The sequence below is a fragment of the Tachysurus fulvidraco genome, chromosome 25, assembly GCF_022655615.1.
Source record: "Tachysurus fulvidraco isolate hzauxx_2018 chromosome 25, HZAU_PFXX_2.0, whole genome shotgun sequence".
Lineage (NCBI taxonomy): Eukaryota > Metazoa > Chordata > Actinopteri > Siluriformes > Bagridae > Tachysurus > Tachysurus fulvidraco.
This window is the reverse complement of record NC_062542.1, coordinates 9,008,064-9,151,523: the sequence shown is the minus strand read 5'-3', so window position 1 is coordinate 9,151,523 and position 143,460 is coordinate 9,008,064. Positions and strand designations below refer to the sequence as shown.

Below are 143,460 nucleotides of genomic sequence, written 5' to 3'. Positions count from 1 at the left end.
AGGTGAGCCGATGGAGGGGGGCGGCAACCGCACTGAAGCCCCGTATAAATCGCCGATAAAAGTTGCCAAATCCTAAGAATCTTTGAAGCTCCTTGCATGACCTAGGGCGTTGGCAATCCTTGACTGCCGTAATATGAACTGGATCCATCTGGATGCTGCCTACTGAGAGAACAAACCCCAGGAAGGTGGTCTGTTTGACATGAAATTCGCATTTCTCAGCCTTTACAAACAAATGATTCTCCAGCAAGCGTTGCAACATGGTCCGGACATGCACTTGATGTTCCTCCAGGGAACGGGAAAAGATGAGTATATCGTCGAGATAGACAAAGACGTTCTGGTTAAGCATCTCCCATAGCACGTCGTTTACCAGCGCCTGAAACACCGCCGGCGCATTAGTGAGGCCGAATGGCATGACAAGATATTCATAGTGACCAGTGGGAGTGTTAAAAGCAGTCTTCCACTCATCACCCTCCTTGATGCGCACCAGATGATAGGCGTTCCGGAGATCGAGTTTGGAAAAGATAGTGGCCCCCTGGAGCAGTTCAAAAGCAGAAGACTTAAGAGGCAGTGGGTATTGGTTCTTAATTGTTATGGCATTAAGCGCCCGATAGTCAATGCAGGGTCGCAGTGAACCATCCTTCTTACCGACAAAGAAGAACCCGGCTCCAGCCGGGGAGGAGGACGGACGAATAAGACCAGCAGCAGGTGATTCCTGAATGTATGTAGTCATGGCCTCCCTTTCTGGCCCTGTGAGGCTGAATAGACGACCACGATGAGGAGATCAATGGCGCAATCGAATGGTCGGGGGGTGGGGGTGGGGGGAGGCCTGTGCTTTACTGAAAACCCTCTTGAAGTCATGGTAAACAGGTGGCACTGAACTGAGGCTTAGAGGGGACTGAATGCTGTTGGCTCACCACTGCCCCCTTGCTCAATGGCGAGCCCGACCTTTTGCTGGGCAAGAGAAGACCATATGCCCAGCCTGTCCACAGTATAGGCATAGTCCGTTGACCATGCGCCTCTCCTTCTCACTGGCTGGAATGTGCCACCGACCAATTTCCATGGGTATGGCAGAGGATGAGGGTTGTGGGGAATTTGGCAGAGGAGAAAAGCTGGGGCGAGGGGTAGTTCTCCAGACATGCTGAGGAGTTCTCTCACCCCTTCGCTCCTGGATCCTTCGGTCGACTCGAGTGACTAGAGAAATGAGATCATCCAATCCATGGGGTAGCTCCTGGCCAGCGAGTTCGTCCTTAAGCTCAGGAGAGAGTCCCCGATAGAAGGAGTCATAGAGGGCCGTGGGATTCCATCCACTATCAGCCGCGGCTGTGCGGAACCCGACTGCATACTCTGCCACCGAACAGCTTCCCTGTGCAGTCTCGAACAGTGTCCGGGCCGCATCTTGCTGCAGGAGCGTGGTGTCAAAAACCCTTCGTAATTCAGAGGAGAGAGCTTCAACTGAGGAGCAGATGGGTGACTGCCGTTCCCATTCTGCAGTGGCCCAAACTTTGCCTTGCCAGACAGGAGGGAGATAATGTAGGCCACTCTGGAGCGCTCTGAGGGAAAAGAGGAGGGTTGGAGCTCAAAGACGACCGCACATTGCATGAGGAAGGCTCGGCACAATCCTGGTTCACCATTGAAGCGTTCAGGAGGTAGCAGATGTGGCTCTCGGACCGGGGGCATGACTGGAGGAGTTTCGGGCGGTGTGGGGGCTGAGGCAGCAGGACTGGAGAGAGAGCCAACACGTCATATGAGTTCATGAGTGGCTTTGGTGAGATCCTGTAACTGCTTCTCATGGGCTGCAGAAGATTGTGATAGGTTTGAGAGAATAGTGGGAAAGTCTGGTGCTTCTGCTGAGTCCATGGTTGGCCAGATTGTACTGTCAGGGTGCAGGGGGGGTATGGACCCAAAAATGCAGAACACATACGACTTCCACAAAAAATAGATTTAATAAGGGAATGTATATAATGTCAGGGAATAATCCAACACAGAAATAAATAGTCGCAGAAAAAACAGGCCAAGCAAAATGTTCCAACAAGAGACTAAGAGAAGAATCCACAAACAAAATCAAGAAGAGTGAGTCCAGGAAAAATTCTTGAAGAAAACAAATGAATAATCCAACAAGGCCCTTAAGTCCACAGAAGGAAAAACAAAAATGGTTTGACACACACCCGGCTGAAATCCAACACGAGAAATGAAAGTGAAACTTACAGGCCGGAAAGGCATACACCATCGGTAACGCGATGAGACAATCTGGCAAGGAGTGTTTGCAGACCGCGTGCTTATATAGTGAGGTGGTTTATAAAATAGTGTAACCCGGAAGTGCCACAGCCAAGATGGCTGCCGCCCGGAAGTGGGCGTATAACATCCGACAGGGTAGGAAAAATATGACATCAGGAGCACTTCGAATTGTTTTTATCTCTCTTATATTTCTTAGAAAATTAATATAAATTTTAATCTTACAGAAAGACAATCATAGAGTGGTTGCTTCACTAATGAATTTTGTTTTACCTTAGTCACACTCAGGTACAGTATAGCTTGTAACACTACAAAATGAGGGAAAAGCCACATGATTGAATCTCATGTACTGCATATTTTATTGCTTTCTACCATGCAGTGCACCTTTTCCTTTGTTTGTTAGTACATAAGAAACCTGAAAATGTTCTTTAGATAGTGAGCTGCAGTCTTCACGTTATCAAACTAGATCCAGACAACAATTACAAATCAGTCAGCTTAACTGTATAAAAACATGTACAGTATGAGATGTACATAATAGAATTTTTATTTATTTATTTAAGTGATACATTCCAGTTTACTTCTTCTCTTGGCCAGGCTTCCCAGCATTCACCCTTGCTGGTTTACTGACCACCTTTCAATTGTTTGAGTTTTTAAAGTTTGAGTGCTCTGCACACATTAGAGGTTGCATCTGTGAAAAATTCAAAGATTAATTAAACACAAAAGCATCTGACCGAACACTTTGGGGTTCACATAAGCACCATTAAGTAAATCAAACCGAAAGCTAGAACAATCTAATATTAAAACAACCAACTATTTCTACTTTATTAGTAACTGTATTTCATTTAATGAATTTGTAGTTTTCCAAATTTTTTGATGTATTGTTTAAATTGTTTTATGTTTGTATAAGAAAAGGCTTAGCTTTAGTTTTTCTGATTGCAACCATGCACGTGTTCCACAGTCACCTGAAATCAATCCAATCTGAATTTAAACCTGTTTTCCTGGCTTTTCACCATGTCAGGTTGCATTCAAATTGGCTAAGACAGGAGTGGGCCATGCAATTTTCTACACCTAGTCCTCTGTACCTTTTAACTTAAAATTACACAAATCATGAAAAAAACCCTAGTTCTGAAATTTTTTAAATATCATGCTTGGTTACTATGCATGGGTAAGATCGAAGAATTTTTGTGTTTCACAGTTGTCAGTGTTGTCATTCAAAAATATAGAAGCAGTTGAGTGCTTGTGGAGAACATTTATTAAGATTAGATCTATTATGGATGATTTTGCATTTAGCCTACTGGGACTGTCAACATTGTTTGATTGTCAATATTGGATAACTTTGATAAAGCGTTAATTGTAGGAGATTTTAACATTCATGTTGACGACACAAACAATGTTTTAGGACTCACATTTATGGACTTACTAAACTCATTTGGGCTTAAACAAAACATCACTAGAGCAACTCATCGTCTAAATCATACACTTGATTTAATAATATCACACAGAATAGATGTCACTGATATAGATATCATACCTCAAAGTGATGACATCACAGACCATTACCTCATAATGTACACACTACCTGTAGAACAGACTAACTGTGTCTCGCCACGTTATTGACTCGGTAGAACTATTATTCTGACCACTAAAGACAGATTCACAAATAACCTGCCTTACCTGTCTGGAGTTCATACTGTACCCTTAAACACAAACAATCTAGATGCTATATTCACTCGCACATTAGACACTGTTGCCCCAATCCGATTACAGAAGGTTAGAGATAAAACGCCTGCACCGTGGTATAATAGTTATACTCACACCCTCAAGAGAGAGACCGGTAACCTCGAGCGAAAGTGGAGAAAAACTAAATTAGAGGTTTTTAGAATTGCGTATAAGGAAAGAATGTCCAGCTATAGACAGGCTCTAAAAGCTGCCAGGGCTGAGCACCTGAGCAAATTCATAGAAAATAATCAGAACAATCCTAGGTTTTTATTTAGCACAGTGTCAGGATTAACAAAAAAACAGAAATCTGAACACACTATTCCATCACAGTTCAGTAGTAAGGATTTTATGAGATTCTTCACTGATAAAATCGAAAGTATCAGGAATAAAATAGGTGATGCTCAACATATGAGAGTGACCCAGCCTCACCTAAGGCTCTAGACACACAACTATAGTGCTTTACTAGTACAGGACAGGAAGCATTCGATAAACTTATTACTACAGCTAAATCAACAACTTGTTCACTAGACCCCATTCCAACTAAATTACTGAAAGAAGTGTTACATAAAGCTGGTGAGCCTCTTCTTTATATTATTAACTCCTCGTTATCTTTAGGTTACATCCCTAAATCCTTCAAGTTGCCAGTTATTAGGCCACTCATCAAAAAACCTAATTTAGATCCAAATGAACTATCAAATTACAGACGTATTTCACACCTTCTGTTTACTGTATGTCTAAAATACTAGAAAAGGTTGTGTCTGTTCAACTGCTACTAGCAACTGCAACTAGCACAGAAACTGCACTTTTGAAAGTCACAAACGACTTGTTCTTAGCTTCGGACAAAGACTGTATGTCCCTATTAGTTCTACTTGACCTTAGTGCTGCATTCGACACTATAGATCACAACATTCTCCTAGATCGCTTACAAAATTACACAGGTATTCATGGACAGGCTTTAAGTTGGTTTAGATCCTACCTGTCTGATCGATACCATTTTGTAGAATTAAATGGTGAATCCTCCAGTTTATTGCCAGTAATTTAGGGGTCCCTCAAAGATCAGTTCTAGGACCTCTGCTTTTCTCGATATACATGATTTGTTTCCACTGTTATGCTGACGACACACAGTTATATATCTCATCAAAACCAGATGAAATAGCTAAAGTGTCCAAGTTAACTTAATGCCTTAGAGAGATAAAAGACTGGATGAGCTCAATTTTCTGCTTTTAAACTCTGATAAGACAGAAATACTGCTTATAGGTCCAAAAACCAGTACACAGAAACTCTCACAATTTAACTTCCATTTAGAGGGATGTACTGTTACTAGTAGCTTGATAGTGAAAGACCTGGGTGTTATATTAGACAGCAACTTGTCTTTTGAAAATCATATTACCAATACTACAAAAACAGCCTTCTTCCACCTTAGGAATATTGCCAAGCTGAGAAACATCCTGTCTGTATATGATGCTGAGAAGCTAGTTCATGCTTTCATGACCTCTAGACTGGACTATTGTAATGCGTTACTAGGTGGTTGTCCTTTATCTTTAATAAATAGGCTACAGTTAGTCCAAAATGCAACTGCTAGAGTTCTCACTAGGACAAGAAAGTATGACCATATAACCCCAATTTTATCATTCTACACTGGCTACCTGTTAAGTTTAGATTTGATTACAAACTGCTGCTACTTACATACAAGGCTCTTAATGGTTTAGCTCCCATGTATCTAACTAGTCTTCTAACATGTTACAGTCCTTCGTGCTCTCTGAGATCACAAAACTCATGACTTCTGGTAGTTCCCAGAATAGTCCACTAAAGGTGGTAGAGCATTTTCTTATTTAGCTCCCAAACTCTGGAATAGACTTCCTGATTGTGTTCAGAGCTCAGCCACACTTTCCCAGTTCAAATGTAGATTAAAAACTCACCTCTTTAGTCAGGCATACACATAATACATCCCATAATATTGTGCACTATTAAATCAGACTTGCACATTTTTTTTATGAACAGCAGATATGTTAATCCCTCCCCACTGCTTCTCTCTTTCTACCCATCCCGAGGCATCCAGACATTGTACCAGCTCCGATCGTCTTCCGTGCGATGAAAATTTTGGACTTCTGACTGTGAGAATCCTGAGACATCTAGAGATCTACCAGCTCCAGTTGGACCCTGTGATACTAAAGAGGAGATCTGAACTCCATGTGGTCCTTACACCAATACAACATTTGTTTGACTGTATATTTACAATCACACCCTCCAGTGTCACCCATATGAGGATTGGTTCCCCTTTGAGTCTGGTTCCTCTCAAGGTTTGTTCCTTTACCAATTCAAGGGAGTTTTTCCTTGCCACTGCTGCCTGAGTCACCTCAGACTTGCTCATTGGGAATAAATACATACACATCGTGAACTATATATATCTAATAATAGTCTTGAATTTTTTATTATATTAATTCTTTATATTATTCCTTATGTCTACCTTCTGTTCTATGTTTATATTCTGTAAAGCTGCATTGAGACAATGTCTATTGTAAAAAGCGCTATACAAATCAACTTGAATTGAACAATCTGGAAAAAAAATCAGTTTTACACAATAGGGTTTAAATTCAGCAGCTGCTGATTGCAATCCATTCTAATTTAAGTCAAATAAAATAAGTAATTTAAGAATTACATATAAGGATTTTTTTTCTTATGGTTCTTTTATACAGTAACTCCAACCTGGACTCCAAGCTTTGGAATAGACCAACCAACACTTTTTCCTACAAATTCTTGTGCAAATATCTAGCCAGAACTACTACTTTTTTGGCCACAGACACTTCCACTGGTGTCTGAAATTTTCTGAGTTGTTGCCTGGGCAGTCAGGGGTTCAACCCCAATCATAAGTCATTGTTCGGTTATTTTCTATATGTGACAAAGGTATCTTCCCAGCATTCGGCTAGTGCTCACCATGTTTCCTGCCAACAGAAATGCAACCCTTGTGGTAAGACTGTGGCTGCTTGTGTGTCAAGATCAACATGGAATGGTGCAAGCACTCAGTGCTTTCTAACTACTGTTCAATGAAGTAGAGTTTGTCACCCTTAGATACAGACCTTTTTATTTACCATGGAAATACACCACTGTGTGCATTCCTCCCAGGGCTAAAATGCTAAGAAGGCACTCTATAAATGTGCTGGATCTTGTTTACACAAACATCCCTAGTGTGTACCATGTGGAGCCCCACCCCCACCTTGGCTACACAATCACATCTCTGTTATGCTCATTCTAGCATACAAACTGCTCATCAAATGCTTGAAATGTGGTTCGGCAACAGGTGATAACCTGGCCAGCAGGAGACATCTCTGCTCTTCAGGATGTATGTTCAGGAAGGCTGTTTCATAACTGTGGGCATTTGTAAGAAAAAGCTCTGCCCCCACTGTAGCCTTTTTGTACTTGAGGTACTAAAAGGCTGATATTTAAAAATACAAACAAACAAACAAACAAACAAAAAAAAAACAGTCTAAGTACAGTCTAAGTACTGATCAAATTCAGAAATATTATCTATGGCATTATCTATCAAATTATTTGGTATTCAATTAATAGGCTGAATTTTCTGCCAATTTTCATTGGAATTCCAGTTGTATAATATGGGCTGTCCTTTCACAATGCCATGTAAACCCCAGTAAGCTCTTCCACTGTGCATTCTTCTCACAGAAGCTGACCAGCACAGAAACCAACTATGAACTATGAACCAGGAGTTACTGGCCATCAAGGCCATGCTAGAGGAATGGTGACATTGGCTTAAGGGGTCCAAGAGCCCCTTTCATGTAATCACGGACCACTGCAAACACAAACAAAGAATACCAGTATTGGCGTCCTGTCTATTTGCTAAACTTTAAAATATTTGGCACCGCATTTATATACTTACTCCAAAAAGTATTGGCACCCATCTAAAAGATTCAAAAAATATAAACTCCCACAAACACCAAGTAGATCATTATCACCGAGTGGAAAAGATGAGGCACCCCAGTAACAATGCCAAGAACAGAATGTTACTAAAATATTTATTAAAAGACAAGACCAAGAGACTGGTTGCTCTCTGCTTGTGGCAACTCTCATATTCTCCACATGTCTAGGTTTTTGGGTAGGACAGGACCATTCTCATAATAAAAATATCCAGGACAATCCGGCCTAAATCACCCCAAATCATGTGGCATAACTTCATATTTTTGGAGCAAAAACAAGGTGGTGTATCTCCAGAAGAACTTGATTCCCACAATGAAGCATAGTGATATCATGGTATGGGGTTGAATTTGATAGATTTAAAACATGTTTGGAAGGAATAAAATGTGCAAATCCCAACATGCTAGCTAATGTATACTCTATTTAATTGTATTTTCTTTACCTTAAATGTTGTTTGACATTTGAGTTTTGTTGGTTACAATATCACATTAATGGTGGAAAGGGCACTTTTTTATTTCTACACTACATATTGCTTTTTAAACATATAAAATGGAGAATGCAGTTATTGACCACTAGATGGAGACTATCGTACTGCGATATGTGGAGAAATGCAGTTAGATATGTCAAATAAGGACACTTAATGGTCATGCTGTTTTACCCAGGCAGTACAGCAGAATAGATCAATTCTGAGGGTATTACATTTTGTAACACAAAATACACTTTATCTGTAATGGCATACCCCCTTCACATACTGTCTTTTCTTGCTTGCTCTCAATGAGAAGTGTCTCAGGAGAATGTGGTGTACATATGCAAATATTTCAAAGCTCACTGTACAGTAGGTGTAAACTACAGTGCAGCTTTTTGATTTAAATGTCAGAAGTTAGGAATCAACTTAGATTTTATCTGTAGGTTTTCTTTTTTACTTTTCCATGAAACCCTGATGTTCTACTGTATGCAAGACTGTCCCTCCAAATCACAAGTTTGTTTCTGTTTTCCTAATCTTTTTATCTTCTCCATTTAGAGAATCTCATTCCACCACATCCCCCTCCAAATCTCCACACCCATTCTCATTTTATTTTATTATTTTAGTCATTTTGCTGCCAGGGTGTGTTACCTGCACCATGATAATGTATGTGTGACTGGCCACGGGTGTCATTTATCATTGTCACACATACATATGCCCACCCCACATGAACCACCACCCAAACAGACACAGAAGTGGGATGACACAAAGATCACATGCATATATATTTCCTACTATAGTCATTGATAGATCTTGTTATAATCAGTGAAAGATCCTACTTGTCGGTGATAGGGTTTTCTTGGATTTTAAGTCCCTGATGATTTTCAGCAAATCCTTTATCTTTTAGTCATTTTTATTTCAGTAATCAGTAAATTGACTTTGTAACGTCAGTTTCTTTAGGCTTTAGACACAGAGAGAGATAGAGTGAGAGTTAGAGAGAAAATGTGATGATCATGTGATTTTTCATAGCCCATTCTCTTGCACCATTACCAAAATTTCATGGCCCACACACTTGCACTGTTAACTACAATTACAAAACACCAAGGAAGTCTGGATAGCACACTCCACATTATAACTCTAATAGAATACTTATCAGAAGCTTTCAACAAGCCCTCTCCTTTCCTCAGACCTTCAGACTTATAAGCATCTATGAAATTTTGGAGCTTCTATTTCTGGCTGAAATGACACCTCACATGCTACCAAGGAGTTCATTGTGTTACACTCAGTCAAAGTCTCAAGGAGAGAATCTGTGTTTATTAAATCCATTCAAATCAATTTTTTAACCTATAGTTTTTAGATGACACATTGCAGGACAGAGCAGATTTATTTTGCACATTGATGTGGTTATTAGTGCTTGCATTCTGTCTTTGGGGGTCTTTTGGGAATGCATGCAATTCAAAATTAGACCAATATATATAATTAAAAAACAGAGATGCTGCTTGCACAAACTTGCTTGTCAAACTTGACTTACATCTAAGTACATGGATCATTCATCCCTCCACCAGAGGGAGCCCTCACCAATGTCGGTTTCACTTTATAGGTCACCATTTCACTTCCTATTTGTGGGACATTTAAACCACAAATTCAAAGTCAGTAGCTATTGTTGCGAATTACAGTAAGTAAATCTGTGTACTAATCCATTCTGTATTTTGACATCTTGCTTTATATACATATCCCTTTCTCTGTTTTCTCAATTTCATTTTTGGATCTCTTATTTTTGTATTTGTTTGCTGTTGGACTGCCTGTTTTGGTTCATGATTTGTATTCCTGGTCCTTGACTATGATTCCCTGTCATGTTTAAGCTGGTTAGACTGTAATTACTTATTTGCTTATGTAGTCTAAAACATCTCCATTTGTGCACCTATTACAGAATACTTTGCCTGACATGAACACACAATGAGGTTCTCAGGGCTACCAGGAACAGCTAATAAAGCTATGGCCCATTAAAAAACACATCACGCAATGTATTCTAGCTCTACCATCCACCACAATGAACCATTAAGGCTGGCTTTACCTGATATGTTTGATAGGTCTTCAGATAAATGTGTTTTTACATAAATAAACAAATAAATAAGTCCAGAAATGAACAAAGAAATAAGTAAAAACAATAATTCAATACCTAATGTCTGCATTTGCAAGAAATGCGTTATTTGTATTATACAAAGGATCTTCTTCTTCTTTCGGCTTTTCCCTTCAGGGGTCGCCACTGCGAATCATCTCTCTCCACCTATCCTATCTTCTGCATCCTCAAAACTTGCACTCACTAGCTTCATATCCTCATTAATTACATCCATATACCTTCTCTTTGGCCTTCTTTGCCTCCAGCCTGGCAGCTCCTTGTCCAACATTCTCCTACTAATATCCTCACTCTCCCTCCTCTGAACATGTCCAAACCATCTTAGTCTGGCCTCCCTAACTTTGTCCCCCAAACGTCCAACATGGGCTGTCCCTCTGATGTACTCATTCCTAATACAATCTTGTCACTCCCAAAGAGAACCTCAACATCTTCAGCTCGGGTTACCTCTAGCTCTGACTCCTGTCTCTTCTTCAGTGACACTGTCTCTAAACCATACAGCATAGTCGGTCTCACCACTGTCCTGTACACCTCCCTCTTGATTCTCGCTGATATTATCTAATTATATGGTAACTGTTTTAAAGTTCAGAGTAAAACAAACAGCACCAATTTTGTCTCTTTATATATATTGTATACTTTTACTTGGTTTGCCCTAAACACAACAGCTAGTAGGGGAGAAAAAGCACACATATAAAAATGGCATTCTGAAGTATCAGAACATATTAAATCTCAATAATTGATTTCAATTTTGCAGTTTTCAAATTTCAAATTCAACTAATCGATGCCATCTCCATAACAAGTTATTTGGGGTGGAACTACAATTGTAATCCAGTCTTTCAGCAGAATTGCACATACAGTCTTTGCAAAAAGAAAGCACAATTCAATTGTTTGTATATTTTTATGTGTTATACACTAAATAACAAAAAAATAGCAAAATGTTTAAAATGACATTTTCCTCAAAACTGAACCATTTAGAAACTAGGTAGGGAAAAATAAGTACACCCTTCCTATTTGAATAAATTAAGAAGTGTGACTACCTCTCTAAAAGCTATTGACACTTTGGTGTTCTGTAGCAATCAGGTGTGTGTCAAAAAGTAAGGAAATCAGCCATGAGGTCAGAGAGGTAATTTCTGCTGCTCATTAATTTAGGAAGGGGTATAAGTTCATCTCTAAACATTTTGAAATATGAAGGATATTGAAGCAACCTTTTCTGATCCATTTCTGCTACAGTACTGTATAAAGTCAATACACAGAAAAGGTGTTAACAATTGAAATTTCATCTGAAAGTATACCCAGATGCCCTATTTTTCAGCTTGTTACCATCTTTTAGTAAAAGGGTCTAGCTTGATTTTGTTTGGAACCATGGAAATGGTCACATTCTTGATTTCATTCTAATATTTAGATCAAATATATAAAATTACACCATTTTACACAGCCTGAAGCTACCTGTGTATTATCTCATCTCATTTAAAATTTGTCTTAGAGATAATATATTTACTTTGCAATGTCACCCTGTTAAATGTACATTTACATCTGCTACCTCAGAGATGTGTATCATTAACTCCCAAAGTTAACATCCATGATTAAATCATTGACTAATTACTTAGAGTTGATGTGAAGAAACTCTCACTAACCCACACTGGGACACTCAGTGAGTCCTGCCAAAACTGTGTGGTGAAGACAATGTTGAAGACTAAATAGAGACCATTGTAATGTAATGCTGAGTAATGCTGCTTGTGAGGACTGGGTCCACATCCTTATTCTCCAGCTCTCTGGAGAGGCCAAACTGGCCTACAGTACTATGCACTTCCTCCAGAGGTAGTGCTTGACTAAGAGATCCTCAAGCGTTACCCTGCTTTAACCAACAACCCAGAGCCGGTGTGGAAACTGACACTGGCAGTGTTGTGCATCCATGAAGACATTCACAAAGTCCCCACCGCACAAGTCATGTTCTTAAGCCCTGCAGGAGATCTTAAGCCCTGGTATTAAGCCTTGCACAAGCTACCAGGAAGTGCCCACATCCAAGTGCACCAGACCCAGGTGCCACCAAAGACCAGCAGAAGCTTGGACAAGGAGGGCGTACACGGATCAGATAGAAAGGGACTCAATAAACCTGTGTCTTTTGTATTCCAGCACATCATCAAAGAGGGAGACATAAGAAGGTCAACTGGCTGAAGCACTGCTGGAGCCAGATGTGGCAATTAGAGGGGTTAATGTGGTCATAGACTAAAGGATCTCCTTTTTCCCAGTCCACATGTTCTGCTCCTTTCTGGACATGCTAGAGATGCAAGATGATGAAATGGATGAAAGCACCTGCTGGAGCACCTGCCTCGCCTCCCGAGCACCAACACAGAGAAGCGTCTCCGGAGTACTAGTCACTTCCGGACTTCAGTTCCCACAAACAGCACCAGGACTAATTACACCGCCAGCTATAGCCCATTTCCCATGCTATTTAAGCGAACTTGAGCGAAGTCTCGATTTGCTTTAGCGATCAGTCTGAGCATTTCCCTGTTTGTTTCCTGTTCTGTTTTTGGTTTCTCGATTGTTTGCTGCCTGTCCTGACCTTCTGCCTGTTTTTCCCATTTACGATTCCTGCCTGCTCTACGTCCTTGCCTGTTTGTTTACTCTTAATAAAAGCTGCAAATGGATCATCAGCCTTACGACGCCTCATTACACCTCACAAGGTGGGAAAAGCATTTCAAGCTAGAAACAAAGCTTGTGTTTCTTGGCAGTTTAAGTGCTATGAGAGATAAGTGCTCCCCCATATACTGTACCAGAGTTGCATTCGAGCCCATTTGAAGTGTTTTGCAACAGTAGTGAGCCCCGTAAAAATGTAAATCACCCTGGATAAAGGCATCTTTAGGGTCAACATAAACATGGATTAAAATAATTAAACTAATTAAACAATTTAATTAAACATTAAATGAAGCTTGGCTGCCTGGTTGCAGTCATAAATATCAACTATTCCCAACAGGCAGAGGAAGAGGTTTCACAGTTATTTATGATGATAAGCTAAGCACCACACAAAAATCTAGATGTTAATTCAACTCATCTGAAGTTCTTTTTAATAACTTGACATATGTAGATGTTTAATAATATATTATTAAAAATATACTTACTGAGTTCCAATTTTACTAATTGTTATTTACAGACCTAAATTTGCAGATTTCATTTGAAACCTAGTTCTTTCTTTAGACTAAGCATTAATTGTGTGAGATTTTAATATTCATTTAGATAAGTTAGAAGATCCTCCGAGAACAGGAGTTTAGTCCACCTTAGTCCCAGTAATGGTTAATCAGAATGTAATAGAACCCACTCAAAATGGAAGTCACACTCTTGAACTCATTCTAACCTTTCCATTAAATATACAATATATATAGCCACACTTCGACAATTGGAAACTATCCCACGCCATTATCTAATTTTGTTAAAAATGCATCTTGGACACAATATATCAAATTGGACACATCACGTCAAACTAAATTATTAGTATTTCAATTAGCATGGAAGGAGAGCCTTCTGTTATTTTAGTGCTGATAGATTTTTAAAATTTTTATTTAACTTAAACTAACAAAATCAACTAGAAGTAAATTCACTGTAGAAAAGGGCACACCATCAATATGTAGCAGCAATGACTTCATGAAATATTTCAATTAAAAAATTGGGAATATCAGTCAGAACATTCAGACTGCTAATTTAAAACCCATTGATAAATAATGGTGTAGATAATATTAATAATCAGCACTCAGACTGTTTTAATCCCCTTTGAGAAACCTATTTAATTTTACTTAGTTTGTCTACAAGACTTTCAACCTGCATACCGGATCCCTTACCTAAATGTTTCTTTAAAAAGATAATACTAGTAGCTACTGAACCCGTTCTAAAAACAATGAAAGCTCTGTCTGTGAGCCTAAATAAATGTTTTACACTAGTTGTTTTCAAACCCCTGATTAAGAAAATGACCTTGACCCCTGCCATCTGTCCAACTATATGCCAATATCAAACCTACCCTTTATTTCCAAGATCCTAGAAATACTTGTAGCAAAACAGTAATAATTACACCTACATAACATTCATGATGTGTATCAGACAGGATTTAGGCCTTATCATATCCCAGAAACAGCACTGGTTAAAGTCATAAATGTCCCGTTACTGTCCTCTAATCAGGGTTGTGTCTCCGTGCTGGCGTTACTTGAGATTTGTGCATCTTTTGACACCATTGACCATGCTATTCTAGTTGATAGGCTAGAAAATGTTTTTGGTCTCTCCTGGCTTAAGTCTTATTTGACTAATCTTTGTCAGGTCATAGAGCTAAATGTTGACTTCTCTAAGTATGCAAAGGTCGCTGTGTTCCACAAGTTTCTGTTTAGGCCCACTGTTCCCTATTTGCCAATTCAATTTATTTTATATTGCTTTTAACATTTCACATTGTCTCAAAGCAGCTTCATAGAGTATGGAAACAAAATAAAAAAAAGAATTTTCAAATTAAGTTACTATATATCTCAAACATCTATCCCTAATGAGCAAGCTGAAGGCAAATACGATTTAATTATATTTAAAGTCCATTAGACAGTGGGTGCTTACTAACCTACACCTACTAACTCTGACAAAACAGATGTGCTCATACTAGGACTACATGGAGGCAAAAGTAAGCTTTGTGATTACAGAGTAACTCTGGATAGTCTTTCTGTTTCATCATGTGCAGCAGTAAAAGCCTTAGATGCGATATGAACATGCGACTAGAAACAATAGTTCATGCTTTCGTTACCTTTAGGTTGGATTACCGTAATGCTTTACTGTTTGGATGTTACAGTAATATAAACAAGCTCCAGTTAGATAGATATCATATTCTGCATATACAGGATAAAGAACATTCTTCTTATGAGACCTGCATATATGGAACAGCCTTCCAGTTAGTGTTCTGGCATTCAGACACAATCTCTCGTGTTCTGAGTTCCCATTGTGACTGCTTTTTATTTCCGGACCTACCTGATTGGGTCCTCAGGAGCTCTTGGTTGCACATCTCCACTTGACTACAAACTGTTGGAGAAAGGTCATTATTTAAATGTACATTTGGGTTCCCTTCCGAGCCTATTTCCTATCAAGGTTTCTTCCTCATATCAGCTCAGAAAGATGTGCTTGCCATTGTAACCCCAGACTTGCTCATTAGGGACAGATGTTAGAGATAATTAGTTACTTAATTTTAAACAAGAACTTTTATTCTGTTTCTATGCTTCTCTAAATCTGCTTTGGCACAATTATTCAAAGCATTATACAAATAAGTTAAATTCTTTACTAAACATTTATGAACCATATGTGGAGATTTCACACTAAATTCCTTTTCCTTTTACAATTCCAAAGAGAACAATGAAGGCTGAGCATCCTGAGCAGCTGCCTTGAAACAGGGATTAGATTTATTCAGTCTGTGCTTTTCCGTGCATGGTAAAAATATCTTGGTCTCCCAGCTTTCAGTTAATCAGGTACAAGTTCAGGCTCATTAGCAGGTGTATGTGCTGTCATGTATTCCAAACTCTATTGACTGGTATCACAATCTTTCTCTCTCTTGCTAGTTATGGGTATCAGTTAAACCACAAAGAGACACAAATAAGTAGAATGTTACTGGGACAAAACACCCATCCTACATCTGTGCCTTTACCTAAGAAATAAATGATTAACAAAAGCCTTGTCTAAACAAACATTTTGTGGACCAGAATTTAACACTTAAGGCAGGAGTATTGCTGTCATTTTTTTCTGGTTCTAAAAATCTGAATCTACCTGTGCGGCTGAATCTAGCACGCCTAATCCAGTGCCTAAAAGAGAGGATGCCCTGGCACCTGCCCTGTGTCAATTCCATCTGTCACTGAAATGTATCTTTGATTTTTGATCGCAGGCAGTACCATCAACAGGCAGACCGAGCCTCTTCTTCTGCATTTCTACACTTCAATTCAATTCAATTCAAGTTTATTTGTATAGCGCTTTTTACAATGGGCTTTGTCTCAAAGCAGCTTTACAGAACAAAACATAGAACAGAAGTTAAACATAAAAAGAAATACCAAGAATTAAAATAGTAAAAAATTAAGATATATAGTTCACAGTGTGTATGTATGTATGTATGTATTTATGTATTTATCCCCAATGAGCAAGTCTGAGGTGACTCAGGCAGCAGTGGCAAGGAAAAACTCACTTAAATTGGTAAGGAAGAAACCTTAAGAGGAACCAGACTCAAAGGGGAACCCAACCTCATATGGGTGGCACTGGTGGTGTGATTACAAATATACAGATCACATAGAGTTCAGATCTCCTCTTGGTATCATAGAGTCCAACTGGAGCTGGTAGTTATGTAGATGTCTCAGGATTCTCATAGAGTCAGCCTCATCTCAGTGGAGGTCCAAAATCTTCATCGCACGGAAGACGATCGGAGCTGGTACAATGTCTGGATGCCTCGGGATGGGTAGAAAGAGAAAAGCAGTGTAGAGGGATTAACATATCTGCTGTTCATAAAAAAAGTGAAAAAGTATTGGTGCATAATTTTATGGGATGTATTATGTGTGTGTGTACGCCTGACTAAAGAGGTGAGTTTTTAATCTGCTTTTGAACTGGGAAAGTGTGTCTGAGCCCCGAACACTATCAGGAAGACTATTCCAAAGTTTGGGAGCTGAATAAGAAAACGCTCTACCACCTTTAGTAGACTTACATATTCTGGGAACTACCAGAAGTCCTGAGTTTTGTGATCTCAGAGAGCGTGAAGGATTGTAACGTGTTAGAAGACTAGTTAGATACATGGGAACTAAACCATTAAGAGCCTTGTACATAAGTAGCAGCAGTTTGTAATCAATTCTAAACTTAAGAGGTAGCCAGTGTAGAGACGATAAAATTGGGGTCATATGGTCATACTTTCTTGTCCGGGTTAGAACTCTGGCAGCTGCATTTTGGACTAACTGTTGCCTATTTATTAAAGATGCAGGACAACCACCTAGTAATGCATTACAATAGTCCAGTCTAGAGGTCATGAATGCATGAACTAGCTTCTCAGCATCATATACAGACAGGATGTTTCTCAGCTTGGCAATATTCCAAGGTGGAAGAAGGCTGTTTTTAGTATTATGGGCGATATGATTTTCAAAAGACAAGTTGCTGTCTAATATAACACCCAGGTCTTTCACTATCGAGCTACTAGTACACTGTTTGGCACTGTTTCTGTTTATTGTCTTTTGTGTATTGTCTTGTCTTTTTTGTATTTTGTATTGTCTTATATTTTTTGTCTGCACTGTCTTTTGTCCTGCATTGTTTTGTCTGTCTTGTTTGTCTTGTATTTTACTGTTTGCACCAGGTTGCACAGTTGCACTTTATGTGGCTAAGACTTACTTACTAAGTCCTTAGCTCTGTCTTTGCTTTTACAGTATGTAGCACCATGGTCCTGGAGAAACATTGTCTCATTTCACTGTGTACTGCAACAGTTATATATGGTTGAAATGACAATAAAAGCTTCTTGACTTGACTTGACTTGAGAAGATGACTTTCAGTGCCACCATCAGGCCACTATGAGTTCTAGATAATGCCACATGGGCTTTCTATTTTCCCCTCTCTGCATGAGAAACGGCTATATTTCAAGCATAAATCAATTGTGAATTCCAGCAGAGCACCATCATATTTTGGGGGTCATCTTAACCAAAGTGGAAAAGTGATAGCTGTGAATTGTATAAATCAAAGCAAGCTTTCCTGGATACATGCTCCCAAATTGTCAGCCCAGACAGAAAAGCCCATTTTGTCTCCTGCATGCATAATAGGCACTATCCAGTGGCAATTAGATCAGGCCTTAACATGCACTCCTTAGTATTTAGTGCCTTCAAACTGGCACTTTGTTCCCTTATTCTCAAGGTTAAATTGATAACTTGAGCCCATACCTCAGTTGCTTCCTGCCACCCAGGTGTCCAAAGAACCCTTGGTCTGTTAAAGCTCAAATACTGGTGGCTTTGTGTGCACCAAGGCATTCAGAACATAGTCACCTGATGCTCCACCTGCACCTCAGCCAAGGTTCCCCAAGCCATACCAGACAGACAAATAGCATGACACCTCAGCATACATTGTACTACCAGCCCTACAAGACAGACAACCCACACCTCTGCATCTCTTGTCCCGGCCCCAGGCAACATTGTAATTTTAGTACTGATTGCTTTTCCAATTCCCTTAATTTGGTCCCTCTTCCTAGCTTCCCTTCAGCTTTCACCATAGCAGAATTATTATTTAACCAGGTATTCCATGGAATGCCTGCACCACTTGAATTAATGCTTTTCCATGCTCATAGCCACCATTGTTTAAATTGTAATTTCCACTTGCTTTCAATTATTATGGTGTGTTACCTGTTACTTTGCAAATAAATCGTTGTTTTTGGTATCCATGAGATTATCTTTTTTCCTAGATATTCCATTTTTGAATCATACCTTAGTGTTTAACTGAAATAAACTGTTTGCTGATGACCAACCTTTGTCTCTCTCTGTACTGTTCCATTAACTTGATGTGCATTTTCATCCGAGTCTATTTTACCCTGATACCTTTCTTCACTTTTAAAAGCAACTCTATATACTTGCTTTCCTTGGTGTCAGCAAGATGAACATCTTGAAAAATGAAAAACATCTTAGCAAAATATGAATTATGATATTTGCAAAATTCATTTGCAATAAGATTTTTTTTTTTTATCTGTGGACACAGAGTAATCAGTGTAGGGAGAAAAAAAAGAACCGCGATTAAATTTTTAAAATTGAATTTCATTCACCAGATAAACAATATGCAATTTATAATGCTTTTGCATAGTCCTATAAAATCAAGAGAGAAGTGAGTCTGGAAGGCTAAAGATAATGTAAAAATGGAAAATACTGAAAATAACTGAGTGAAAGAAAAAGAATGATAAGAACACAGATATTAATAGAAGAGAGAAGAGATTTTGGGCCAAGGGCAGACACAGTGACAGGCAAATAATCCTGCTTTAGAGGATTTAGCATGATTTTTGGATGCCAATTAGATAAATGTATGCATGCCACACCAGTTTCAGAACCCCTTTTCATCATTACCCCTTTGTAATCCCTGGCAATAGAAAAAGTACTGGATTTTCATTAAATAGCTGTTCCTCATGTAACATGGAAACCCCTGGAGATCTATACAGAAAATTGCTTAATTAGCTGAAGTTGGTGTAGTTTGCCATTTAGTATTAGTATTACCGACAAAAAGGTATTCCTGACAAACAGACAATAATGGCACACTCAAGGGCATCAAAAATATACATGCAAAAGAGGAAGAAGAGTGTTTCTTTCTCTCTTTCTCTCACATTAATTGCCTTAAAAATATAGTGTACTCATATCTATCTCATACATTTTTTTTCCAATATTAGGTCTTCTGTGCTTCAGCTTGAGTGCTCAGTGAATTAAGTAATAATCTCTTTGGGGCCTGTTTGTGGTCTAACAACTTAAAAAGGCATAACCACAGTCTGTTTGCCAACACATAATCCCCACTCAATTTGCAGAAGAAAAATCAAGAAGCTTTAGCTTTGACTGCAGTACTGAATTGTGAAAAGTGTGTTTACAAGCTCACTTATGAACTATACATGTATTTCTGCTAAAATGTAACATTTGTCAATATTTGGATAACTAATTGTAATTTCAGCCTGAGCTCACAAACAATTCTTACAATCAAAACATTTTTTCAGTGGCATTATTAACCCTATATCACAACACTGTTGAATTCCTGATTCTGATTAGTTAGAAGATATTGATTTAGTTATTATAATTGTGGCCCTGATAATAGTGCTGAGTATAAATCAGTTTATCACAGTTACAGTGCTTTTTCTGATGCAATAACATTTAAAGGTTAACAGTGTACAGTAGCACAAGGGGCAGAGTTGAGGAGTGACTACATGAAGACAGGAGAAGGGTTCTACCTGCGGGTAATGATTGATTTTTCCCAACCAACAGCAATACAGTATGTGTGTGTTTTGTTCGAGAAATTAGAAGATTCAAAATGAAACAAGTAAAAAAACTCTGAAATAGTTGATATTTTCCCCGAATCCTCCTTCACAAACCTCTCTGACACACACATGCACATGCACACACACACATTCTTTGGATTCTACAGTCGTTTTGAAGCCAAGAAAAGTAAATAGCAGATGCTTGCATGGAAATATTCCTAATCAGCAAAGTAATTCCATCTCTAACTTCCATCATACACAACAGCACACTGTCATGGCCTGGGAAAGGCTTCATTATCATTTGTTTTCCTTATTTTTCCCCTTTCCTTGTGTTTGTGCCCTTTGTTCTATGTATGCTCATCTGTGTGTGCATCTGTGTGTGTCTCCGTGTGGCTCTCAACTTTGTGCCTCTTACTGTCTAATCAGGTGAATGCAACTGCTCCCCATCTGCTCATCTAAAGTCATGATTGGACTATGATGTATATAAACATTCAGTTCTCCAGCCACTAATAGATAGTTGGTTCTAGATAACAGGACAATATCAAGGCCACCTTCCACTGTTTCTTTATATTTGTTCCATGTGTAACCATGTTTGTCTTGTGTTCCATTTCCACATCTGCCAAATTCCTGTATACATTTTGCTATGCCCAGCTATTCTCACCTTTCCTGTGGCTGATGCTGCCATCCTGAGTTTATGTTGCCAACCTGCATTCGTATCCTGGCCTCAACAGATGCACTGAGCCATGCTCCTTCCCCTGTTTAACTATCAAATGTATGTTCTGCTTTTGGAACCTAAGCCCTCATTGTTTTTTTTTACAGAACAATCTGTTCAACATGGATCCAGTAGAATCAGATCCTCTGCACTTACTGTAGTTCTGTCAAGCCATGATGCTGTAATTGGCCAGGATGACCAAAGGTCCATGACAAAAATGCACCATGCTGTCAGATCAAGCTATTTGCTGGACTCCTGTATTCTGGCTGTCAAGTCTGACTGTACTTCCTCGAGGTACTAATTTATCTTATCCTCAATCTGAATAGCCACATGTGGGAGTGGCACATAATCACATCCAGCTGGCCCCACTCTCTTGCCAGCCATTGGCCATCCCTTCCAAAGCAATCATCCAGGTTGGGCCCTGCTCACCCCTGCAAAGTGTGAACAAAATCTAAATATGGATTCTCTTTTATTAGTGCAAATTGAGTAATTTCCTGCCAACCTGCTCATACCCCTGCTTGAGATAGTTGACTTGGGTGCTGACAGCTGGCTTTTCAGTCCAGTGTACCTGTTGAATAGCTGGATTCTCCCATCACTGGTATTGACAAGCATGGAAGATTCTTGGCTCATATAACCAATCATAATGTTACTCCTGGTCCTCTCTGTCCACCTGTAGCATGTCCAGCTGAACATAAGTTTTCCCCCCTTGGCAATGGGACACTCGTGACTGAGAAAACACAACCCCCACTGATTGGTCAGCAGGGAAGTAAAATAACCGAAAATGATTTTGTAACTCATCTTGCCTTTTAGCAAGGTCCAGGACCTTTTCTTACCACCTCACCAACCATATTAATGTGTCATAAACCTGCTCCCTGTTCCCACCCCGCCACCCAATAAACTGTTCAAAGTGAGAAATTCCTCTATGAGACCATAGAGGAATACAGTATATAAATGACTTAATTGTTGCTGGCATTGTCTGACCTCAATCTTCCCATCTGTGTCATGGCTTCCACTCACTTCACTTACAAATTTTTGCCAATTTGGAAAAGAAAGCCCAATTAGCTCTGCTTTGTTGACCACTGCCTGTTTGACTGCCAGCTAGGCCATGATATTTGCCTCTTATCAGGGTTATGTCTCCTTGCTGGTGTGAACGAGGTTGTGTTTTATGCCTATTGCTTTTCTCCTTGTATATGCAAACTATTTGTGCAATTATTTGCAAACATGGTATTAGCTTCAACTGTTATACTGATGATACACAGCTATATATTTCAGCTACGGAAAATAAGAGACACCATCTTAATAAGACAGTGGATGCTTACTAACTTTCTTCTGCTTAACTTTGACAAGACAGAAGTGCTTTTACTATGACCACAGGCAGTCAAAAACAAGCTGATTGCAGAGTAACTCTGAACGTGCTGCAGTAAAAGACCTTGGTGTGATTATTATTTGAGTGAGCTTCAAATTATATTATATGAGTGAGCTTCAAATGAGAGACCAGAGGCTCTCATTTGAAGCTCACTCATATAATATCAGAAGCAGATCTGAGGTCAGACAAACAGACAGAAGTGATGCACATAAAAATATAACAACTCGTCCTTCTGAAACCATGCAGTGAGGTAGGACCAAAGATAAACTCACCCTGTCCTAGAGAGCATGGAATGCAAGTTGTTTTTCACTCCTTCTCAAACCTCACAGGACACCATACCTCTGGGTGTGATTGGTGAAAGTATGGGCCAGCGCCAATTACAGACTATCCTAAGATAAGTCTGAGGTGAAGACAACACATCAACCAAAAAAGCTATGTTTTAAAACATATTCAACCAACACATGCAATGGTTGAAATGTATTTTATGTTTTTACTTGATAATTTAAAAAATAACTGCTAAATTGTTTTGATATAAAACAAAGGGATGGGCTATTATTGAAAAAGAATCATCTTTATAATTATCACACTCCATTGCTGATTTTTAACTTGTCATTTCTTTTTTAACCTTTTTAACTACTAATTTCTAATATTTACTTGTTTAGAAAAATACTTTTGAATTTGTAGTAATGTAACCTTGTTCAATGTATTTGTTACTAATGCAAATGTTTAATCTTAAACCATATTTTTTAAACCTTCATAACAAATGTCAATTCAGCTTTGATCACTATTAAAATTGTACTGTTACTACTAATTCAATTCTATTTTCTTAATAATTATCATGTTTCTTTCAGCTGGTCAGTATTTCCATAAATATATTTAAAAAAAACATTTGCATATATGAATTATGGTTTGTGGAGGAGGAGGAAGAAATAAATAATAATCAGAAAGGTGCAACAGAAAGATGTGCAGTCAGTCACTGAGTCGGCTCTTGTGTGGGACAGGAGTACTTTAATTGGGGTGATATCTGGGGCTCCAAGGAGGCCAAAGAAAGACCTGTATCCCTTTTTTGTCTTCTCCATAACCACTTTAGTACCATGGCTGCTTTTGATGTCTGCTTTGCCTTTCCAAGGCTGACTTAGGAATATGTTCTTGGGAGACCAATGGTTACTTGCCTTTAGGCAAAAGATCAGTCCTTGGTATCCTCTTACTCTTTGATAGAATACTTTTGGGACCCACCACTCTTCAATTCACCTTACTCCTCCTCACTCTCCTGTGCTCTCTTTGCCTCCACTGAGACAGTCTAAAAGACCAACTCTTCACATTTCTTTATCAACCCTTTTGCTAGCAACAGTACTATTACCCATATAGACAATTATAATCAAGTACATACATTAAAACAAATAAAAAAAAATAGCTAAAAAATGTTATGTGTTTTGTATAATGGATGCAATCCATTTCCTATAACTATACATGTGCTGCTGCTATGGGTTGGGTTTTTTGTGTTGTTTTGTTTTTACTAACCATGCTTCCTTTACTTCATTTTGTCCAGTGCTGTGACCTGGGAAAAGTGTGGTAAAAATGTACAAGAGAATTTTAATGTATTAAAGGCTTTTTTGATAGAATACCTATTGCTCCTTTAGTTTTCCTTTTTTACTTTACCTTTTTTTGTTTTAATATTTTAATATTTCTTGCATTATTTTGTTTGTAAAATTGTCCCTGTATGGCAGTCTGTTTAATGAGCAAAAATATTAAACAATGAAACAAAAGAGAAACAAAAGACAGTTTCTCTTAATCTTTGCTGCCCTGGAAATACGTTTTCTTCCCTCTTATTAAATATTTGTGCATATTTGTGTGTGGGCCAATTTGAAAGTATGTAAAAACGTTGCACCTGAACACTTATTTTTGGAAATTTAGATGCCACCTATAGATGGCATTTTTTTAGGTGTATATTCGAATAGGGTATATTCGAATTAAAACTTAAAATTCAATTTATTTAACACTTTTAACAATTCCCATGGTCTCTAAGCAGCTTTAGAGAAGTAGGGAAACAGAAGAGAGAGAGAAAAAATAAATAAATAAATAATAATAATAATAATAATAATAATAATAATAAGAAGAAGAAGAAGAAGAAGAAGAAGAAGAAGAAGAAGAAGAATATAATAAGGATTAAAAATATTTAAATGAATATATACAATTAAAGTTTCAAATTAATTAAAAAATATTAACTTAAAATTTTAAATACTATATCCCTATCCCTATCCCTGAGCAAACTGAAGGTGATGGTGGCAAGGAAATCTCCCTGAGATGATATGAGGAAGAAACCTTGAGAGGAACCAGGCTCAGAAGGAAACCCATCCTCATTTGGGTGACACTGGACAGTAAATAATGTAAATGTAAATAATGTCCTTTCTACACCAGTTTATAATAGTGCAACCGACAGCTCCTGAGGAAAAACCGATTAAGACCAGACCACTGTATACTGAATTCACCAGTGGCAGCTGTATATATAATCGCTCAAATAAATCAATATGTGAGAAAAGAGCAAAATTTTAGGCAAATGATGACTTCACAGCTTCTCTAAATCACTGGTGATGGAACCTTCAGAAAATTGCCCCCCTACCTTAACTTCTGTACGCTAATATTAATAATTGCATGTATGACATCCTTTCTGCCAAGCGGATAAGTGAAGATCTTTGAAAGAAATTAGCGGCCTCTGCCTTTTCGTGTTAGAATTGCACGCCAACTTCGAATAAGAAATCATCATAATATAAGGAAGAGATTAGTTACATCAGTTACGAAGCAGCGTTTGCTCCTTAATTAAAGATCGTTCTTACATTAAGTAGATAACTGCTTTCCGTTACGAGCGTTGACCACCCTGATCCTTAAACCTAATATATCGCTAGTTATGATACCACCTCACAATTTCCCGATTAAGTATTTTAAGCCTAAATATAAAAATGAAAACAGTCAGACAGGTGAGACACAGCTCGACTGCTTTAAAAAACAGAATGAATCTTACTCTCTCTCTCGGCGTCGCGGAGTAGACTAGATGTCTCTAAAGTACGAAAATAGCTTATTGTGTCACATCAGATATTATAACATCTCTTCTTTATTCCTACTAGTAGTTATGCGAAAGACGAAATTACATAACGTCAGCCAGTGTCCTTTCTTTATATTAACAGGTAGACGCGAGCTTATGGTAATGGGTTTAATTTATCTTGGGTTATACCGTAGGTTGTTCATTTAAAGACGGAGGGGTCAAGTAAAGGTAACAAACCCAGTGCGATCAGCATCTTCATCCTTAGGATAGTGTACCGCAGTTTTGTCTGAAAATACGAGGCCAAAAACAGGAGGTAATAGAAATATAGAAAGGGCGACTTACACAAGCCTCTGTACGGGCCAGGTTATGTTACGATCAAACTTTTTCACAGAGCAGTTTCTGTTTCACAGGTACAGAAACGCAGAGTACATGTTTTAATGTACAAGCCAGTGAATCACCTGTAAGCTTTAATGTGTCTGGGCACAGATGGTATTGCTTATGAGAATTATTCTCCACGTTTGGATGATACATTTTTATTTCAAATTCCATTAGACACCCAGTTTATATATTGATTGATTTTTTTTTTAATTTGTCCTCACCATGTCTAGTCAAATCCGTGTGAATATAATAACTACCTATAACTATTGTATTATCTTTTAATTGTTACGTGCTTTCTTTCGTCTTTATTATGATGTAAAGGCATCTCTATTCACTATTCACCTTTTCCCCTTTAAGACAACACTCAGGCAGTCACACCATTTTTTGCACTGTTAAGTGGATTTTCTGATTCTCACAATTATACACATTATTATATCATATTTAAAAATAATTGATAGATACTACTGGATAATGTGTTAATTGTTTTTTTATTTTTATAAATGCTATAAGAGCAGGAAAAAACTGAGAATTATTTCATTTTTAAATTATTTTGTCATTAGAATTAGAAGACATTAGAATATGTAACAATTTATAACAATTTAAATATCGATAAAAATGTATTCGTGTTTTTACAAGTTTGCAAGAAAAAAATATTATATTGGTATAATCATTTAAGCCTTGTTAGAATGAAAAACAGATTCGCCATCCTTTTTTTTAAACACATTTAATAATAGTATATATTCCTTTGTCTTGTACAGATCGTGATTATAGTGCATTTTTCATGCACCATGAACCCATTCTAATTTATAAAAGTATGCATCTTTTTTGTATGTGAGTTTTAGAGAATTGTACAGTGTACATTAAATCACGCTTCATATACGGTGTGCATAAAAGACGAGATTGGGTGGCAGGAGCAGGGGCTGAACTGGGATAGATGGTGGAGAGGAGAAAAGGAGCAATGAGCGGGGTAAAAAAGAAACTTGTGTGTGTGTGCGCGTCGAGGGAGGAGTCATGTGAGGAAAGGGCAGCTGGAGTTGCACAGTCCGCATAAAGTATCCCCAGCGCTCGAAACCATACTCTTTGTTGCCATAAAGCTTTAGGAATCTCTCTCTCTCTCTCTCTCTCTCTCTCTCTCTCTCTCTCTCTCTCTCTCTCTCTCTCTCTCTCTCTCTCTCTCTCTCGCTTGTGTGTTTATGTGTGTGGATCGCTTTGGATTGTAATCTTCGGGCAGGCATGTAGAGAAAGTTACGAACGTTACCGCGCTATTGGAAGTGTCCCGGACAAGAAATTGAGAGGACCAAGAAAAGAAAAGTCTGCTAACTTCTAGCGTTCACGCGCTTAGAGCGCAGCGCATTTGCAACGAGCAAGAAAAAAACTGAAGAGGAAAGTTCGGAAAAGTTGAAATATTTTTAAAGGGAAATTCCGCAGTCGGAAAAGTAAGTATGATAAAAATGTGATGTGATTTGATGTGATGTGGTGTGTGTATGTGTGTGTGTGTGTGTGTGTGGGTGGGTGGGCGTGGGTTGGCGTGGGTGGGGGCTATCCGTGAATCAAAGTTTTTGGACAAACGACCAGTATTAGGGAACGTCGAAATATCACGTTTCAAGTTGCGACGCGTCGCCATACGCCGTCTATAGCGCAAAGTAACGTTAAATGCGGGGGGGGGGGGGGGGTCGCTGCAAACTGTGTGCATAAGGTTAAATACGTTTATACCGTTACACACAATATTGGCAAACTTCTTTCATTCATTTCTCAAAGTCAATAAACTTACGTCACAAATTTTCTCTGTTTTTATATACAGAATACAATTTGAAGAATATGTGCTTTTTATTAAACTATTTGAGAGTGAAGGTGATCTACAAAGCCAGTGTTAAGAGCTTGGTCTCTTTTGGGCTCTCTTTGGCCTGTAATGCTGCAGTCATTAAAGGTTCTTTTTTTCTCTGGACCGATGTTGCGGGGGGGGGGGCATTTCAGCGGCATCAGATTACACAGGGAACTTCACGTGCTCCTACATTCATTACTTTACCGCGCACTTTCCCCACAACACAAATGTGAATCTAATTTAATGAACCTTTCTTTCTTTCTTTCTTTCTTTCTTTCTTTCTTTCTTTCTTTCTTTCTTTCTTTCTTTCTTTCTTTCCACTTAATATTGTTCTTAATATTGGAACTGGTTTTGGCCAATTCATTGTTTGCTAGTTTGACTTGCATACTGTAAATGATTTAGGATACATTTACAAGAGGAAGCCAGATAGTTTAAATATTTATACTGATGGCATTGCGTATTTGTGTTGAATATATTGTTGCATTAATTTTTTGCATTTATTTGTAATATATTCTCATTATTTGGTTAAAATTTTACCGTTTAAAAACTCCCCAAATAACAAATCCCATTATGCCCATTACATTAACGTGCAATGTAGACAACGTACACTATTTAGTGTATTTAATAAACAATGTTTTGGGAGTTTTCGTTTTTGTTCCCCACAGCTGCACCGTGCGGGTCAGTGTGAGCGCGCGCTACTCTGTTCGTTTCTCATCTTTGAGCCGAACTGGAGATGACAACGCAATAAATCAGAGAAATAGATATAATTGTATGTAAAATGTATAAAATACAAAACGTCAATAGGAAATTGTTGTTCTTAAATTGGCTACTATAAATACAAGGGAAAAATTTGCGGGGGGGGGGGGGGCGGGGGCGGACAGTGATCACTGAATGTGTAGGAATTTGTAATTTGTAAAGATATACAGTATATAGCACTGTTAACGCAAACAAACGGGAAAAGTCTTAAAAGAGTTTTGCACATATTTTAAAGTACAGTTAAATTATCTGGGTTCTCTACATACAGAAATGCCATCTATTTTATAGTCACCCTTTAATTTTAGGTCGTATTTCACCTGCCTTTACTGTATTGATCCTTAAATGGTCCTTACATTATGATGAAAATATTCTTCACGCTCCGCATTTAAAAGACTTTTTAAAATTTTTTTATAAGCGTTGGAATTTTAAATAGGCCAAATTAATTTATAAAAAAAGGGAAAATGTCAGTAATTTACACAATTTATACAAAAGTCTAAAAAAAATGTGATTTTAAGAGTTTACATCTTACTGCCAGGTTTCAACATATATTTATGTACACTTTAGGTCCAAAGGTCTGAGACCACTCGTGTATAAGCTTCAATTTGGCAGTATATTAATATAAGAATTTTTATTTTAAATTATATTGTTGACAACAAATATTTACATGAATTTAAGTTTATTAGTATTTGCTTTTTCCACCTTTTTAAAAAATGCATTCAAAGTGGCATGGACCCTACTAGTTCATGCAAAAACATATGATCCATTTTAGACCCATCTTAATATCATCTAACACTTTCTTCAATAGAAGAGATTAGTACAGAATTTTGAATATTAGAAATATAATATATTTCATATTAAATATTAATATTTCTCCTGAACTGTAAACAAAATCACATGCTAAATGTAGACATATCTTGAAGACATCTTGTATTTAGACAATACTAATTTATTGTTTATTGCTGTAAAATAACAGTAAAATATTGCTGTGAATGTTTGAAATCTGCTCAGATTAGGTTCTCTCTCTCTCTCTCTCTCTCTCTCTCTCTCTCTCTCTCTCTCTCTCTCTCTCTCTCTCTGCCTCCAATTTATACAGACAAAATGTTGTCTTTCATTAACTAATAAGTAAGACCAAGATGCTTTGAGACAAGGTGAATTGTTAAAAGTGCTATACAAATAAACTGAACTGAATTAAACTGAACCTGAAAACAAATATGTCTCTACCTTGTGGCATCTCAAACTTTCTTAGCCCACATTTCATAAAGCTGCTCTTATCCCTAAACCAGTATACAGCAGTACCATAATTGTAAGGGGTGTGTGTGTACGTGGTGTGTGTGTGTGTGTGTGTGTGTGTGTGTGTGTGTGTGTGTGTGTGTGTGTGTGTGTGTGTGTGTGAGAATCTATGAAAATGAGTTGGTTTAGCAGCAGTCCATTGTTATTCCAATACAAATTTAAATTTCCCTCTTGCCCATCCTAACCTTCTCCCAGTGTCTCTGGGATTGATTCTAGATAGACAGTACATATGTGGGGAGAGTTTAATGGAACTCTTTGATTCTCTTTGTTTGATATTTGAGGGCTAGGCTGTCTTTATAAGTTTTTGGCATATGGGACTGATTTGTTATTATGGATCTGTAGCAGGGACATATAATAAACACTGAAAATTTGTGCATGAGGTATTTTACCAGAATCGCTGACTATACACTTTACTGAATTACTCAAATGCTGCATATTTAATACAGAATTGTGTCATACTTACTGATTTTTTTCAATATGACTGAAACATCTTAATATATAGAATTTCACCAATTTCACCATACAGAATTTCATTAATATTTTTATTGTCAAAAACAAAGGCATGTAGGAAAAGGAAAAAAGTGAGAAGCAGGAGCCATTTAAAAAGAGACGATGGGAGTTTGTCAGCTTTGTCTGCTGTAAGTATTTGTAGTGTATTGTGTTGACACAAAGTTGGGCTGTTGTGTTATGCTAGAGACATATCAAAAGTGACTGTCCATATTTGTGTCTCAGAGGTGGTAACAAAGGCGTGTGTCTCATTGCAGGAATGGTCTCATTTTCACTCCCTCTGTGGTTCCTCATGGTCTCCTCTCTTTCTCTGACTAATCCCCAGGCTGAATCAGTGCTTCAGGGCATGCTTCTGATCTTGCCTCTCCTCCAGGACAATCCCTTTTTTCTCCATTTCTCTCATTTTCCCTTTCTCTCTTCTTTATATTTTCCCTCTCATATTTCTGTTTGCATTTTCTACAGAATTTTTTTTCTTATCCTACAGAATACTTATCACCTGTTATGTTTTGTTAAATCATGGTTTCTGTCATTACAATCATTGCAGTAATTAATGCATACACTTGCTCAAAAATACAGATGCTTTGAAGTGCAGAAACTTTACTCTCTATTATGAATAATTGGGTGAGTTTTTTCATAATAGTGAGTGAATAGGAATTAAGTTGAACATTTGTGAATTTTTAAAACTGGATTTTTTGCTTATGCACAATGAAGACATGATATGTCAAGGGGTAAATACTCCTGTTTCTATTGATGTGCATCTTACTGCCGAGGGATAAACCAAGTTATGAATCTGAGAAGAATGGGTGAAAAAAGTCCTACAAATTGCATTTGGGTGTAAGGGTTAGAATAGGAGGTGAACGAATTATAAAACTGCTAAAACAACATTCCATTTTTTCAAGAATGCAGTCTGTATTGTGTCCTCTGGTGTGAGCATGTTTATTGCATATTTGTGTCAAAATATATTTAATAATGAATTAGAGATTAAAGGTCCTTGTCTGTGTTGTTGTCCTACTCTTCCTTTTGGCAAATGTTGGCTTTGGATGCAGGAACCTCTAAGTTAACCTCCCATTTAGCCAGCCATTTCCTCTATCATCAAAGCAGAGAACAGGAAACAGAGAAAACATGAGTTTGAGCTGACAATCGAAAGATTTTCATTGATTTATGGCTCCTGTGGCTGAACATTAGAGCTCTTTTCTGCTAGGATAATGGATATACAAACAATGAAATAACAGCAAAGAAGAAAACAGATACTCTTCATAGTTTTCACAGCCTTTCTCCAGCAGAAAAAAATTATGAAATCCAATCACAAGTCATCACTGGAGATATATTCATAATGCCAGGTTTTTATGACTTAAACTAGTGTCTTATCTACCCTCTTGTCACCCAGTATGCAGATAATGCCAGGTATAAATGGGGCCAAATTCCTATCACTGCTTCTCTTTCCTGCTTGTGCATGAATTTAATAAATTCTTTATGTATTAGTGGTTTTCAACTGATTCTTCACAAAATCAAAGCCTTTATTGACCCCCTCTGTAAGACAAATATCAGCTCTCCTTGTAAATGCAAAACAAGAGGATGAGAGTTGGGAGGGCAGGGAATTAGCTCTGTGAGCAAATTTTAAGATGAACCCAAAGACTCTTCTTTTGTCAACAGAGCATCTGAAGAGTAATCACTTTTTCTTATGCAAATTGTTTTAAGAGCCTCACCATGGATGGGATTTGAGAGAAGGAGGAGGGAAATCTGGAGAGAGAGAGAGAAGAGGTACTGTGTTTTAACAATACTCTACAGGGAGCATTGAAAAAAAGACTTAAGCTAATGGCAGACACCCTTTTTATTTACAATGCCACTTCGTTATGGGGGTGAGAGAGAGTAGAATAGTTTTACAGACTAGTTAGTTCCTTGAATGAGAGAGAGAGAGAGAGAGAGAGAGAGAGAGAGAGAGAGAGAGAGAGAGAGAGAAGAGAGAGATGTTATACACTTACAAACTCAAGGGGGTTATGCATGTGTATGCATGTAAATGCTTCTCCTTGGTTTGTCAATAGTCCTTGTTAGACTAAGGATGTAGGTGAAGAAAAGGCTAGTATTTAGAAAATAATTTGTTGTTTACACAGACCAGCACACATGTAGCTTATTTAGGCTCAAAGTGTGTAGTGAGGAATTGGAAGGGGTTCCACAACTGCCATTTCAAATATAGGATCCATTTATCAGAAAAGATGGAACACTTTCCCGCATCATTCTGCTGTTTGTCGACATTTGCTTTGGTTATGAATAGTCAGGAGATTAGTCAAGGCAGCCAGTGTTCAGCACCCTAAGAAAGTGAGCTTCTCAATGAATTTGTGTTGGAAGTATTGAAGCATGAAAAAGGAAAAAAAATAAGGTGATATGGTGAGAATAACGCAAAGGAAAAGTGTAAAGAGTGGCCGAAAGTAGAGGCAATAAGGACAAGAGCTAAGGGAGAGAAAGAGATGAGTGAAGTGTTTTTGTTCTCCCTCAGAGCCTAGTGTATAAGTTTCTGTATACATCCCAAAGCTTCTTTCGGAAAGAGATTTACAAGACATGTCTCTGAGCATACATTGCCTCCCTACATCTTGAGCATGTGTGTATGTTTGTAAATGTCTTTTGCAATATAACTGAGACTGGGTTATGTTTATTAGTGCAAATTGGTTATGTGCAAATGTGTGCATGTTTAAGTACATGCATGTGTGATATACATGTTTAAGAACAACAAACTGAGTTTGTATCCTATATGCTATTATACATTATAAACTGTGTTGGAAAAAAGGGAAATAAAATTACAAAGTCTGCATGTGTGTCTACAGAGTTCATTGTCACTGAAAAGACATTCTTGTTGGTGGCTTGCATAGAGCCTCAGATGTCAAGCAAGGCAGGTAGTCTCTCATATAAAGAAGCCTCCTTAGCTTTCAGAATTATTTATAATGTTTGGCTTTTGTGGATCACTCTAAGCAGTTGTCTCCTTCCATTAGACAGAAGAATGGAGCCTAGGCTTCTACACTTTATCCTTCCAAATCCCTCCACACCAATGACTGGCTTCTTTGAAAATTAGCATATTATGAGGAGATTGCTTGCTGGCTTGAATTTTTGGAACTCATTGGCAAGGCCAGAGTTACATTCTTTCTTTCTTATTAGTTTTATTGCAATTATTGATTACTTCCTAGAATTTGATATTTACAGATGCATAATAGACTGGGTTTTTAAGGAAAACATTACATTATGATTTTTTTAGCCTAAACTTTAAAGGTTAGTTCAGGTATTAAAAAGCAGAGCATAAAAATACAAGTCACATAATTTGAAATTGAAAATTCCTTGCACATTTACATGTGCAAGGGATTTTGCTCAGAGGGTCTTTGGGTGGCTTACAACAATAAAGTTAGAATCTCTCAAATCTTATATTTTATGCACTATATATAAAACACTGGTTTATGTTACAAAGAAAAAAACAATCAAACTGTTTCTATGTGCATGACGTTCAATTTAATTTTATTTGTATAGCACTTTAAAAAATTGACACAACACAGATAAGCTTTAAAGAAATATACAGCTGTGTAAATCCATAGTCATGTTATTCTAACAAACATATTTTTGTTAGAAACATATTGTTTCTAGGAGTAATTCTTTGATCAAAAGATTTCAACATATTTAAGAGAAAGTGAACATATTTGCTGAGAGTGAATTTATGTTCTGATTTAAAGTAAGGAGCAGGAAATGCATAATGTTTCAAGAAATGCATTTTAATTATTCTTTTATTTCTGCTAGTTTGCTATAATGTCCACTATGCAATGTCATTTTAGGCCTTATGCATATTTCAAAACATTGTTACAGATATATGAAAGTTTTTGTAATATGTATGTATATGTAAATATGCAGAATTTGAATTCACATTTGTGTCAAATGAGGTGGAAGGAGTAGAGTTCCCAGGTGAGTGGGCTAGTAGTGGTTCACTATTATAGTGAGGGTTATGCTGAAAAAACATGCTAATGGTACCTTTATTGCACCAATTAGTGATAATGAATAATGACACAGATGGTTAATGTGAGAGCAGCTGCAAAGTAATTTATCTTTGGATCAATGCAAACAGGCTCAATAAGCCTTGTAAACATGTTACCTCAGAGAGACAATTTCTCTATTTACATACATAAACCTGGGTGCTGTCCACTTTCGTTCAAAAGTTGAGGCAAATCAATGAAAGTGGGTGTGTTTCTTTTGATTACTGCGTTAATAACCATAAGATTTAAAAAAAAAAAAAAAGATTCTATTGACATGCCTTGTGGGATGAGCTTTGTGAATGTGTTTTTTTTTCAATCATGATGTGATTAGCAGTGTGTAGCTAACACATCTTTATTCTGTAGTGTATAATAGTTAAGAGAAAGGCTCAAGTGTTCAATACTAAATCTTGGGATACCAATATGCTTGTATATATTTGTCTGCCTGTCTGTCTGCCTGCCTGCCTGCCTGCCTGTCTATCTATCTATCTATCTATCTATCTATCTATCTATCTATCTATCTATCTATCTATCTATCTATCTATCTATCTATCTATCTATCTATCTATCTATCTATCTATCTATCTATCTATCTATCTATCTATCTATCTATCTATCTGTTATTTATTGAGAATTTATTATTTATTTGTTTAATCTTCCTTCCCAGGTCTGCAACTCTAATATTATTCCTATAATAATATTAATATTATTCTCAATTAAAATTCTTGTTTGCACAAAATGTGAGAGAATTTAATTGGTAAATTGATAATTGATGAGAATTGGTATTGCAATATCACAGTATTACTAGCATATTTCAACAAAATTAAAGAATTATAGCACAAACAAAGATTACAACTAAAAGATGAATAGGAAGTGTAAAGGACATTGCTCTGAATGACTTCAGCACATCTCATCTTGGTACCACTCTTCTAGCCTCATCAAAACTTCAGTGACTGTAGTGGGTTTCTTAGCAATAATTATGTTTCCAAGGATTTTCCAGAGATTTGTAATCGGGTTTAGATTATGACTGTGGGATTTTCATTATTTCTGTGTTCTTATCTTCATTGAACTGCTTTACCCATTTTGCAGTGTGATGGGGCATTATCTTGCATGAAAATTGCGAGTTGATTGGGAGATGCTTGCAGGGAAGGAACCACATGTTGCTGTTCAAAAAAACCTTTTGTATTCAAGCTGCCATGTAGCTGACTAAAAGAGGCCCAACTCCTGTTAAAGAAAACATTCCCCAAATTATGACACTTTTTGCATGTTTTGTGGACAGAGGTGAACTGGTCCAAAGCCCACTTTAGTAATGGAAGAAAGTTTGTTCATGAAACATTATGTTCGGCATTAGACTGGGAATCTACTGAACCCAAAGTGCAATAAAGTCAGTGAAAGGTGGAGGAAGAAGTGTCATGGTTTGGCAGGATGCTGTTAAGATCATAAGTGTGAGCTGTTGAATCATATGTGTCTCATGTGTAGTGGAATAGAAAGTGAGTGAGATGGTCTCCATCCAAACTTGTAGGTTTGTTTGTATGTGTGGGTTTGTGTAGGAATTGAAAATATCTCAGCCTGTTGGAATGTTCCAAGTTCCTCTGTGCCTGCCTCTCTCGTGTGTTTGATCCGTATCTCTCTTATTTAGTTTTTCTTTGTCTATTTCTTTCTGTCATAAATCTACAACTCTATTTACAATCATTATGGGTCAGAACTCAGAAGAAACTCAGAAGAATATTGAACTTATTGTCCCTTTAAAACCTCAAGCTCACATAATCACCACATAACATGATGAAGATTGGATCAGTACATTTTCAAGTAAAAATAAATTTCCGTATAATTCAATCTACTTAACATTCTGTCCTCATAGTCCTAGAATTTAGCAAAATTCTAGTCTCTAGAAGTTTAAACTTTCTTTAGAGGGAAGCACTTTTCTGCAGGAAAAAGTTCTGCAGTTCTGTATACCCAACTGATATACAAAAGTATGAACAGCATAAACAAAAAAACAGCAATATATGGGGTGTAGGTTGAATGTATAAGTCAGTAGTGATTCAGGGCTGTCAGACAGAAAGTGTAGTTGTGTAACTGTTCCCCTCTCTTTCTGTCCTTTCTATACACCTGCTCTCCCTGTTTCCATCCAAGGATGGCATCTAAGTCTTAACTTCAACTGGCCAAAACCCCTAAATGAATGTCATCCCTACCTTCCTTTTTAACTACTTTACTTTGACCTCTATTTGACCTTCCCTTTCTTCTCCTTGTCCCCGACAACTGCTTACAAATGAATCAAGTTTTGTTTTAGATTTTGCATTTATTACATCATTTGCTCCTCCAGATCTCTTCTGGGTTTGTTTTGAGAAGGGAGTCTGCAGAGCACAATTACTTCAAGTCTCATTTCTTCCTTATAATAATAAGCTGTAAATAGAAAATCCACTAGGGTCTGTACAGGAATTAATAAGAGCCAATAAATCATTGCAGTGGGGGAAGTGTGCTGTCTTTAAGTAAACTTGATGATGCCTTGAGAGGCATTGGAGTGATGAATCATCCTAAAGCTCTGGGACGGGTAATTTGCCCCTGATTCTGCACTGACAGGGCTTTGATGCTTCATTTTCTTGATTGGATAAGTAAGTCAATATCTGTGTTTTGGGGATGCTTGGGATTTTGGTTATTAGTTTGTATATTGTGTTTCCACACTGCATGCGATTATCACCAGGAATTGAGAAACAGTACTTTGTTTCTATAACATTTTAATGCACATATTTACAGCAATGTTAGTGGTGTATAAAGTGGTGGACCACTTGGACAGTAAACAAACAGTCTGCAGAATCATAACATTATTGTATTAGGGGTTTTCTATAGTATGTAGTTGCTTGCATAGAGAATATATATACAACTTTCCTGGATTATTTTAAACCTGGAGTTAATAATTGTGGGGGGAAAATTCTCTGAGCAAAGAAAAACTGAACAAAAAAGGTTGGAGTTATTTTGATGGATATGTTTCATACAGGTAGTGTTTTAAATTTCAGTTACCCCTGAATATTTTATGGCACCAGCATTATGAAAATTCATCTTTGACTGTATGAATTATAAAATTATCTTCTGTTGAATTTACAGTTGAAATATATGAGTACATAGTAATTGTGAAACTACTTATAGTTTTACATTTTAGCATTAAAAGGATGTTATCTTATTTTTATCGATGCAAACCAGATTGTTGCAAAGGATTTGTATTTCAGAGATGAGAAGGAGACTATGGCAACCAAAGCCTAGTGTGTGTGTGTGTGTGTGTGTGTGTGTGTGTGTGTGTGTGTGTGTGTGTGTGTGTGTGTGTGTGTGTGTGTGTGTGTGTGTGTGTGTGTGTGTGAAAGAGAGAGAGAGAATGGCGGGGGGGGGGGTGTTTTCATCAGATCAGGAATTCCTACATTCACTCATCACCTCCCTAGGGTGTCTTTGCACAATAGAACACACACACACACACACACACACACACACACACACACACACACACACACACACACACACACACACACACACACACACACACAAAATTTTCAAATGTGTATTCCAATCAGGCTTAATAACACAGCTCACACTGTTAAATATCACTGAAACCTTACATGCATTCCCTTAAAGAGAATAATATAAAATGTTTAAAAATGCTTACAGAAAAAAAAAATAAATCAAAACCCCATCCCCCACCCCTCCATAATCCAAATCGAAGCTAAACAAACAGCTAAGCATCAGTACTAATAAGCCGAAGAAGCATGTGTCCGCTAGAGGTTTTTCATTGTCATGACGCCTTTATATATTCTTATCTATTGAGCAGTGAGTGCTAAAGGAGCTCCATGTAAGCTTTATGATTACATTTTAGTTTGTTCAGTATCTTCTTAGGTTGTGTCTTGAATGGAAAGGTCCTAGAACACTCTAGACGGAGAGAGGGGAGAATGAAAATGAGGAAACAATAGGCAGTGCTAGAGAGAGAAAAAAGAGCTAGTTTAAAACAGCATTCAACAATTCATAAGAATTGTCAGAATTTCTGACTTCATGGGGAAAAAATGCCCCATCATTCCTACTTATAAATTTAGGAGTCTGCTCATCCGCAAGTATAGCAAGTGAACCATCAAATCACAGAACCATCAAATCATAGCTGTTCACAGCAGCATCAGCAAATAAAGCAGGACTAACACATTGAATGTTATAATGTAAATATAACACTTTCCTTAGATCAATCTACACATATTAGCTTGGTTAATCTATAAGTACACCAAATAAATCACACGCCAAAGTTCGATAGTTAGATTGCGGATAACAAAAGATGAACATGGAGACGTCCATGTTTACTCCCCATTTTGTAACTCAAATGTGCACAGGTTGAAATTAAACAACACTTAATCACTCATCTCTAGATTTCAACTTTATTCCCATAATATATTGTTTATTTGAATAACTTGGTTTTCTTTTAGTTAATTAACAAATATAGCATGCCTTAAACATTTTAATGTATTGTAATATATAAATTCTGATTTCTTTTTTCTCAGACTTCCCTCTTCCCACATTTCATTGCTAATAAAAAGGAAATTGTAAATAAAAAAGCAGCAGCCCATACACACACAATTCATATAACCTATGCATATAACCTTGTTAACCTAAAACAAAATAAGGTAAAAAAAAATCATATTATTTCTGGTAATGTGTTTGTTATTTAATGTTGCCAGATAGGAGAGATATGAGTATCTTCATGATGTGCAAATATTTTATAACATTTTAGAGGCAGTTAATAGTAAAAGGATTGAGCCAAAAGAACAAAAGTTAATGAATGAATGTGTTATTTCAATAATCCAGAGACTGATGTGGGTGATGCTGATAATCAATATGAGATCTAATTTCAAATTGTAAACATAAATATCTTCAAAATGTGTTATTCCAATAGTCAATTAGATTATAAAAGCAAAGGCTAGTGACGTGTCATTAAGTATCGAAGTAGAACCAGAACACTGGGTGCTACCAGATACCTGCAAAAGAGAAACAGATCTCAGTTCAGAAATGTCTGTAGTTTTCAGAACAGAAAATAGCAAAATATCTTTTTATGCAGGATGACACAGATTTTTCAGAAACAATAAATTCTTTAAAATGCATTTAGGTGTTGGTTAAAATGAATAAAGAAGAAAACGATGGCCTGAAGAAAACATTTCTTTTTTATTAGAAAAGTTTATTCTGTTGTTTGACTTTGATGTTTCATTTGCCACTGACTTTCAACTTGCTTTTGTCACTGGAGCGTATAATTTATGTTAAATTGATTTGCCTAATGTGCTTAAAATAAGAATCTTTTTTCTTGGGATCAGTCTGAATTGTGGTATTTTAAACCTGGTTAATCGTCCCTCTTTCTCTGAGTGAGGATTATGGACAAGCCCACATGAAGAGAACACTCTTTCTGTCTCACAGCTAATTGGGTATGGGAGTCCATCAAGTGGGGAATGAAGTCTAATGTGATATTTTACATTTATTTTGGCACTGATCAGCAGCCTTGAATGCTTTGTGAAGATCTTACTGGCATATGAATAAAGGGCTATTGTTTCATGGAATTTTTTAAAACCTATAGGCTCATCTCTGTCATTCTTACTTGATATTATTTAGTCCTTCATAAACAGTGTGCATTGTTGACCTTCATACTCTCAGATACACCTGTTTTTTCTTCCAAAGCTTAGCAGCAAACAGTAACGCATAAAATAGTGTCAAACTGGGGGAAATACTGATGGCAGCGAATGAGGGCCAACATAACCTGCGGCAATAAGTGGGGAGAGGTTAGGAGAAGTCAGGGAATTGCTATTGTAAAAAAGATAAATTGTCTTAATTCGTTTATTAGCCAATTAAGACAGGGAAGTAAGAATATGATATTTGCTCCAATTGTCTGACTTTTACACCTTTGTCTTTTCCTCTTCATCTGTCTCAATTTTCTGATCATAGCTTCTTTTTACTTTTCTGCATTGCCTAGGGATTGATGATTGGGGAAGTGGGGGTTTAAACACTCACAGACATGCAGAGCCAATGTGCCCAAGTGTCAGAGGCCAGTCGATAACAGGCAGAAAGGACTCACTGCATGTTTTCACATTCCCTCTTTCCCTCTTGCTTCTTTTTACTTTACTGAATGGGCAGAAACTGTTGGATGGTGTAATATAAGAGATAAAAATAAAAGAAAAAGAGCTCACTTTTTGGCACTATATGTCTGATCTTTCTTTGTTTTTCCGACAGGCTGTCAGTGCTACTGCACATGCCTGTGTTCTCCACCTGGGCTTGCAATCGATTACTGTTTGGCCTATCTAGCATCAGAGTGTTTCATTTTTTTTAATTTAAAAAACCCAAAACATATTTTCAAAAAAGTGTTGGAAGTTTTTGATTTGTTTTAAGAAAAAGGGATAATTCTGCTGTATTTTTTATTTTATTTTTTGTATGCCCTGATTGCTTGCAGATTTAATGTGATGTCAAAAAGGAAACATTATTTTTATGCAATTGAAATAATTAGTAATGTAAACATGATGGCATAAATAACTTTAGCTTACCAAGAGGAAACTTTCAGATATTTTATTTACTTGTATTAAAAAGAGCTTTAACTTACACAGAGTTTATTATTAAAAGAGAAAATGGCCGGTAGTCTGATATTCCCCGAAGGAGCTTCAAACAAACCTTCTTTTTGATAGGTGTGAGTTTCTCACCTTCTAAAGTATCCCTATAAGGGTTTGCCTTTGTGTATTTTTCAGTGTAGAAGAGCAGTGTGGTTTATGCTTTCTATACCCACTTGCAAACATACCCACTCTCTCAACTACTAGTCCTGAAATCGCAAACCTTAGTTCTGGGGTTAAAAATCCTGAATGTCTCATGAAGGTTATTTTACTTGTTGTTCTTGACCTTACCAGCTAACTTTGATGGTAACCTTACCACAGTAGGAGTAGTAGGAAAAGCTTAACATTTTTGACACACTACACCTCATTTACCTCTTTCATTTTCTCGGGTGGAACTTACAGGTATCTCGGCTTAGATGCAGCTCTAAGGAATGTGCAGTCACCATGGAAACACAGTCCCAGGCACGTTCAACACCAGAGAAGAAAAAGAGGGTAGAGACCATCGTGGCAAACAAGAGATCCTCCTTGACCCAAACTGAGATCAGCGAAAAGGCTGTGGCTTCCAGCACTACGTCCAACGGTACTAAAAGCCTGATAATAATCTAACACTATGACATGTTTAATCTGATCCTCAAATCAAGCGACTAATACACGTCACCTTCAGTTTATCTTCCAGGTAAATTACAATGGTTTTAATTTAGGAAGATGATGCCCCCAATATATAGCATCTTAACGCGTAAAAGCATATATGTATTGTCAGTTGTTCAATAATTAATGGAATTAGTCCATTAATTATTATCTTCTCAGCCAAGCGATTTACACTTACCTGTTATTCAATACTTTCTTAGTTTCTTGTGTAGATTTTTCTCACAATGTAACTAACACTACTATAACGATTATATAATAATTTAGGTTTGAAACACCAGCTCACACCAGACAGACATGTGCAGTGTCACTTCACCTAAACTCGTGCATATTCATGCAAATTATCCAAACAAGCAATCAAGGAGAAGCAATGCAATGGGTGCATTCATTCAGATACAGGTCAAGTGTGACATGGAAATAAGGCTAAAACATAGGAACTGGGTGCAGAGAAATGGCAGTGGTGGACTGATAAGTCAAAATATTAAATATTTGACTGTAGCAGGTGGAGTCTGCCAAAATGCTGGAGAACAGTACAATAATGAGTCTCTGGAGCCAACAGTGAAGATTGGTGGAGGTTCCTTGCAAGTATGGGTTGAATGGAGTTGGAGATTTGGTCAGGATTAATGGTGTCCTCAATGCTGAGAAATACAGGAACATACTTATACATCATGCAATACCATCATGTAGGTATCTGATTGGCCCCAAATTTATTCTGCATCAAGACCATGACCAACGTAATTAAGAATGATCAGAATATAGAAGAATAGAGAGTAATGGAAGTTATGGTTTAGGACAGAGCCTTAATTTTAACATTATATCTTGGAATACATGAGGAGACAGAACAATTTGTGCAAGTATACATAGAAGAACTGATTCTGTTTTCCATCAATGGGTAGGCACACCAAATATTGATTGGATTTGGATTCCTCATCTGTTCATATACTTTCAGTTTTTTACTTGATAAAAATAAAATAGTAACACTTAACAAGATTGTTTAACTTTCCAAAAGACCAATATGATATGTCAAAGCTAAACCATTGAGATATTGATATGCATGCTATTAGAAAACCTTTTTATTTGATGCTATGTTTTAGATACGTAACTCAGTAGGCAGCCAGTGTACACTGTATAAATTTGGGGCAATATGCTGGAGATGTTTTATAACCGTTTATTTGAGATTACTTGACCAACATCAAGCATAACTCAAAGGTACTTAATAGTATTTTTTAGACTGAAAGAACAAAGCCTGAAGGTAAAGTTTTTATAGACAGGCCATAGACAGGCTTAGTAGGCTCAAACAGTGGTGGCAGGTGCGCTCTGGAATTGCTAGTCTGCTGTAAGGAAAGCTGGTTTTATGTCGGCTTTATCTTCCCATTACTCCTTTGATATTCTGGCACTAAGCGAGACCTGAATATCCCCATAGAACACTGCAAGACCAGATGCTCTATCCTCTGCCTATGCTTTCTCTCACTCAGCCCGAGAAACAGGCAGGGGTGGTGGAACAGGTTTACTGTTGTCTTCCATTTCACCATCTCTTCTTTTGAATTCCATGTGGTTTCAGTTTACCTCTGCAATCAACCTTGGCACCATTGTCATCTACCGTACTCCTGGTCCCCTGGAAACTTCCTGGAAGAACTCGACACACTCCTCAATGCTTTTCCTTCAGAAAAGGAAAAAGGTGGTGGTGGTTTTTACTCGTCCTACCCCAGCCTCAGACATGACTGCTAAGCCACTTAACATCTCTGATCATCACCTGGTATCCTTCAGTATCACTCTCCTTATCTTACCAAAAACCAACTTCCAACATCTCTCTTTTTACCATTGTAATCTCCACTTGCTCTGTTGCTTCTGGCACTTTTTCCATTGCTTCCTGTTCCTGACTTCTTCTCCTCCCTACTCTTGGACTCAGACACTTTCCTCTCTTCTCTTTCCTCAACCATGAGCCTTGTCTGTACTCTGTCCACTCTGAACAAGAAGACTTGTTTTGGTCTTTGGCTGTCAGACGTGTTGCACAACACGTGTTGCGCAACACAGACTGTGTTGCATAACAGTCTAAAATAACTTAGATCAGTGGTCCCCAACCCCCGGGCTGCGGACCGGTACCTGTCCGTGGACCAAATGGTACCGGGCCGCCCAAGGAACATTAAATTATTTCCATTTTATTTACTGTATTTCTCGGGTTTGTGCGACTTTCCATGGACGAGAGGTTAACTGAGAGACGTCACCTAAAGCCGCACCAATCCCGTGCATGCACAAAATATCATGATATCGGGGCGGTTTTAGGTGACATCTGGAGCTGAGCGGCTGCAAACGGCAGTGGTGTTGTAGCTGTGGTGGAGAGAAGGTGTGTATCGCTCTTCTCTCTGTTCACTGGTACTTTGTCATGTTTAACAGTGCTTGGTGTACATGTATATTGTGTTTGCTCAAATTAACCCAAAAATTAGTAAAAATGAGCACGAAACAGACGTCGTTAGAAAGTTAGAAACTCTGCCGGTGTTCTGGATTAAAGTCATGGCAGAATACCCTGCGATTGTCACCACAGCACTTAAATCCCTATTGCCATTTCCGACATGCTATCTGTGTGAAGCGGGGTTTTCTGCAGTGACGGCAACCAAAACAAAACAACGGAATAAACTGGACATAAGCAACACACTTCGGGTGTCATTGTCTCTCATTACCCCAGATGGAACCGTCTCGTTGTAAAGAAACAAGCTCAGGGTTCTCATCGCTTTAGCGTTGTAGTGAGTTAAAAATGCATGTTTAAATACAATTAAATAAAAAATGATTTATTTTAATTTAATTGTATAGCCGCCACCCCCCACCCCCAGCGGGCCGCAGTAAAATGATCAAACATTGACGGCCTGCAACGACAAAAAGGTTGGGGACCACTGACTTGGATTAGCAGAGAGAAAGTGGAAGAAATCACAACTCGATGCAGATCTCACCTCCTACCATATGTTCAGGACATCCTTCTACAAGGAAAAGTTTGAAGCTTCTGTGTTCCCACTTCATCCTCTCTGATTGTTGAAGACATTGCCTCTTTTAACAATGAGAAGATTGAGAGAATCTGCCAGACCTTCACTTCTGCCTTGACTACACATACGTTTCACAGCCAGGACTTCCCTACTCATTCATTGTCACATTTTTCAATTGCAACAGCAAAATAGATTCTTCAAGTCATCCAGTCTTGCAATCCTACTACCTGCCTACTGGATCTAATCCATTCCAGTATGCTCCAGACCATTTCACAAGATCTTCTGCCCTTCATCACACAATCAGCAATGGATCCCTAACATCTGGTCAAGTAACAACTACCTTCAAGAGAGTAAGGGTTATTCCTTTTCCGAAGAAATCTGCTCTAGATCAATCAGATATTAGTAACTACAGACCAGTATAACTTTTCTCTTTTCTTTTAAAAAATCTTGAACTCTTTGTTTATAATCAACTGTCTGTCTTTCTTGCAGAAAAACCTCCAAGATCCTGGTGAAGTTATTTCATCACATGGCTTCTCTTACGAATGTTATGCTGATGACACCCAACTTATATTCTACTTCTGTCCCTCAGATCCCAGGTGATTCATCCCCAGGTCAGGATCTTGTGATATCTCTACACAACGATCTGATCTCTGCTTCGACCACAGCTCACAAACTTGGGGTAACCTTGGGCTGTCTTTTTCCTCATATGTTGCTAATGTGACACGCTCATGTTAGTTTCTTCTCTACAACTTCAGAAGGATTTGGTCATGTTTATCCACTCAGGCTACTTAAGTACTTGTTCAATCTCTTGTAATTTCGTGACTGGCCTACTGCAACTCAATGCTGGCCGGCCTACCTATGAATGCAATTCATTCTTTGCAATTGATCAAAAGTGCAGATGCATAACTTATCTTCAACCAGCCTAAGTTCACACATACCACCCCACTCTTGTTCTTCCTCCACTAGCTTCTGGTATCTGCACACATCAGATTCACAACACTGATGCTTGCCTACAAAGCCAAAAATAGACCAGCTCCCTCAAAGCTCTTGTCACTCCTCAAACTACACCACTCTTCCTCTGACATTCTAGCACTGCTCAATTGGTCCTACCATTTCTCAGGGTAAGAGGTGTATATACAGCAAGATTCTTTTCTTTTGGTGGAATGAACTTAGATGTCCAAACAGCTGAGTCCATTGCTAAATTCCATCGATGGTTGAGGACCTACCTCTTCCTGAAACACTTAAACTAACACTTATTTTCCTGTTTGTTTTATATGTATATTTAAAAAATATTTGTTTTATATGAGTTTTAATTTGTTGGTACCTAGATCTGTAACATAGTGAATTCTGGATAAGGGCATCTACCAAATGTTAGAAATGTAAATATAATATGTAGTTTAAATATAAATACTTTAAATCATCCTTCCATCATGAATTAGTTTCTGTCATTCATGCTTTAATGGCTTTACTTATGTACTGCAAAAATTAAGCTAACCTGGAATATCATCAAGAAATAGTTTAGAAGAGATCATTGAGAGTTCTTGCATAATGATGGTATTGATGGCCTGTCTGATTATCTGGTACTGAGGTAGAGTACTAGTAGCAGTGGTGTCAAAAGGATTCGCATTCATTACTCAGGTAGAAGTATAGATACTAGGGTTTAAAAAGACTTCTGTAGAAGTTGAAATATCAACTCAAGCTTTTTACTCAAGTACAAGTGTAAAAGTATAAAAGTAAAAGTAATGCAAGGAAAAAATGCCATTAAGGACAAAAGCTTAGGCTGTGCCACAGGGGCCTATTGTGCACTACCCCACCTCCTCAAAAAACATATTTCTAAAGGCCATAATGACTATAATGTTATATTAATATGATGATGTTGAAAAATTTGGGATGCACTAGGCTACCTGTTTCAGCCGCATACTGTATATGCCCACTGAAAAAGAACGCATTTTAGTACAATGCAAATACATTAAAGAACCATAAAGTATATGTGTACTACTGAGCTGTGTTTCATGGAGAAGAAGATATGACTAGTATTGTATGGTATTGTAATGGTGCAAAAAGTGAAACTTCAGAGGCATGTCCTCGATAACCTTTATTGAAACAAACACATTGGACTTAAACAACAACAGGGTAATCAACATCATTTAAGCACAGAACATGCGACAAAGAGTTACCGATAGGCTTTGTTCATCCACAAAAGCAGCTGGTTCTCAAAGTTCTTTGAGCCAATGCATGCTCTTCTTGGCCTGAAGATCAGCCCTGCAACACTAAACAGTCTTTCACAGGCTGCTGAAGCAGGGAGTGCCGTATTAAGCTTAAGTGATAGCTGGCACACAGATGGGAAGGACTTCAGTACCTCTACTGTGTCTCCTGGGCACCCCAGGTATGCATCCAACTACTGGGTCATTTCAAGAGGGCTGGTCTTCTTCAAGGAGGAAAATAAGTTCATCAGAATAAAGAAATTCATACAGATTTAAAACATGAGGATGAGAAAATGATGACAGAATTTTTCTTTTTGGGTGAACTATCAATTTAAAGCTGTTTTAGGATCACAAGCAGCTGCTGCCATGACTGAAAATTAGCAGTAAAATCATGTTAAACAGCATTTGGCTAATAGTTGGGCCTATTACCTCTTTACAAGGACCCCTAGGGCCCCATACAGGCGCGTGCACTCTCATACACAGACAGGATCATGACTATCCTTAGTACATACCTTATCAACCAGCTGTGGATTATAGCTTTGCACAATTAACTTACAAATATTGCATATAGTAATAATAATAATAATTATAAGCTCAGATAACATTTGGTTAAAGTTGAATTTCAAATCTTACACCGAGCCACCAAACTAGTTTGCTGGTAGCAAGCAAACCATTGGCATGTGCCCAGGTTTGCCACCGACATCACAAATTTATCATTATTAGTACGTTACTAGGTCACTACAGTATTGTCAATAATCAACTGATAATAACAAAATAATTTAATAGCAATAATTTAAGCTCAGATAACATTTGGCTAAAGTCGAATTTCAAATTTGTTAATAATTGACTGATAATAACAAAATTTCAGCTCACCTCAATATGCTTTTTTAAATTAGATGGCGAGTTTTTGAAAGCCATTCGCTCGTGGTATTTGGGTGTGCATAGTTTACAACACATGCGCAATGACTTATTTTTCCATCCAACTATTTAAAAAAATTCTTCCAGGTATGGCCAGGAATGTATAAGGGTTGAGGTTGGTTGGTCTTCCTGGCTACCAACTTCCTCGCTGGTGCTGGTGCTTGGTTGTTGAGACATTGAATTTTGAGCCTCTGCAAGGACATCTTCGTACTTGGCTCCGTCTGCTATATTTAATGCGATTTGTGTCATGTGCAGGTGCGATGGGTCGCGTACAAACCAATAGGGTGTCGGAATGGTATATGTTTATACTTTTCATCCAACCACAATCAAATTCACTCTGTCCGGATGGCGTGATGACAAGCCGAAATGAAATAGGAGTAATGAGGCTATTTTTAAAATGTAAGGAGTAGAAAGTACAGATAATTGTGTGAAAATGTAAGGAGTAGAAGTAAAAAGTCTGCTAAAATTTCTACTTAAGTAAGGTAACGAAGTATTTGTACTTCGTTACTTGACACCTGACTAGTAGGGATTAGTTGTGAACATTTGAATACCAACAGCCGATTGCTATATTTTGGTCCTTATAGTTTATATTTGTTAAGATATTAAGAAATATTCCAGCTTATGTGTTAGTTTGGACACAATATTAAATACTTTTTTTAAAAATCTGAGTTCATTTTTATTCAGATTAATCTGGAAATCTAGCATGTTGAACAAGTACTTGCTTTTATTTAGTGAGAGATTATTTCCAGGCAAATGAAAATATGTTTATGCCACTTTTGGTTGTACTGTCTAGATCACTGTTTAAGGCTATGTACATGTTCACTGATTTAACAATAGATTTACACAAAACAATACTGTCTGAATAGATTATAATGAAAATGAAAATGTAGTTGTGTTGCAATCTTCTCTATTGATCTATATTTATTTTTATGAAAAGAATATGACAGTGGTCCTGAACATGTTTGTTAGTACATTATTTATGCATATTTATTTAGAGTTTTTTGCACAAGCCAAATTTAAATAAAAATTTCAAATTTGTTTACAATTAAACTCAGTTTTATTCGTTAGTCACATGGCATTTATTGTAGCTTAACTTGCTGTACAATTCTATTTCCCGCATCATAGGTTTGTTCCCACATGCTCAACACAATTTTGAGGTTTTATTATTTGTAAATTGTAAAAAAAAAGAAAGAAAAATGAGGCACACTTTAGGGGTGAGGCCTAACTGAAAGAAACTGTGTGAGGTACAGAGGGGAAAGTGTACAAGAATTCTCTTACAAGATAACTGACACTCATCTTCCAGAAACTTCCAGCAGTTTTACTGACATGCTGTCTAATATCTGACACAGAGTATTGATTATATCATATGAACACTTGATTGTAATTGACTTATCAAATAAGCTTGACATATTTGTAGCCTTGTCAAAGTTATATGCTATATGGTCAGTGTTGCAAGAACTTTGAGGAGACAGTGCATAGACTCATTTTGGTGATATTAAACAGAACAATAAAAATGAACAGACTTACTGTAAAACCTAAAGGAGTAAGGACGTAGTCAATAACTACTCACAAAGCAAACTAACTACAAGACGGTACTTACAGGGGCAGAGGCAATACCATGCTCAATGTGGTGTTTTATTATTGATTCCAAGATGGCGGCACAGTAACAGACAGCGGCCACTCCTGAAATAAAATTTTAATGTTTTTCAACGTACATGGACACCAGAAACAGCAGGGTTTATGTTTATGACTGCCATGCGCCGTTAAAGCACAGTAATAATGCAACTACAAACCTGCTTGATGATGTTATTGGAAGACTTCGGAAAACCAGGTCTTTCTTTCTTCGGAAACCAGGTCTCCAGTCCTCAGTGTCGCCTGATACCAGTGACTAGGAGATGGGATGCTAGAAGCTCATCACAACACTGTTTCACACAACACACATTCAACACAGTTTTCTTTGTCAGAGTGTACATTCCCCTCAGAGCTAATGCTAAGGAGGCTCCATGTGAGCTCTATGGGGCTATTAGTGATCTGCAGAATCACCACAAAGGACTGTTAAGTATTGCTGAAGATTTCATCCATGCCCATTCCTGGACAGCGGAGATACCCAGCACATGTGGCAGTGTATCCAGGCAATCACGAACTACAGGGCAACTTCACCTGTCTGTGAAAAGTGACGCTTTCCTAACAGATGCACTGAATGACTTCTATGCTTGGTTAGAGGCACAGAACAAAGCGGCTAGGAAGACCATCCTCCCCAAGACCATGCCTAACCACGGCTGGTGTGAGGAGAACTCTAAGTATATAGTTAACTCACAGAAGTCTGCAGGACCATACAACATTCCAGGTAGAGTAATGTGCAGAACAGCTAGCAGATGTCTTCACTGACATCTTCAACATTTCACTAAGTAGCACTGTTGTTTCTACGTGCCTCAAGACAACCACCGTTGTCCCTGTGCCAAAGAAGTAAGTCTACAGTCGTCCCTTCGCACTCACAGCCATCATGATGCAGTGCTTAGAGGCTCCTCATGAGGCACATCAAAACTTAGCTACACCTTTACTGCACCCCTTGGCCATTGCCACGACACTTCATCTGGCCCTCACCCACATGAACATCAAAGATGCATAACCACGAATGCTGTTCATAAACCTCAATTCAGAATTCACCACAATCATCCCTCAACTCGTGACTGAGAACTTGAGCCTGCTGGGCCTTGAAGACCTCAGTCAACCTGAATTGGGAACAACATCTCCAGCACCACCACACTGAGTACCGTGGCCCCTCAGGGCTGTGTGATCAGTCCACTGCTGTTCACTGTGCTGACTGAGGATTGTGTAGCAATGCATAGCTCGAACAAACTGTCAAGAGACAATGGTGGGTCTCATCAGCAAGAACGATAAGTCAGCATAGAGAGAGGAGGTGAAACAGCTGTACTGCTAACAACCTGTTTCTAAATGTTGACAAAACTTAAGAGATAGATGTTGACTTCAGGAGAGCACAGAGCGACCACTCTCCGATGAACATTGACAGAACTTCCGTGGAGATTATCAAGAGCACCGAAATTCGAAAAAATAATTTGTTCTCTGCATTTAACCCAGTCAAAGTGCACACACACAGCAGTGAACACACAGACACCGTGAACACTCACCCGGAGCATTGGGCAGCCAATCATGCTGTGGGGCCCGGGGAGTAGTTGGGGGGTTTGGTGCTTTGCTCAAGGGCACCTCAGTCGTGGTTTTGCCGACCCAAGACTCGAACCCACAACCTTAGGGTTAGGAGTCAAACTCTCTAACCATTAGGCCACAAATTAGGACAAAAGCAAAATCTGCAACATTAACAAAAACACAACAGAAACAGAATTTATGTGTGCATGGTTGCCCTCTGAAGGTCTGTTGAGTAAGTGTCCTAAATATCCATTGGTGTTATGACAGGAACACCATTTTGCATTTTAGCCTATAGTTCCTAAACATTAAGGCATAGTGCTTCGGTAGATTTGCTTCTGTTTGGAAAGCAAAACTTCCCAAGAACATTCCCAACTTCCCAACTTCATTGTGGATCTAAATTTCATGATATGTGAATGCTACATTTGCATGAGGATTTTCTCTTTCCATCTAAAAACATTTAGACCAGTTCTCACAAAACTTGCCAGGCCAGAGCCATGTCAAGTGGTCAAGAAGATTTCATAGGTCATTTTCCAGTTCTGGCATCAAATGACAATTCCTTTTGATCAATAAAGTTAAACAAATTTTGCATGCTTCTGCAAAGATACACCAGCCTGTCAGAATATATAAAAGGCATAGGCTTAGCATTATTAAAAAAATTGAATGATATTTTGAGCTTTGATTCTGCTGCCCCAAATATCAGAACAGTTGGCCATTGGAGGCAATGTATAGTACTTAACTTGAGAATGGGTAGCTGGGCTCATAATGCATTCCTCCACAAGGTAAGAATTTGGCAAATATGTGATACCTTAATCTTGCAGAACTGAAATTGTTATCACAAAACCATTGAACTTTTAACACATTTTGGCACCACATCAGTGGAGGTTGAGCTCTTTTTTTGGGTCCACCACTCTCCATCTTCGATGAACCATTGAGACTATTGATGTTGATAGATCTTTAATCTCTAGTCTCTTAATAAGTCAGAAATTATATTTATGTATTAAATGTTATACACACTTAAAGGTTAATATTGGTAAGTTGTGGGGAACTGTAGTTAAGATGATGGTTTCAACATGTCAATGAGTCAGTGGGGTTTGGCACTTTAGAATGAATTTGCTAACAAATTTCAACTTTTTTCATGGAAGTTTGTACACATGGTTACACTAAAATACATGATAAATTATGTTGGAATCAGCCTTTAATGGCATTACAATGCTTAATATTGTACCTGCTATTTCAAATAGGATGTGTTACAATTTTTTAATGACAAAAATTCAAAGTCAGTACAGTTTTACTTGATGCTGATTATTGCCTCTTGTATCTACATTTTAGTCAAATAATATTTAAAATTGTATTAAAATTGTAATAACCTACAATGCTTTAGTAATGCCTCAATTTAAAACAAATTCTAATAAAATAAATCCTTCCATTAATTCCTCCACGTATCTTTCATGCTTTAGAAAAGTACAGATGCAATTTTGCTGTAATGACTAGGAATTCGTCTCTGTAATGGCTAATTACTCTGCAACATATGGTTTCTTTTGGCAAGCTGAGCAGAGTAATAATTTGGACTATACACACTGTCGATATCTCACTGTAAAAAACGTCACTAAATTAAATTACACTTCTCTGTCATGTTAAATATGCCAGAGTGGTGTGAATTTTGAAATCTAATTTTTTAAATGACAGGTTAGTAATGCACTATTCTATTATGTTATCTATTATGTTAACATTTTTATAGTAATAGCTCATTCACACTTGTATAGTGGACAGACCACAAAATAACATTAAAAAGTCTTTGTATGGTATAAGACAAATGCACAATCACTAATATGGTAAAGCTTTCTGTATGTATATTTATGTAACATTTATGGAAGTAATCTGAGGGAACAACTATTTATAGCTGGTATGACAACTGAAAAGGGAACTAACTATGAACTGATTAAAAAAAAAGACATGAAAATTACATCATTTATTGATAAATAAAGCAAAGTAATTTGCTGCGGTATAAGAGGAATTCAAGTTCTGTCATGAGAAATTAATCTAATCCTTAAGCTGCTTTATTCCACCCTCAGCTCAGTGATTTATTGCTCATTTGAACACTTATTTGACCATCACCATATCATGATATAATAGACTATAGACCAACAGCTAATTGTTTACTGATGCATTCCCACATTCTTGTTGTGGTTATAATTACCAGTCAAACTCATCCTCAGTCCTGTTACTCTATACTCATAACTTAATTGATGTAAGGCAAAGACCCCCAGATTTAGGCCCAACTGCCCAGGAGAACAAAGAAAGAAAGAAAGAAGACTGGTTGTGTCAGGACTCAGCCCGGACTTTGGCCACTTGCTTTTGTTTATGTTTGGTGTCACACGTCTGCCCCGCACTTGTCTCTTCCGCCCCGCCTCTGCACACTAGTGCACATTAGTATTTATTTGAGCCACGTTGCCTTGAGCAGCACAGAATCCTCTGTTGTCCACGTTCAAGTCATGTCTGTGTTTGTCTTTGTCTTTGTTTTGTGTTTTTATTGAATAAATCTTGTTTTTTTTTATGCTATCCTGCATTTGGGTCTATTTTATCTCCGTGTCCTTGAAAGGTTGTAGCAGAGGGGCTGATTTGGTACCAGTTATGCAATTGATAATAACATTAGATTACATTACATGAGATTTACTTATCTATTATACATATTATAAGACTATAGTCACATATAAGAATATATTCACTTTACAGGAGGCAGGGACCTTTTAATGAAAACTTGCTCAGAGATGTGTGTCTGCTCAGATCACACAGCTGCTCAGGACATGGTGGAAGCTTTTAGTGTTCATGCTTTTGGTATAACAATGTCAGAAAAGGAATTAGACCCAAATGCAGGGACAACCTAAAAAGGGGATTTTGTAAGAAAAATAAACACATGGAAAAACACTGGGAATGACAAAGGAATTGAGACAACAAAACAGAAAACCAGGAGACATAGCAAACCAGACACCACAAACACAGGAACAAGGACTCAGCAACCAACACACAATACAACTGGAATAATAGGGAAGGCAATTATTTAAAACACAAGGGACAGGTGTGCAGAGGTAGGACCGGATAAGGATAGGGTGGAGATAACACATGTACAAAAACAAAAGCACATGGCACAAGACAAAACGTCCCCCTAGTGTTCAGACAAGTAAAAAGTCCAAGCTGTTACTGATAAACAAGATGAAAAAAGATTCTGTTATAGAATCAGTAGCACATCTTACAACTGTATTTGAACATAGCTCTTAAAACAATGTTTTTGCTTTTCTCTTTACTTTCCCTTTACAGTCTTCATGTCAGATTTAAGTTTTCCATTTTTAAGATATTATTAACAAATCTGATTTACATGGATTATGACCAGTATGCACTATGAAGCAATTACTGCATAACCATCAATACATCCAAAATAGTGCTGATAGTCATGTACGCTATGTGACTTTTCTTTTACATCCTCTCTTCTGCCTTGTTTTTTGTTTAAAGAGACCAGCTTAAAGAGACCAACTGTGCTACCACAATGGTCTGATTGGCACTCTACCACCCGAGCATTCATGATGTAGGTGGACCACAAAGTCCCCTGATTCTTTTGTTACTTCCAGAAAGAGACCTAGAGAGAGAGACTTTCCAGCCAGATGAGTAGTAAAGAAGGACACTTTAACATTATAAACCAAAAAAATATTGTCAGATAAATCATTTATAGACAAGTTAGTTAAACTGAGTAAAACCTGAAGAAAATAGTTTGAGGAATGAAGGAGAATGGTGGAAAAGTGAAGGGGGTGTGAGGCAAGGAGCTCTGAGAGCTTGAAAAATTGTAAAGGAATTTATGCTAAGGCTTGCAAGGTGCAGGATTTGGCACCTAAAAACATGATTTATGGCTCTTTTTTTAAAAGTTTGGGCTGAGGGTAAATAACTGTAAACAGTTGCAGGAAATCATTGTGTGAAAAAAACTTTCTGTATTTGAGACATGCTGTAAGGGAAAAATATATCTATATGATCAAATTTATGTATTTTTAAACACACATGAGACAGTAAAAATCAGAGTGTGAGATGAGGAGGGTATTCTCCTCCTAAAGCCAGGCATTTAAATGATCAAATAGAGCAAATAGAGAGTAATGTCACCAGAAAGGAATAAAGTTCATGTAAGCAGCACAAGCAGAAAGTAATTTACAGATAGCATGTCATGGCCCAGCTTTGTGCCTCAGATAAGGGTTCATTTCAGACATCTGCACTCCTGCCGCCCTTATTCTCACACACCTGTGATAACAGCTTGTGGAGCCTAATTGAAAATGTGGTTCAGAATGGATTTTCACTCTCCCACTGCCCCACAACCCCCCTTCTCACTCTGCAACTCCTTTCACTTCACACACATTGCTTGCTCCCGGTCTCTGTGCTTCCCACTTTGCAGTTCTTACTCTTGTGGGGGGAAAATATTGAATGAATATAGAGGATAACGTGTGTATGAGAGAGGACAGAAAGAGTGTGAGTGAGGAGCATTGATCATGGACATGTCACTGAAGTGGCAGGCATGTGATCAGTCTTATTAATGAAATCATTGATCATTTGAAGGGACTCATAATCAAATGTTTCCTCACTCCGTATTTCGCTACACACACACACACACACACACACACACACACACACACACACACACACACACACACACACACACACACACACACACACACACAATCACTTTCTTCACTTTGGCTAGTTTGGCTAGATAGTTCTTCTATTAGTTTTCTTTCTCTTTTTTATTCCCTTTCAGCTTTACCTGTCTGTCTCATGTACAGTCCCCTCTCAAAGTACTGGATGATGTGTGGTGTCAGACTGATAAATCACATGTTCACTGAAACACACATTTTCTGTTGCTGTCTTCGTATGTCTCTACTGTCATATACTTCCTAGAATTTGCCTTTTTCACCTTTTGTCCCTCACTTTTGTTCATATTCCCTTCATCAACCTCAAACAATGCAGCACAATGTTTCAGCACTATCAAGGTCACAACCATGTCCCTCCTCTGGAGCTCATTTCCTGGAGCAGTAGGGAGACGGGTATCAGGTTGTCACAGATCATAGCTTCTTCCTTCTTCCATGCCTCAGAGCATGTATTTGATTATGGTCCACTGGTACTGAGGCGGACGGGACCTCTGCAGGTTTGTCCATGTCTAACAATGGCCTCATGATGAAGTCAGTTTGTCTAAATGTCACATATTTTGCATTTGGCTTGGTTACATTCAAATTAAAATTTTCAAAATTACGGAAAAGTATGGAAACAAAAGAGAGAGAAAAAGAAATAAATATATAATAATAATAATAATAATAATAATAATAAGAAGAAGAAGAAGAAGAAGAAGAAGAAGAAAAATAAACAAATGAATATATACAATTAACATTTGAAATTAATTTTAAAATATTAACTTAAAATTTAAAATACTATATATCTATCTGTAGCTGCCCATTGGTATCCATAAAAGAGACACAGAGAGTTTCCGACGGGTACTTCTTTCTTTATTTCGCTTGCGAAGAGCACCATTAAACCGTGAAACTACACAAAGAAACAACATAACAAATAAATACGACTCATATACAAAAAAAATACAATAAATAAAGTGCAATTATTTGTTCTAACATCTTGAGTGCAAAGTTCTCTCCATAAAGCATGTGTGGTTTATTTATTATGTATTTTATTTTATGTATAAAAATGATTCCTCATGCTTCCTGAACCTCTCTGATGAATCCAGCTTGATGAAACCCAAAAATGTCATCCCAGAATGCTTGTGCTGTCAGAGAAGTAAAATTACATGGATGGGATAATTTCATTGATATGATTTTATTGCCACATATACATGACAAGTTCGATCAAACATAGATCAAAACCTTCAGAGGCTTGTAGAGTATGCACTGCATGATGAGTGCATTGCTTCATGCAATTTCCTTCTTACCCTGATGTGCTCATTGCTTTGGGGTAAATCTGAACTCATCAGACCACATTACCTTTTTCTATAGCTCCAATCCAATTTTGATGCTCACACAAAAGTAGAGTTTTCCAATTAGCCTCCCTAACAAGTGGCTTTCTTGATATTATATTTACCATTAAGTCATACAATTTAGTATATATTACATTGAAATCAATCTTTTTATAAAAAATACTCTAATTTGGTACTGTGACATACTCTCAAGCTTCAAATAACCTATACCAAAACTGACTGACACACATTTACATTAATGACATTTGGCAAATCCACAGTGTCATGCAAAAGTCTCTATCATAAAATTACTGACTATAGCCCATTTATAATGTGCAGTTTATCAGTTCCCTTTTACCTGTTATAATGGGCAAGGAGTTACAGAAACAGTTTAGATGTACCTAATAACAACTACAGTGGCGTGAACAACTACAGTGGTTATTGATTTTTTTTTTTTTTTACACGTTTGTCACACTTTAATGTTTCAGATCATCAAGCAAATTTAAATATTAGTCAAAGATAACACAAGTAAACACAACATGCAGTTTTTAAATGAAGGTTTTTATTATTACGGGAAAACAAAATTCAAACCCACATGGCCCTGTGTGAAAAAGTCCCTCCCCCTAAACATAACACACCAGAGCTCAATTTCCCTAGCCACACCCAGGCCTGATTATTGCCACACCTGTTTGCAATCAAGAAATCACTTAAATATGACCTGATTGACAAAGTGAAGTAGACCAAATGATCCTCAAAAGCTACACATCATGCCGAGGTCCAAAGAAATTCAGGAACAAATGAGAAAGAAAGTAATTGAGATCTATCAGTCTGGAAAAAGGATATAAAGCCATTTAATCTTTGGGACTCCAGCGAACCACAGTGAGATCCATTATGCACAAATGGTGAAAACATGGAACAGTGGTGAACCTTCCTAAGAGTGGCTGGCCAACCAAAATTACCCAATGGGAGCAGTGACGACTCATCCGTGATGTCACAAAAGACCCCACAACAACATCCAAAGACCTGTATGCCTTACTTGCCTCAGTTGATGTCAGTGTACACGACTCCACCATAAGAAAGAGATCGGGCAAAAATGGCCTTCTTGGCAGAGTTCCAAGACAAAAACTGCTGAGCTGCTGAGCAAAAATAACATAAAGGGTCATCTCAGATTTGCCATTAAACACCTTGACAAGACTTTTGGGAAAATACTCTGTGGACTGACAAGACAAAATTTTAACTTTTTGAAAAAGAACATCATACCAACAGTAAAATATGATAGTGGTAGTGTGATGGTCTGTGACTGTTTTGCTGCTTCAGGACCTGGAAGACTTGCTGTTATAAATGGAACCATGACTTCTGCTGTCTACCAAGGAATCCTGAAGGACAATGTGCGGCCAACTGTTCGTGACCTCAAGCTGAAGCAAACTTGGGTTCTGCAGCAGGACAATGATCCAAAACACACCAGCAAGTCCACCTCTGAATGACTGAAGAAAAACAAAATGGAGACTTTGGAGTGGCCTAGTCAACGTCCTTACCTGAATCCTATTGAGATGCTGTGGCAAGACATTAAAAAGGTGGTTCATGCTCAAAAACCCTCCAATGTGGCAGAATTACAACAATTCTGGAAAGATGAGTGGACCAAAATTCCTCCACAGTGCTGTAACAGACTCATTGCAAGTTATCGCAAACGCTTGATTGCAGTTCTTGCTGCTTGCTAAGGGTGGCACAACTAATTATTAGGTTTAGGGGGCAAGCACTTTTCACACAAGGTTATGTAGGTTTGGATTTTGTTTTCCCTTAATAATAAAAACCTTCATTTAAAAACTTCATATTGTTTACTTGTTATATTAGACTAATATTTAAATTAGTTTGATCTGAAATATTAAAGTGTGACAAACAAGCAAAAAAAAATTATAAATCAGGAAGGGGGCAAACACTTTTTCACACCACTGTAAGCGTATAAAACCATGATTAAATAGGCTAATTAACTTAACTTAATTAACTTACTTAACTATGTGCTTCAAAATAGTGTAGTAGAGTCAAACAATGTATAAGATCTGATTGTATAAAAACCCTTTGAAACATAAACCTGTGCAAACCTTGTGATTTCTGCAGCAGATCTACATTTGTGGCTTTTTATAGTTATGTGGTTAACGAAAGGCAACACACCATGAAAGGAAAGATGTTTTATCTTTTTATTTTATTTACTTCACTTGTACATGGCAGCAATTCAATACAAATGTGGTTTAAACTGACAGAATGCAAGGCTTCACAACTATTGAAAAGTATTTATAATGTTTAAAGATTGAAGTGCATAGGTTAAGGAAAGGAGTGAAGCATTTGCTTTCTGAGTGAAGCATTCTCTGGTGTTCTGGAGGGAAAGCATCTAGTACTTGTTACAATTATTAATTAATTGTCTTGAATGATTCTAGAATGATTTCTTTATGAAATCTTTGAATTAGTTCTTATTTCTTTGAATTAATAAAAAAATTTCAACAATCACAATCTATGATATTAGTATATGAAGAGTAAGCAAGGCTAAGAGGCAATTGTGCTATTGTAGTTTGTGTATTGTACAGTACATGTTGTAGCCATTTTTGCAGGGAATACTGTTATTTAAATTACTTTAGACTTGAGGTCTATAGTAAAAACATCTCCATTGTCCTCAATTGTCCTATTTTTGCCTTGTAGTTCTGTTTCAGATAGTTGTGAGTCAGTAAATGTGACGGTATGTGTGTTTTGGATCTGTAGAGAAATTATTACCACTTGTGGCTTATTAGAAGATCAAAACACAAAATAAAAGAAACAATTTATCATTAAATTTTATGAACACAAAATTTAGACTGACATTATTTCAGAAACTGTTGAATTAATTGAAAGTTATATGTGATTATTATTATTATTATTATTATTATTATTATTATTATTATTATTATTATTATAATAACATGATCCTATGCAACACCATTGAAATTTTCAGAAACAACACTAGAGCAGTTAAAGGTTATATATTTTTTCCTTTTGTTGCCTTGAGGTAGGTAGGCAATCTGCAGCAATAAGTTTGGAATTTGGAAATCAAAAATTTACTCAAAAATGCCTGAAATCCATTACATGCATGCATATTTCTCAGCCACTGATAAAGCGCTTAGTTGCAAACAAATGAATAAATCTGTATGGTTTACTGGTATAAAGAGAATGATAGAATATGACAGAATGTGCACAAATGGGTGGGAAGGAGGGAGGAGAGTTATCTTTAGGGTAGAAGAGTAATCTTTCTCCAGCTAATCGGCTGGTCCGTCTTATTCTTCAGATATCAAACGTCTGAGGTTCATTTAGCCTGCTAGCTCTTGATTGCAATTGCCATGTTTATGAAGGAAGCAGTAGAGGCATAAAGGGATTAAGTAAAAGTTTCAGCCTGGGTGGCAGCCATGTACCTTTGAAGTGTTTATTGAGCTACTATTGAACTAGCTAACAGTCTTAAAAGGATACTTCTCAGCGTGTTTGATTGACACATGTTCTTAGAAGTGAATCTTAAAGTGAATCAGAAAACAAAATAATCTGTTTTATTTTACATGGATTTGCAAGACAGAGTTGCAAGGGAGTAGTTCTGATAACAAGCAGAAAAGCATATTCCACATTCCACAAATAATTTTTGGCCAAAAAAATCTCTCCAATATTAAGAATAAAATTCGGCAGCATTTCTGAAATTAATTGATCTGTTTGCAGCTTTGGCTTTCAGTTTCGGATACTTGATTGGTGTCAAGTCTGAAATGCATAAAGCATAAAGCTTTCAACTGTCCTCTGAAAGTACTTAGACTTAGCTAAACTGTTGGATCAAAGGTCACAGATAAGGATGTACCCATATTTGCTGTACATCGCCTTAGGTACCCTAAATACATCTCATTTCTATATCACAGAAAGGTTTCCCCTTATTAAAGAGCCTTATCTGGGTCAGTTCAATGGCTGCTAACAACAATCACATCCCATTATACCGTCTGATCAAGGCCCTTGCAATTCCTCTAACAGGTTCTGATGGCAGTAGAGGTGCGATTCAAGTGACGACAGAGAATGCCAAATTCTGAATAGGCCAAATGCACCATTGTCCACTATCGGAGAGGCACTTTCACACAGGGTTCACACTTACAAAATCATTCGCTCTTGATGGAACATGCCTGAGTTGTTGAGGTTGATCTCAGAGAATGCTGTTCCTCAGTCGCATGGATAGTAGGTGGGGGATGGAGGCAGGATGGCAGAGTCTTGCAGAGCTCTTAAGCCTTTTTTACTGATGCTGATTTGAGGTGAACGGGAAAAGGAGAAAGACGAGTTGCCTGAGCTTTCATATCCCTCAAGCCCCCCACTTCATGTTTCCATTAAAGATTCAGAGTACGGAATCAGAGAAGATCCCTAAGGAGGCCTAGCATGAGAATGATTTACCATTGGTCCTGTTTTCCCAAAAAAGTATTAAGGAGGTGTGTTTTTAAAAAATAATTCAATTAAATATGTACTAGTGGTTACATTCCCATATATAACCATATGTATATGTCCTGATAATTTTTACCTAACACATAACAAACCCTATTTGATGTCATACAATACATTTTTTTGTTAATAAATAACAACAACAACATTGAGCTGGTTTTCTTTCCCACTCTTTGTGATTAAGAAGAGTTTGAAACAGCTGGACATGATTAAAAAGTCTTTCCCTAAGTTTTATTCATTTCAAAATTTAAATCCTTCACTATAAGAACCCTGGAGTAGTCAAAAGTAACAGTCATTTGGAAAACTTTGGAATTTATTTACTGTTCCACAAGACATTCACTAACATTGAAAACATATCTCACCATTTTTAATTGAGTTACTGTTTGCTCAGCCTGATACAAATGAACAACCATAGGGTTTCATGCCTGTATTGTATTAAATGTGTTATGCGTAGGTAAACAAACAATTTTTTTTATTCAGTGTATAATATATTAGGAAGATAGTGACCACCAGTTTTTCTTTTTATTTCCAGCATTTAGCAGATGACCCTGTCCAGAGCAACTTACATTTTTATACAACTGAGGGTTAAGGGTCTTTCTCAGGGGCCCAGCAGTGGCATTCTGGTGGACATGGGATTCAAACTCACAACCTTCTGATTGGTAGACCAACACCTTAACCATTAGGCTAGAACTACTTTTCAACATTGGGGGACAGTGTTGAAATTCCTATTAAAGTAATTGAAATTAAATAGATTTAAATTCTGAGTAATTTTGGTGTATATGATTTTTGTGTATGTGCTTTATACTCTTGTAGTTTATAGTGATAGTCAAAGTGTTGCTTGATTAAATACTGAAAACTTCAGTGGGTCATGCAACAAGACATAATTGGAAAAATTACTGCTTCATTATTTTATTTGACAATCGTGTCAGTCAGCTGTATGGTCTGGTCTTTATCAGCAATCAGGTCTGCGCTGAGCTCAGAGTTTACAATGACCCATTAGTTCCTCAGGAGCTCTCGGCTGCACTATTATTAACTGTTGTAGAAAGGACATTATTTACATTTACACTATTTACTGTAGAGTGTCACCCAAATGAGGATGGGTTCCCTTCTGAGCCTGGTTCCTCTCAATCTTTCTTCCTATTATCATGTCACGGAGTTTTTCCATGCCGCCATCACCTAGGTATATATTATTTTAAATTAAGTCAATCTTTTTTTAAATTAATTTAAAACTTTAATTGTATATATTCACTTATTTATTTTTCTTATTATTTCTTCTTCTTCTTCTTTTTATTATTATTATTATATATTTATTTCTTTTTTTTAATTCTCTCTTCTGTTTCCATACTTCTGTAAAGCTGCTTTGAGACAATGGGAAATTGTTAAAAGCGCTGTAAAAATAAATTGAATTGAATTGAATTGAACTATTTGCTGGGATGTGAAAGGCTTTAAAAATGTACACTGGCAGACTCATGTGTAAACCACATGCTGGATGTATCATTGATAACCTGTATCAGTTCAAAAATATATTGGTTGGGTCTAATGTTGGCAAAGGATAGAAGAGTCTGCATAATCGTAGCAAATCCTCTGCTCTTTTCTGGGGGGTGGGGGTGGGGGGTGGGGGGGGATTAGAAATGCTTTGAGAATGTCCAGTTGGGGGTTATGTGACTATTTCTTCACTTTCTGTGAGGTTCCTTTCTCCCTAAGTGACGTTCTAATGTGATTTTCCCCATTAATGTGTTTTTAAACTGCATGGGATAGGACTTCTGAATGAAAACACAAAACTTTTTGCTAGGAACATGATGCTCATGTACACATAAGCATGGGATGTATATACTGTATGACTTTCAAAGACAAGATATAGAGTGTATCACAATACCATTTTAAAAAGATGTACACGACAAGGCTTTTACTAACAAGGCTGGTGCCTACTTCCATTCATGAACCCTTTTTACTAATTTTAATTTCCTGACTTTTCTGTATTGACGTTAATGAAAGTTGCTTCTTGTTAAGGCTCTTGTGGCATTTAGCAGTTTATGAAGCCTGGGGTTTTAGAATACACACTTCAGTCTCTTAAAAGGAGGATACCTGTGTACTTGTGTTTAACAAGGGGGTTGGCCAGGGCAAAAGACAGAGGTGAATATGAGGAGAGGTTATGATGGGAAAAGAATAGAAGACAGAAGTAATGAGGGTGGATTTGTGAGAGAAAAATAGACAGCATGATAAGAAAAAAATCGAGAAAGAAAGTGAGGGATAGAGAAAGAGAGGTTGGATAGAGAGCTGGTGAAACACTAGAGCCAGAACAGGAGCCTGTGATCACAGCTGCAGAGAGCACAATTACCTCCTTTTCAAATCCTTCAGTGACACTGCGGGAGGAAGGAGGACTTTGAAGCTTGAAAGGCAGGAGCTCGCTTTCAAGCCTCAAATGCAAGCAGGAAAGGCCTCTGAAATTTGTTCAGGCCTCCCTATCCACCATTAGCTTGTTTCTTCCTCTGGCCTCCGGGCATTTAAGCGCTTTTTGAAAAGATGTTAAGAAATTCAATCACCATAGAGAAAAAGAGAGAGAGCTTACTAGTTTTCTTTCTCTATTTCTCTCTGTTTTGTTCTCTATCTTTACTTTCCACCAAGTCCACAGAGAGCAGTCCTGTAGGACTGCAATAAATAGATGGGATACACAAGCAGAGCACAAAGTTAAAGAAATTAAGAAGAATGAAAGAGTGAAAACAGCTCAGTTTATGCTAACGTATATGGAGGGCCCCTTTGTTTATTCTCTGACAGTTCTAATCACAGAATCACAAAACAAACTGCATCAGCCTCAAAGACATTATACTCTACAGGGGAGAAACATGATGTTCAGAGATATACAATAGAGATGAAGACTGTTCAAACTTTGTGGTTATTTTGCTTCAGCAAGTTAGAGAACGCTTAGATGTAGTGTTTGATATGGAACACACAAGATTCTGGTTTCTCATAGAATCAGATTTCTTTCATTGATATTTTTACAGAGCAGGAAAAATGATCTTAGTAGGTGATGTTTATTCAAGTATATATGCATCTGTGTAGAATTTTCTCTTCAAAATGGTATTTCATGCTATATTTAAGAACATATTATGATATAGAATAGACTGATATTTAAGGACAAGATACAGTTCCCAGCAAAAGTACTTTTCCACATTTTGTCACATTACAACCACAAACAAAAATGTATTTTATAGAGTTTTTATGTTATAGACCAACATAAAGTGGCACATAATTGTGAAGTGAAGGGAAAATAATAAAAGGTGTCCATAAATTTTTACAAATAAATATAAAACAAAGTGTGGTGTTTATTTGTATTAAACTCCCTTTACTTTGATACCCCTAACTAAAATCTATTAGAACCAGTTGCCTTTTGGCATCACCTAATTAGCAAATAGAGTTCACATGTATGTAATTTAATCTTAATATAAATACAGCCATTCTATAACACCTATAGCCTACCGCTATTCTATAATGTAGTTTGCACAACATCCCAAACCATGAATATCTCATGGAGCTCCAAAAATTGAAAGAGTGTGGCACAACTGCATAACAATACAAGGTCATCCACCTGAACTGACAGGACGGGCAAGGAGAAAGAGGAAAGAGTATGGCACAACTGCATAACAATACAAGGTCATCCACCTGAACTGACAGGATGGGCATCAATTAGAGAAGCAGCCAAGAGGCCAATGGTAACTCTGTAGGAGCCGCAGAGATACAAAACTTTTGTCTGTGATTCTGTCCACAATACAATTATTAGTCATTCACTCCACAAATAGCTTTAGTGGAAGAGTGGCAAGAAGAAAGCTATTGTTGAAGGAAGTTATGTTTACAATTTGTGACAATTCATGTGGGGGACACAGGAAACATGTGGAAGAAGGTGCTCTAATCAGATGAGACCAAAACTTTGTCCTAAATGCAAAATGCTATGTGTGGCAGAAACCTAACACTGCGCATCACCCTGAACACACCATCCCCACCGCAAAACATGGTATTGGCAGCATCATACTGTGGGGCTGCTTTTCTTGCTTTTTTTTTGACAGGGAAGCTGGTCAGAGTTTATGGAATGATTTTGATCAAAACATATTTGTGTTAGAATGGTCCAGTCAAAGGCCACACCTAAGTCCACTGAGAAGCTGCTCTCCATCCAATCTGACTTGATCGTGAGCTATTTTGGAAAGAAGAATGGGCAAAAATTAAACCAGAATAGCCATTACATAGAACACAAATAGGTTAAATACATGTGTAAAAGTATTTATTTATTTATTTGTTTATTTGTTTGTTTGTCTGGGTTAAAGTTTTAGGGGAAAGTTTTAGGGGAAAGACTACCAATCACTCTCATTCTGCTCACTCACTATTCACAGGCATGAAGTCTGGGCAATGGCACCACAGAATCATAGTAATAACATCTGGATTCTGTGACAGCTTGTACCCCCAGGCTGTCAGACCTTGCAAAAATTTGTACCCTGTCCATTTAGCTACTTCTGCAGGATTTTCACAAAAATAATGTATTTATTTAATTCTCCCTACTCATGAATTGACCCAAGACTACTATTTTAAAGGCAGGCAGTAGGCAGGGTAGAGGAACCAGACAAAAAGACAACAATGAAAAAGGGACAACAATGATTACAATCATGATGACTGTTTTATTTCACAGTTCACAGCAGTTTTATTTGGCTGGTAATAATTAAAACCACAAAGCTCTCTATTAAATACCCATGAAAGCATTCAGCATGACAAGACATATTCCATAGACAAATTGCAATGCAGTTCTATGTGTGTGAAAACATGAAACAATTAAATGCTAGAATTTATTGCATTATATAACCATAAAACAAATATGGTAAAAACATACAGATACAGGCCAAAAGCTTTGGTTAATGTTCGTATTAAACATCAGGATAGGAGAAAAATGTGATCTCTCTAACTTGAACCATTGAATGATTGTTGGCAATAGATGGGCTGGCATGAGAATTTCAGAAACTTAGTCTATCAGACTTTCACACCTAAACTTTTTGTCACTTTTTTTTTCAAGTTCAAATATAGAATGCAAATTCATGTTTGAATTGACATCTCTATTATTCACCCTTTCTCTTTCTCTGCTGGTAATAGAAGATGAGAACTCTAGCTCTCCCTACCATCGGGATAAGTGCAATGTGATTAGCGCTCAATTACCAGTTCGAGGCCAGGGTTCAGTGGCTGCTAAGATGAATGATGAACCATCCACCTCCATAGAAGAGCAACCCTTGCTGGTGAAGAAGGAGTTGCAGACCACCCTGCCCTACTTCCATGAACACACACTTCCTTACCGTGGCACAGTGTTTGCGATGGACCATCGAAACGGCTATCTGGACCCTCACTATAGTAAGTAACTTCCAAGCAGCTATGATAGTAGTGTAGAAGTTACTAAAATAAGCATTACTTTTAATAATGCCAAAACTCAATTTTTGTGATGCAGAGCCATTAGGCCATCCTTAAAAATATTCTTGTTTGCCGTAACCCGGCCGACCCTGTCAATTTAGGACCGACTCAAATTTATTTATTTTTTTGCTTTAAGTCGATCCGACCGACTTGCCGGTTGTAAATTTGCGTTAAGACCGACCAATTTTTTGTTTTTTACTCTTCAAACAACTAATACAAAAGCAATAAAATAATATTAATTATATTTTTGTAAGTATTGTAAATATATAAATTGCCTAGGCCTACATACAAACGAAGGCTACGTTCTTCCTTTTAAATAAAAGCACATGACGTCATCTATGTTTACACTATTTGTTAACGGATGTCACACTATGGCCTGTGCGTTCGCTTCGTCTCATACTCTCATTCACTGTCAGAGTCAACTATTCGCGCTTGCTAATGATGGCTACGGCTGCAGTAAACAAAATGTTTGCGGTCACCGTTCAGTCATATGGGTTCGGGCGCCATAATACATCTAAACAAATCATTAAAACAGCTTGATACCGCTTTAACTTGGCACGAAGTTCTGGAAAAACTGTGCCCAGCATCAAAATAAGGTTTACAATGATGCGCCCGAAGGCACGGGTTGAAGACCCTGTCAGTGACGTCACGATATGCTAATTTGTTTAAAGTCATACCTACGTAATCACCATCACCAAAATTGTACTTTTTTACACTGAAAAAAATATAGACCCTACCCCCCCCCCCTTTTTTTACGGATGGCCCTTGTATACATTAAGCTCTACAAGTCAGTTTATTTAATCTTAATTATTTAAATTTTCATATTTATTTGTATTCATTTTTTCATATTTATTTCTTATTTAGTCATAGTACAGAATGTGAAGGCATTGTTATGACCTTATGTAGGTTTATATGTGGTTTGCTTGACTACTAGCAAAGCAGTGGTGCCATATACAAATATATGGAACAAGAATGAAATACCAGAGATTTTAATTTGTGGTCAACCAATATGTGTTTTACAGCAACTGATACAAGAATTAGAAATACCATTAAAACCACTGACTAGTTGAAGTGATTAACATTGATTATTCCATTAAAATGGCACATGTCAACGGGCAGGTATATTAAGCAGCAAGTGAACAGTTAGTTATCAAAGTTGATGTGTTAGAAGCATGGAATGTGTGAAAGAATTTGCATTTTGACAAGGGACACATTTTGATTGCTACAGGACTGGGTCAGTACATCTAGAAGCTAGACCATCTGGAAATACAGAAGACCTACATATTGCTAAAAAAAATTAAAGTTGGCTAATTATTGTGAACTGGATTATGGAGCAAAGGAAGAAGATGTCTTGGTCTGCTAAATCACATTTTTTAATGTAATATGGATGACCTGGTTCCTATGTATGGGCATGTGAATAAGGCAAGTCAAAGGCAGTATGATACACTGGAAATGTTCTGCTAGTTAACCCTGGGTCCTGGCTTACATACGAATAGTACTTTGACACCTACCACCTAACCTGGCTTCTTTTAGCAGGAGTTTAAGCCATGCAACATTGCAAAATTTCCAGAAGCATAAAGCAGGGATTCATTACACACAATCTACATGAAAAATATTAAACAAATTTCAAACATTGCAAGATGGTCTCCTAAAAAGCAGAAAACATGGCAAAATATTAGTGACCAACTTGATTATGGCAGCCTTTGCGTTGCAAGTATTGCACAAGAATATTGCTATAATAAAGTTATCATAATTGCTATCATAAAGCTATAATATACTGTGAGTCTGCAATATGTGTTATGTATGTAATGTGGAAATACAGTCTGCAAAGCATTTTGAGTTTGTCCCATTTGTTAGATATTTTAGTTTCAAATGAAAATTTCTCACTAAATGTCTGCACAGAGAGAAGAGAGTTTTTATATGATAAGAACTTACTTATCATATAAAAATAAAATTAACTGAATTAAAATAATTTAATGGAAGGATTTTCTCAGAGACGTTTCATTGCATTCGAAGGAAATGGGGTGGGATGTGTGCGTGTGTGTGTGTGTTGGGGGGTGGGGGAATAAGCACTTTTATGAATAAGCCATGCCTGCAATCTTATTGGCAGATACAAGCAGTTACTTCAAAATATCAGCCTAGGTAATTGAGTTGGTCAGTATTATAGAAGTGCAAGTAATGTGTCTCATCTATCATTCTGGACATGAATTTATTCATAGGTCATTATTATTTGAAATTTGATATTCATGAAAATCACATAATTTCAGAAAAAAACATGCCTATCCTACTCATGCACTATAGTGTGTATAAATTTATGATTAAAAAAACTAATGTAAACCTTGATTGATTTAATTTCAAATAATATAAAATCATGGCAAGTTGGGGCACTTGGACTAAATGGTCAAGTTTAAATTACTTGCATATTTTTAGACATACAAATTGGATAAAACTAACAGTTAACTGTTAAAAGAACTGTTATTTCATACTAATTTCAATTAAAGAAATGTTAAACTGAAAAATAGATTTTTTAAACATAAAGGGTGGGAGGCACAGTGGCTTAGTGGTTAGCACTTTCGTCTCACACCATCATGGTTTGGGGTTCGATTCCCGCCTCTGCCTTGTGTGTGTGGAGTTTGCATGTTCTCCCCGTGCCTTGGGGGTTTCCTCCGGGTACTCCGGTTTCCTCCCCCGGTCCAAAGACATGCATGGTAGGTTGACTGGCATCTCTGGTGTGTGAGTGTGTGAGTGAATGAGAGAGTGTGTGTGCCCTGCAATGGGTTGGCACTCCGTCCAGGGTGTATCCTGCCTTGATGCCTGATGACGCCTGAGATAGGCACAGGCTCCCCGTGACCCGAGAAGTTCGGATAAGCGGTAGAAAATTAATGAATGAATGAAAAATAAAGGGTAAATATATATAAAAAATAAATATAAATAAATATATTATTGACTGCAGCTTTTTTATTGCTAGTCATAGGATAGCTGCAAGTATGATGGATTTCCTTTCATAGATTCAAGAGAGATTCCTGTCAGAGATTCAATGATTTGTTTTGTGCAAGACTGTCAGAGTCCCTGGAATAAACTGTTTTTTGCTTTATTTCTTATAGTATTAGGTGTAATAGTGAACTGATGACTAAAGCAATTGCTTATATGCTTCAAAGACATTTCCCCTTGCAAGAAACAAAATCTAAATTTACACACTTTTTGGACCTGATTAATTGCCCATTCTTTGTTGCTTTGTCTCATTTTTTTTGTCTGAACAGAGGCCAGTATGGGGGAATTCTCTATTCTCTAATTCTCTCATTAGAGGCTGAGAGTAAGTATACAATTTCAGCACAAGCTCATCAGTACTCTGATCAAAGACATGCAGGAATGGGAGACAGCAGCCTCTTTTAGTATCTTCCTTTCTTTTTTCCCGTTTCACTTTTGTTTTTTTCACATTTTTTTGTTCTTTTCTTAGATGCTTGTTAGAAAGTATTAGTGCTCAAAAGAAAAGAGATAAAAAGGAAAAAAAAAGCTATGTTTGTGCCTTTTAAGAGGTGTTGTCTGAGCAGCTTTTGCCTGTCAGTACCAACAGAATGGAATTCAATGTAATGGCTTGTTTGTTTGGTTAAACTGGCCTCAGATTGGTCTTGAACAAATAGTAAACTGTGCTTAATGACTCTTTCTTTTGTTCTTTCAAACTTTCAGTCCATCTCCCAGGGCATTAACTTTGTCTCTTGTTAGTCAGTTCATTAGCTCAGTTTTTATGCGCTTCACTAGCACTGATCTTGACTTGTCTGAATGCAGGAAGGTTAAACTACAACTGGAACGATCAGACTTCTTATGATAATAGTGACCAATAGTGGCCTGCCCAACTCAGCAAAGCTGCCACCTTTCATAAGGCCTGGTCTGGAGGTGATTTGAAAGCAGGTTTGTAGGATAACTATGCATGTTGACAAAGAAATCAAGAGTGTAAACTAAAGCACAGGTGAAAAGGCTTAGGAAAGGGAGTGAAAGGCACACTGAGTAAAGGTAGGAGATTTTTAGTTAATTTAACACAAGTTAAGAGGCAAGTAAAGATTTAAAGCTTCTCAAATCTCAGGGGTCAATGCTTCATGGAAAATTCACTTCTTCAAAAATAGAGAATGAGAAGTCAAAGGGGAAACTCTGTCTGATACTGTATAACTAAATGTTTCTCCATGGAGGACTTAAGATCAACTCTGACAGAATAGGTAAGCATGATATCATAAAGAATTCAGCAATTCAGAATTCTTGTCTCAAATTTAACAAGTAACAGCAGCATAAATTAAGTTGTAAATGTGAAATATATGTTGCTATCCCAATCAGTTAATTCACATTACAGTACATGGAATATCATTGTTTCCCCTATTTCCTTCCCCCATTTGTTCCCTCTTTTTTCCTTTATTAACAAATCAGTTGCTTTTACTTTTTTGGTATGGTGTAACTGATTAGAATTAATTAATTAATGTGTTTCTGAGAGTGTGTTACTGTCACTGTATCTTTCTGCCAGATCTTCATAAGCATGTATAACTAAGCACAGACTTCCCTTCCCTAATTTTAATGAATGAAAAATAATACATTATAAACTCATCAGAACTGAGTCTATTTTTCTACAGCAGCAAAATATTTTGTACTGCTTTTCCTCTTTCCAAATTTGTCAGGCTGTAAATGTATTTACACACACCTGGCTACCACAAGACCAACACAACTGCTGTCTGAGACGAAGGCAAAAAAATAACTTGAAAAGAAGAGAGGCCATACTGTTGACACAGAACGCGTCTTGAACAACTTCACTGTTTTTCTCAAACTCACCTTTTACCTCACCCTCACAATGATGTTTGCTCAGTGAATAAGAAAGCATAGCATCCCTCAGGCCAAGCAGTGTATAGGATAAATAGCCCTCCTGTATACATTACTGGAATCTTCTTTTCAGTTTTGTCTCTTTCCAAATGTTATGGAGAAAGAGTTTCCATATCACGGGACAAGATTGAGTTTTAGCTCTGATTACACCAATTACACAGTTTTACCACTGTATTTGATCATATTCTCAACACTAGTGCACTTGGTGGAGTGTCTCTGTTGGACTAGATGAAGATAGCACTGGAAGACTGTAATGAATTCAGACTAATGACTGAACAGAACCATGACATGAAATTGTGGCATGAATAGTAGTTAAATGACTGTACAATTTTAAATTGTAACATTGCAGAATATTTGCTCAATGAAAAGTAAAAATACTATGATTGAAGTGTGCACAAAGGCAAAATTGTGTAAATGTGAAAATACTTATTGATCTAACTGTATATTAATGTGCTCATTTTAATAATGTAAATCGGATTATTGTTTCTTACATGGGAACATGCACGTGGATGTGCCACATAAACAGATTAAAGAACATGCATAATGACTGATATGGTGATAGTATTAGTTTTACTGTTATATTTTGTAAAGCACTTTGTGATTTTATCTGTGAAAGGTGCTATATAAATAAACTTTACTTACTAACTTACTTACTTACTTACTTACTAGTGTTAAGTGATATGGACAATGTCAGCACATTAAGTACAGACTTTGCACTTTCCTGGATCTTGGTAACATAAAGAGATGCAGGTCTTATTAAGTTCAAGAAAGATAAAAAATGCTTTCACCATGAAAGAAAATCATAGTGGCTCTAAGGCATTTTAAGCTGTAGTCTATGCTTACTGTCTACCTTTTTATATATCTGTAACATGCAGAAATGGGCTTGTCTCAAACCACTGAGGTAATTGAGATGAGTTACTCATATTATGGGATCTATATTTTACATTTCTGCCATTTAGCAGACACCCTTAAATTTTTATTTTGATTTATAAAACTGAGCAATTGAGAGTTAAGGGTCTTGCTAAGGGGGCTCAGGCATTTGAACTCATGACCTTCTGATCAGTAGTAAAACACCTTAACCACTAGACTTTTCTATCCCTTGTAGTCATGTGATTCTTAAAAAAAGACATTAGTATTGCATCTTCCTGCAAAAATCTGCATCTTGTTCTACTGCCATGATGACAGTCAGAATGCAAAGGCAAGCAAAAAACACTAGACTTTTTAAATATGCTTAATATTCCTAGATCTTCACATCTTTTAAAGAATAAAGTAATTTTAAATAATTTAAAAGCTTCAATATATAAAAGACAGTGGCAAAAGTCCACAGCTCAAAGGTGGCTAGGCAGTGGAAAAAACATTAAATTACTGGTTATGCTCTTCCATGTGACTTCTTAACACTTGTTAATAATGACAATTGGCAGGCAGAGAGCATGTTATTCATTTCTGTGTGTTTGTTTCCATGAATCAAGCATAACGGCTCTGCTGGTAATCCATATCCTTGTCCTTGCAATCCCCACTCAGAGCTTTGCTGAAGTCAGGTGCATTCCTGGTGGTAGGGGACATGAGAGAAGACAGTAATTATAATGTTTTCCATTTTTTATGGGTCTAGGCTCGATAATAAGAGGTATATCCCTACCCCATGTACTTAGCACAGGAGAAAAGGCCGCATGAGACTCTCAGTGAGAAAGAAAGTCAGAAAAAGAGGCAGGGAGGATTGGGGGTGTAACAAAGCAGAAAAAGAAGAGAGACATAAAAGAGTAGGAGCTGAAGGAGGTCAGGCCCATCACATGCTTAGTGCTGCCTTCAAAGATGGCTGGGACAGGTGGCAGCTCCAGACAATCTCACTTCGCAGAGCAGCATCCTCTCAGGAGGAGATAAGGGATCCCTTCGTCCACCCCCTTCCCCCAGCCATGCTGTGTCTCCTCTGTCTCTCCTGCTCAGTGCTGTGCTGTACTGACTCCTTTGAAGTGTGTGGAGTGAAAGCTTGGCTGGGTTTGAGACTCAGGCAAGAGTTCGACGTTCTGTGCTCTCTGAGGTACCTGCACTCTCTGCGCTCATTATGGCAGTAGGACTGGATTAATCAGCTTTAAGCTTTGCACACACTCACACACACACACACACACACACACACACACACACACACACACACACACACACACACACACATATGTATACACACTTCCTGAACACACATTAACTCATAATCCACGAACACACACCTGTCTGAGCAAATCACACTTGGGTAGCAGAGAAAAAGAGAGAAAAATTGGCGTGACAGTACTTTTTCTCTGTTGTGGGCCTCAGATGGAAGTTTTTGCTGTCTGTTGCTGCTATATTCACTCTTCCATTCGTAATTGGTTTAGCTCTTGCTTCTCTCCCATGATTTCTTTGCCCTCTAGAAACCTTTATAGAAGGTATGTATACTGTATGGCACCCCAGCTAAATCTACTTGTAAGAGTGTCAGAGATTGTTTAAGATCTAAGTCTTAGTCTTAGAATCTAAGTCTAAGTCTTAGATTCTAAGACATCCGTAACCTCACAATCACTGACCTGCTCACACTTCACAACATTAAAAACAGTCAGTCTCAGAAATTAGCAACTTATATTGGCTAATGGCTATAGTTGCTAATCTTGTTTATTGGACAGTCCAGTCCATTTTTTCTGCCTGGATGCATGTTTTTTCGTATAGTGAATGATAGACCTCTCAAAGGAACAAAGCTATGTAACCAGTAATCAGTTATTGGAACGTAACTAACATCACAAACTTAAACATATAGGAATTTATTTATATATATCAGCTTATGCATTATTGTATGAAATTCTTGTATGACTTCATTTTACAAAAGTATTTTAAGTCTTATGATGTTTATGCTTATGAGGAGAGACTGACAATTAAGCAAGAGGATAAACTGACAACCAAGATTCCAAAATATGGGAGCAAAGAAGGTCCTTATAGCTGTCTTGGGGTAGTAAAACAAATTTGGCTGTTATTATTTTAATTGTAGATTATTGATATTGTGTAGCATCTGCCATGCATATCCTTGTGAATATGAGCTGTCACTGTTACTACAGAACTAGAACTAATGAATATGTTCATGCTAAATTTCATATATAAATCTGCAAAAGCACCCCGACCTCAACCATGCTTGACAGGTGGCATTAAGGGCTTCTCCAGCATATTTTTTATATGCTCCGGTCTCACAATTTTGTCGCTATGTTTCTCATTTGTATTTCAAATTGCACACTGATGTCTGCTTGCACTGGGGCCTCCCACTTTCCTTTCTAGCTAGTTTGTGCTGTTCCTTGTAGAGAGTAGTACATACCATTGTATGAAATATTCAGTTTGTTGGCAATTTGTTCTTTGGAATAGCATTCCTTAATTAGAACAAGAATTGGCCAAGTTTATTGCTTCTTTAATCAGCACAACAATTTTCAGCTGTGCTAACATAATTGCAAAAGGGTTTTCTAATGACAAATTAGCCTTCTAACATGATAAACCTTGATTAGCTAATAATTGGAATCAGAATCAGAATCAGAATCCCCAGGTGAAAATTGGGTTCATTACCACAGCTTCAAGTCACCAAAATAAGAATACTTACATACACTAAGATAATGTATACAAAAAATATAGGAATAAAACAAGGATTTAAATAACTATACAGGTAAAAGTATATTATTGCACAGTGAGATATGTTGTACAGAGCAACTATAAAGTCAAATGGACACAGGTAGAAAGGATTTTCTGGTTGAATGCGTCTGCAACAGAACACAGTCCTGTATCTGTCCAGGACATCATGGACAGGTGGAAGATGTAGTCTGAAATGGCCATTAGTTTAGCCATCCTTCTTTCTGACACTACAGTCATAGACAGAGAAGTTTGTTCAATCTGTTGGCATCAGTTATCTTCAGTCTACTGTCCCAGCATGCAACAGCAAAAAAAGATTGGAAAAAAAAAAAGCAAGAAGGCTACAACAGACTTGTAGAACATCTTCAGCATCGTCCTGTCCTCCTCAGAAAGTAAAGGCAGCTCTGGCCATTCTAGTAGATGGCTTCAGAGCTTTTAGTACAATCAAGTCTATTATAATGTGAACTTCTAGGTATATGTAATCCACCACCATTTCCACAGTGACCCCATGTGATGGAAACAGTGGTCATAGGTGCCTTAGTCCTCCTCAGTTCGACACTAGTTCCTTTGTTGTCACATTGAGCTGTAGATGGTTCACACAAAGTTATCCACTGTTGTCCTGTACTCAGTCTCCTTACAACCGCTGACGCTCCAATAATAATAATCTTAATTAATAATAAGAGAACAGGATGGTTGGTGAAAATAACCCTCTTTCAACCTATTTAGATATTGCATTAACAATCACAAATTTCTGTTATATTATTTGGAAAATAGTGTGTGCCTTTCTTTCAAAATTAAGTAGCCCAAAAGTTTTGATTGGGATAGACGCAGGCAGTATATAACACCTCAACCAATCGTATGTCAGCTCTGCAATACACAAAACAATAGTTTTCTCATGCACTGCATGTGAACAAGTGAGAGACCACTCCTATTAGAATAGAAATGTTTCATCATAGGATACAATATGGCAGTCAGAATAACACTGTATTGATTTGCATTCACTTTCCATTTCTGTGAACAAGTAAACATAACTGATGCCTGCATCTCCACACCTTTGTTTTTATCCTTACTTCTGTCTGTACATTCATCTGCAGGAATAATTTCAAAAGAGTAGCCAAGAACCTTTTGTGTTAAAGCCCTACACTAAACTTCAGTTCATTGTTTTTCAATTCAATTTATTTGTATAGCGATTTTAACAATTCACATTGTCTCAAAGCAGCTTTACAGAAGTATAGAAAGAGAAAGAGAATAAAGTTACTATATATCTTAAACATCTGTCCCTATCCCTAATAACCAAGCCAGCAGCAACAATGACAATCTCACTGAGATGAAAGAGTAAGAAAATGCTTATTAAATGCAATTTGTGACAATGATTTTTTGATAATGTCTCTTTTCCATCATGTATTTGCATTTTATTCTTCAAGATTATTGTTAGAGGACCAATTTATGTTCACTGTGAAGTGAATTAAAATTATGGTGAAAATATTAGCAAGTCTTTACGTCCCCCCTAAAAACACTTCTGGGGCAGAAATTGAAAGACTGCATGGTGATAGTTAGAAATACAGATTTTTTCTGTCTTTTTTTTTTGTGTACAGATATTTCTGACACATGATGGAAAAGAGACATTATCAACAAATCATTGTCACAAATTGCTTTTGTACATTCAACATGATTTGATCGCATATTTGTGTTGAATAAAATTGAAGACAAGCTCACCTAAGCTGAGAATCCAGACCACAATGCCAGTGTATTGCAACAGACACATGTTGCACTATTCTACATGACTGACAACATAGTAATTTTTTTCAACTGTTTAAAATCTGTATATTTTAAATGGAATGCATTTCTAGCCACCATTAGTTATCAATTTCTACCACCAAATTTAATTTTAGTAAATCCTGATACGTTATCAGTTCATCATGATTGCCAGTAACAAATTCAAAAAATGTAAAAAAAATGTTCATAGAAAATCATTTTACTTGATGTAAAATAGGTAAAAGTGGTAAACTGAGAGTTAACGAGAGATAAAATGAACGTGAGAGGCAAGAGCAAGAGTTAGAGTGAGACAAATGGCTTGGGTTAGGTAAAGGTCTTAATTTGCCCTGAGGTGTTGACCCCTGTCTGCTTTGGTGACCTGGCTATAATTAAACTGATTGCTTTGATACTGACTCACCTCCTATGTGCCCCTAACCCCCCTCTCTTGTGATCTCAATCAATATATCAAGTTTCATTTATTTTCAGAGCAATTTATTTTCAGAGCTTTTTTCAGATTTACTTTTCAGGTTATACACAGGTATAGTTTACATTTATATTATATTTATATCATTTATATTAATATAAGTAAATTGATTGTATTGATGTTATGATTGATATTACATAAACACATACTGCAACCCAGAATAAAAGAGTAGAAACCTATTCAAATTTCAGGTACAATTTATGGACTAATTATAGAATAGCATAAATAATTTGTTTCGTTTCTCTGTAATTAAGCAAAACACTCACAATTGAGCAATTAGTGTTTACATGCAGGAACAGCTGGAGCCTTGATTTTGAGCAAACACTGTTTCAACATTGTCTTTTGCTGTTATTTAGCTCCTTGACTCCTCACTCATCAGACTCCAATTCTTCAATAGTGAGATCATAAACAAGGAGATTAGTGGTATAATATAATCTGGCAGTGTGCAAACACATACACACACATTTCTTTTGAATCATGTTTTCATGTTTATAACTCACATGATTAGTTACTCCTGTTACGTCCCCTTTCTGTGCTGAATTAAAATGCCTTTATTTTTACTTTACTTTTTCTGACTGCTATACTAGAAAATTAATGCAGATCATCTAATTTTAGGCTTCAGTAGTACTGATGCTATGAACACATAACTGTTGCTGTTTCTTTAAACCAGTGTAAAAAGAAAATGTTTTCTGTTCTACCAACTGCTGAAACTTGCATTGTTTTTCTATTTCTCAATTACATTCTGATTTATTGGTGAGAGTACATTTAATTGTGGGATCCCAAAAGAGCATCATTAATGAAACTTTATAATAGAGACCTTCATGTTTCAGGGCATGATGTTATTACCTGCTTGGGGCTGTAGCTCCCACTTAATAATTATGATCATACCCTGCCTTTCTTTTCTCCAAAATAAACCCAGTTTGTGTTATTAGAAAGTAATAGTCTGGCCAAAGTTTGCCTTTAATTACCCCATCATTAAAACTAATTTATAAACCCATCTTAATGAGCAGCATTTAAAATAATGACATTGAATTATTAGAGCTGCTTAGTTTTGAAACATGTAAGAGAGAGAGAGTTAAAAAAGTGCAAAACTGTTAAAAATAGATATGAACATGATTAAAAGCTTTGATAAAAAGCTATGTCTAAAAGCTTTATCAACTTTGGAAATCTCACATCTGTGCTTGCTGGGTGTTTTGATTTGGTATTATTGGAGAATTGTCTGAAATTGTCTATAATGTTTGGGTGCAAAGTGTTCTCAGAGGTTTATCATTGCCTACCATTATAAGGAAGGATGACAATGCTTTGTTTCTGAACAGATGCTTTGTTAGTCCATACAGATACAATAAAAAACTGTGAAATTCCACACAGACAGCAACCAGAGCTCAGGTTTAAACCATGCAACCCTGCAAGGCATCAGTGCTACCTACAGCACCACTATGCTGTCCAGTACATTTATTGCTCTTATATCTTTCCCATAACACTCAATGGATATGAGACATTTTGTTTTGCCTGGGGAGGAAACTGCATAGCATAGTTTTAACTGACATCTGTGCTAAATTTCTCCCATACCTCTTACATCTCTTTGTCACTTCTCTAAGCACACACAAATAAAACAGCAAGCCTCAGACAATGGACAATTTACTCCTTTAGTGAGTAGAGCTTAAGCATATCAACCCCTCTGGAGGATCTTAGATGGATGGCTGGATCAAACCCTTTTTTCTTTTTTCTTTTGTCACCTTATTTTCTTATTTTCATTTCACCCTTTTTCAGTTGCAGACTGATGGAGCATATCCCTAGTGGCATTAGCTATCTAGCTCACTAATAGATCAAGTGTATGTGTGCAAGAGGAGAAACTGATACGCATACATAATATAGAATTTACATGTGCATATCACAGAGATATACAGTATATATGATAGCTAAGAAAGAGAAGAATAAAGATGTTGGCAAATAATGTAAAACCTAAGCAAGAAATGGGGATTATATAATGCATGAGTAAAAGAAAGGAGAAGTAGAGAAGTGCCTTGGAAGAAAGTGCTTTTAAATTAACTGATGATTAGGAAAACAAAAAAAAATTATATATGTGTGTGAGTGAGTGAGTGAGTGAGTGAGTGAGTGAGTGAGTGAGTGAGTGAGTGAGTGAGTGAGTGAGTGAGTGAGTGAGTGAGTGAGTGAGTGAGTGAGTGAGTGAGTGAGTGAGTGAGAGAGAGAGAGAGAGAGAGAGAGAGAGAGAGAGAGAGAGATTATGACTGGTGTTGTTTATTGTAAGTGTTTGTTGCCTTTTTGGACTCCTTTATCATTTGTAATGTTGCTCCCATTTAAAACAGTTCGGCTCAAGCCCAGCCATTTTTAGGGTCATAATTGAGGACAATGTTCCGTCCAGAGACAAGCTGTTTCGTGTTGATGTTTTGTTCAAACCGACCATCAAAAATACCTTCTCTAATGAATATGTTTTTCTTTTCATTGGTTGTTGCATTAAATCTTACCCATATACAATATACAATGCTATTTTCTGATTGGCTATTGTGTAACCTCTTTTTTAGAATGGCTGATACTGTAAGTGTCAGGCTCGACTAAGAGCTCCAGGGGATTCCTGCCTGGTTCCATAGAGACAGCGGTGCAGACTGATACATTTTGGATGCTGTGGCATATTAAATATATGATAAATAGTACGTTTTTCTGCGTGAGAAATACAATGTGTGGCCGGAGAGCGTGAGAAAAGACCCAAATGCGTGACTGTCACTCTCAATGCATGACACTTGACAGCCCTGTATACCGTATATACACACAGGTAGTCTTTAAACTGAGAAAAGACATACCAAAAAAATGCACAAAAGCCATTGGTTTCAGCCTCTACATACCAAAAAACTCAAAGACAAGAACTCATGAACATGATTTTGATCTTGTTGTGTTTTAGTGTCTCAAGGCCCATCTCTGGAAATAAGCACTCCAATCCTGCAGTTTCAGCAATGCAGCAACTGACTGAATGTCACATGAAATAAAAACAGAAGTGGCCCTAATGAGGGATGAGGAATGAGGGAAAGCATTTCTTAATAATTTAGAGGAGACCATGAGGAAACATATTGCTGATTCTTGCGGTGACTGTATAACAGGGTTTAATACATGGAAAAGACATATACTGTACACAGCAAAGTAGAGAAACAAATGTACAAAAACATTTGGCTGCTATATACTATTTTGTAGTTCAAACATAATCATCCCAAGTTGTTACTTGAATAAACTTAAAATATACTTTATTATAAACAAACAAACAAACAAACAAACAAACAAACAAATAAATAAAAGGTAATATCCATTCTGCAGACAACATAGAATTCCAGTGTGTGGCATGAAAGGTTTAAAGCTATTTGAAGTCATGTTCATTATTTTATTTTAACCACAATATAATGCCGGTAAACAGCTTAAATGCAATAACAATTACAATGTCCAAATATGCTTCCATTCCAGTCTATAACTGTGTGTTCCCAAAGATACTAATTCAGTCAAAGTTTCACAGAATTTGTTTGAACATGGCTGAAATTTGCATATTGCCATGTTTAATGTTATGTGTTTGTGAATATGAATTTATTAAACAATAAGATTTGCTTGAAAATAGACTCTGATACATGTTTAATTCTTCAGCACCAGCTAGATTCTTCCCTGGATTCCACACTCCTGTGCCAGTGGACGAAAGACACACAGAGGGACGATACATCTATGATCCCTCTCCTTTGCCACCGATCCATGTGTGAGTAACAATAAGACACACAGATACAGACTAGATGTATCAGAGCCTTTATGACACCACTATTCTCTATGTTCTCTATGCAAATGGGTTCTGCTACAGTATGTCTTCCACAGCTATACCAGCATTTTGCCAGTTTATTCAGTCACTACAAGCTGAGTGCCAGCATTTGCATTTAATGCCTTTTAATCACCTGACATTTTGAACACTTTGAAAACATTGCCAACAGCATTTTTCAGCCTTCACTGAACCATATTTAACCACGTCATTTTCCTTGCACAGAAGTCTGTTTTTGTGTGCTGTTTCAGCATCCCCTACATGTAGTGATAATTTGCATGTGATGGTACTTTTTGTCCACACTGAGTGACAAAAATTAACTATGGCTTGCCTTTACTAAATGTCATAAATGCTGGAAGATTTTTAAGAAAATATATAATGCAGCAACTTATAATCAAAAATGAAAAGGCTCCTGGAGGGAGCTTTGCACTGGAGGTCATGCTATCAGCTCCTGGATGGAGATATGCTCTGGCCTCTTCATGGACATCAATGACATCTGTGGTTCAGGATAGGAGGCTACCATACATAAATCATACATAAAACACAAAGAAAAAGGCAAGTCAAGACATAAACCAAAACCAAAATACACATACATGGTAACATAACCAAAGCAAGCACAAGAAAACATGGAACAAAGCTTTTCATAAGCGCTGTAGACTTGCAGCGTGCTACATGTACTGAGCAGCTCACCACGTAACACTCGACACTCGAGAAAATTCCTGAAAAGAAGCCAGAAACCTTGAACCTTAAAAATCTATAATGTATAACACTATGCAATGTATAACAAATTTCTAATTTGGTTTATTTTTACTTTTTGGTTTATATAAAGTAGTCATTATTTTTTTTAGCCTTTTGCACCACAAATCAGATATTTTGCAAATGGAACCTTATCCTATGTAAGGAAAAAACACGATAAGGGATGCTGTTATAGGAAATAAAAACTAATCAGCTGTTGGGTGGAGTGATGCAACCAGACACAAAACACTAATACTATTACCAAAAAATTGATTTTCCTTTACCTTTTTACTTTTGCTCTACAACAATTTCCCAACTACAGCATTTTCATGACCAATGACCAATGACCAATCAGAATCAGTATACAAACACCTCATGACCAATCAGAATCAGTATACAGAAGTGCTATTGTATAGAATAAAAATAAATAGTTAATGAGAGAGATGTTTTTTCAAGCTTCATGTTCTGGGACTTCTAGCATCCTAAAAGCAGTGTTCTTTGCAGTTTTGTTATCAAAGGAATATGACATAAACAGCAAACTGCTGAACATAGTGACTGCCATTTTGCAAACCTTTGTGCACAAATGTGACATATGGAATTGCATATTTGTCCAACTCTTCCACAGTTTGGAAGAAATTATTTTATGTGGACTCAAACGTTGAGACCAAAACTATATTTGAATACAAGTATTTGGTCAGATTGCGAAAAATAGGCCCTGGTGCTTTAATGAACTATATACATTTTTGTTTTATTGGTTTAGTGTTTGCTTGGATTTGTGATTTTACTGTGCATCTGTGTATTTTCCCTCTGCTCAGTTCAACAGAGAGAACTGATCATCAAACTGTGGTCTACAAATTGGTTGAGGCAGCTACTTGGTCCATGTTATCCATGTTTACTGTCTCTATTCTCTCTCCCATACAGAGTCCAGAGTCATATCTCTCATGTGCAGTAATGCTGTTAACAGTAATGAATTTTTATGTCATCTTCACACTCTCACCCCATGGGCTAAATAGCAGTTTGAACAGAGACACAGAGAAAAAGAGCAAGCAAGAGAAAGAAAGGCAATAGGAACATGATTGATGTCCTGTTTCAGCATGAACAAAATGGCAAATATAATTTAGCATTTAGCTTGTGTGGAGATAATGGGTCAACATGCAGCTCAAACAAGACTCAGACAATCAATTTGCCATGCTTTATCAAGCAGTATGGAGAGAGTCACAGTAGAGGTTAGAGAGAAGGAAAGGGAGAAAGAGAGAGAGAGAGAGAGAGAGAGAGAGAGAGAGAGAGAGAGAGAGAGAGAGAGCACAGGAGATGGAATGGGTGAATTAAATTAAAGGTGAAGTTGTGTACCTTTCCTACTTTATATGCAATGCATGCTTGACTTGCCACACCTGTATTTAAGTGGTCAGGCGGTACCTGCTAAACAACGTATGAAATATACCTTAGCCAGTATGCTAAGTATGCTGCTGATGCTATGGGAACACTATATTGAAGAAGAACTGTATGTCTGAAGCTCTGTTTGCACGCATGCCAATTTTATGGCTCGAAGAGAATACATGCCAAAAATTACTTTAGTTTCTTTGTCTTCAGAAAGCACACTGTGTTGTGTTTGTGTCAATTAATTGTCCTGTCTGTCAAGACTAGGGAAAAAAAAATATATATATATATATATATATATATATATATTTTGGTTGTGTGCTTTCTTGCCCCTTATATATTACAGAGGATGACACACACTCTCCTCACATTGTTTGTTTATGAGAGGATCACATCTGGTCAGATCTCGAGGGAGCTGGCTGCATGTATTGGGAGAGGGTTACTCTAAACTATAGACTCTAAACTTCTGTCCCGTGTGTCTCCGTGTGTCCTAGATACTGTAGAAAAAAGGTTACAGGATCCAGTTTGCGTACCTCCATCCTCCATTTCAGGGTATGTTGCTCACTGTTGTCAGCGAACCCCGACTTGGGGGTAGTTTGGGATTCCACTACATTTACATTTACAGCATTTGGGAGCATTTACAGCATAAGTGCTTAAATCTCTCTCATTGGATACATTAATGCTGGTTCACTAGGTTACATACTTAAGATACCATGAGTTAAATGCTTTGTTCAAAGTTACAATGAAAAAGTTTCTACATTTTTATTTTAATTATTATTATTATTATTATTATTATTATTATTATTATTATTATTATTATTATTATTATTATTATTTTACTTTTATAAATGTAGAAGATAGGGAAAGAAGTGCTAGTTGAAGTGTTTCCTAAATACAGTAAGTAGGTCTTAAACCGCCATTTGAAAATAGCCAGTGACTCAGCTGTCTGGACCCCTAGGGAAAGTTCATTCCACCACCTTAGTGAAAGAACAAAAAAGAGTCTTGTAGTATACGTGCCTCTTACCCTGAGAGATGGTGGAACTAGTCGAGCAGTGCTGGTATTGTAGATCGGATCAATATCGTTGTTGACAGCAAGCTAAAAATAAAAACGAATTTCACTTTCAATGCATGATCCAAATCATACATTTATATCAGTGTGCTTTAACTAAAAGAATATCAATGATTTTTTAATGATGTAGACATAGCCAAGACCTGAATCCAAATAAAAATCTTAAAAAATGTTGCATAAAATGGGACTGAATAGGGGAAACTTTTCAATTTGAAGGATCGAGAATTTTTTTGCAGGAAAGATCTGGAAAATATACTGTAAAAATGAAATTTTATTTTATATTGTGATGTGGCTGACAGATATTTTCCTTTTTTTCGTTATTGATTCCAGTTGAGAGCAATGCTATAATAATGGCAAGAAATTTTATTTCACTCTGTTAAACAGAATGTCAGACACTTGCTATCAACGCTTTTGCTGACAGAAATTCTAAGTTCAACACTGAATGAAGTCATAAAAATGACATGAAATGGCCAACTACTTTATTCTTTTCTTCTGTTAGACTTTACCTGAGTTTTTCAGTGCACAAATACAGAGCATGTACTTTTTCTAAGCTGTCTGCTTGTTTGTGCCCCTGTGTGCCTGTATGTTTATGCTCAAATGTGCATTTGGGATTGATGGAGCCTGGAGTATTGAGGTTAAGGAAGAAAAATTGAATTGTTTTAACACAAGTTCTTCTAGGTGAACAGAATTAATCGTTATTAGTGGTCTTAAATATATGCCTAAGTTCAGGCAGGATATTATTGCAGTACTTTCCCATGCTGCCTCTCATTACAGCCTGTAATTACTGCTGCTTTTACCTTGCGGCTCTGCTATCAATCTAACCAGCATGCTTTCAGCTGTGAGTGGGCATCAATGGTTACAAAAGGAGCCAGAAAAAACTCCCAATGGTTATAACCACCTAATTTTCCTTGCCCTCTGCTGATCTGCTCAGTAGTGCATTATTATTTTGGAAGGCTTTAATTGAAACATGTTTATTTATTACCCCTTTCGTTTGAGTGGAGGCTGCAAGTATAGCACACTAACTGCAACTAACAGCCCTGATATGAGTGAACAGAATTAAATTAAATGCTCATAAAATGAAATATGTTCCATATTAGCTGTTTGACACTTAATTTGCCTCTGAATGAGCAGAGGAAATCACAAATTAACTGTCCTTTGTGTTCTTTCTCCCGCTTTCTCCCACGGCAGTGCTATTAGGCCAGAGGAAAGTGCAATTATGAACAAGAATAATTCATTCAGAAGAGAACTCTGGTGTGCTGTTTAGTTTTAAAGAATTATATAGTAAAAGGAAGAAAAGGAAAATTCACCTGTGTGGTTTCAATACACGAAGATATATACACAAAGTACTTTATTTTTAAATCCATTAGATGTCACTCTTACCACAGAGTGCAAGTTGATGTTGTTAAAATTAAATATAAAGACTGAAAATTAACTGTCATGTATGTAATGCTACAGAGTAATTAGTACTTGCATTGACTGTTAATTATCAAGTGATACACTAGTACACGAGTGACCAAGGATATGGGTGAAATGTAAGACAAAATGTTCTGAAACCAAGATTAACCTCTACCAAAGTGATGGAAAGGGCAAACTGTGGGGAGAGAAAGGATTTACTCAAGATCAAAACCATACAAGGTCATTGGTCAAGCATGTTGGAGGCAGTGCCATGGCTTGGGCTTGCATGGCTGCTTTTGGAATGCGCTCACTAATCATTATTGATGATGTAACTCATGACGGAAGTAGCAGAATGAATTCAGAAGTCTACAGAAACATTCTGTCTGCCAATTTACAGAGAAATGCATACAATCTAATTTGGAGAAACTTCATTATCTAGCAAGTCAATGACTACCTGCACAACAAAGGACCATGCTAATTTCCAGACCCAACTGAGCTGAGATGACTAAACATAGCTTTTGAAAAGAAACTGCTTTTCATTCTGTTTGTGTGTTATTTGCTCTGTACATCTTTGCAGACAAACTTTCTGCGTCATGGATGAATGGAGACTTGGATGATGCTGGATGAATGGAGACTTGGATGAGGCCTTCGTGGTCTGCTAGCTTACACAGTGCCTAGGTTCAGGATCTCAATGCCTAGGTTCAATGTTCTGCTGTACTGATTTAACTACCTGACACAGGTCTTTTGCCACAATGCAGCTAGCATGCCTCACTGAGATACCTTATGTGATGTTGCTTTCTATGGTGCTGTGTATGTATTCTGGCCTGTTTGATTTTACACAGGAAAAATAGCCTTTGTTGTGTTTTCTGCCCTAGGTGAGAGCTGTTGATAGACCATGTGAGATCTTTTGTGATGAACTTCCACGTCCATTTATAGGCAAAGGAAAATGGGTGGTCTTCCTGGATCTACTAAAGTCTGAGGTCTCTAGTTTTTGTGGCATTCAGGACCAATTTATTGTCCATAAACCACTGAATCAAGTTTTGAACTTCCTCCCTGCAGAATGGTTCCTCATTGTCAGGTATGAGTCCTAATATGCTGGTACCATCAGTAAAATTTACTATAGAGTTGGAGGAATAGCCTGATGTACAGTCATGAGTGAAAAGAGTGGATAGGGCTGGACTAACTCTGCATGGAGTCTAAACCTCGGCCTTGGATAGACAGTACCTGGTCGTTGGGGCAGTCTTTCAGTGCATCTGGGAGGAAGGCATCACTGTCACAGGCAGGTGAAGCTGTCTTATAGTTCGTGATTACCATGGCTGCCATGCCACATGTGCCAGGTGTCTGACAAGTGGTCTGTATGCTAGAACTAGCCATGCTTCTGCTTCAGTGAGCACCGCTTCTTGCATCCCTCTCCTGGTCACCGGCATCAGGCGATGCCGTGACTGGAGCCCTGGACTCCTCAGTAACCCCAGGTTATTTACATATTTTAGCCCTATACTGGATCCAAAGTGGCCACTGAGTAATACTGCTGCTGCCACCATGGTTTGGTCATCTAAGAGAGTGACTCAGGGTAAGAGAGGGGTCATTAGTGAGCTTGAGAGACTACCCTTATAGTCAGTTATAGCTTTAATTCCCTTTGTGAATGCCGAAATGTGGTTTGTATTTTTTATGTTTTGTTTCTATTTGCTGCCCTTCTTCAGTTCCATGCTTGCATTACTGTAGGCTTGCATTCCACCTGATTTATAAGCTGCATCCCCATTGTCTAAGCAGAGATCATGCTTTTTCTGTCCAGCCACGGCTTCTGGTTGGGAAAGGTTTTGATGGTTTTGTTTGTTATAAAGCAGGAATTGATGTATATAATTCCTCCTCTACAAAATACATCAAGACCTGGAGATGAGGTGGCATTGTATGCTCCTGAAACATTTCTTGGTCCAGAATATTCCTATTCTCTGTTTAAAATATTTTTTTGTGGAATTTTGGTAGTATTATCTTTAATTCAATGTGATTAAAGTCTCCTACCACAATTGCTGCCCAATCTGGGAACATACTGAGCAGGTTGCTAATATCAAAATGTAATCTTTTCAGTGCTCCTTTGGCATTAACTTGTGGACATATGTATAAAGCCACGATTATGGTAACAGTAAACTCCCTAGGTATGTAAAATGGTCCGTATTTCACTATCATATATTTAAGGTGTGAGGAGCAATGTTTCTCAATGTTTGTGACTGTGTAATAGTTGTTTAATTGTTTACATATATTCATACCCCACTACCTCTGTTCTTACCAGAGTCTGTTGTTCTGTCTGTCTGGTAAACAATGTGGTCTGTTATCTCTATAGCAGCATTAGAAACGGTGTTGTTAAACCAAGTCTCTGTGATAATAGTCATACAGCTGAATAAGTTGTTTAAAATAAGTCTTAAGCAAATTTTGTTGATGAGCGAACAAGAGTTTGTATGGAAAAGGCCAGGTAGAGATGGTTTGTGTGGGTTATCTCTTAGCATTACTTGAATGCCAGCACTCTTCCCTGCTTTTGCTTTCTTTCATCCTATTTCTTGCAATACCTTCCAGGCAGGATGGTGTTAACTGCAACGTTTTGTACGGAGCACAGAATCTCTGGTGTGATGAAGTTGCAGTTTTAATCCTGACAGAGTTCTATGATTTTGAAGAGTTTAGAGCATTTTGTATACTGTGTTTTGCACCAGTACTTGTACTGGTAAATTTAACAAATACACAACAAAAAATACCTACTGTACAAAAAATGAATTAGTTGAAGCCGTAGTTGTCAGAAAACCGGGGTTAATAACAGACAAAAATGAAGGATAGTAAAAAAAAAAAACAACACTGTTTATTAATAAAACAAACAAAACCAAACACAGACGAAACAAACGGCAAGACAAAAGACAGAACAAAAGACAAGACAGTTAGACACATAAGGGACAGGTGTGCAGAAGCGGGAAGGAATAGACAAGAGCAGGGCAGACACGTGATCACAGAACATAAACAAAGGCACATTGAAAAAAGTCTGGGCTAGATCCTGATAGTACAGGATACACCCCCCCCCCCCCCACGTCCACAGTTGAAGAGAGGGGCGGAGCGATGTCCACAGCCAAATAGAGGGGCCGATTGACATCCACAGCCGAACAGAATGACAAGGGCAGGGCAGACACATAAACACAATGTAAACAAAGGCACATGGAAAAAAGTCCGGGCAGTTGTGTTTGTTTGAAAAAGAACTATCAGGATCTAGCCCTGACTTTTTTCGTAGCTCTGCTCTTCTGCTCAGCTGTGGATGTCGCTCGGCCCTTCTGCTCAGCTGTGAACGTTGCTCGGCCCCTCTGGCAATGCCAGCGTGTGCCTCGCTCCCCCCCTCCAGCCACACCATGTGCCTCACTCCCCCTCCTCGAAAGACAGTAGCATTTATTGTTTTTTTGTAAGCAAGATATGTCAGTGGGGTCCAAAAATAAACTAGTGAAAATGCTTTTATTAACATACTTTTCTTAATTTTATTAAGCAAGTAAAAATTACAAACATATTAAAACATATCTTTTAGACAATAACTAGAATACAAAGTTAAATCTTAGTAAAATTTTAGATATACATCAGAGTTTCTTAGCATTTGAGCCCTGAGCCCTCCAGGTGGCTTCCAACACACGTATTTTTAAGCAATTTCTTTTTGTTGTTCTTTGTTTTATGTGTTACTATGATAGCATATGATATTCCATTTGATGACTGCCTGGCCTGTTTCCAGTTTCAACTTTGTCTACTGTTTTGGACTGTTTGCCACTGCATTTATTAAAGCCTGCTCTGCCTGCACTTGTACACAACTCTGTAATTTTTCTAAATGTTTTGCCAATAATGAGGTTGTTCTTACTGGCTATAAAACCTAGGCAAAAAAAATAACTGAATCTTGTCCGTGGGTCCATATTTGCCCTTTTGCTCTGGGATTGAAGAACTTGAAGCTCCCTTGCATTCCTCTCTGTGTCACTCTCTCTTAATCCCTCGTTTTTGCACTGTAGCTCGAGGACGGTCAGTCAGGCAGCGGCTGGCCTCATGATTAATGATGTTTATAGTTGACTGAAAGCTACCTTATTTATCTGTATTGCTGCTCAGCAGATACCATCAGTCACCTGAATGAAAAATATTCACTCATACCAATTTTGCAGTATAATTGAGTGGAGTCACTTTCCTTCTGTCGTCTTTTTTCCCTTTCCCCTCTGTCTCCGTCTTTTTCTTCTCTCGCTCTTTTGCTGATATCTGGCAGTCTTATCATTGCCACAGTAATTTTTGTGCTGCCTTGTTTGATATGGAGAGGTTAGCTTTAGCCACATTTGACATTAAGCTGCTTCAATTTTCACACAAGAAAGATAAATTGAGAGAATGAAAAGATGCAAAGAAAGTTACGTGCCACAATTCGAAAATGACTGCTTTTTTCTCGAGCAATTTCAGGATTTCTAAAGAAGTGAGATAAATTCTGAAGGAGAAATTGGAACAGATTGAAGCCCTATCATCCACCCCCAACACCCTTTTCCCTTTTTTGGTAGTACATTGGTTTTATAGCCTAAATGGTTGGATACTTTTTTCCTACCATAAGCCTTTAATAGGAAGCAGAATATTATGCAAGGATCAGGCTGTAGCTAGTCTGAGTACAGAAAAGAGGGAAAAGAACAAATTTAGAGAGGGTAAAGAGGCACATTTACCAGTACATTTTAAAAATATAAACATTATAATAAAAAAAGCAATTCAATTTATCATTTAATAATTATACTTGTAATGTCTGTATTTTATCAGACATAATCTTGCCCGTTTTGAAATGACATTTGTGACATGATTATTTCAAAATTAATAATTAATTTTTACATAAAAACAAAAAAAAAACACACTTTATTAAATGAACAGGCTATTCTCACTATGTTATGACATGGGAGTATAATTATTATACTAATAAAGATTATTTTAAAATAGTATTTTTGTTTAAAATATATGAAAGTATTGTACATACATTGTACTGTAAGTAAGTACTAGTTGCAAAAATTGTGTCAAAAAAAGTGTCACATTTACCAGCAAAATGTCTTTTTGTCTATTCTGAATGCTGATAATAGGGTGGATTGTTTGAATGATGGGTGAAATCTATGTAATCAATTTAAACCTTTTGAAGAGTTTGAATGTCAGTCATGCAGTGTTCATTGTGAAGTTGTTTATACTTTCTATCTAAAAGAATAATAGAAAAAAACACAATCACAAATGTTTTATGCCTACAAAGACCTTTTCTCTCTCTCACAAACACTTATACACACAGCAAATTAATACTAGTAATATAATATTTAACATCAAAGATTGCATCACCATTACTGTAAACAAACTAAAACACCTTATAATATTGCTATAGAACTGCTTGGAATGCTGTGCCATGGATCTGGAGACATAGACATTTGAAAACACATTAACATATCACCAAACAAAGGGCTAGGCAGCCCCAAAAACACTCAGAATTCTGATAACAAACTTTCTGCCATCAACAAAATAGGCACACCGAAAGTGATCACACACTGAACAGTTGGTGGGCGGACATGCATTATGTGTGGTGGATCAAGGCAGTGGGGAAATCCGCTGCTCTGGCTTGGGTAGTCTGAATTGTTCTACAACCATAGAAAAACAATCCAATACAATAAAAAAGTAAGCCCACTGTAATTTTAAGCACTTTTGAATGGAAAAATACTTCATTTACATGATGCAGTGTAATTTTTGTACATTAATTTAAATTTGAATAAATCAAATATTTTCATTAATTTATCAGTAAATCCTCCATAAAATTTGCCTTGAAATCACTAATATGACAATATCTTGAATTTACATGAAATCACTAAAATGAGTGTGTTTGTAGCATTGAGGTGTTTTTAAGACGAAGCATTGTGCAATGTGTGTCATTCCAGAAACATACAGTAGGCTTTACATTCCTGAAAATCCATCTCTTTGGCTCTTTCCGGCACTCTTGGGGCCACTTATAGCAGGTAACCAGATTTATAGAACAGTACTATCAATTGTGCAGAAAAACCTCTCAGGCATGCGTTTTACCTTTCTTTCTCTCGCCTTCTCTCTCCCTCTCTCTCGCTCTCTACAGTATGTGCTTTCCAAATCGTTCATTGTTACAGCAGTGTGTAAATAGATGTTAACATGTAAAATGTTTTGCTCTGTGTAATGGCCAAAGCAAATGTTCTCTGTACTGTGTGTAATGCATAGAGGATACGAACATCATGACACAATATCAATACTGCAATAAAGTATTATTGCAAGCATTGTTCATGCTGTAATAATATTGACAAATGTGTCATTCATATAGTAGTCTAGAATTTAAAATCTATTTCTAAGGTTTCTTGAAGATAATGTGTCACCTTTACTTTTGACATTTTTCTTTTGATCATGTCATGCTGTACGGCAAAATTAGGCTTATGGTAACATTGCACTTGCAAAGCACTTATTTGCTATAAAATCTCCTAAAACATATGTATTATTGGTTTATTTGAATAAGAAGGATTAGCGCATTTGGAGGAATTTTTTTTAATTTTTGAATTCATTATTTGCCAATCTAATGAATTTGCCATTATTCTTGTGGCAATTTTTTTTCCCTCTTATGTTATTTGTAAAGTTCTTTGTTATTTTATTACACAACTGTCTCTTATTCTCTCTCTCTCTCTCTCTCTCTCTCTCTCTCTCTCTCTCTCTCTCTCTCTCTCTCTCTCTCTCTCTCTCTCTCTCTCTCTCTCTCTCTCTCTCTCCACACACACACACACACACACACACACACACACACACACACACACACACACACACACACACACACACACACACACACACACACACACAGAACCCCTCCCAACTGGTCACTCATGATTAAATATCAATGTAGTGGGCTTGACATTTTATTAGTCCAACAAGATGGATGAAATGGCAAAGATAAAGTAGGCTATGCATGCTCCCTCCCCACCAAACCCTGCCACCTCTTGTTTTTTCCCCCCAATTTACAAGATGAAATGTATGAGAGATGGATTTTGGGGTAAAGAGTGTGTTTTTTCCCTTTAGTTTACTTCTCACTCTTTCTCGTTTGCTCTTCTGATGACTTTTTACTGTTCTTTTTTTTTTTTTTTTACAAAAACCCACAGCTGGAGGTGGTAATTTTGAATTATGCCAGTGACTCAAATAATTTGATTCTATTCGATTCATTGACCCTTTCAGTGGCCCTTTCTATAAATTATATTTTTACATTATGACAGTGAGTTTCTTTTCCAGATATTATGAGTAAGGCACTGCTACTTTCACTCAGTTCATTAGTTTAATAATTATTTCAAAATTATAAAAAAATATAATTTTGGTTATTTTTGGTTACGAATGAGGTTATGAATATAATTAGAAAAAAAAATATGTTTTTCAATATGTGTATTAAATAGTTTTTGATGTTTTGATAATTGAAAACAAAAAATAGCCATCGGTCATTTTTATACATTTTTGTATAGCGGATTATGTTATAAACACTACAACAACAGCTTGTCTTAGTGCTTCTTACATTTCAAATGTACTGTCTGCTTTCTCCTCTTGCAGCAAACATAACAAAGTACATCAGTAAATCAGCAGATTTTTTTCAGCCAATTCATTCATTTTATGGAATAAAAATTTCCAGTTCATTAAGGAATCAGTAGGTCTTCCATTCTTATTCAGACTCAAAGTAAGGGGTGTATTTGTTCAAAATATCAGGAACATGACAGCATCAAGACAGAGGACAGGCATCCAGAGGGAAGGAAAGTGACTCCTGGGCTTCACTTTTGTTTGACCTTGAGAAACAACAAAAGTATCACTTTAACTCATTTTGACCATAAATGAGAATTATAGATTTACAAATGTTAATTATGAGTCCTAAAACAAACATTTTTCAGAATCTTGGAAAACACTGTCAAAATACACATATCATGTGTATGCATGGTGGGCCAAGTTTTGCATTTGTTTTAGAATTTATGAATAAAGCTGATCAGGCAAATTGCACATCACCTTTGTTAATGTTAGTCATCAGCTGCCTATCAGCATAGCTAACACTGGACTCTTTGCTAATATTCTAGGTGATGAGCAGTCTCATCATCTTTGTTTCTGTTATTTAGGTAACAATGTGAGCATGGTGTAAATGTCTGTCATATCGGAAGTAAAACCCAAGACTGATTTCTGAGGGGATGTTAGATGCATTGTTATTCTATAATTTGAGGCATATATTCCTTTTGGACAGCAAGACCATTTGAACTGTTTTGTAAGATGCGAGAGGGAATTTGCAGCAGTTGGCTTGTAGGTGTTGGCGATGGACTGCTCTCTGTAGGCACTTTCCCAAACCTCACTGCTCCAATAGGACCAGTTTTCCATGGACAGAATTTCCAAACAGCGGTGGATGGTAGCCTAGGATGCATTGAAAGTGTTATGAAGTGTTATGAATTTTGGGTGTACTCAGCCCAAGTATGAATTCTCTCCATCACTGCTGGTTAATCCCCAGGTTCTTGCAGAAAGCTCTCCGCATGTGCGAAGTGACCTGAAACCCCTGTCAGTGACATTGTCCTCTGGGATGCCATTGACCTGAAATACATAATCAAATAGGGCCATGGCAGTTTCCATAGCCTTTGGCAGGCTCTTCAATGGGATAAGGCTCAAACAGCCTAGTAAAGGCATCCATTGATCCTTTGAGCGTCTTGGCCTGCTTCTTCATCACAAAGTTTTTTAATGAATGGTTGTTGGGCCATTACAATGGCAGACAATTAGTGTAAAGTGGAGGCTCATTGGTGGAGTTTTGCTCTCAGATGACTGGTGAGACATCACATTTCGAACACCCACCTCTGAAGCATACACCTGGAGCTGAAGACTGGAGCTAAAGTGAAGCACCTCTTTAGAAATGGCCTACTCCATGCTAAAGTTCCAGGTCCAGTAAATTCTGTCAAACTTCAGATCACGTCAAAAAAATTCAGATACCTGACAACAGAGTCATTTAAAATAAATGTGGGCCATTTGTCTACAGAAGACAGTACAGCTCAACATCCACAGGGGACAACTTTGTTTCTGATAATAACAATGATAACTAATAAAATAAAATAAAAAATTACAGTAACCTGTTTTTCCTGTTTCATTTATTTTGAAAGTTATGGCTAAACTGAAAAACTTTGACGCTATAAAGTTGCAATATATGGGAAGTTTCAGGAGCTATATTAGATTACATCCTACCTTCTTTTGAGTAAATGTTAGATTTTTTACTGTCCATTTCTGACCATTGATAAAGAAAAGTCTGCTGAGCAGCATATCTCAATTCCTCTTTAATGCTACCTATGCTCTTTGAGTCACTGGGCAGTAATCAAGTGTTGTGTTGTGAGGCAATAGTTGAGCATTACCAACGTGTGCATCAGAGATGGGCTTTTAATATTTTTAACAGATTTATTATCAACTTAGTATCAATTCAGACAACTAATAATAATAACTACAACCACCACTACTACTACTACTACTACTACTACTACTACTACTACTACTACTACTACTACTACTACTACTACTAATAATAATAATAATAATATTATACTGTAAATATAGCTAGAAATAAGGTCTAAGCACATTGCATACTCTGTTCCCACCGCTTAGTAATGGAAGAAGACCAGAAATGACTGGTACCACCAGCAGTTTCTCCAAAGGAGATATATTAAATTGGAAGGCAGACTGATCACAGAAGATGGTAATCCCAATTCCATGGTTATGGGACATAATTTGTAGTAGAAGATTTTCAGATTCGTGATTTGATGTTCAGCAGTTGAAAAGTTATTAGCAATTATATGAATTTGCAAATTATAAGGGCATCAAGAGGTGAAAGTAGATAAAACATTTTGAGGACATAGTACGAGGTCCTTGGTCTACAAAGATTTGAAGGGTGGTCTTTTGACTATATATTACACACACACACACACACACACACACACACACACACACACACACACACACACACACACACACACACACACAATATTATCAAATGCTTTATATCTGACAATTGTGGTAAGCAGAAAAGCATCTCAGAATGTACATTTTAATCCTCAACATATCAAAGGTTGATGGGCTACAAGAGAAGAAGTGCATGTTGGGTTCCAATTCTGTCAACCTGGAACAGAAAGCTGAGGTTGCAGAGGGTACTAGTTCACCAAAAAAGTTGAAAAAAAAAAAGCAATGCATAGCCTTGTCCATCCCATAGATGAAAGGGTAAGACATTTGGTACTGACAGCATATATCCATGGCCCTAACAAATAATATCAATTAATAATTACTTGACTGCCTAAATGAGTATTGTCACTGGCCATGTGCATTCCCTCATGACCACCATTTACCCATCTTCTTATAGCTACTTATGGATATATAGGATGCATAATGCATCCTGTCACAAAGCAAATTTAATCTCAAATGGGTTTCATGATGGCAGTGAGTTTAGTACCCATATTTGGCTTTCCCATTGGATCTTAATCCAATACAACACCTTTGGGATGTGATAGAACAGGAGATTTGCAGCATTAAAGGGCATCTATTCTGCATTAGTACATAGTGTTCCAAATAAAGTGTTCCGTGATGCAGATGCATACCAAATTAAAACTCAGTGAAACTTTCAGTTCCTGAGAAAAATGTCTCACCTTAACACCATCTTATATGTACTGTATGACCATACCCCAAATTTGACCTCAGAATCGTGTTTTCAAATTCCAAGCAAATTACAGTGGGCAATGATAAATAGTTGCAAAGCCTTTTTTTCATAAAAAACACTGCATTATAGTAGCACCAATAGGTTTCTTGAGCCCTTATTTGCCTGAGTCGCTGAAGGGAGTGCAATCTCTTGACCAAGTCTATATTACTTACAGTTTAGTCTACATGATTTATTTTGCTGAAATTAAAAGAAGAAGAATAACAAGAACAAGATTAAACAAAAACAATTGAAACAAAAACATCTACTGCAATTGCTCAGAACAGCTGCTAGCACAAATTGCTTAAAAGTTTCTTATAGAAATTTGTCAGTACAAATAATGATGGGCCAATGATGACCCCTGAGCATGAGAACCATGGAGCGTTGGAATAAGGTGGCCAGGTATTATGAATTATCTTTTAATTTGCATCATGTGGATAGCCAGGTATATGTCACTTAACTAAGGACACTATATTCAAACACCCTTATCTGAACTTCTTGGGTCACAGGGAGCCTGTGCCTATCTCAGGCGTCATCGGGCATCAAGGCAGGATACCCCTGGACGGAGTGCCAACCCATCGCAGGGCAGACATGCACAAATGGCAGAGGAACACTGGTATTTATTAACAAAGTTAGCAAGTAACTCCACATAACATTATTGGCACAGAAAAAAACAAAATAGGAAAAAGTCCAAAAACAGAAAAAAGGCTCCAAACAAAAAAAAAAGAAATACCCAAACTTGACAAAGTTCAGGCAATAGAATCCACTAACACAGAGGTATTCAACTAAAATTTAAAGGGGTCCAGTAAGCCATCCTTAAAAATATTCTTGTTTGCCGTAACCCGACCAACCCTGTCAATTTAGGCCCGACTAAATTTTGTATTTTTTTTTGCTTTAAGTCCAACCGACTTGCCGGTTGTAAATTTACGTTAAGACCGACCAATTTTTTTTTACTCTTCAAACAACTCATACAAAAGCAATAAAATAATATGAACGGGTTTGGGCACCATAATACATCATAAAACAGCTTGACACTGCTTTAACTTGACACGAAGTTCTGGAAAAACTGTGCCCAGCATCAAAATAAGGTTTGCAATGATGCGCCCGAAGGCACTGACCCAGTCAGTGACGTCACGATATGCTAATTTGTTTAAAGTCATACTTACGTAATCACCATCACCAAAATTGTACTTTTTTTTTTTACATTGAAACTTGAAAAAAAAATATATAGACCCACCTACCGACGCTTTTTTTTTTTTTTTTTTTTTACTGTTACTGCAAACCAAAATATTTTTAAAGATGGCCTAAGAGAAAATTTCTTGAAGCAAAGGTCCGGAAGATCATAATGTCTAACTACAGTAGTTAGTGTGATATATATTTAAGTAGCCTAGTAATTGTATCAACATATGCAAGCTGTCATGATGCGGGGTAAGGAAGTGGACCCAAACGCAGTATAGCCAAATCAACAGGGTTTAATAACAAAAGGACATGAAACAACCCACGGACTAGAGACAGGACAAAGACAACAGTGTATTCCGCTCTGCATAAGGCAACGCAGCACAGTTAAATACACAGGGTAATCACAATAGGAAACAGGTGTGTAGACAGGGAGGAGCAGATGAAGGCGTGGCAGAAACGTGACAAAGAACGTAAAGAGATGCACGTGGCCAAAGTCCGGGCTGAGTCATGACAGAGCCCCCCCAAGGCGCGGCTCCCGACGCGCCAACCCGTCTTGATGGTCCCGACGGGGTCCAGGTGGGGGGAAGCAAGGCACATGGCGAGGCAGGTGGGTGGAGCAAGGCACATGGCGAGGCAGGTGTGGGGAGCAAGGCACAAGGCGAGGCTTGGGTTAAGGTTAAACCTGGGCTTGAATGGAGTCAGGGCTATTCTCATACACATGTGGAGCTGCTCATTAGTGACCCTGGAACCATATTTAGTTTGGATTATGTTCATTGTAGAGAAAGCTGCCTCGCAGTTGTATGTAGAGCCAGACATGGTCAGGATGTATAGGGCTACTTTCCTCAGACCTGGGAAAGCTGTCTCAGGGATGCTGTCTTCAGATTTGAGTGGAAATGTTTGTTCAAAACCTTTATATTTTGTCTCATAATGGCGTTTCACATTGCCACTTTTAATAAGTGACAAAAATGTAAAAAAAAAAAAAAGGAGGAGCAGACGAAGGCGGGGCAGACACGTGACGAAGAACGTAAACAGATGCATGTGGCCAAAGTCCGGGCTGAGTCATGACAGAGCCCCCCCCAAGGCCCGGCTCCCGACGCGCCAACCCGTCTTGATGGTCCCGACGGGGTCCGGGTGGGGAGAGCAAGGCACACGGCGAGGCAGGTGGGGGGAGCAAGGCACACGACGAGGCAGAGCTAGAGGGCAGAGCGACGTCCACAGCCGAGCTAGAGGGCCGAGCGACGTCCACAGCTGAGCTAGAGGGCCGAGCGACGTCCACAGCCGAACAGGAGGGCCAAGCGACATCCACAGCCGAACAGGAGAACCGAGCGACATCCACAGCCGAACAGGAGGGCCGAGCGACATCCACAGCCAAACAGGAGGGCCGAGCGACGTCCACAGCCGAACAGGAGTGCCGAATGCAGCAACCCGCGAAGTCCAGGGGGAAAAAACAAAAACAAAAATGCTCCCACGATAAGCCGGTCCAAGCTGCTATCCTGCTGGGTCCTGCTGCGGTGGAATCTTCTGTCATGACGAGGGGTAAAGAAGCGGACCCAAATGCAGGATAGCCAAATCAACAGGGTTTAATAACAAAAGGACATGAAACAACCCACGGACTAGAGACAGGACAAAAACAACAGTGGATTCCGTGCTGCACAAGTCAACGTGGTTGAACAGAAGGTATCTTGAGGTCGGCCATCGTGGAGGCACAGATAAGGTTTTAGTTTGCCCCAGAGTCAATAAGAGCTGTGGTGAAATGGGTTCTGTTGTCATGGGATATGCAAACATTGAGGCAGGAACGGGTTGTCAAGGTGTAGTTGGAATCTGGGCCCCTAGTGCCCTCAACCACACTAGGGTTTTTTCCTTGTAAAGGACAGTTCTGGCAAAATGGCCACCTTTACCACAACAGAAACATGCCCTTTTCCTAAGCCGACATTGGTGCTAATTTGGTTCACCTGCATAGGTTCAGGTGAGGTGGAAGGGTGCTCCCTGGGGTATGTCCTTTTCCATTGTCAAAGGTGGTGGTCTATGTGACCAACAATGTCCATGAGGTCATGCTTTCGGTCAGGCAGTTCCCTTGAGACAAGTTCATCCTTGACAGCATTGTCCAAGCCACTAAAAAACGTGTCGCACAAGGCACGATTGTTCCAGACACAAGAGTTACACCCCGCCTTAGACCTTTCTGTGGGGAATGATGAGGATGGAGTTCGGTAACCAGCGAGCACTGAGAAAGGAAGCCATTTCTGAGAAAGCCATTTTCGCCATCATAAGTGGGTGAGACAGGAGGCAGGAGGTTGGGGTAGGGGTGGTGCAGTATTCTGCAAGTTGTGAATGTTAGATAAAACTGTATCTAGGGTCATGGAGAGTTTTATTGATCTGCTGGAGGTCTTGTTGGTGGGAGCCAAGGAGAACCCCTTGATAACATAAATGGCAGGGAAAAATACCTAAACAGGTCCAAATACAGAAAAAAGGCTCCAAACAAAAAATACCTAAATGTGACAAAGTTTAGGCAATAGAATCCACTAGCGGCTCCAAAAGGAAAAAAATCTGAAATCTGCAAAAGGCTTCAAAAGAGAAATAAGTCAACAAAAGTGGCAAGAGAACACACAATGGTAACAATTCGAAAATCAGCCCAAAAATGCAGTGAAGATTGAACAACCAGTATGGAGCAGGAATCCCAAGGGAAAAAAAGGGAAAGGAAGGAAGACCATAAACTGGAGAAAGTCCACCAAGCAGGGAAAAAGGACGAGAAAAACAATAATCCAGCGAGGAGGGGAAGAAATACAAGGCTAGAAATAGAGCAAGTAATGAGCGGAGAAAATAGGGAGTGGATAAGTAGCTGGTCCGCTGAGGAGGGAAAGTCAGAATCAAAACTCAGGCCTGGAGTGCGGGCGTGCAGGTGTGATGTTGGCAGGGGACGTGACAGTATAATTCGCCGATTAAACAATTTGTATTCCCAATAAAATGCTCAATGTGTGTATGCACACACAAACACACACACAGTAATGGGAAAAGAATGTAAAGTCTCCTTCAATTTCTTCTGGGCCTAAACTTTTATGACTAAGCAAATAAACTCAACCCTATTTTATCAATTTCACTCAAAATCCATGCAAATTATATAACACTTGAAAACTGCATTTCTCCAGGTTTATTGTACTTCAAGTGGCAAAAATCTGGATCAGTGGTCCTAGTGGAGCATTGGTCCATAGGGTAAAACAGTGATGTGGAGGTCATTCAGACCCTCTTTCTTAGGTTCAAGGTGGGACATGGCTTATCACTATCATTCTGATGGAGAACCTACAGTGACACATTCTTATTCTTATGGGCTATATTGCACTCTCTTATCCAGCCATGATCTTCCAGTTTATTAAACTGTTTATCATATCATATCAAATCAATAGAATAAAGTTCAGCAGTTCATCCCATCTCCTTTCACAAAAGCAAATAATTTCTCTTAAAGTGGCCCCCTAGTTTGGGGATGTGGATGGAGATTTGTGTTTATACAATAATAGCCTTAGTTCATTGATGGTTTCTTTTGTCCCAACCACCAGGTTTATTGATTTCAAGCTTGTGTTAAAGCTGCTATTGCAGGTATTGATTTTGTAGCAAAGTTTCATGATATCAGATAATAAATGTTGTATGTATTGCAGCCATTGGCTTTTAAAGAGAGATTGTAATTCATCATGGAAGTGTGTGGAAACTTGTTTTTTATTTACTAGTATAATATGTGTAGGCGTTAACCTTTTGTAGACATGTCCACTAATAATTAATGTGATGGAATATGTGCATGCACACACACACAGACACACAAACCAGTTAAAAAAATATTTATTTTTATCTAATTTTTATCTTTTTCGCTCTGTATTCCTGTATTGGAATTGCAACCATTTTTATACACAGACCCCCAATATTCATGGACTCAAATGGAATTGGAATAATTAATACAATCATAAATAAAATGTTTATTTTTTATATTTCGCAGAGAATTATCTTTACAGGTTGACTGCCTTAAGACTGGAAATCATAGATCTAAGCACAGACTGGGTTTTCTCCTTTGTGATGCTTTGCCAGGCCTTTACTGCAGCTGTCTTCAGTTGTTGTTTGTTGTTGGTTCTTTCTGCCTTTCTTCTGTTACAGGATGGTCTTAGTTTCATCTTCCACAACCGGTCTTTTTTATTTTTTTTATTTTTTCAAAGTCTAATCTGGCCTTTCTATTTGTGAAACTTATGAATGGTATGTCTCTTGTGGTGAACCCACTGTATTTGCCCCTTGTTGAAGTTTTTTCTTGAATGTAGACAATGACTCATCTACCTTCTGGAGAGTGTGCTTCACTTGGCTGAATGTTGCTGAAGGGGTTTTTCTTTAATAAGGAGAGAATCCTGCAATCATATACCACTGTTATCTTCTGTATATGTCCAGAGCTTACCAATCTGTTCTTTTTTTCTCAAAATGATGTTGCTTAGCAAATCCTAGCAGGTTCAGCATGTTCCTCTGACAGATTTGTTTTGTTTTTCAAGCCTAAGAATGGCCTTTGTGAGCACCTGACCATCAATCCCATATGTGCGTCTTACTCAAACTTTTCTAGGGTAAATTCTTCTGCATTGCAAACAGTGATACAATGGTAGGCTCAGAATCTACTGAAGCCCTACTACTCCCTGATCATTGGAAAACACTTAAGGAAGAGTTTTCCCCATTAGACTTGATTGACCTTATGAATATAAAATATATAACCATTTCATTGAGTTTCTACCAATGATAATATAAAGATAAACATACTTTGCTACTTTAGAAAGTGTGTCTACAAATCTGCAAAAACAAACTTAAGAAAACTATCAGACTAAACATTGCAAGGCATTATGGGAGTGATGAGAAAGTTCCTGGCCATCATCATCTGATAAGGATGCTGCCATGATAGCTGGCTTTGATCTTTGAAGTAAGGAAAACATTCGGAATATCACTTGAGCTTACTCCTTCCCTCTAGCTATGAGATTTGTTTGCACAGATGGTGACAGATAGTGTCACCATTCATTTCCTGCTCTACTTCCAGCTCCATTCGTAGGTGAAGTGACTCCAGGAACAAAAATCAATAGTGAATTCCAAGCTTTTGTCAGTACAATATTTTTCAGAGCAATATATATATATATATATATATATATATATATATATATATATATATATATATATATATATATATATAAATGGCTTAGATTAAGCTAAACGTTGTGTTTGCAAATATCTAATATTTTAAATTCTAATTCCTTTTACTCTCTGTTTTTCAATCCAGGCCTCCAGTATTGGCAGGTAGCCCTGCATTTTCTGATATATCCGTTATCAGATTCTCACCCCACCGGAATTCTTCATGTGTTGGAGTGGATTCACCATTTAGCCCCCCACACCCATACATCAACCCCTACATGGACTACATCCGCTCCATTCAAAGCAGCCCTTCTCTTTCTATGATCTCTGCAGCCAGGGGACTCAGCCCTGCAGATGGTAAGAACCTAGGGGCCCTACATGTCTGCTGACATTCTTTTTATTAGGCACAACATAGCATAGCTTTTTCCAAAGATTTCATGCACAAATACCTGCTAACAGATTTTCACTGGTTTGGGGAAGCCTGTTGTCACCACTTTGGCATTACAGATTTTTTTTATTTCTAAAAATTCACACAGTCAACAAGTCTTTGGTGACCAAAGTGTGAATCATTTTCTCTGCTTTCACATAAAATACCTTGAATGACCATATCTTCCAAAATACATGAACTGCAATATGCTATATATCTGCACCACATTTTTTCAAATGCTAACACACTGCTTTCAAAACTGCACATTTAAAATAGGATGATGGCAATGCCCAAGGTTCCAGCTTAATAGAACTATTTAATTGTAAAACCTTAAATATATGTTAGATTGGAAAGCAAAGTGTCCCTTAAAAATGACAACATATCATATCATGTTTGGATAATATGTAGCACATTATTATATGTAACAATAGTTACATAGACAGTAGTCTCAGTATCTGGAGAGAAGAGGAGAGAATATGTAGCTGGGCCATTGATTTTGACCTTCTTCTCATGTTATTTCCTCTGCTCAGAGAACAAGTGAGTGTTCTAATCATGTTCAGAGTTAAAGGGAGTGTGCCCAGCACAGGGTTTGGGGCAAAGGGCACAAGTAAGGGATGTCAAGCAGCATGGACTTGAAGCTTCAGGCCTATAGGGAGCTGTTTAGGTCCATTGCCCAGAATCAGACGGGAAAATCAATTACAGGCTTGGCAGGACCCAGTGTACTGGCCTTTTGGCCTGCTGCACAGTCAGGGTGCTTTAATTGAAGTCTTGAGTTCAGTTACTGTAAGAGGCCAATTGAGACTCCTTTCAGTGTCTACAGATAATTGTTACAAAATTAAAGTCAAAGTTTATATCCCACCAAAAGCTAACAGTGTACCACATATATAAAAGTATATTTTTCTAGTGTATGAATCACAGACAGTTGTTTTAAAACTACAAAGGAAGCCAGACTTGCTATACAATATCATTAAAATGCAGCAATTAAATATTTCACAGCATGCCAGAGTCAATGGTGACAAGAAAAAGGTCTCTGAGACAATATGATGAAAAGTTGAAAGGAATCAGACTAAAATGGGAGCCCACCTTTGTCAGAGTAATACAGGATAGTACACTTGTAATCATGTCCTATATATAACTGTACACTATGTAGTCAAATCATTTGTGTAACCAGGAGCTTTTAAGCAACTTAAAAGTATGATCGTTTGCATAATTTTTTAAATCAAAATAGTTTCGACATAAATTCCTTCCTGCCAAAGACATCAAATATTTAATGACAGAGACCAGAGCCTAAAACAGCCAAACATCTCAGTTCACCAAAAACAATTTATGCCTACGAGCAAATCAAAAGTTTGTTCAGGAACTGCAATGCAAGATCCATCCATCCATCCATCCATCTTCTACCGCTTATCCTCTCCCCAGACACTTCCTCCAGCTCTTCTGGGGGAATACCGAGGTGTTCCCAGGCCAGCCGAGAGACATAGTCCCTTCAGCGTGTCCTAGGTCTTCCCCGGGGCCTCCTCCCGGTTGGACATGCCCATAAAACCTCCCCAGATAGGTGTCCAGGAGGCATCCGGAATAGATGCCCGAGCCACCTCAGCTGACTCCTCTCGATGTGGAGGAGCTGCGGCTCTACTCTGAGCTCCTCCCGAGTGACCGAGATCCTCACCCTGTCTCTAAGGGTGCACCCAGCCACCCTGCAGAGGAAATTCATTTCGGCCACCTGTATCTGATATCTTGTCCTTTCGGTCATGACCCAAAGCTCATGACCATAGGTGAGGGTAGGAATGTGGATCGACTGGTAAATAGAGAGCTTTGCCTTGCGGCTCAGCTCTTTCTTCACCACAACAGATGATACACCGATCTGTCTGTCGATCTCCCGCTCCATCCTTCCCTCACTCGTGAATGAGATCCCAAGATACTTGAACTCCTCCACTTGAGGCAGGAGCTCTCCACCAACCTGAAGGGGGCAAGCCACCCTTTTCTGGATGAGAACAATGGCCTCGGACTTGGGGGTGCTGATTCTCATGCCCGCCGCTTCACACTCGGCTGCAAACCGTCCCAGTGCACGCTGAAGGTCCTGATTTGAGGAAGCCAACAGGACAACATCATCTGCAAAAAGCAGAGACGAAATCCTGTGGTCCCCAAACTGGAGTCCCTCTGGTCCCAGACTGCACCTAGAAATCCTGTCCATATAAATAATGAACAGGACCGGTGAGAAAGGGCAGCCCTGTCGGAGTCAAACATGCATCAGGAACAAGTCTGACGTACTGCCGACAATGCGAACCAAACTCCTGCTCCGGTCATATAGGCACCGGACAGCCGTTAACAGAGGGCCTTGGACCCCATACTCCCAGAGCACCCCCAACAGGTCACAACGAGGGATACAGTCGAATGCCTTCTCCAGATCCACAACGCACATGTGAACTGGTTGGGCGAACTTCCATGAACCCTCCAGCAACCTGGCGAGGGTATAGAGATGGTCCAGTGTTCCACGACCGGGACGAAACCCACATTGTTCCTCCTGAATCTGAGGTTCGACTATCGGCCGAATTGTCCTCTCCAATACCCTGGCATAGACATTTCTTCGAGGCCAAGCGATAGTCCTTCTCCATGGCCTCACCGAACTCCTCCCAGACCCAAGTTTTTGCCTCCGCAACCACCCGGGCTGAAGCTCGCTTGGCCCTCCGGTACCTATCAGCTGCCTTCGGAGTCCCCTGAGCCAACCAGGCTCGATAGGACTCCTTCTTCAGCTTGGCAGCATCCCTTACTTCCGGGGTCCATCACCGGGTTCGGGGATTGCCGCCACGAAAGGCACCGGAGACCTTACGGCCACAGCTCAGAGAGGCCGTGTCGACAATGGAGGTGGAGAACATGGTCCACTCGGACTCAATGTCTCCAACCTCCCTCGGGATCTGGTTGAAGCTCTGCCAGAGGTGGGAGTTGAAGATCTCTCTGACTGGAGACTCTGTCAAACGTTCCCTCACAGTATGTTTGGGTCTGCCAAGTCTGTCCAACTTCCTCCCCCGCCATTGGATCCAACTCACCACTAGGTGGTGATCAGTTGACAACTCTGCCCCTCTCTTTACCCGAGTGTCCAAGACATACGGCCGGAGGTCAGATGAAACAACCACAAGGTCTATCTTTGACCTCCAACCTAGAGTGTCCTGGTGCCATGTGTACTGATGGACACCCTTATGCTTGAACATGGTGTTCGTTATGGACAAACTGTGACTAGCACAGAAGTCCAATAACAGAACACCACTCGGGTTCAGGTCGGGGGGCTGTTCCTCCCAATCACGCCCCTCCAGGTGTCACTGTTGCTGCCCACGTGAGCGTTGAAGTCCCCCAGTAGAACAACAGAGTCCCCGGTCGGAGCACTTTCCAGCACCCCTTCCAGAGACGCCAAGAAGGTTGGGTACTCTACACTGCCATTTGGCCCGTTAGCACAAATAACAGTGAGAGATCTATCCCCGATCCAAAGGCGCAGGGAAACGACCCTCTCATTCACCTGGGTGAACTCCAACACATGGTTGCTGAGCTGGGGGGCTATGAGCAAGCCCACAACAGCCCGCCGCCTCTCACCGCGGGCAACTCCAGAGTAGTAGAGAGTCCAGCCTCTCTCAAGGAGTTGGGTTCCAGAGCCCAAGCTGTGCGTGGAGGCGAGCCCAACTATCTCTAGTCGGTATCGCTCAACCTCCCGCACCAGCTCAGGCTCCTTCCCTCCCAGCGAGGTGACATTCCGTGTCCCTAGAGCCATTTTCCGTGTTAGAGCCAGGCCCCCCGCCTTCGACTGCCACCCAATCCACATTGCACCAGCCCCTTACGGTTCCTCCTGCAGGTGGTGGGCCCACAGGAGATCGGCCCCACGTCACACCTTCGGGCTGAGCCCGGCTGGGCCCTGAGGGGTAGCACCCAGCCATCAGGTGCTCGCAACCGTGGCCCCACCCTGGAGCTATGCCCGGGGTTGGGCGACCACCATACCGGGCGACGTCACAGACATTTACATTTACATTTACAGCATTTGGCAGATGCCCTTATCCAGAGCGACGTACATAAGTGCTTGATATTAAGCTTCTCATAAGGGGTATTTGAACCGCTCTTTGTCTGGCCCGTCACCAAGGACCTGTTTGCCTTGGGAGACCCTACCAGGGGCAGAAAGCCCCAGACAACATAGCTCCTAGGATCATTCAGGCACGCAAACCCCTCCACCACAATAAGGTGGCAGTTTGAGGAGGTGTGCAAGATCATTCAGTGGTATTTTATAATCAATAGAATTAATAAACATGACTGGGAGCCAATACAATGTGGATAAGATAGGAGTGATGTGTTTATATCTAGGACTCGTTCTGGCCTATCTGGAGCTAGTTTATGCACCTATAGAAACATGATATAATAATCCAACCTAGATATAATAAAAGAATGCCTGTCTGTGATATCATAGTGATATCTACATGAGCTTCAAATTAAAGACTGGAGTCAATAATCACATCAAGGTATTTTACTGCTACACTTAAGGCTCTGTGCACCTCTTAGCCAATAGTCTGAATTATTGCATTTACAGCCTAATATGTACAATCAACCTTTATGTAACCCTTTATCACCCTAACTAAACTCCTGAACTCAGAGATTTTCCTCCTTACCCTCCTCCTCCCCAGCACCTCCAGATGCAGCAATGGCATTCCAAGAGTTGTCTCATATATATTTTTAATTGTCTGAAAATATTATCTATAATACCTTAGTGTGGACACTCATTTTGATGGTGATACAAAGGTTAAAACAGTCCTAATGAACATTTGAACCTAATGAAACTCGAAAATCACACAATTTAAAAACAGAAATGGATCATAGCTTTGAATTGGCCCCAGAGCCACTGCAGCTCTGATCAGGATGAAGTATTAAAAAAACATGATATTTTTTCCTTCATCTATAAGGAAGTTAGAACTCCTGGCCAAATTCAAAGATGATTATCTTAAGTTATTTTAATTAGTGTGTCACACATAAAATATGTAGGACTGCTTCAGATATCATTTGTGAGAAACAGATCTAACCATAGTTTGGATCTTTTTTTTTTTTTTTTACTTCTGATTCTGTTCCTTTTTCATTTTGTAAATTTGCACACATGCTTTCTACTTTCTTCTATATGCATCTGACCGACGGGAAGCCCTCTGGCTGTGGTGGCATGCAGAATAATTGGATTTTGTTTTTCTTTCCATTGTGCCACCCACAACTCTTCACGTATCCAAACTTCCAAACAACAGCCCATCAAGTGCATGCCTCAATACATTTTGCAAAGGGTAAAAATAAAAACATAAAAGCAAGGCAGAGGCAATTAGCATAGCAACCCTGCAGCCCTACCCATCAACTTACAGACATAATACCCATATCATTTATTTAGAATTTATTTAGAATATTTTTCTTTCATTAATTTAGCCAAAAACGTATATTACAGGCATAGAGACTGAGACATTACCTATGTTTTAGTTCTTTTGTTTTTAATCTATTTTTGTATTCCTTATTTTTTCCCCTTTAATTTATAGCTGAGATAGAGCAGAGATTAGCCAGAACACAGTGAAGAATTTTGCATTTGCATTTTGAGAGCCAAACAGAGTGTGTGCGCACATGTTGGCGGGTTAAGAGGCAAAGATGGAGTGAAGGAGATAGAGAGTAAAATCCCAAGTGTACCTCTGTTTTATGCATGCAGATCTGAAGAGATATGGACCATTTGTTTATAAATGGAGTTTTAACTTTGGCAGTGAGAGAGGAGGAAACTAGCTTGCTGAGAGGATGCAATTCGGAGGGAGTGCTGCACCTCCCGATAACAACCTGCTGCCTCTATTCCACGCATTAAGAGAGCTGCATGGTCTGATATGTTATCCAGCTGTTTATTACCCAAATAAATACAGAAGCCTTGTCTCACTTGCCTCAAGCCTTGAGTTGAGTGCAGGTATATGTGATTATATTACAAAGTGCCTTAGTCTTTAGTTCTTTTAAGTGTGAAAAAAAATGGTAATTTTGTAAATCCATTTTTTTGGCATTGGCCTGCACACAATAACATGTGACATCAGAAGATATCATCAGAATACACTCCGCAAACTCAAGGCTGCAAGGGCAGAACCCAGACACTCTGTGAGCAGGTTGAGGATTTTCACCTCCACTCAGTTTACCAGAAAGTCTTTCTCAAGTTCAAAGAAAAGTTCTTTCTCAAGTTCAATGACTACAGGAAATTCAGCACAGACTGGGATATGTAATTTATTTTATTGATACCACAAATTTAAGCTAATAAAGAAATGTAAATAAAGAATGTAAATAAAGAAATGAGAATATAACTGAGAAACCACAAGGTGCATCACCTATGTACAGAATACTTTTCTGAGTTGGAAACCTTACAGTTACAGATTTTTCTACAGACGACCATTATGATATTCACACTGGCAACTCCTTATACAATGCTTCCTCCTTATACAAATCTCTAAGATGTAAATGTAAAAATATTGTGTATTAGAATGCATTAATACATAAGTTATAGTCAGAACTGTCAAAGCTGCTGTTATAAAAAAACTTTTATAATCAAAACTTTGTGACCAATCTGAACTGATTGTTCAACCCTATAATTTTGTATAATTTATATAAATTGGTTTAAATTAGTATTTTGTAACATGCACAACTGTGCAGCTATTTGTGTTTTTTCTTCTCCCCCATTTCGTAGCCCAACACCCTGGTTTGACCACTGCAGAATACTACCATCAAATGGCAATGCTAGCAGGACATCGTAGCCCCTATGCTGACATAATTCCTACCACCATATCCAACACTGGAGCAGGGACCAGTACATTGCACATGGAATACCTCCAAGCTCTGGAAGGTGAGTGTTCAGTCTACATCTTCTGATCCTGATGTGGTTCAAAAGTGATGAAAGTGAATCCAATGATTTTAAATGTGAGTAAATTGGATTTAGGTCTCTACAATTATTGTATCTAAAGTCAAATATATATTAATGACCATTCAGTATATGAATAATTTGTTTATTCTTTGTCTGTGAATTAACCAAAGCAATATCCAAAACTGCACTTTTTGTTTAAATTTGCAGATGAAAAGACAAATGATTAAAATGTTAGTAAGATAATACAGTCACCTGATTTGAATAAAAAATTGGCTTAATGATTTGACTGGGTAAAATGTGTGTGTGTGTGTGTGTGTGTGTGTGTGTGTGTGTGTGTGTGTGTGTGTGTGTGTGTGTGTGTGTGTGTGTGTGTGAATAAATTATTAAGTGTACATAGAAAATTAAAGGCACACTGGTTTTCAAGAGAGGATGTACTGACTGGCCCTTTTGACTTTGCTTTGATGGGAATGGTTTAGTCAGCCTCTTGTTAGTGCTCCCTCTCTGTCAAGTCTCACAACCTAATTAAAACTAGCCAAACTTGCAATGGTATCAGAAAATTAATTGCTATTAAGTGGGAATTGGAATGTCCCATTATTCATCATGGGAGAAATCCTTTCTTCTGTGGCACTGTTTAAGATTAATAGACTGGAACAAAACAATTAGCGCCATTATTTTTTTCGATGGAGATGTAAAGGCTTTTTCTACTTCACAGACTTACAGTGATTGAGCCTGGGTAATAACTCCTCCTGTTTCTACAATGCATGTTCCAAGCCAATTTACCACTTAAAGCACTTTTTTTATGATGTAGAGATATTGCATGCAACCAAATAAAGAAAATGGTGTTATCAAATATTTTCAAGGTTGGAAAGAGAGCAGCAGTAGCTTACTTGGATTTCAACTGTCTTCCTATCAGTTTAATTACTGTTGGAAGGGGACTAATAAAACATAACAGGCTTGGTCTATGTGTGTTCTGATGAGGAGATTGTTAAAATGATTTGGTAATTTTAAATATATGAAATTTGCACATAACATCCATATTTATGTGGGCATGTGGTAGCCTAGTGGTTAAGGTGTTGGGCTACCAATTGGAAGGTTGTGAGTTTGATCCCAGGTCCACCAAGCTGCCACTGCTTGGCCCCTGAGCAAAGTCCATAATGTTCAATTGCTCAGTTGTATAAAAATTAGATAATGTAAGTCACTTTGGATAAGGGTGTCTGCTAAGTGCTATAAATGTAAATTTAGGAAGACATGCAGTTCAGTAATGCTAATTTTAAGTTTAATTACCTGCATAATCAAATGAGAAAATAATTACAGTAAAGCAAGTGTTCTTGCCTGCCTTATTTTCTTTTTAAATAAACCAATCTGTCCTAAGATTAAAACTACTTACTATTATGTATTTGGTAGATTCTTTGAACCAGTTGTCTGGCCATCATAGTTTAGCCCTTGGACACTCGGTTTAATACACTTGCCCATTTTTCTTGCTTTCAACATATCAACTTTGAGAGCTGAATGTTTAGAGGCTGCCTTCCACCCATTGACAGGTGGCATTGTAACAAGGTAATCAATGTTATTTATTCCACCTGTCAGTATTTTTAATGGTATGGCTAGTTAGTATAAGTATTATGTTGTAGATTTTGTTTAAAAATTCAGCATTTTGAACAGCTGTCATATTGTAGATTCATCAGCAGATACTAAGTGAAAGCCTTGTGTGTTCCCACACATCAAAATTTAAATCCTTTGAAAGCCTTGGAGCAGAGCTGTGAACAGGCCAGATTGTGAATATGCTGCAAGAATATGGACACACACACACACTCACTCACTCACTCACTCACTCACTCACTCACTCACTCACTCACTCACACTCTCTCTCTCTCTCTCTCTCTCTCTCTCTCTCTCTCTCTCTCTCTCTCTCTCTTTCTCTCTCTCTCTCTCTCTCTCTCTCTCTCTCTCTCTCTCTCTCACACACACACACACACACACACACACACACACACACACACACACACACACACACACACACACACACACACACACACACACACACACATCTTGTGATTTACATTTGAATGGCAGGCACTGTAAATGCTTTGAAGTGTCAAATAAGAGAGAAGGGGGATAGGGATGGAGAAAGAAGACTGTGAGTAATCTTATTTGCTTGCTTCTGCTTTCTGATAAAATTAAAACAACTGAAGGGAAAATGAGTCATAAAGTCATTGTGTCACTCCATCTAACAAAAGAGCTACATCCCCTTGGCATCACTCTTTTCCCCTCCTCCTCCTTTCACTCCTTTCTTGTTTGTGACATTTCCAATGAAAAGACAACAAAAGTCATTTCTTAATCTGCAGATACTTGTCATTGTGTGCAAGTGGGCCTGTCTTCAACGAAGCAGCTTTCTACTGAAGGCTTTTCAAAAACAGACCACTGCAATTCCATTCACGAATAAAGACCTATTCATGGAAATCAAATGTGATTAAAAATTGGGTGAGGGGAAAGTCACTGTCTTTAACAGATTTATTATCAACTTAGTATCAATTCAGACAACTAATAATGTCACAAAATTTACTTTACTTGTTTCATTTACTCATGGTGTAAATAATGAGGGGTGGGGTTATAATTGCTAGTGCTGAATTTTGGTGGGTTACCTCCCCATTCTATAGAAACATCCCATAGAATTCCTCTTTGTTCGGAATCTCTCTCTCTCTCTCACACACACTCTCAAACACAGGGCCGGTGTCTTACAATATTTACTTTGGGGCACTTGTTGAGGCCTGGAGATTAGCAATGCTTGTGGAGGGCAAAACAGAATTAGCTGTGACTGCTGTGTTAGCTGCTGCACAGTAATCACTTTAGATTACTATTATTATAAAATAATATTTACTTATTTGCCTTCTGTCTTTTAGCCGGATCTCGCTTTCCCAGTCCGAGATTTCTTACCCGTCAGGGTAGGAAACGACCCCTTCCTGGTTCACCATTCTCAGACTCAAGTTTTGATTTTCATGCAATGATCCGTAAATCACCAAATTCCCTGGTGAGCATCCTGAACAGCTCTAGGCCCAGCTCATCTACCAGTGGATCCTATGGCCATCTGTCGGCTGGCACTATCAGGTACTGACTGCATTACTTATAATGAAAATACATGTAGTATTGGTTTAGTCCTGTGGCAATTGGTTTAGTTTTGTGGCAATCTGAAATAAAATAAAAAACAACAACAAAAAAACTTCTTTGAAGCAGTGTGTATTTTTGATCTTTTCTTTTGCTGAATCAAATGATTATAAGCTAGAACAGACTAACCTGTATTTTGTTTGTTTGTTTATTTTTTTGTTTGTTTGTTTTTAAGGAAACACTGTTACATACCAATGTTTAATGCCCTTCCAGAATTGGATTGTTGAGAGGGAAAAAATGATTAAATGCTGAGGGTATTTCACTAATGAGAAAGGCATGTTTAAAACTGACAGGACTGGCAGGGAGAAGACATGAGGAGTGGAGAACAAGAACGATGGAAAGATAGATAACTAGGAAGAGAGGGACTGGAGAGTAGAGTATTGCATCTCAGGCTCTGCTGCAGAGTGATAAATGAACATACAGTGCCAAATAAACGAGGGAACAGGCTGAGTGCTATTAGGCGGAAACATGTGAACAGACTCCTCTCCTCCTCCCAAGCATCTGTCCCTCTGATATGTATCACCTGATTAATGTTCCCTCCATCAGAGTGGGAGAGCTTTACCCCAGTACCAACACTGTGCGATTGCTCATACTGTAAACGGAGAAAAGAAAAGGGGGTGATGGATGAAAGGAACTGTAAAAGAAGGGGACATGTGAAGAGTATAGGGCTTTGTTGGGGACACTAACACTGACTCTAATATGAAAGTAATAGAGAGAAGGCAAGTAGATAGGGCAAAATAGTAAATAGAAAACATATTGCATGTCATATTGCATAGTTGCTGCTTTTTTATTTGGTAATATATCTAAATAACATATACACTGTTTACAAAATTGTGGGAACACTTAAATCATATACTGGAGCTCGATGAACGAAATATTGAAATAACTTTTTGTGTTAATATGCATCATGGAGACTGTAATCTAGACTAGTAAATATCTCTCATTACTACAACAAACTCTAATGGGCTTAAAGAACTATTTTATAGTGAATTACCAAAATTCATTACAAGAGATACTACGCAGCCTAGGACTTTACACGGACAAAACACTCACACAGCTTTGAGTGACTCAGCTAACCCGGGTACAGAAGCACTACAAGCAGTGTGAGAGGAACAGGAAACGAAGCTAAAAGCTAAACATTGCCAACCAGCCCTTCCATCAGTATTACTAGCTAATGTGCACTCTCGTGACAATAAAATGGATGACCACAGACTTCAAAAGAACACCCAGGCTGAAACAAGGAATTGATGTGTGCTTCTGGTAAGAGAAGAAGAAGGTGTTTATATACATTAACAATGACTTGTGTATCAGTACCACAAAGTTTGCTACTCACTGCTTACCACAGCTGGAGTCTTTGGTGGAAAAAAAAAACAGCCGTACTATCTACCATGGGAATTCACTGCCATTATAGTAGTAGCAGAGTAATTTCCTCCCAGCGCAAATCTTAGAGCTAATGATAATGAAGCACTGAGTGAGCTGCACAGTACAGTATTAGTGAGCAACATACAACCCACTCAGTTGCCTTTTTCATTGTTACCAGGGATTTATGCACTGTTGCACAAATGTTTTTCCAGCACATCAACAATCAGCCAACAAGAGGAGATACTGTAACATATTCTATAACCTATTCTATGCAAACATCCAGGATTCACACCAAGCCATTTCTCACACCCACCTAGGACAATCAGACCATCTCTGTGCTCTCATACTCCCAGCATACAGGCAATTGATGAAGCACACCAGGCCAACTTGGAGGACAATCCCGGTCTGGCCAGAAGGGTCCACTTCAGCTCTACAGGAAGGTTTTGAGAGAACAGACTGGAACATGTTAAGGGAAGCTGCCACCTACAGTATAACCAGCACATTTGTCTAGAAGAATGCACTGACTCTGTGATCAGGTACATACATATATAGAAGTGCATTGAGAATATCACTGTTAAGAAAACTATAACCACATGAGCTAACCAGAAGCTGTGGTTGGCGGGTGAGGTATGCGTCCTTCTCCAAAGGATGCTGCCTTTAAGTTGGGAGAAAAAGCACCTCTTAGGTCAGTAAGGGCACAGCTTTCAAAAGCCATTCAGTATGCACAGAAAATAAACAATCACTTCTGTGATACTAAGGACCCCAGACACATGTGGCAGAAACCCCTGAGGAGCAGGTGCTCTGCCTTGCCTAATCTGACATGACTTCACACCTACCCCATATTTATACATCATAATTTTGATGATGCTTAAATGTTTACTGTTAATTTATGTTTATTCTCTACTGTTTATTGCTTAAATTGTTTAAAGTAAACAGTGTTTACTGTTTTATTGTTAAAATTATTACTTCACTACTTATGCACCTAGGTCAGCATTTTGTTCTTTTGTATACTGTCAGAAAAGCTAATGACTTCAAGAATTAAATCAGGCCCAAATGCAGGTTTATTAACAAAACACAGATAGGGAAAAGGACAACAACAAAATCCAGGAAATGTACATGGCAAAACAAACAGAAAAAAGTAAACAAAATACTATAAACAAAAGAGTGTGTGTGCCCTACAATGGGTTGGCACCCGTGACCCGAGAAGTTCGAATAATCGGTAGAAAATGGATGAATGAATGAAAATAAACAAATTATTATATACAATTAAAGTTTGAAATTAATTTAAAAATATTAATTTAAAATGCAAAATACTATATACCTATCCCTATTCCTAATGAGCGAGGTGATGGCGGCTAAAATTCCCTGAGATTATATGAGGAATAAACCTTGAGAGGAACCAGACTCAGAAGGGAACCCATCCTCATTTGAGTGGCACTGGACAGTAAATAATGTAAATGTAAATACTATCCTTTCTACAACAATTTATAATAGTGCAACCAAGAGCTCCAGAGGAACTAATAGTTCAGGGCAAACTCTAAGTTCAGCACAGACCTACCACTAATTTCTTCCTTTATTTATATGTTGGCAAAAAGGGAATGTTTTTCATTTTCCCACCAACTTTTTGCAAAATAATTGGGAAAAGCAAACCAGAGAGTTGCATTTTATTAATTAAATTTTGATTTGTTTGAGATTTTAAAATTATATATTTATTTAAATTTATTAAATATTACCTTATATGGTCATTGTTTAAATTATTTTTAAATATTTTTACATCCATTATTTTTTACTAAAGGTCAATAAACACTTTGAGAAATAGTGCTAAAATATAAATTTGGTTTAGTGGTGTATTGATGTATTTTTAGTGTTGTATTGATGATGTATTTTTTCAGCATTTTTGTCCTGTGGAAATGCAGAAGAATAACGTTACTGAGCTCATGAAACATCTGTATTATCTGCAGAATATACATATATAGGCTAATGATGAACATCAGAGAGGGATTTTTATCATAGAATTATTTTTTGTTATTGGTTCATATGTATATTAATGTCTATTGGATGTTTAGGGGTCTAAGATTCATGCATACAACTCTAGTGTTGTGTCACTAACCCTATTAGACCACCTCCTTACATGATCAGGGTGGAGAGAAAAAACAATCTACAAGCCCTAAGAGAAACAAAAAAACACAAAGCAGAAAGGGCTCCTGATCCCCATCCAAAGCGATTGATCACTGACCTAGGAAAGCTGATCACTCATATCTGGAATGTGCATGGACACATACTGATGAGTGATGAGACAGTGAACAGCACACTGCATTGTCTAGCTGCATTGATTTCATCTCTGAAAATAATAAGATAAGGCATATGAAGGGTCAGAGGAGCCCACAATGAATTGGGCCTTAGGGACCTGCCGTTGGATCCAGACATCCAGTTTAGCTGCTTATTTTAAATATCACAATCAAATATTATATAAAATAATTTTAGATTGCATTGTACTAGCATCTAAATGGAATACGATCAGGAAACATTCATTTAAACATAAAAAATCATTGCTGAGATTAAGAAATTTAAGGTCATTTTTAATAATTACATTGTTTTAGAATAGTATGATTTATACCCTGTTTGTGTTTCAGTGTTGTATTGTGTTGTACAATTATTGTAAGATAAGAATTTACTTAGACTTTACATAGTCCCAAGAAATATTTGTTTGTCCTCACAGATACAAAACAAACCAAAATGATACATCTATTTGCTGCATCTCTGCTTGTTTCTACATTTTTATTTAAATACAACTTCTTTATTTTTATTTTAACTACAGATAATTGTAAGCCTGAGATTATAGTACTGATTTCTTGTCTTCTCAGACTTACAGTACTTACATTACCATACACTTGTATCCTCTTAACTCTTTTCCGTCTTACTGTATGTCTGTTTGCTCATCATGTACTTAATAAACACCTGTTATTTTCTTTTTTCTTTTTTGTTGGTAAATCTTATTTAATTTGAATGTTACCATACGAATGCCTTTAACAAACCTTATATATTGAATATTATATTCATTAGAAATTATATTTTTTACAAACAAGATTTTAACGATTGGACAATTGTTATTCATTATAAACAATAAAATAAATCAATAAAAACTATATTTTAAAATCCTTATTATTCTTTTTCCTTTTTTCTAGTCCTGCACTGAGTTTTCCCTACCCTCCCACCCCAGTTGCACTGCAAATGCATCAGCAGATAATTGGCCGGCCTCCTGGCATTGTGCATTCTACTTTTGGGCACAGTCCCCCTCTCATCCACCCTGGTCCTGCCTTCACTGCCCACAGACCTATAGCAGGCATCACCCCTTCAGGACCTGGGCCCACAGAGTGTGCCATCATCTCCACTGACATACAAGTGAGTGCTCCATTGTGTTCACAACCCCTTATGAACTGTTTAGTGAATCTTGCTTAAATACAAAATATGTATTTCACTTCATGTTCCATAAACAAACAAAAAAAGAATTGGATGGAACTGATTCTCCACTGTTATTTATAAAATTTTTGATTTATTAGCACTCAGCATCAGTGATGAATTTTTATTGCTGTGTGTGTATGGAACGTGCCCTAAACACATCAGCATCGTATGACTGCAGAATGTGATTGCAGGTAGCCCTTTTCTCACACAAACCCCAGGGGACATTACTGAGAGTTTTGCGGTTTGATATGCACCTTTGAGAAATAACACATTTTGTTCACGACAAAGCTTCCTTTATTAATCAGAGCCAGATCTACTGTGCAACTTTCGGAAGGACTGACACATTTAAAACATCTACTTGCTGATTGTGGTGGAGTATAAAATACTGTGGGGAGCACTAGGATATTTTGTGCTTATACTAATCGGAATTGTATTTTTCAATGTTGATGACTTTATATCTCATTCTATGGCAGATAGAACACTCTCTCATTCTTAATGACAGTCTTTCTTCACAGGAGCATGAGTATGCCACTCATACAAGTGCCCCCCTCAAATTTGTCTCCCTGAATGGTCATAAAAGAACAATTAATGGGAACAGACTGAGGACCTAACCATTGATCATTATAGATAGAGAAAGTGGTAGACCTATTGGTATTGGTATTATTTGTCTTCTAATGGACTGTTGAGCAATGATATAACTGAAGTAACTGCAGAAGAATTTATCTGGCATTGTCTAGAGTTATTTAATTATAATATTTATTATATTATTATATATATCAAATACCTCTGTATGCACCAACTACAGTATGAATTTGAAAGACCATGTTCATTTTTCCAGGTTATTCTTGAGTCCTGATTAACTGATGAATATTTCCTGAAACATATTTACATTAGTACTAAATGCAAAAAAAAAAACTGCTTAAATATACAAATTGAAAGGAGATTCTGCTTTTCTTTTTTTTTTGACTAGTTTCAGAAGTGCACTTGTATGTTTTAAACACAATGCTCTTTATTTGTGTGTGTGCGTGTGTGTGTGTGTGTGTGTGTGTGTGTGTGTGTGTGTGTGTGTGTGTGTGTGTTTCAGAGTAAACCCACCAGTGAGTCTGCAGTGACCAGTACAGGAGACCCCATGCAAAGCAAACGCTCCAAACTCAAGCCTCATGACGATCCTTCCAGCCCTGGTGCAGATTGTGTGCAGGTACACACATACATAAATACATAACACATTTTCATAAATGGCACCCATTACATTTCTCCACAGTGTAAAATCCAGCAATGCACTCAAGGCGCAGTGTTGAATACTTTCAGCAATGGGTCATCAGTTTTCAAACATTTTTATGGTCTAGTTCTGCTCCTTTTTTCATCATATACAGGATATGTGGAAAAAAATAAAATAAATAAATAAATAAATAATAATAATAATAATAATAATAATTATTATTATTATTGTTGTTATTATTATTATTATTATTATTATTATTATTATTATTATTATTATTATTATTATTATTATTATTATTATTATTATTATTATTATTATTATTATTATTATTATTAACAGATACATACACAGAAAGTGGCACTGTGTACAATCCTACTTTTGTATCTGCTTATTGACACATTTACATTCCAGAACTCAAGAAAGTAATGATTGGCAAATATGGTGTGGTTTATGTGGATTATTGGAATAACACTGAAGTATGCCTGGCATTTGGCTTAGTTTTTGATAAGGTTTAATGCATGCCCAGCTGCAAAGCTTATAATATTTTTTGTACAGGTCACTGCAGTAGATTCTTGTCAATAAAATTGTGACATTGGCCTGAAATTAAAACTGTGTACTATAGGGACAGTTTTAGCCTAAATTATGTGTAAAATAACAGCATGAATTTCCTGTTAATACAAAATATTACAATAAAAATCAATACCAGACAATTAATCAAACTGACTTGTTTGGCAAGTTGGACATTTATGGTCAAGGTTTATGAATCATTATCGAAAAATGGGCTTCAGTATTTTATATCATACATCACTCTTCCATACAGGTATTGTCCAAAATACCTACAGTATGTGTTTTCTTTTGATTGTATTATGCTGGTACAGGATCATCTGGAAGGAATGACCCAGGTGAAGGAGGAGGAAGATAAGCAAGATGGGAAACAGGAACCAGAGGTGGTGTATGAGACTAACTGCCACTGGGAGAACTGCTGCAGGGAGTTTGACACCCAGGAACAGCTTGTGCATGTGAGAAAAAACACACACACACACACACACACACACACACACACACACACACACACACACACACACACACACACACACACACACACACACACACACACACACACACACACACACACACACACACACACACACACATTTGTCTTACTCTGTCTTGGTTTCTGCCTTTCCTAATTTCATTTACATTATGTACTTTCATACACTGATCTAAATGTAGGCAAAGTAATCACAAGGATCACAGCATAACACACCCTTGAAAACGGTCTTTAGTACAGACATGCCATTTGTCACAGCCATATCCAGTCTGGGGCAGCAAGTGGAAAGACATTCACCTCTCATGACATGAAAGCTAATCACCAGTGAAAAAACTGCCTTTGTGTGCTCTCTTTAAGCTCTCAGTTCTCATCCTAATACACTCACAGTTCCCTTTTAACCATTCCACACATACACACAGGCGCACATCGGATAGAAAGATCTTCAGTTTTCCACAGCTGTCTATCCATACTCTGACATGGCAATCCGAAGCGGCCATGCTACCCCCTATCTATAATTGATATCCTGAGCTGGGAATGGCCTGCCTCCCACATTTGAAGGCCTGTGCTCAAAGCTTGAGGACCTTGACAACTTCTTGCCACTATTTCTGAAAGCAATGGGGGTGCCAGTAGCATACGTGTGGGTGGATAGGTTGTGTGTGTGTGTGTGTGTGTGTGTGTGTGTGTGTGTGTGTGTGTGTGTGTGTGTGGGCAAGCCAACAACTGTATATGGGTGAGGACATTGTAATAGGCATTTAAAAGTGAAACCATCTGAGACCCTCTAGTGGCTGACTGCAGAACACCTCTGTGAACCATGTTAGTGAATTGAACACATATTTTCTTTGGGAATGGTCTTCTGTTATTTGAACAAGTTTAGTTGAACTTAATATCTCATAAAATAGTGCTTATCACATTGCTTGTCTGTGTTTGCTGCATAAAAATATACTCAGGCTCCAATTTAGACCCACTGCACAAACTTACTCAGAATGGTGACATTTATTTTAACAGAGTTAAGATTTCTACTACACAGACTGTCATATCTTCGTGGGGGCAAAATCATTCCACAAGAATTGGAACATCTGACAGTTTTTACTTTGTGGTTAAACTCCCATGTTTTTTTTGTGTTATTACAAAAAACACAGCTTTTATTTATTTTTTTACTGGGGTTAAAGTTTAGGTTCAACATTGTGTTAATTAGCTGCATATTAATGTAAGAGCCACACAATGACAATTCTGTGTATTTGTGTATGCATGTGTGTGAGTACATGTATTTTCTGTATCTGTGAAAAACCCTTGATTATTTATTACTTTTTACCTCACATACAAACTTTCCACTTTCTTCATTAATTACCTATCAGCCATAATAATTAGACATTGCAAGCTCATTGCACACAGATCAGGGCTCAGTGTTAATCATGTTAATCTAAAAAACAGTATGTCTCTGTACCAATTCTCTTGATGTATCCCTACATATCTTTAATTATTGTCATTTCTTGTTCCTTGCATTACACTGCAGCAGGCAGCTCTTACATGATATTAAATGTAAATACCTGTATAGTCCTTTCCCTTGAGTGAACCTTTGATTTCAGTAAACATTTCCAGTAACCATGGCTTTGAGGAATTTTAACCTATTCCTCAGTCAAACCTGAGTGGCATGCAAGTACACCAAACACTCAGGAATGCCCAGGAAACCTTTAGATCTGTTCATTTGCCTAAGAAAAACTTTACATAGAAAGCCTACTCAACAAAAGGGTTTCCAGCCTGGTCTTACAAACTGAGACTTGGTCTGAGTCTTTAACACTAACTGCGAGGCTTGTAAGAAAAAGCTCTGTCCTCTGCTGTAGCTGTTACTGCTTGAGGTACCAACAAATAGCCTGCATCCTTTGATCGAAGTATGTGTGGCGGATCATTAAAAAAAGGGGTCACTCAGGTACTGTGGTGCATGACCAGTGAGGGCTTTAATGTGGTCAGTAATCGTATTTTATATTCAGTGTGAAATCTGACTGGGAGCCAATGCAGTATGGATAGATATGCATATTTTCTTTTCTAGTTACACCTGTAGTCGCTGCATTCTGGACTAGCTAGAGTTTGTTTATGCATGTACTAGTATTTCTGCATAGTGTTGTGACATCATATTTCTCATCTTAGCAATATTTCTGAGATGAAGGAAGTATTCCATACTGATATTATATACATGAGCTTTAAATGAAACACTTAAGTCAACAATCACACCATGGTCTTTTACTGCTACACATAGATAGAAATAGAAAGGTTATCCAAAGTCACCACTCTATAATCAGAAGGCTTACTTTTGGCTACATGCAGTACTAGTATAAGCATTTAGGCAATTAGGCAGGAGGAAGTAGGTAAGCATCCACTGTCTGATGTTGTTTACACATTCCTCATTCTTAATTAACTGGGGTCTCTCAACTGGCTTTGCTGAAACATATAACAGTTTATCATTAGCAAATTAGTGGAAGGTAATACCATGTTTCCGAATAATTTCAACAAGGTGTAGCATATAAGGATATAAGTAGTGGGCCTAAAACAGACCATTGTGGAACACTGAACAAAACCTTAGAATGCTTAGAGAGGACACCATTTAATTGTATGAACTGATTACGATCAGTCAAATAAGACCTGACCCAGGAGAGAACTCTTCTCTTAACATCAACAATTATTTTAGCCTATCAATTAAAATAGCATGATCAATGGTGTCAAAAACTGCCCTAGGATCTGACAACAACAAGGCCAGTAACATCCCATTTACCAGTGTTGTCTTTGTGCTATGATGAGGCCTAAATCCTGATGTTTACATTACATCAATGTCGTTCATCTGTATGAGCATTATATGTAAAATGTAATTTGGACTTACTATTGTCTCAAGTTTTTTGATGTACTATAATGAAGTCTTTTCTGCTTTAGAAATTATTTGGCTTGAGCATAATAGTTCAGTAAATTTTTTAATACAAAATTACAACAAGTAATATTTATTGGAAAACGACAAAGAAGTTTAAGATAATAATTGAGCGATTTGAAATACTGCTTCATATGTTGTGCACCTTTTTAATTTTTACCTAACAGAAATGGTTTTCCCTCCAAATATTTTTGTTGGTCATTGTCTCTTTTTCTTTAAATGGTGGTGTGATTTAAGCAACACTGCCCTCTAATGGACATGTTCGGCTTATGTGTAAGTAACTCTGTGAGCATCCACACAGGGCACCTTCACAGGACTATATATTTCTAAAGTATATTAGGGTCTAAATGCACACATTGAATGGAAATGAATAGAACATCACTCATAGGGTATATTTATTCATGACCAAATTGTTTTGTTATGCTTTTTATTTTATTTTGAAGTGTACAGATCTTTGTACTTTACAAGCATTTTCTTCAGTGAATGAAAGTTACTGTCGTTGCATGAAAGAATGTGTGATATGGCACAAATAGCACATACTAAAATAATTTTCATTAGTTAGACATTATTAGAAGACATTATATTATTTTCAATGAGTGATAACAGTGATCCAAATGATTATGATTTAAGTACACACACACACACACACACACACACACACACACACACACACACACACACACACACACACACACACAAAACCTATCCACCCACCCACACCATATATATATATATATATATATATATATATATATATATATATATATATATATATATATATATATATATATATATATATATATAAAACATCAATGTTTAGCATTTGGTGAGTTTGGGTGAGGTGGGGGTTTATAAAGGCGGAATACTATGTCTCAAGGCCTGTTTGTGCTTGAGAGATAAAGACTAGTGGGGGTGGGAAGACCTCTCTTCTCCCTTAACATACCCTCCGGCTGGTGCAGGGAGCCTTTAATTTGTTAAATGTGGATTTTTTCCCCTTTTTTGATCAGTTTTAGGATAAGATGCTTTATCAGTCTGGAGTATCTTAGACAGAGATGAAAAGGCAAATCAGAATTACACATGCCAAATCCACCCAAACCTCCTCCTTCTCATTCAACTTTTTTCCCCAGTCCTCACATCCCATTTAGCTTCTATTTCTTCTCTTTCCACACAGAATCCTTAAGTGACTGACATGCAAAAGGATTGTATGATTTATTAGTGTGACTGATAAAACCGAAGGCTGTTGGATTTCCTGCTTCAGGGAAATAGCCTGTAAACAGGCTATTTTCATGCATGGCTGCATTTTAATAAGGCAGGCAGGACAGCTCAGAAAACAGATCATAATCAGACAATATAAATGGGTTTAAGGTTTGTTAAAGAGGCTATAAAGAGGCTATAAAATGGTTCAGTAATGAGGGTATTCATGCATTTTTTCCTGCTTTAGGTTTGTAAATAAACCTCAGAATGATATATTGGTTATTTTATGCCATTTTAATTTGATCATACATTTTGCTGCACATACAGTACAAACTTTTAAGGCATCAACATTAGTCCAAAAGGTCTAAATAGTCTAGCCTTAGTGAAAAAAAGACACCCTAGTCCAGCATATACTATATGTTGGCCCAAGATAATTTGTGTAGTTTAGCATTGCTTGGGTTCTGTCTTAATGATAATTGTGCTGATAAAGCTGGTAATTAATAAAACTGGTTATTGTTTTCAGTAAAAAAAATTAAAGCTAAATATTAGTAACATGTTTTAATTTTACATTATAATTTAATACTACTACTAAGAATATGATCATAATGATGATGAAGAATAGTTTTGTGACTGATAGGTAATTGGGTTGGACCAAAAGAAAACTGGGCAAAATACATTTCATTAATTTTAAATTTAATGGTTCTTATGGTGCTGCAGCATCCCCAGATTACTTCTGATGGACTGATGTACTTCCTTATGCATGACAAAATATTTATAGTTCCTTTGTATTAAAAAATTTGTTTTTGGACCAGAGTATAACAAGTGAATAAAGAGATTACTTTTAAACACTTTAAATACTTTGCACATATATAGAGCTAAACATCAGGTCAAATAGACATGCTAAAATGAAATTTAATGGCAAATGATGACTCATTATAAAAGCTTCACTTACAGTAGTTCAGTTCATTTTGCACATAAGCAACTTTTCTGTTGTTTGCAACAGCCTATTATTTCCTGAGCTATAATTTATTACATTACAGCAGAACACTTTAGTTAATAGAACAGTTCTGTAATATTAACAGTTCTGTTAATAGAACAGTGCTATTAACTAGTGTATTAAGTAGAATATTCTACTTGTACACACAAAGACTTAGTGTAGTATTTCTGGTTTTCCTGGAATGGACTGAGAGTTAAGTGGTGGACAATAGGGCACAGAGTGAAGAGTGCATAATACCAGTTTAAAATACTGTCATGATAAACATGGAATAATTTAAGACGGAATGTCTCAAATATATGGATAGGGGATACAGGATATGTGTGTGTGTGAGTATTGTGCTTGTAATAATACAGTATATTGTATAGTGCTCAAAGGTGGTTTGGATGGTTAAAGGCTTTTAACCATCAATGGATTTTGCTTCACTTGTAGCCTTAATTGAAAAAGGAAATACTCTGATGTAGGGTTAACATATTTCAATTACGTATTCTCCCAGAGGAAAAAACGGATGTTTTTCAGTCTATTAGGATTCTGTTGGTACAATCTTTTCAATTACGAGGGCTGTTACAGTACATCTGGCCATTACAAGATTAGTGTCAAACCCTTTTCCACTCCTTTCTCCTCTCTTTACCATCCTTGTTCATCCTGCAATCAGCGTTGTAACCTCATACATCATAGATGACTGCATCAGACTCATATGTAGAAGTGGGTGTTAAGGGACATGCAATAGTTTCCTTCTCTCTATTCATCCTCTGATGCAGTTATTGAGTGCCACTGCCACATCAGACATATCATACAACACTGAATTAAACTCAGTGCAAGGGACATTGAAGGAACGGGAGAGGGATGGGAGATTATGAATAAAGAAAAATAAAAAATCCTTTAACTCTAGAGTCTAAACTAATATTAATTTTCTGGCAATGTTTATTATAATTACAATTTTGGCCAATTATAGTATATAATTACAATTATATGTATATCTAAATATATATAAAAAAGGATCTGGTAGGAAGCCAAAAGTAACCCCTTCACTTGCAAGACTGGTAGTGTGAGAGCCTAAGAAGAATCTAAGGCTCACAAGCAAAGCCATAATTCTAAGGCTCGCCAGCAAAAACTTCACAATATTGGCCTCTGTGGACACTAAGTGGAGTTCACTTATTCAAGACAGGCACAGAAAAGTATGCAGGGCCTTTGCAAAGCTCATCTGGATCAGAAAGAAGCCTTTTTTCCATTGACTCTTGGGTTTGACAAGAAAAAAATTGACTTGTTTGGACTAAGGGTGGTGGCTTTTTTGGAGAAAAAAGAAACATTAAACCCCAAGGACACCATCCCCACAGTCAAGTATGGTAGTGGGAACATAATGCTTTAGGGGGAGTTTTCAGCCAATGGCAGGCAAACTTGAAAAAGTAAGACTAAATTAATATGCTGAAGCAAAACATCAGGCCTGCAAAAGTGGTCAAGAAATGGTAGGTAGAGAGAACAATATTAGCATTTTGAAGTGGCCAAGCCAAAGTCCAGACCAGAATCTAATTAAGAATTTATGGAAAGAGCTGAAGTCCATAGTGATGGCAAGGAAGCCTTCCAGCTTCAATGTCCAAATATGCAAAATAGGAGTGGTCCAAAATCCTAGTGGAAATGTGCCAAAAACTTGTAGAGAAATTTAAAAACTGGCAGTTGTAGTGGAAAAATAAAGGCATTTCCATTGGTTATTGAGAAAGGGTATGAATAATTGCAGACATGGAGCACACATTAATTCTAAAAGATTATTTGCATAATCCCTCATTTCACAATTTCCTGGATCCTGGAGCAGTTTTGCATATATGAACTACATTCCCAGTAAAAGTGGCTAGTGCTCAAGATGTCATGTCATTTTACTGATCTCCCTGTAAGATTACCTGATTAATCAGATTCTTTTTATTTACTGCTTAAATACATTATATGCATATTATATACATGTTAAATGAAGCTTACTTTGGGTGTTTCTTTGCTAAAGTACTTTCTGAGCTGGTCAACATTTTATTAAGAATTAATTATTATGAGAGCAGATGCCTCAGGGTTTTCAATATTATGATAAAATTAAAATTAAAATCTGGTCTTTGTTGGGGTAAAACAAGGCCAGTAATCAGAAACAGAGCCAGGGTATGAAAGTAGGGTCAGGTTTGAATGACAGTCCGCCACCTCACAGTCATTCTTTCTCACACATAAACCAATAACAAACTCCTGCAGCACTATTCAAACTCTGGGAAAGTTTGGACAGATGGTAGGAAGATGACAGAGAAGCTAGTGATGCTGGTTGCCTTCATGTCATGAAGAAGAATAGAGGATGAGCTACTCTCTCTGTCTCTACCAGCACATTTCACTCATTTTTTCCTGAATCCTACTCTATCACTCTCACTGTCGCCTGCCTCTGTCCCCTATCCTGCTTTGTATGTATGGGATTCTGATTTTTTTTTCTCACCCTGTTTTTGTTTCCCTTTCTTTTCTGTCTCTTTGTCCCTTGCCTCAAGGTAGTGTTCTGCCAGCTACCCAGGTTGTGTATGATAAGGGTATTGCTTCTGTTGTGGCATGAAATGCGAAGCATTCTGTTTGGCAGTATTGGAATGACAAGGCTAATTCTTTTTGTTATACAAGCACTTCCAACACGGCATATGCTAGGATTAGGATAAGAGGAAAATAGAATAAAATAGTGGCTATAGGTAAAGCAAATATTATTTTCAATTTGTATAGCATATTTATTTCCACAAATACATAGGAATAACATGCATGAAATAATATTCATGAAATGTGTGCCTTTTTATAGCATTGGTTACTGTGGGAAATCTACTAGTGGCCTCTGATCAGGGTTGTGTCTCCTTGCTGGTGTTGTCAACTAGTTACTGTACTTGTTGATAGACTAAAAAGTGTTGTTTGTAGTTAAGGGAACAGCCCTCTCATGGCTCAGTTCTATTTTGACTGAATGTTATCAGTTATAGATGTAAATGGTGATTTCATTTTGCATAACATTGTAGCAATTTTGGCTCATGAAGCAAGGTAAATATTTATAAGTAACTATAACGTGTTATAGTGACTTCTAAAAATTTTAACCTAAGTTGAAATTAACGGTAATGGAATTAACGTTACACTTATTTGGTCTGTTCGTCCGGCGAACAGGCCGTGTAACCTTTATTAATTCTATGAAGGCAGTATCTTCCCGGCCAAGAAAGATTCGCTTCCCTTTTACTTTAGACCATAATTTAAATTAAATTAACTTAATAGAGCATGTAGTTCAGACCAGATGTTGCAGGTACCTTAATTTGTGAGCGATACTCAGAGACAATCACTTATTTGGCACAAAAATATGGCATTTAATGAATGAGACAAACACAACATAAAACTAACTACACAAACAAACAAAAAGAAATAGGGAAAACGAAGATGAAAATAAAATAAAACAAAATAAATTTAAATTGGGGAAAGGGAGGAAGAGACTGGAAAGAAGAAATTAGAGAAAGGAAGGAAAGGAATGGCAAGCTTAGACTCAAAAATTAATCACACCCTAACTGGGAAATCGTCACCGGAAACTTAAATTCACCTCAAGACACAATACAAGGTTCATACTTAAAATATGCATCTAAACTGGTTGGTAAAGGAAACGGTTACTTGCATTGGCTTACTGCACAAGAGTCCGGATGCAACAGAGAAATCTCTGAAAAGTCAGTTAGGGTGGGGTCAGACGTTCTTCCAAGTTCTCCTGAAGATCAGAATAGTTGTCGTTCTTGGAAGTGAAGCTTGCTGGAACTTCTTTGAAGGAAGATGGAGTCGTCTCCAAGCTGTTCCGAAAGTCTGACCACTGATTAGTGGTGTTTGTGACAATTTAAAGGTTGCGAACTCCACCCATCTTTGGGGAGATGGCCAATGCTATGGCCTTAGATTTTGGAGGGAAAAACTCCCTTTGTTTCAGGTGTCTGTGGGCTTTTAGATGACTTTAAAGTTTTTAGATGACTTTAAAGTTACCCAAGGTGTATTAAGACGGTATGGCACCTTTCGTGCTCAATTAAAATACACCATTGTTTGAAAAACGAGTAACCGATAATTTTGTGGTCATTTGGATACTAAACATGAAGGGTAATGACGGTATAACGGCAGCGGTACATTACATACACAGATCAGTAATCGAAGGGTAACTGATGTCAATGCGATATTGTGTTCTTATAAAGGCAAAGAAACAAAAATGAAACACAAAACAAAATGCACTTTCCTTAGGGAAGTAAAAAGAAAACGATAGCTTCGTATACATTCTGACATCAGACCTTAAAGGGGCATACGGCATTAGGACAGGTATACATTAACATGCCATGATCAGTAATTAGAGTATAACTGATGTTAAATACAATGTTGTTTTCTGACACATGAATAAAATACACCCTTGTCAGGAAATTAAGGAGCAAATAATTTTAAGTCAGGCAAGCCTGAAAAGAAGAACACATATTACAAAAAGGGTTATAAGAATGAGAACCTTAGAGTACCTTATCTACTTGTTTTATTAGATAAAGGAATGTCTCATTGTGTTTGTGTGTGTGTGTGTGTGTGTGTGTGTGTGTGTGTGTTCTGGTTGAGGGCCCCTAGGAGTTCAATCAGAGAAGCCGCATGGGGTTATCTGGTCTTTATCTGGTTATCTGGTCAGAATGGCTTATCAGCCATTCTGGAGCCAGTTGTGGGTGTGTGAAACTGGGTTGCTCATCGGTTGATTGAAGAGTAGATGTTGAAATTTAGGGTGCCTGGGACATGAAATCTAAAATGACCTGTACCAGACGCTACAACATGTTCCACAAGGGTCTCTTTTAGGCCCACTGCTTTTTTCTTATATATGCTACCTCTTGTTACAAATATTCAAAAACATGGTATTAGCTTCCACTGCTATGCTGATAATACACAGTTAGATGTTTCTACAAAGCCAGATAAGAGGCACCAGTTAAAAAAGACTTAAGAATGTGTAAAAGACTTCAGTGGATGCATATTTCATGTTCTTGTCCTAGGATAACATGCAGCCAGAAGGTTTCTGTGTACAGAGTAACCCATTTGGCAGTAAAAGATCTTGGCATGCTTATTGACTCCAGTCTTTCATTTAAAGCTCTCCTAGATAATATTACTAGGGTTCTTTTATTTTAATTAGGCTTAAGAAATATAAAAGCATTACATGTGCCAAGCAACGTCCACAGCCGAGCAGAAGGGCAGAGCGACCTCCACAGCCGAGCAGAAGGGCAGAGCGACGTCCACAGCCGAGCAGAAGGGCCGAGCGACATCCACAACCGAGCAGAAGAGCCAAGCGATGTCCACAGTTGAGCACAATGGCCGAGCACAACCCCTGACACCGCAGCTAGCTCCAAGTCTCGAAAACCAGAACGGGGAGAAAATGGGCAAAAAATGCTCCGCCACGGAGAAAAAAATAAACAAAAATATCCCTGGGGCAAAATACGAGCCTGGAACACCCCCGCGGACAGGAAGTGAGCCGGCTTCCTCCACGGAAAACCAGGAAGTGGAGCAACATCCCCCACCGGACAGGTCTGGGGTGATTTCGCAGGGCACTGAAAACAAACAAACAAACAAAAAAACACAGAAGACCCAGAAGATAGGAAAAAATGACCCAGAAGCTAGGAAAAAATGCCTACTTTGATGCAGGGCATGATTTATTATGACAGGGGTCAAGCTCAGGTTTTTAATCAGGGGTTTGTTAACTGTTAGTTTAAAAGATTTAGGCAAATAACCAATGCAAACGTTTGATTGTTTCTACTTTTATCTGTGATTTTGAAGAAAAAATTGTGGAATTAAATCAGTCTTTTAAAGATGAGTAAAACCTTCCAATTGCTTATCTGATATAGTAATATTGTTATCTACAAGACTAAAATTCTCAGATTTTCAATTAAGACTCAAATACTTTGCCTGATATTTTTTATACTGTCAGTGAAATAATTCATGAAGATTTTTCTCTTGCATATTGAAGGTGTACATTTTTTTAACATTGGTTTTATTCTTAATTCATATTGCTACAATAGTAAATAGAAATTTTGAATTATTTCTGTTAACTTCAATTAAGGTGGACAGATATACTCACCTAGATGCCTCATCTAGAGATTTTCTGAAGCTCACGAGGCATTCCTTGCATGCTGCATGAAATAGTCCCAATGTACTTTAATTGCCTTTATGTTTTAATTTCCTAGTGGTTTATTTTAAGGTACATGTACATATACGAACATTATTCATGGGTGGTTTTTTTTATCTCTAATTATTGTTCTTTTAAGTGGAGCTACATTATCCATTCAGTAGCAAAATGTTGACTGTACATATTTAGTCACCTTGTCAATTCTATGGAGTCAGATTGTTATCCAAACATGCATGGGAATATATTGATAAACCTCTCTGCAGAAGCAGACATAAATCCAATCTAGTGTTTAATTAGTTACTGTTTACATTACTTACTAATTAGCTTACTGTTAACAACTACCTCTCTTATCCAAACATTGATCTTTATCTTTATCTTTGTCTTCTTTCATTAAGCATATAAACAATGACCATATACATGGAGAGAAGAAGGAGTTTGTGTGTCGATGGGAAGAGTGCTCTCGAGATCAGAAGCCCTTCAAAGCCCAGTACATGCTGGTGGTACATATGCGCAGGCACACAGGCGAGAAACCACACAAGTGCACGGTGAGAAACTACTTCCCAGCATGTACTTCTCTTAAAAAGAATTCTTTAAAGATGTTCTTTAAATATTTAGGAAAAAGTTTATTATCTAACAATAATTTTAAAGTGACTGTAAAAACTCAGTCTTTATTTCATAACACAGTAAGTTTGTGTCCCAGTTATTTAGAGTGCATAAGGTTCATGATACTTATGAGTCCATTTTTCTCTTATTGTGCGTAGTTTGAGGGCTGTTCTAAGGCCTACTCTAGACTGGAGAACTTAAAGACACACTTGCGCTCTCACACAGGAGAGAAACCTTATGTGTGTGAGCATGAAGGCTGCAACAAGGCCTTCTCAAATGCATCAGACCGTGCCAAGCATCAGAATCGGACCCACTCCAATGAGGTACATACACACTTCCACTTTTAGCCTGTTGATACTTTGGCAAATGGAACAATTGAGCAGTTAAAGAAATAAGATGTCCATTAATGCATTGAGGATTAAAATAACACATTGGTCATATTTTCATAATATGGCCCAGGTGTGGTTCTAGGATTTCATCTTTAGGGGTGCTTAGCCCTCAGAGAGAATTTAAAACAAGAAGAGTTTTATATTATATATTATATGACTACATAGTAAGGCAAAAAAGTGGCAAAAGGGGCAAAAAAAAAATGGCAAAAGTGGACGCATGATGTAATGATGCCAGTCTTGAATCAGATCAGTTCATGTATTTGTGCATTCTCTACAAACAATGTGTCCAAATAATGCAGTCATTTAATAAAAAAATATATTCACAAGACAAAGACCAAATCAATAAATGTTATTTTTATTTAGTATTGAATGGATTGCTTGCATTAATATTTTGTTTGTGCTATCAACGCTAGTAATAAGAATAGTGAAATTTCCCTGCTTTTGGTTGCCGTCTTTGCGGTTTTCCGCCAATTAACATTATAGATAAATGCTCCAGCTCTGACTGACTCTGTGCTCCCTGTTCAAATAAAGCAGACAGCTGATGATGCACTTTTGAAAGACTACAACACATGCGCATAAAAGCAAAGTAAAAAAATCGCTCTTGGATCAAACTGATAAATAATTTTCTTTCCCATCGACGACATGTCCTGCATTTTAACTTAATTTTTGTAATTTTTGCAATTGTAATTTTAATTTTTTATTTTTGAAAGTAAAAATTATACTTAGCAATATAAAGGTCTAGAACCGCCCCGATATGGCCACAGGGGTTGCATGTGAACATTCAAAGGTAGAGCAGTGAGGTTACAGGGAAGTAGAGCAGTGAGGTTACAGGGTGCTGAAATCAAGAAGGTGTGTATTTGGGGTCAACCATGCAGTGTGATGGGAGTGTGGAAAAGAGGTGAAGAGGTGAGTACAGGCGGGTTGGAGTGGGTGGAGAAAATTATTTTGAGTGTTGTATAACATGAGTGTCAGCAAGAATCAAAGGAAAGGTGTACAAGACAGTAGTGAGACCAGCTATGCTGTATGTGTTAGAGACTGTAGCATTGAGAAAAAGACATGAGGCGGAGATGGAGGTAGCAGAGATGAGGATGTTGAGGTTCTCTTTGGGAGTGATGAGGATAGACAGGACTAGGAACGAGCACCTCAGAGAGTCAGCTCAGCTTGGCTGTTTTTGGGACAAGGTCCCCAAAGGTCTAGAGAGGCTAGATTGAGATGGTTTGGACATGTGCAGAGGAAGGAGAGTGGTTATATCGGTAGAAGGATGTTGGAGCTGCCAGGTAAGAGGAAAAGAGAAAGATCAAAGAGGAGATGTATGGATGTGTTGAAAGAGGACATGAAGTTAATTGATGCAAGAGTAGAGGATGCCAAGGATAGAGCTAGGTGGAAACTGATGATTTGCTGTTGCGACCCCTAAAAGGAAAAGCCGAAAGTAGAAAAGAAAGGAGAAAGTATTTTCATATTTTAAACCCCATCATTTACTAGTTTATCGTGTTATAAAATATATAACATAAAACATACAGGTTTTATTGTTTTTTTTTTACCTTGCCTTTTTAAAATCATGAAGAAATTTTTTTTACGTTTCTCAGAAACCCTACATATGCAAAATACCCGGCTGCACCAAACGCTACACTGATCCCAGCTCTCTGCGCAAACATGTAAAAACTGTTCATGGTCCTGAGGCCCATGTCACTAAGAAACAGCGCGGAGATGTCTATACCCGATCCCCGGCTCATACCCGTGAGCCTGTATCCAATGGACAAGGCCGGTTGTCAAAATTGCAACGCACAATTGAAGCATTTCCTGACCAAAAGGAGTATAACAATGCTACCTCAAAACAAAATGACTGTCTGCCAGTCAAGTCAATAAAGACAGAGAAGCCCATGGTGAGCACCTTTTCACACTCAAATAACTTCATATGGTTTATTTTGTGAACCATTTTACTTATTTCTTATTGACGTCTTTAAAGAAATTGTTTTTCAGATCTGATATTGTGGTTGAAATATATTACCTTTACATACTTACCTGCTTTCCCTCATTTTCTAACTCTTCACTTATTTTACATCTATGCCAACTTTGCTCTGAATGGCATGTATAATAACTGAATGTCTTTTTCATTCAATGCATCATGCTTTACTTGTCCTCCTTCTAAGGACAGTGGGTGATCAGGTGAGATTTGATAAATGATCAGCAATGATATCCTTGTGAATTAGAGCTATATTCATCCTGACATACCTCATATTTTCCTTACAAATTAGAGATCATCAGGTTATACAAAAATTGTTTTTACCCATCTCTGTGTGGTATCATTATACAGTTTATCATTTCATCCTTTAGCAGTCATGACACCAGAATGTATACCATTTATGTTATTTTCTGTAAATCAGAAGTAAAGTAATTTATTGACTTCTAATAGGATTTGATTTTTATGTTCCCTTGTACCTGTATTTATTCTTAATCACTGCTTCAAAGTCAATCAGTGGAATTGCTCTGCTGATAAAAACATGTCCTTATTGATATAAGGATTGCATTTCTATATCTACTATATCATCACACTGTTTATATATACAATAAATTTTATTGTCCTCTTGATGCTATCAGTAAAACCATGGCAACAGCCAGTAAACTAAAGCAACCAGAACAGATGAATCTTGATTTTGGAAAGCAAAAAATATGAATAGTGTTACAGTAGGACTCTAAATCAGGCCTGACCAAAAGAAAAAAAACATAAAGGTTTTCATCAATTCCATGTCCAATGCCTTTCATCACTGTATTTTAATCTTGTTTTCCTGGAATGCTTTTATTGTTTTCATTAGAAGAGCTCACATTTCATCATGGTTTAACTGTTAAATGTGCTTGCCACACTTAATTTATTCATGTATATCTTGTCTCGCAGACGGCTCAGCCAAGCCCTAGCAGTCAGTCTCCATGCAGCAGTTACCAGTCCCCCAGCAGCTCCCATTTCAGCCATGGAGTCCAACTTACTGTGAGCTCTATTAGCCTTATGGAGGAGGAGGTGGTGGAGGACCAGGAGTTTGAACAGAAGGATGAAGAGAAGGACAATGAGGGAGAAGAGGGTTATTCCTCTATCATGGTCTTTACTGTATCCACTGCTACAGCCATAGCAGCTACTCTAGCCCTACAGTCCCACAGGAGTCTAGGGCAGCCCTTGCGCTGGATGGAACAGGTTAAGATAGATAGGCTCAGGCAGGTAAATGGAGAGACATCAAGGCTGGGACATCTGTCACACACTGCACCCTCTAAAGTCCACAGTCTTCCCACCCTCACAGGGAAAGGTAAAACTTTGTATAAGTTCACACTGTGTATGTTGTTGTTGTTGTTTTCGTTACTGACTCTTTCTACTCTTGGTAATCTCTCCTGTTCACAAGATCAGATTACTTTGTTGTTATGGCACATTTGTAAATAAGATGCAGATGTCTTTGGTAAATGTAATGATAAGTTATGCTGCACTTTTCTTTACATGGCTATGTTTTTCTGTGAACTCTAGGCTTGGGTACACTCAAAAGATCTTGTGGGGGTGAACCAATGCCTCAGCCTTCATTAAATCCTGAGCCATCCAGCACAGAGCTGACAATGCTGAGCCTTTTACGGGATTGCTGTGAAAGCAGTGGCAGTGCCACCAGCTCAGCCTACCTAAGTATCTCTCCCTGCTTCTCAAGCCTCTGCTCGAGCAAAGCCTCACAGTCTGACCACAGTCAACAAAGACTGCTGCACAGTCTCAGTGATACTGACTCCTATGACCCCATCTCCACTGATGACTCGCGTCGCTCCAGTGAGGTTAGCCTGTATAGTGGAGGTGGTGGTTCCTGTGGGGTAGTCATTGGAGGATCCTGGGGAGGTGTAAATGGAGGTGTGAGAGGAGATGGGATGGGATCCAGAGGTATACTGAACATAACACCAGCAAGGCATTATCATCTCAAAGCAACATTTGCAACTGCAACTGGTGAGCTCCCTCCAACACCTTTGTCTCACATGGAACAAGTGAGCTATAAAATTCAAACAACTAAGTCCAGGGATGTGAAAGGCCCAAACCAGATCATATTGCCAACACTACTCAGGCCATGTTGCAGTAGTGATGGACAAAGCAGTCACAGTAAATACAGACAGAGGGGACTGTATACAAGGGAAATCCCAAGCAATATTGATAGAAGAACAAATGACTCTCTAAGGCCAAGAGAACAAAGTACCTATCAAAGTCCTCAGGTACAGTGTTTTGGCAGCCTGAACAACATGGGACAATTACCATCTCTGGTTGTAAATTATTTTCCAGGAGGGGTTGGTAGAAGTACAACCTACCAAAACTACACCAAATTAGAGGGTGGTCAGGTCTCCCCTTTCCTTCCTAGCATTGTGAAGCAATCAGCACAATCAGCTTTAGCCATGGAGCATGATGAGGCTCTGTTATTTAGGGATGATGCCATTCATCCTGAGGATTATCAAGCTCCCAGCAGTCTGAAAAAAATCATAAATTGTCAATTTCACAAAAGCTATTTAACCCAGAATAGCAAGGAGGTGCAAAACACACAGAATCTTTCACAGCAAAATGCGGCACATGAAACACAAAGTCCCAGTAAAGAGAGACTGCTGATCAAGAGGAATGAGGTCAGCTCAGGAATTCCAGATTGTTTTTCTCCTCAGGAGCCAGGGAGGTGTCATTGGTGGCCAAAACAAATTAAAACATTAGACCTTCCATTTGGTCATTTTGAAAATACGATTATACAACAGCAGCTCCCTTCAAACTTCAGAAACAAGCAACACCCTGTTCAGAGGAGTATTGTTCACCAAAAAAAAGAACTGAGAAATGGACACAAATACTCAAATCAACATAGACAAGAAGCGAATTCAAGTCAATCAATATCTTGCAGAATGAGCCAAGTGGAGTCAGTAGAGTCTAGAAAATGGAACTGCCATGGCAAAAGAAGGAACAGCTCAGTCACATATAACTTTGGTCAGCACAACTGTCAAAATGCCCTGAGTCCCATCCAACCTGGTAGCCCTTTTCAAGCCAGTCAGTCAGAAATTCAACAGCTTCAACATAACTCTAAAATTCCATATCAAAGAAGTGGTAATTCCTTCCTGCATGAAACAATTAAATCCAGTTTATCTCATGCCTTTATGGTCTCTCTACAATCCCAGCATGCAATGTCCAGCCAGCATGTGGATCAATACGCCTCTCAATCACAAGAATATTCTGGCCAACAGGCCTACCAAAGATTTAAAAAAGTTAATATTACCTACTGTTCACTTGCCAACCACATTTCAAGATTTAAACTAGAAATAGAAGATACACTTCAATCAAACCTATGCTCTTCCATGCAGCAACAGCAAGTGTTCGAGCAGTGCTCTGACCCTGCTTAGTCTTCAAACTTCAGAGCTCAGCACTGCCGTATAGAATCATTTAAAATTCAGACTGGAGTAACTTGTAAACCCTTGGAGGATCTTCTGTCACCTGGGGCTGATCAGGTGACCAGCACCGTAGAAATCAGCCTAGATGACAGTGTTCAGGATAATGTTGATCATTTTTCCTCAATCTTGGATTATAACTTTGACCAGGGCAATCCTGTTTCTGATGTCATCAGTCCTAGTGTTCTTCATGGTTTGTCACAGACTTTCTCTTGCCTTACAAAACCACACCTCTCAGCAGTACTTCATAGTTTGACTCCTGGTACAACCAACATGGTCATTGTAAACATGAGCTCCCTCCTGACTACCCTTGCAGAAGAGAGCAAGTTTCTTGCACTTATGCAGTAGTTTTTATAATCCTCAAATATAATGAGGTAAACAGTGATATACTGAATTAATATAAAAATAGGAGGAGAAATCTTGGATTTACATTTGTCAGCATAAGGGAAGTTAAATATAGTATAGTATATAGTATAGTCCATTCACCTAAGCCCAAAGAATGAATTTACAGTATATTGTGCAATTATATAAATACATAAAAATCATTCTTTTTGTGGAATAATTGAATATACAAAAGCAAGTTTCATTTAAGGTGATTTGGTGACAACAGCTTAATCCCCCCTCAGTAAAACACTGTTCAATTCAAATCAATTTATTTTTATTTTAGTGTTTCTAGCAATAGTCATAATCACAAAGCAGCTTTACAGAAATATCAAAATTCTGGATATTCATTTTGCATTTATAAATTTATCCCACAATATTCTGTGTATTATTACTGTTTTGAATATTGTTATAAAATGTTATGAATTTGATTTTTATTTTTTCCGGTATGCACACTTCCTTTTTTGCAAGTAGAAAGTCTCTGTGTCTTGCATACTGTTGTCTAATTACTGGTTCTTATTACAAGCTGTGCACATTATGAAAAAAAACAACCCAACAGGTTATAATTTTCTGTTTTCCCCAAAACTATAAAATCTTCTTCTTCTTCTTCTTCTTCTTCTTCTTCTTCTTCTTCTTCTTCTTCTTCTTCTTCTTCTTCTTCTTCTTCTTCTTCAGTGTTTTCACAACCATGGTTATTGTGTTTGCCTGTGAAAAAATGTGACACAAATCTTCCAAGCAGTATTAAAACATATTTGTGTACTTAACAGCTTTATAAGTAATGCTGTAGGAAATGGGTACTGTTTTATGTTGTTGTTGTTATTATTGTTATTGTTGTTGTTGTGTATGTGAAGGTAGTTGTGTTTTTGTTTTCAAAGAATTATATTTCTTGAGGAAAGGACTTTTGAGGGGAGGTTTTGGCATGGTATATTTGTGCCTGATTAGTGCCTATCGATATAAAAAGGAACACTGCCAGTCTTTTAAATAATGTATTATTACATGTAAGGAATGTGCAGAACTCAGCAGAGACCTACATTTTCACATACAACTTGAAACCACAAATGTTACTGGCACAGCTGGGGCGTTAGGTGTAACATCAAAACATATCTTTTAGAAGATATTTTAACACATTTCTCACTGTTTTATACTTGTGAATACATTATTCATTTGTAGATTATATAGCAGACCAAGCAGGAATTCCTCACCCTATATTAAAATACAAGCAAATGTGAACTACAGTAGGCTGTACTGAGTGGCATAAAGACCACCTTATTGAATTCAAAATCTGAATCTTTTTTGTAACAAACCACAACAAATGTTTGTAAAACTTTAATAAAATAATTGCATGGATTAAATTTACAGCCTGTCTTTTTTATGAACTGTGATTAACATGCAACTGCATGTGGAGGAGGCTGACTAGTGATGTCATTCTACACATTAAATTCAATTCAGTACAACACAAATTGTGTTGCCCATAAGCCATTAAGGATATTTTCTAATTTTTCCCTTTTTCCTAAGAAAAAAAGTGGACCACATAACTGATTTTCAGTTTAACAAGCTTGTTGACATCCAGTGTGAAGCATCATTGAGGCAAATCCATAAGGTAGAATAAAGACTAAGCAAGGTCAAGTTATATGGTATCAACAGAGGTTTAGTCACAGTTGGTGGCAACTGAAATTATATGGTGGCTGCAAACAGTTAGAAAGATGCCCATCTGCATATAATGAAAAGGAGGCTTGTGGTGTGAAATGGCATCAGGGAGTTTGTCATCCTCAAACTCTTCCGGAGTTCCTGTATGGGAAACAAAGAGCATTACTTTTCCTGCAAAAAAGAGCTTACCTTCTTGAAAGTACCACACTCCATGCAGCTCTCTCTTCTACTCCAGAATAGTAGGGACAGCGTTCTGCTGTGCTTTTGCTGTCCTGCCCCACTGCCATGGCTGTTCATAACACACGTGGTGCTGAATTAGCGCTTATACCTTTATACATACCTGGAAGAATTTTTTTAAATGGTTGAAATAACTCATTGTGAATGCGTATTGCATATTGAGGTGAGCTGAAATTTTGTTATTATCAGTCAATTATTAACAAATTTGAAATTCGGCTTTAGCCAAATGTTATCTGAGCTTAAATTATTGCTATATTTGTAAGTTAATTGTGCAAAGCTATAGTTTTTGTTATTATCAGTCGATTATTGACAATATTGTAGTAATCTAGTAACGTCCTAATAATGATAAATTTGTGATGTTTGCTATGGCAAACTTGGGTACATGCCAATGGTTTGCTTGCTACCAGGAGGCTATGAATCAACGTTGCAAACTAGTTTGGTGGCTCTGTGTGAGATTTGAAATTCAAATTTAACCAAATGTTATGTGAGCTTATTATTATTATTATTATTATTATTATTATTATTATTATTATTATTAGTAGTAGTAGTAGTAGTAGTAGTAGTAGTATATGCAATATTTGTAAGTTAATTTGTGCAAAGCTATAATCCACAGCTGGTTGATAAGGTATGTACTAAGGATAGTCATGATCCTGTGTATGAGAGTGCACGCACGCCTGTATGGGGCCCTAGGGGTCCTTGTAAAGAGGTAATAGGCCCAACTATTAGCCAAATGCTGTTTAAAATGATTTCACTGCTAATATTCAGTCATACAGCTTTAAAGGGATAGTTCACCCAAAAATATTGGTAACTCTTTGTTGCATGTTCTGTGCTTAATGTTGATTACCCTGTTGTTGTTTAAGTCCAATGTGTTTGTTTCAATAAAGGTTATTGAGGACATGCCTCTTAAATTTGACTTTTTGCACCATTACAATACTTATAGCCAACTAGTCATATCTTCCGCTCCATGAAACACAGCTCAGTAGTACACATATATGGTTGTTTAATGTATTTGCATTGTACTAAAATGCGTTCTTTTTCAATGGGCATATACAGTATGTGGCTGAAACAGGTAGCCTAGTGCATCCCAAATTTTTCAACATTATCATTAATATAACATTATAGTCATTATGGCCTTTAGAAATATGTTTTTTGAGGAGGTGGGGTAGTGCACAATAGGCCCCTGTGGCACAGCCTAAGCTTTTGTCCTTAATGGCATTTTTTTATTTGCATTGCTTTTACTTTTATACTTTTAAAGTAGTTTTGAAACCAGTACTTTTACACTTTTACTTGAGTAAAAGCTTGAGTTGATACTTCAACTTCTACAGAAGTCTTTTTAAACCCTAGTATCTATACTTCTACCTGAGTAATGAATACTTTTGACACCACTGGTAATGAAAACTATTTATAATGTCATTTATAATTAAGAGCATAGATACTGCATATTTTTGAATTGTTTATCTGTATTCATCTGTATGTTAAAAAATAAGTGACAGCAAATGTTTTATAAAACATTTTGACAATGCATAAGAACACTAAAGTAAAAAGGCATTATTGTATTATTGCATGATGTTTTCAAATGGTCAATATGACAACAAGCTGCAAGTTGTCTGCATCCAGTGCTAAGAGCATCAAAATAATATCATCTACAGAAGCTGCCCAAGTAAGAGCAAAATTACCCCAAAAGCGCTGCAATGACTCATGCACGATGCCACAAAAGACCCCACAACAACTTCCAAAGGACTGCAGGTTTCACTTGCTTCAGTTTGGAGTGGACTAGTCAAAATCCTGACCTGAATCCTATTGAGATGCCGTGGCCTGACCTTAAAAAGGTGGTTCATGCTCAAAAACTCTCCAATGTGGCTGAAATACAACAATTCTGCAAAGATGTGTTGATCAAAATTCCTCCACAGCGCTGTAAAAGACTCATTGCAAGTTATTGCAAATGTTTGATAAAAAAAGAATTTGCAGTGAGTGTCAGGCCTTGGTTGGGGAGCCCAGGGGGAGATCCAAAGCTTAGGGGGTGCAGGAGTCCAGCCAGTAATGGTCAGGAAGAAAGAAGAGGGAGATTAACAACCAGGAACTCTGGTTGTTTGTCATTACTGGAGTTTGTGCCCCCACCTCAGCTACTCAGACCACATGTTATGCTACATCTAGCAGATGTCTTCACTGATTTCGTCAACATTTCCCTGAAGAAGACAGGTCTGCATGCTCAGCCCACCGCTTTTCACTTTGCTGACTCATAACTATGTAGCAATTCACAGCTTGAACCATACCAACAAGTTCATCGATGACACAGTGGGTCTCATCTGCAAGAACAATGAGTCAGCATACAGAGAGAAGGTGCAACAGCTACAGTAACTGCCTGGTGTAGAGCCAACAACCTGTCTCTGAATGTTGAAAAAACTAAAGAGATTGTTGACTTCAGAATAGCACAGAGCAACCACTCTCTGCTGAACATCAATAGATCCTCTGTAGAGATCATCAAGAGCACCAAATTCCTTGGTGATCATCTGCCAGAGAACTTCACCTGGTCACTCAACACCAGCTCCATCACAAAGAAAGCCCAGGAGCACCTCTACTTCTTACGAAGGCTTACATCTCACTTCCCCATCCTGACCACGTTTTACAAAGTGACCATTGAGAACATCATGAGCAGCTGCATAACTGTCCAGTTTTGGAATTGCACCATCTCAGATAGCAAGACCCTGTACCGGATCCTGAGGAGAGCTGGAGTCTCTCTTCCCTCTATCACAGACATTTACACCACTCGCTGCATCCACAGGGGCTTCTTCTGTGTCTGCTGCTCGCATTCTCCACAAAGCGTATGGCACTTTAGGAAGAGGGAGAGAGACGAACAGCACAGAGAGAGATTAGGGTGCAAACACAAACTTATTGTGGGTGTGGCAGAGAGAGAGTGTGAGTGCAGCTGTCTTAGAAAGAACTTGCAGTGAGTGTTAGGCCTCGGTGGGGGAGCCTAGAGAGTGATCCAAAGTCGAGGGGTGCAGGAACCCAGACAGTAGCGGTGAGGTATGAGATTTTCCCCCAAAATCGTGGCATTAGTGATGGCCACTTTTACAACACTGCTCCAAGAAGCTTTTCACTTTTA

General features: G+C 37.8%; 2 protein-coding genes across 4 annotated transcripts in view; one reads left to right on the top strand and one right to left on the bottom strand.

The window, feature by feature from the left end:
* The window catches only part of LOC113662395 (C-C chemokine receptor type 9-like), a 7,876-nt gene extending 5,620 nt beyond the window's left edge, over positions 1-2,256 (bottom strand). Inside the window, exon 1 of the mRNA XM_047808914.1 lies at positions 2,206-2,256. Coding sequence (XP_047664870.1) covers positions 2,206-2,220 — 15 coding nt within the window. The 5' untranslated portion in view covers positions 2,221-2,256. The remainder of the gene's footprint in view (positions 1-2,205) is intronic.
* A 24,702-nt stretch (positions 2,257-26,958) lies between these two features.
* On the top strand, positions 26,959-139,285 carry gli3 (GLI family zinc finger 3). Of its 3 annotated transcripts, none has more exons than XM_047808799.1 (15): positions 26,959-27,365; positions 41,313-41,490; positions 66,416-66,667; positions 81,090-81,195; positions 103,018-103,226; positions 110,003-110,158; positions 113,077-113,281; positions 117,886-118,102; positions 119,247-119,360; positions 120,263-120,403; positions 132,072-132,221; positions 132,438-132,602; positions 134,255-134,551; positions 134,824-134,834; positions 135,562-135,792. In XM_047808799.1, the coding sequence occupies exons 2-15, from the start codon at positions 41,355-41,357 to the stop codon at positions 135,653-135,655; spliced, it is 2,253 nt and encodes a 750-aa protein (XP_047664755.1). In that variant the 5' UTR covers positions 26,959-27,365; positions 41,313-41,354; the 3' UTR covers positions 135,656-135,792. The 3 variants fall into 3 exon arrangements, with proteins under 3 accessions (XP_047664755.1, XP_027032429.2, XP_027032444.2); XM_027176628.2 differs by lacking the exon at positions 134,824-134,834 and adding an exon at positions 136,174-139,285 and having other exon boundaries at positions 26,964-27,365; positions 135,562-135,961; XM_027176643.2 differs by lacking the exons at positions 134,255-134,551; positions 134,824-134,834 and adding an exon at positions 136,174-139,285 and having other exon boundaries at positions 26,964-27,365; positions 135,562-135,961.
* Positions 139,286-143,460: the final 4,175 nt, after the last annotated feature.

Bases quoted from the DNA above. Each gene is read 5' to 3' on its own strand.
- gli3 (XM_027176628.2), top strand. From the start codon at position 41,355: ATGGAAACACAGTCCCAGGCACGTTCAACACCAGAGAAGAAAAAGAGG. The intron at 41,491-66,415 runs GTACTAAAAGCC...TGCTGGTAATAG, and splicing joins TTCCAGCACTACGTCCAACG to AAGATGAGAACTCTAGCTCT. The intron at 110,159-113,076 runs GTGAGTGTTCAG...TCTGTCTTTTAG, and splicing joins ATACCTCCAAGCTCTGGAAG to CCGGATCTCGCTTTCCCAGT.